The following is a 109,676-nucleotide window of genomic DNA, read 5'->3' on the forward strand; positions in this document are numbered from 1 at the left end:
GATACAGATAGAAAGATAAAGATAAAAAACGCATCTGATCGGCTGTGCATCAGCAGCATATGGCTTTGTTTTTTTATCACACAGAAACGTGGGCTTTACATAGGTTGCGGGGCAAATGCGACGCAGCGAATGAGCTGATGTAAATGAAGGTAAGTGACAGTGATGGCAAAGTAATTGGCCACAAGATGTGGGGGGGGGGGGGGGGGGGGGACCACTCAAACAATAACTTCCACACACCCACGGGTGAGCGGAGAGTTGATGGAACATTTAGTGATTTGATATAAACCAGTGACACGTTCCTGCAGCTTCCCACACTCTAAAACATGTGGAGAGATGCAGCTCCAGATGGCCGAAAGTCTGCATTTTTAGAGATCCACCACCTAATGACTATCGCTCCCCAAATTGTTATCTGAGCGACTTGAGAAGCCCGGGATGATCCAGAATGTGCTGTTTTGTTCTGTGAAGTCTGAATTAATGGCGTTTAAAAGCGGCTGCAAGGGGCAAATGTGACAGCGATGAGATGGAACTGACATCGCGATACCGAACTTGCCGTGTAGACCAGGAGTCTTCAACGGTTTTCAGGCCAAGGGCCCCCAAACTGGTGGAGAGACTAAGTAGGGACTCCCGTATGGGGGGGGAGGAGTTAGGACAATTCCCAAAAGATAAAAAAAGAGAAAATTATTAGATAATCATCATAAAAAATATAATTTTGTAATATAATAATAAAATGTGTTTGTTTTCACTTGATTTGGGCAGGAAAGGTTAATATCCATTAATTATAAGGTAAGTAATATTAACCAACCTCCCCTGTGATTCTGCATGAAATGGTTTGTTCCTGCCTTAACGCATCGGTTGCACATGCAACAGTCCGTAGTTGCTGGATGATATCCATAGACATTATAAATTGTTACTGGCTACATTAGTCATAGATTAGTACGATGTTACTTTCACTCTCTATGTGTTTTTTTTGTATTTCTCATGTCTTGGACTTAAACACATAAGGGCAACGATGTGACCCTGATTTTCAACATGAAACTGTTTCACAGCAGTAAAAAAAAGTCTTGATTTTATTGATATTGATATTGATATTGATTTATTATCTTGAAAAAAGTCAATTTTATTGATTTCCCCGTCTGAACTGAAAATCAGATGAAACAATGGTACACGGACAACGAGGGGGGTGGAGCCCAATCTGATTTTTTTTTTTCATGGGCCCCAAAATTCCTAGCGGCGCCCCTGCTCCCTACCTACCTACCTACTATATGTGTTTTATATTAAACCCAGCCTAGTGCTATTTATGAATGTACGTTATTATCATCATTTTGCATTCAATATTAAGCTATCCCTTATCCCTTTACTAAAATTCATGTTAATGTGGGTTTAGAGAAATTGTAAAATATATATATATATAAATAAAACAGGCCAAAAGTTTGGAAGCAACTTTAAGTTTCTGTTCACATTGCTTTTCTTAAAAACCAGCATGAGTCACATGTATAGTTGGATGTGTTTAGTGCGTGATCATACTTTGCTTTTAACGATACGTACCATTTGCCTTTCGGTGTACATTCATGTTATCAGACCATTGCTGAATAAATGTCAGCAGAAGAAAAGAAGGGCTTAGTTTCAGGGTTGAGAAGATTTGCAAGTGTCACAACTTCAGTGCAAAAGTAAAAAAAAAAACTAATCACAGTTTTTATCATTCACTTTAACTCTTTGGCCTGAGAGTTTGCATACAATGCCTCGTATATGCCATGCTGTTGTTAAGTTACTTAACATAATAATCATGTTCATTTTAATGCAAATTATACCAATGAAACTATGATCTTTTATGTACAAATTTGATGTTGCTTCCAAACTTTGTTTCCTGTAGTGTGTGTGTATATATATATATATATATATATATATATATAGACCTATGGTGTAGACAAAGCTATAGCTATGTGGAAGACGGTGGCAAAAGGGACGGTTCTGGTAACATATATTTCTGAGAGGCGGGAGGCAAAAAAGAAAATACGCTCTGCTGTCAAAAGGCAAAAGACAGAAAAAATAAGGCAGCACAGCGGCGCGAATATGGTTCGCGAGCCCGAACATGAAAGAAGAAATATCAATAGATGTGGATGTTTCTGGCGAAACGTTGATGGAAGCTGGCGGTTTTTGCTGGAAGAAAAGCTTGTGGGACTCTAAAGTGACAGGGACGTCTGCAAGTATCCCAAGGCAGGAATACTAAGTGTTCGGGACAGTGGGCTCTTTCAGCGTACAGGCCTGCTTATGAAATGGCATTCAAGCATTTTCAGGGAGGGACAGATCAACTTATTATCAGTGGGGCTGAATTATTACACACACTAAAGGGGGGTCGGGTGGGCACTCCAAGGTGCGGGGAGTGGTGGGGGGGGGGCTTTGTGCGTCAGAACCCTCATTAGGAATACAGAGAGACTTGAGCGCTGTTGGAGAAACATATTTTATAAAGCTGAAGGGCCAACTCCTTCACATCCAATTAGCGTAGGCTTTTTATGATTATCAAAAAGGTTGCTTATGGAAACTGGCGGCCGAGAGGACACGCATGCTAAGCGAACACAAAAATTCATCTGTAATCCGGTTTGAGCCTCACGGAGAAAACGCTCATGTGGGAAAAAGAAGACGACGAAAAAAGCAGCTAGCGTATGGAGCTGATTAAGTGCGGAGATGGGGCTGATAAGGCGACATTGAAGTTCACCGATATAGCTCTTTTTTTTTCACAGTTTCGCAGTGCGTTAAAAACATTTTAATCCGAGAGCAAAGTCGGATCCGCGCGTCTCCCCGGCCCTGCGTCGCGTCCCCCCGGCGGAGAGGATGGTGGCGACACCTGATCGGCCCCAACAAAAGCGAGAACTCTAGCCCGCGCCACTTCCTCCCTTTCCTTTCATTGCTTTCCTCTCTCCATCTCCTACCACCTCTTTTTGAGCCGCACAAAGCCGGATGAGGGTCATCTTACCAATGTCCCCTTTGTGATGCAGAAATCCAACATTTTGGCAGCGTCCTGACCTGTTAACATCTTAACCTCGCAAAGCCGACAGGATCTTCCTCTGCCTTCTGCAGCACTTGGGCAGCCGTTGCCGCTGTCAGCGACATTATAAAATAAGCCAAAAGCCGCTATTAGCTTAAGGCCTCGGTAGGTTTGTGCGTTAGAATAAATGGTGCAGTTTCTGCCAATAGTCTCCCACTGTATGAATGATTCTTCTTGTACACACTTGCTTGAGTGGGCAGTATTTCCAGTGAGGCCGTCCTTTGACATGTGCATGTTTCCGTATTGCAGATTTGTGGGTGTTACTCTGTTTGTGTTTTGTCATGGTATAATGTTTGTGCGTGTGCTGCATTGGGGAAAGGGTGCACTGAGGATGTGTGTGTGTGTGTGTTGTGTGTGTGTCTGTGTGGGGGAGGGAAGGCACAGGCTCTGCAGCCTGATATTCTGGGAACAGCAGGGTGGCGTTGTTGACCCACCTGCTCCCTTCTCTCTTCAGCTGGATCTAGTCGGATTTCAGCAGCTGCATCCCCTCACAAAGCACCTCTTTGTAATCTTCCCAAGGCGCACAAATACAACTGCAACCAGGAGAGGAGAGAGGAAGGAGGAGGGAAGATGGACAGTGGAGACAGAGAGAGGAAAAGGGCGGTAACTGTTCTGTTCGGTGTGTACCAGTGTCACCGACACATCATCCCGTATCTTTAGGTGAAGGTACTTACAGGAACAGGCGTCACGCTTTGCCAACAACTGCACAAACAACAACAACAACGGGAAAAAAAATGGCACACCTGTACACAAGAACCTATGCAAAAGCAGACTCCACGGCAAGTGAAATTACCTATTTGACAAGGTGTATGCAAAGCATGTTTGCAAATGAATTGACGGGAAAAAAAAAAAAAAAAAAAAAAAAAGAGAAAGCAACAAACTGCCTCGCAAATATGAAGTTAGAAAGCTGAGAAGTGCGGCCCATTTGTATCCCATTAGCAAAATTTCCCCCTGGCACACTCGCTCATAATGGAGCTCACGCCTCTGGAATATGCTGTGTCACATGCATGTCATTCTGCACCTCACACTACGCAGAAAGAAAAAAAAAAAAAAAAAAAAAAAAGCAAAGCTACGTCTCTTTCCACCTTCTTAACCACAAAGCCGACATCCATATCCCCCTAGAATGTGCAACCAAACCAAAAACAAGACTCTGCCCCCCTCCCCTCCCCATCCTGTCTCGGGCGATTGGTCCCTATAGCCCAAACCCAGACTCACTGGTGGCGGTGGAATGGAGACGTTATTAGGAGATTAACTACAGCAGCCCACTTTACTGCCATCATAAATATATGTACCTGAGTTTGAGGCTATAAAGGCACCAATGGAGCGAGAATTGGGCTGTCGGGTAGGGGGTAAGGTCATTGGTTCTGATTAAATTTGGTACCAATTTAACCAATGGACAACTCATGGGCTACAACAAAAAGGAGTCTGGGCTGCATAAGCACCAATACCAGTGTGCATATGCACATGTTTCCAAGAACGAGGACTCAGCTGTTTCAGTCATTGTCAAATTATCATAAATTCCAATGAACAAATAAAAAAATGCAAAAATCAATCATGTTCGTCAAGAATGATGTATTTTCATATAATCCACAGGATGAAGTTTTTTTTAAACAGCATTTTGTTAAGTGAGGAACCCTATAGCTAAAACCGGTTTATATTCTGTATAAAACATAGCCAAAGCTGCCCCAGGGGTGGCAATTAGATGTAGGGGAGAGGTGGGCACATGTAGTAGCTCCTTCTTTTTGCATAAATACGTTGGCGGAACTGAAAATGTTTGGCAAAAGTTTAAAAAAAGAAAATGGTGTCCTTTGTAATTAATAAACAAACACAAACCAAATAATGATCTTTAACCGCGGACGTGACGGAGCATGAAAGAAGAAAACAGCAGAGAGAACAGAGATACGCCAACACAGAAAGCTAAGCCAAGGTGAGTGTGTTGAGGGGAATCAAATGTTGGTGATTTGACCATCTTCGGCTGATATGTAATTTCATCTACACACTGATAGCCCTCGAAGCTGGAACAGAGTCACCAGTGAATAGAGGTTGAACAGCGAACTTCGCCAAAGGCGATATAGTGATTAGCGATCTGCGTTGGCTATTGAGTGGATGAAATGACTTATCAAAAGCAAAAAGCAGCTACTTGGATAGGTTGGTGTTAATACACAGCAGGAAGTGTAATAGAGTGCTATGGATCCAAAGCAAACAACTTCCAGCGAAAGCTAAATTCCTCTGTGAACGAGGGGGTCAGAATTTGCGGTCGGCCCGAAAAGACTATGTCCTTTCTGCTCCACAAATAGGCTACAGTGCTTCAGTGTACTCTTTTGTCCCCGGTTGGAAGTCTGCACCTCTTCAAAGTGAACAGGAAGTGACCTTGGTGACCTTGAACTCCTACTCCATGTGATCTGAATCTGTACACCACCATGCAGCCAGGGGCGCACCGTCACCGCAAGGCAAGCGATGCAGTTGTTTTGGGGGGAGACCCTTTTGCATTTTTTTTTTTTTTTTTGCAATGACTACCCTTAAAACTAGTGCATCCACAACAATCCATAAGCTCACCTAGGAGCCACAGTCTATCTACCGCATGACCAGCTAGGACTGCCTATGTTGAGTTTGGTTTGATTTGGTTTTAAAGGACCTAGTGTGTACACGTTGCAATTGTTTGGGGGGACATTTTAGCATTTTTTTTGTAATGACTACCATAAACTCCCTTTAAAACTAGTGCATCCACAACAATCCATAACCTCTCTTAGGAGCCAATCTCTATCTACCACATGACCAGTTCGGCCTTAGGGTTAAGATTAGGGTTAGGGTTAGGGTTAGGGTTAGGGCCTTGGTTCAGTTTAGTTTGGGCTTAAAGGAACTAGTATGTACGCCTTTGACCCCAGAACATTGAACCACCGTTGCATCCAACCATGGCCCGCACCAACCAAATGAACTCAAACATCAGCTTTGAATGTCTAGTGAAGGCGGCGCCTTTGTGTAAAATGAACACTAACCATCTGAGATGCTTTTCTCGCTTTATTGCTTTGCATGTTTGTAACAGTCAGGTAAACAGTTGCAAATGCCGAAGTGTCTGGTAACCAGGAAATACCCCGTGTACCTACAACCACTGGAAACGGTTTGCAACTGCTTCCTTCTTTTCCCTGCCTAAGGCAAGCGATGTCTATGCAATAGTCGGTAGGCAAGCTGCACAGCGTGACACGTATCAAGACTGTCAGCCCAAATTAGAAGGCAAAATGTCACAATAAATACAGAAACAATACAGAAAAAAGCCCCTCCACAAATTAGAAACGTAGGCCTTGAAAGTTCATCCTCTCGTGCGTTTAGTCATCTCAGTGAATCATCTCCATTGCTTGGGCTCTACAACACCAGATAGCAGGAGATCGAGTTGCATTGTCCTGGAAGATGAGCAAGTTTCATACATGGAGTATATACCATAGGACAAAATGGTGGTGCCCTGAGCTGCAGTGACAGCAGTGCTCAGCTGCATACCCCGACTCAGGCATCATGATTCAATTTGAGCATTTTTGACAACAGATCTGAGGCTCTGTAGTCGAGTCTGTACGCATGGTGTTAATTTACATAATGTACATAATGTTGCAAGGCCGTTTTCAGTCGTTAACGCAGCTCTGCATGGGCGTTTATACGAGCTCGGTCAGGAAGAGCTTGTGTGCAAAGTTACTTCTAGCGTTTTCCTACTCCCATAACATTAATCGATAACAGGGAAATTTGCATATGCGGGACTACGTACCCATCAAACACAAACCAGTTTTGAAATGTGCAGCAAATTAACCCCTACCCTCCCTCCCCTATCAACCCGTCAGAATGACTCCAGGCCCATCTCATCATATATCATGCGTAAAATAAAAAACTCATCGTCGTGACCGCGACACACTCGCTCTTTTCATGCGGTTAGCAGCAGGTGTGCCGACGTGTTGCTCACTGTAGCGACTCTATTAAAGGTTACAGACAGGCTGGAGACAGACAGGCTAAGAGACAGACAGGCTAACGGCTGCTCATAAACATTGAAAGTCTTGGCTGGGACACTAAAAGCCTAATTGGAGAATTTGATCCACTTCACCAATAATCATTTTAATAGCTTATAAATTTTCCTGTTACATATGAATTGTACACAAGAGGTTTAGGTTCTGAGCCGTGCCAGTCCGCTGCGCGCACTGTGTAAACACATGTTTGCGCACGCAGATTCGGGCTCATAAAAAGGGGGCATAAAAATGAACGGTGCAAAAAAATGTTTTTTTTATTCTTGTTTTGATTATCTGTACATAAAAAAAAAAACAATGCGCCGCAGTTATCTTAGCACTGCGAGGCAAAGTCGCCACAGCCAGACGAGTCCTCTAAATAGTCCTGGTATTGTGGAGCAGCCTCCCATTTCCCGTAAAGTCAAGGGGTGGGCTGTCTGTTCTCTCGCCGCCCCTGAGCCTTGTCCTAAATGTCTACATGTCCCGCACCATCTAATTCACGCGCAAATTAGGGAGATGATTTATGAGAATCAAGGATCAAAAAAAAAGTAGACAATGTGGAAAACTGAGCACACCGCAAGCTTTATTCGGAACATCTGTTGTGAAGATGACAGGGAAGAAAGAAAGAAACAAGGGGGTGCAGATCAGAAAGTGTAAAAAAAAAAAACAAAGCAGAGCCCGCATACACTCCTCTTGGCACAACGCTGGGACAAGATAAACCATGGGAAGTGTCATCCTTTGTGAACATCTTAGCATTTAAGCTGTCATGTCAGAGGAAAATAACTCGGAGTGGACGTTTCCACTGTGCGTGGAGGTTTTGCTGATCCGTCCTCTGCTAATCGACCCTGAGCTTCACTTCTGGGCAATTTCCAAACAGGAACTGTTGTCGACAGCTACAACCATTATGTACTTCACAAATGTACACACGGAGTGACTAGCCTGTGTGAAACACTACACGACCAATATACCTACTGACAGTTTCCAGATCAAAGATTTCCAGAGAGGCCTGCGGCAAGCGAGAGAATGAGGAACTGACTTAACGTAACCACCCCCACCCAACCTCCCCCCACCCCCCCAGCAACCTGCTACTACAACAGCTTCCAAAACCTCCCTGCGCATAATCTCTAACTCATATGAACATACAGAGCTATCGCGAGCAAAACCGCTGCCTTGCAAAATAGTTATGTGTCAGGGAGAAAACACAGCAAATAATCTGGAAACACTTGAGCCTTTTTTATGCTCCTGACATTAAAAACTGAATGTGGCCGAGGGCCAAACACACCCAGAGACGTTTTGGACTAATTGTTTCCTTCAGTCTCAAACACTCCCCTCTCAATCTCTTCAGAACTCCCTTCCGTGCAACCCCTACCCCTCCACCTCTCTTCGTCTGCTAATAGGTTTAAATAAAACCTGCAATTGGTCCAGTAAACCCCTCATTATGGTGTTTTAATAGAATGAATTTGGGATAGTGTGAGGTCAGGGGTCAATGGGAGGTCCTAACACACAGCAGCTGTCATGGGGGTTGGACCGTGATTAGAACCAGTGGAGTCAAACATCCCCAGGTCCTCGACCTCGCTAAGTAGACAACCTGGAAAATACATTTGGCTGCGGACCAAAATGGAAAACATCCACTATCCGAGTTCCAGAGGGGCTGGGATGAGTAGGAGCAGAAAAGTTGAGCGCGTACATCTATCACTGGGAGTTTGCTTTAATGTGTGAGTGAACCTGACTGGAAAATTCTCTGAATCTTAGGATGCCATGTCCTATATCTTCCCCAGGGCTGTAAAAAAAAAACCCCAAAAACAACAGGATTTTCTAGTTGGACATATCCTGCCTGAGCCTTTATCTTCGCCTTCCACTTGCATTTTACTGCAACAGTAAATTTTGCACTAATTACCTTCTTTCTGTGCGCGTGAAACCAAGGATAGAAGTGGTCTGGTTGATGTGGCGCAGGGGTGAAATATGGTTTGTTAGCAACCCGGGAGCTTGTTCCACATGTGGTTATACAGTGGTCGGGACCGTCTGGGTGAGAAGGAGGGCATGCCAGTCTCCGCAGTTCACCAAGTTTACACTGACTCAGTGTGCAATCAGCGGGATTATTTAACAAAATGAAGGCCTGCTGTTTGGGTTTGGGTTAGGGTTAGGGAGCTGCGGTGGCTGCAGAGACAGCTGTGCCTCATGTGGGGAAACAGTATAGAAATCCTATCAGGATTTTTGTGGTGCAAAATTTATACGTCGCGCACAAAAACGTGGCAAAGGTTGGCATGCGACGCTTTTTTTTTTTTTCGCCGGCTGCAGAGCAGACGTTTTGCAAGAAACTCAACTGCGACACGTCTTAAAGTCTTTTCTGTAAGGTACAGCGCTGCGGCAATTTATGCCAATTTAAGTGTTCGACATACTCTGCCCAATAACTTGGCTTGAGTGAAGAAATATGCCTAACTGTATTAAAACACAGAAGCAGAGACCAAAGGGGGCAAAGCATTCCTGTGGGTGACTGTGTAATTTAATTTCGCATGAACATTAGAAGCCAGAGAGTATAATTTACATGTGGGGTAGAAGTGACTAATGCCCAGGAGAAATGTTCTGCTCTGCAAAAGGCCTTCCCAAAAAAAATATGAAAATCTTTACCTCTGTCTTTCTTTTGAGATGCAGCTCGCAAAAAAAGAAAAAAAGAAAAAAAAGAAAAGGAAAATTAAAACCTTCCTTCATTCTCTGGGACACTTAAGGTTCATGTGCGGTTGCCTCTCCTCTGTTGCTCCTTCCTTTTCTAATCATGAGCCCAGAGCCCACAAGCTCTGGCCAGAGTTTCTCCCCACAATACAGGGAGGCATGAAGAGGGAAAGGCTGGAGTCTTTTTGAGCCTGTCTCCTCGTTTCCGTCTCTTCCTGTCAGCCCGGGAAACCGAGGCAGCCCCACACAGCTTAGCGGGACGCGACGGCAGCTGTCACTCACGCCGGCCTGATTTGTCTTCATTGTTAAACACTTGGGGGAGACGTAACCGAGCGAGCTGCAGGGAGGGAGTGGGGGGCGGGGGGTTATTTCCCCGTTCCTGCATCAAAAGTGTCTCGCATATAAGCAACTACTGTGCGTTTGCTCATTGTTTTGCAATATCTTAAAACCGGATAAAGTGCATCATTCAGATTAATATCAATTTTTTCTCTCTATATCTGCAGGCTGCCTCCACCCGAATGAAAGAATTTCCATGAAATTTGATGTGAAGACAGAACCGATGCCAAGAACAGTTGATTCGGTTTTAAAGGTGACTGAGAGCAGGGATTTCCAGAAATTACATGTGACACAAATAAAGATTTGATTGCGAGTACGGAGGGCGACGTTTGAAGGTACAGAAAATTGAGAGAATCGAGTCTCGGGAGATGAAAGTCGAAATTTAACAAACTGCGCAGATGTGCAAGTGTTAAAGTGCTTCAGCAGCACAGCTTTAAAAAAAAAAAAAAAAAAAAAAACAGATTTGCAGATTTACATCAGAGGGTCTTAAGTCACATGAATGCATGCATACATACATGTGCACGCTCCGTTAATGCTTTTCCATGTGCCTGTGTGGTGCAGAGCGGGAACGAGCCGAGACTCGCTCCCGTCGCTGCCGCACACACACACACACACACGAACACACCCACGCGCACACACACGCGCACGCTGAACTTGACCCTGTCAGTTTCTAGCAGCTGCTAGAAAGGAAGACGGGCGCACCAAACGAGCAGTTTACCATTCGCGACTAAAATTTTAGCATTAAAGCGGCTCCTTTTTATGGCATCTTACTTTTTTTAAAAGCCATCAGAGATGACGGGATTTCATCACAAGTCACCGGCTATGACCCGTTTTCCTCTTAGCGCTGTTAATAAAACAACAAACTGTGAAAACTTCTTACCTCGCTGCACAGGCGGCCACCTTCCTCGCAGTGAACTCTGTGTGCGCAGGCCACGGTTTCGGCTATTTCCACTTCTCTGTTCAGCCACCTGTAGTGTGCAAAGCAAACTGCCGTCCAGCACAAACATACCCTGTCTTTTCAGGGAAGGCCCGTGATAAAAATCATCCCACAATACGCGAACAAAGCCACCTTTAACAAAGGCCGTGATTCAATCTTATCTCCCATGCCCGCTGTATCTTCAGTGTCATAAAAACTGAAGGCATGCTTCACACGAGGAGGGGGTGAGGAGTGACCTATGGATGGCGGCGAGAACAAATTAACTCCCCTGTCTGGAGCTGGAAACATTTATTAATCCTGTAACTGGGCTCGCGCGGGCCTTTGAAGTGCGTTTGTTAACTTTCGGTAACTTATCAACCATTAGCCAGGAGTTGGTTGTGCGGCGGTGGGGGCACCGGCCATTTTGGCAGCCGTGCACATTTGTTTAGATTCAAATTCTGTTCCTCACCTGAGTTCACACGCAGGCGACGGATTCAAATTAAAGGCAGACATGAGGAGTTAGGACACCGTTGCGTGAGGAAAGGAAGGAACTCCGGCTCTAGTTTATGGTGGGGAGTATCTTTCTCCGTCTGTGTCATACATCAAGCCGAATGTGAATTATATAGCGGCTGTTATTTACAAATCTGCCTCAAATTCTATCATTCTTGTATCCCTCTTAATGTAAATACTCACTTTACTCCATGCACACCACGCCTTTTACAGATCAGTTCTCGTTCCCTTGGACTCCCAGATCTTTGACAGAAATATATTTTCTGCCAACCTCATTGTTGTTTTGTTTACCTCTGTGTTAAATAAAAGCCTGTATCCAGAGGAAAGAGTATAAACACCAACGGTCATATTCCAACGTGTCAGTTTTAAATGCAGACAGTGACTTTTTTTTTTCTTACTTCAGAAGAGACTGAAGAAACTCGGGATTCACTACATTTTCTGACAGCATTATAAAATTGTCACACAGAACCCATGGAAAAAAAAATCATTATCATAATGAAAGCCACATTAAAAAAAATGAACCAATGAGGAGAAAGTGGAGATTTGTTGCAGCCAATCGCAGGCGGAAGGTGGAGTGACGTTTTTAAAACACCAACTCAAGTTGCTGCAACATGCAGCTCCTCAGTTCACATTGTGCAGCACAACTTTCACGACCGCACCCCCACCTCTCCACCCTCCTCATGACAGCCTAGGAGAACGAGAAAACAAACAGGAAAGCTGAAGGGGAAAAACAACGGACTCGCGCTGACTGAAACTGTTTAAAGGAATTTACTGCGGCGCGTCGTGCGTAAAAAGGCGCACCGGCCGCTTCGTTGAGCGCTCGAACTCGGTGGCAACGTTTTGAGGGTTTTCTCTTTTTTTTCCCCAACAAGTTTTGGATTTTCGTCTCCGAAGGACTGAATAAATAATGTTAAAAATGACAGAGGAGCATGACAAGTGTGTCAGCGACCAGCCGTGCAGTCCGTCGGGCTCTAACAGCTCCATGTCCCAGGACGAATCTGACTCCGACGCACCGTCCTCGCCGACGGGCTCCGACGGTCACGGGTCCCTGCTCGCAGGTTTGGGCAAGAAACTGGACTGTGAGGATGACGACCGGTTCCCAGCCTGCATACGGGACGCGGTCTCTCAGGTGCTCAAGGGATACGACTGGTCCTTGGTGCCCATGCCCGTGAGAGGGAACGGGTCCCTGAAGAGCAAACCTCACGTTAAGAGACCCATGAATGCGTTCATGGTCTGGGCGCAAGCGGCCCGCAGAAAGCTGGCGGATCAGTATCCACACCTGCACAACGCCGAGCTGAGCAAGACACTGGGGAAACTTTGGCGGTAAGGAAATGTTTTATTTGCAATCCTGAAGAAATGCATCAACAATGCAGATCAGTGTCGAAATGTTTTTTTAAAAAAAAGATTAGAAGAAATAACACACACTAAGTGGTGGCTGCAAACTTGAAAACTGCATCAACCATTATTTCATAAATGTACAGTTATAGCAACACACATACAAATGTGCCTTTGAATTCAAATTATTTTCAGAAAAAAAATGTAAAATACATTTTATTTGCATTTTGTACATGTCCACTTGACCTTATATAAAGGTTCTAAAGTAGCTTCAGATTTAACAGTTGCATTTTTGTGTAAATATTTGTTTACTTTGACGTAATTTCACTCATTTCCTTCTCTTTTTTGTCACCGTAGCTTGCTCTCAGAGAGTGAAAAGAGGCCATTTGTAGATGAAGCAGAAAGACTCCGGGTTCAGCACAAGAAGGATCACCCAGACTACAAGTACCAACCGCGGCGGAGGAAGAATATGAAACCGGGACAGAGCGACTCGGACTCAGGAGCAGAACTGGCACATCATCACATGTATAAAGCTGAACCAGGGATGGGAGGACTGGCGGGGATGACTGACGGACACCACCACCCTGAACACGCAGGTATGTTGTCAGGTTTAACAGACAGTTCTTGTATTTGTTATCCAGCTCGATCTTCGCTCTCTTCACATTTCTGACGTTGTTTCATTTTTATTTTTTCCAGGGCAGCCCCACGGTCCACCCACACCCCCCACCACTCCCAAAACAGACCTGCACCACGGGATGAAGCAGGACCTGAAGCACGAAGGCCGCCGCCTCGTCGACAGCAGCAGGCAGAACATCGACTTCAGCAACGTGGACATCTCCGAGCTCAGCACTGATGTCATCAGCAACATGGAGACCTTCGACGTGCACGAGTTCGACCAGTACCTCCCGCTCAACGGCCACGCCTCGGGCTCCTCCGCCCTGCCCTCCGACCACGGCCATGGGCAGGGTCCGGTCCCCGGGAGCTCTTACGGTTCCTCGTACAGCCACGCGGGCGGCACCGGGCCAACATGGAGCCGGAAGGGCGCCATGTCGTCCTCCTCCCCCTCGGCCGGCGAGGTGGGCCAGCATCGTCTCCACATCAAGACGGAGCAGCTGAGCCCCAGCCACTACAGCGAGCACTCCCACGGGTCGCCCTCGCACTCCGACTACGGCTCCTACAGCAGCCAGGCCTGCGTCACCTCGGCCGCTTCGGCCGCCTCGGCTGCGCCCTCGTTCTCCAGCTCCCAGTGTGACTATACTGACCTCCAGAGCTCCAACTATTACAACCCTTACTCCGGCTACCCCTCAAGCCTCTACCAGTACCCCTACTTCCACTCATCCAGGCGGCCCTACGGAAGCCCGATCCTCAACAGCCTGTCCATGGCGCCAGCTCACAGCCCCACCGCCTCCAGCTGGGACCAGCCCGTCTACACCACACTGTCTCGACCTTAAGGGGACCAGAAAACCGTTCGTCTGCGCCAGAGACTCTAGATTCCGATTGATGCACTACTAATGAAGGAAGTAAGGGGCAGGTGGAGAAGTGCGTAGGTGCTCGTAGGCTGCCTGTGACCATTTGAACACGAAACAAACACAAGAAAAAGTGCCTGCTGATTTTATACAAAGCTATATTGTTGCGATGAAAACACACTTGTACAGACTTTCTACAGAGAAAATCGTGTTGTCGGTGAGCCAGACTCCTCCATGAGGACATAATCGCCTACGCCTACATCCTGTGCATCTCCCTTCTTTCCAGTTAAAGACTGCACGTGCGTGCACACTCGAGGTAAAGCGAGGGGGGGTGGGGCGGGGGGGCCCGCCACTGAATTGCGCAGGCTCAAACCGGTTTGGCCCAACTCTGTTTCGAAGACGATACATTGAAGAATGTAACGGGGGACCAATTATGTGAATTTGCGGATGAAATTTACATCAGTGGCCGGGGCCATATGGCGGCACGCTACGTGCATCGGCGGATCAGTCTTATATAAGTGGCTCCTATGAATTTAGTGTCATTTTGGCATAAAAAAGTCTTATATGTATTTATGTTTATGCATATTGTTTTTTTTTTTTTGTTGTTGTTGTTGTTCTTAAGTAGATGAACACATGTAATGTGGGTTTGGTTGTTTAGAGTACTGTTTGGCTTTTAATGAAAATAAGATAAATTAAGTAAAGGACAGTAGTAGAGTGCATTTGGTATTATTCCGTTGACGACCAATATCCAGAAACATCTCCATTCCAAGTTACAAGCGAAACAGACAGGACCAACAGACTCGCACAGGACAGAACAGGTGTCTGAAATCTATGCTTGGCAAATTGCGATTAGTCATGATCTAGGGTTAAAGGAAATGGGGTAAAATAACACCACACACTCTGAGTGACATGTCAGCTGGACCTCCTGTATATGTCGACGGACGACACAAGAATATGTTTATGTACATGTGTGTGTGTGTGTGTGTGTGTGTATCGGGGAGATAACGCGGCGCACAGATGCATGTGTGAGCCACTTCCTTGGGAAAGAGATACATCTCCCATGACACAGCACGCACCAGATGAGACATAAAACCACTTTTTTTACTGAAAAATGATCTCGGGACTTACTCAATAAAGAGGATTTAGGGTTTTAAAAAAGTGAAACAGAGTGCGCGTTTGCCCACATTTGTATCATCAGCCATCAAGTGCCAATTCACTGCTGCAGTCTTGCATAAAACGTTTTTTCGTGCCTTCTAATGCTTATTGTCAGTATTTCGATATGAAATGGAATTATTAACAAACTTCAGGAAGCACAGCAATCGGGTAATCCGCTCCAGAGACTCCGACAGTTAACTTTTCGCTCCTGATTATGTCCTTAATTTGATATCATTCCTTCCAGCCTTGACTTGTAATGTTCTGTGACATGCAGTTTGAGAAACGTACAGAGCGAGAGTACGCGCTCACGAGTTTTTATTTTATTTTTTTCCTTTTCTTTTTTTTTTTCGTCCACAGAACCGTGTTTTGTATATCATTATGGTGTATCATTTTGGGAAAGGCTGTGAAAATGATTGTTGTTCTATTAACTAGAGTTTCACACATGCACAGCTAACTCATTCGCTGGCCATTTTTAAAAAAAAAAAAAACAAATAAATAAAATAAAAGATACTTTTTTTCTCCATACTTGTATTTTGTCATTCTTAATCGGTCCGTTTCGCTTTTGTTCTCGATCATATCTGGGAACGATTTGTGAGAGAAATTTAATAAATAGAATTAATGAATCCAAGTGAGCGGCGTTGTTGGGTTTGCCTTTGTATAGGCTGGATACCAGCTGTTCATATTAGCCTCCTTGTCTAACATCTGCACCATAAGGAGAAGGATAATTATATAACTAATAACTATTTATGTGAGTAATTAGAAAATTTAATTGGCGGTCGTGCGATTGTAGAAGTTCATCTGCATCTTTGAGTATTGTTTAACTTTTTAGATTCTATGAAACACTGCACCGTACGTCAAAATCTAACTTTTTCTTTTTTTAACCTTCAGGCCTTACAGGGTCTTAAGTTGACATTTCATTTGTGCTTGTCTCTATCGAAATAGTCCAGTTTCAATTTTTTTTTTCCTCCACCAAACCACCAACGAGAAAGGAATGAGGAGAGATCCTATCTCCTCTGGTCCAGTGGGTAGAATGCTCAAGTTGTCCCTGGCATGCATGCCAAGCAGCCGTCCCTAACCAGCCCAGGGAGAAGCCAAGTGCCAGGGCCGCGCTGCTGAATTTTAATGATTCATTATGCTGTGGAGGGGCCCCATTGTGTCCCTTTATCCGGAGAGCTAGAAAGGAATTAATTGGACAGAAAATGGAAGGGCAAGGGGAACTGACAAGCCATTAAGAGGGTCCTGAATGGATGATTAGATGCACACGGGGGAGGATTTCCCCCCCTCGCTGTCTCATATCACAGCGCTCCGCAAACAAAAAACAACAAGAACAACAACCACAATGACCACCAGACCAAACTGCAGAAATAATATCAGTGCACATAATCTGTAGATAATAAAAGAAGATAATACCACAGCAGATGGGGCGTGGGTGGCTAAAGAACGACTTGTTGTTTTTCTTCCCTCAAACTCTCTTTTTTTCTCTTTTTTTTTCACAAGTGTTTGCCAAATACTTTCAGGAGGAACTCTTGAGAAAGAACAGGAGTGAATAAAAGTGAAGCAAAAAGGCTCTTCAGGGTGCTTGGGTCCTGTTTCCCTGGAACTTGTCCACAGTTTCTGATTGAGCCTCTTGAAAGCCCTACTGTAAATAGCTTAAAAAATGGACTGCGATGGGGGGGCTTTACTGTGAGTTATTAGCTCTGAATGAATGAATGAATGAATGAATGAATGATCATTTTTACACTGCAGTCGCAGCTCCGCGCGAGCTAAAAACGCGGTTCAGATGCCCCCCAGAAAAACCAGCCGCCGCGCCGCGTACGCGACTCCGCGCTCGAATGAAAATAAAAATGTAACGCACATTTATTTTGTCGTGTTGAGACTGCGCCACATTCCAGCTGTCAGATTTATTGTTGATGGAGGGAAGGGCGTTACTGGCCAAAGTGGGAGTCGTGGTCTTGGGCCCAGAGGACATGAGGGGAAAGCGAGATGAACCCAGGAAAAACTGGTGCTTCTACCACCTGACCACATCCCATTGTTAGGAGCACGATAACTCGCCTGGTAATAGTCTCATCCTGCCTAATGAGCCTGGCTGACTCGGGCCATGTTTCGGGGGGAAAAAGAGGGAGCTGGGAACTGTGAAAACCCTAAGAATGCGAGGCTGATTTGCAAGGGAAATGAAGTGGACATAAAGCATGGTTATTGCCTGCTGCTGAATCTGCCCATCCTCATTCCACTTGATGAACTGACTTTCTTTCAAGTTTACTGAATCCTCATCCCGTATTGAGCTAATGTCACGTCATTGTCTGCGTTTTATTCTGCCTCCAAAAAAAAAAAGAAAGAAGGAAATACATACCCTTCACCAAATAATAAAAATTGAACCGAGACGCAAAGCAGACGAAGCCGTATCCTCCTAAACCTTTTTTTTTTCGCCATAAAATTGAATAACACCGTTAACATTTGAAGTGTAATTTGCAACAGTTGAGTACTTGCATCTGTTTAGATCAAAGTCAAAATGGCTTTCAGCAGTTTCTTAAACAAAAACTGTTCCTCTGTTACCAAAGCAAACACATTAAGCGAAATTTTAGCTGCTCGGCCCAAGTAAATAACTTCCTGAGGCTTATTTTGTCTTGTATCCCTCTTCTCCTCACTAAATAAAGGAGTCTATTTTATTACTGGTGTGTCCTGTGTCTGTTAGGCCAAGGAAAACAGGGTGGCAGACAGAACCAACACTGACCTGCCCAATTTTAAAATGCCACTAAATAGAGGCAGGCTCCGCTAAGGTCATCTACGACTGGAGAGAAGCACATGCGTCCACCAGCTCCTGTGAATTTAACCAAAAGAAAGAAGTTTGAGATGGAAAAAAGAACTTGTCTGCAAAGATTGTTTGCACTTAAAAAGAGGAAATATTTCTTTTTCAAGTTTGAAAGAATCAGTAAACTAATCTCTCGGAAAATAAAAAAAAAAATTAAAATCTTGTGTTTCCATCAGGCATAAAATAATCTACTGGGAAGTAAAATATGTCCCAGCGGAGTGTCTGATTATGGTTGTTTACTGAAAAGATAATCAGACCTAGGTCTAAAAGTATTTGCAAATAATTCTCTATGTCTGTTTCAACTTGCTCGGAGTGCCAGATGGGAGGGATTACTGCGCCAGGGAAAGTCAGACAGTGTCAGGTTACTTTTACTACTTCTAATGAATTAAAGTTTCTGCTATTGTGAAAAGCGCATTTGGCGAAACAAACAAATAAATAAGTAAATAAATACACCGTCTTGTTAAAGTATACCAAAGGTTAGATATGACGAAAATCAACAATAAATACAGTGATAAAATTGTAATTTGTGTAACTGTGAGATTTGGAAAGAAAGAAAGAAAGAAAGAAAGAAAGAAAGAAAGAAAGAAAGAAAGAAAGAAAATACAGCAACAATTTGACATCTGGTCATGTTCTGTTCCCTGAACAGTTGTCCACAGTCTTTCACTTTCTTTTTTCATTTGTTCTCTCCTTTTCACTTTTCTTGGCACATCTCAATTGTGAATGGGGTGGCAGCATAGCTGCTCATCTTATTTCCACAGCTTTAAGACTTGTTGATTAGTAACTGAGGCTGTGTTTTCATTGTCGCAGCTTTCTGCTTTTGTTGAACCGTGGCGCCGTTCCATTATCATGTTCTCTCCCTCTCCATCCTTACTCTAAGTCATCCCATCCCAAACCTTTTCCCTTCACACCTCCTGCCTCCTTTCTCATGAGAGTTTTCCATCTCCTGTTGAGACCTCTGTTGATTGACAGTGCAAGTACTTAGATATATACATATGTTTTACACATACACACACACACACACACACACACACACATACACACACACATATAACACGTTTTTTGCTGCCTTTGAAATGTAAAACGTGAGGGAGAGAATATTTTTAAAGTCAGATTATCCACGTATGTATATTGTAGTTTGATAGTCACAGCATAAATAACCCCGTGAATAATTAACCTCCTGAGACCCTGTGTCCTCATATGAGGACATTAAGTTTTAGGTTTTATTGCAGCTTATTCTGCTTCATTTAAACCTTCAACGTTTTTCAGACCAAGGACCCCCAAACTGGTGAGAGATTAAGTACGGACCCACTACCTGCGATATTGGTTTTGTATTAAACTTGGCCTGGTGCTATTTAAAAAATACGTATCATTATTATAATTTTGCATTCAATATTAAGCTATTCAAATAATACACAGATTCAAATATAAAGAAATTTTAATTTAAAAAAAAAATATATATATATACAAAAAATATCCAATCAACCAAAGACTTTGCGACCATCCTGCAGTACCTCCGCGGACCTCCTAGGGGTTGCAGAGCTCCTGTTGAAGACCCATAATTTAAACCCATTGTTCTCGTTAGTGGACACTTTAGTTTGCCATATAGTGGTAGCAGCGGGTCAACACACTAGTCGGTAACAGCGGGCATTTCATTGGATTCATTCTACAGACAATCACAGGACAAAAGCGGACGAGGAACAAAACCCCATAAAATTCTACGGTTAAAAACGTATTTATTTACGCTTACAAATATTTCTAGTTTGATACGACGTGCAAATTTAACAAATTTTATCAAAAGCAACGAGCTACAACGTCGCTAATTAGCAAGTACTCGTTTGAGGACGTTGGACGTTCACTGTTTATAATTCTGGTTTGCTCAGCCATGTACAGGTATTAAAATAAACAGTTTTATATACTGTGACACACTTTACTATAATATAAATATGACATAATCCCATTGTCCACATATGAGGACACTTATTTTTTCATAAAGTACAACTTCCTGTTTAAAAGATGATCCCTAGTTTTTATAGTTCTCAGGTTCTACTGATCCCAAATACCTTGGACAAATTAAAAATGTGGACCAAACTAAAGCCCTAAACTAAAGGAGGTTAATAAAGCCATTATTTACTCTACATATTCACATAATTTAAAGTGACACAAGTAGGGACTTGACGGTTACTGAGACCCGCAATAATTAATTCAAAATTGTTATGTGAGTGAAGGAATCTCTGTTCAGTCTGATGTAATTAGGGATGATGAATTAGCATATTATTGCCCCCCTACACACACATTGTTACCCCGTCCCACAGCCCCCAACACCCACACAAGCACACACAAGTTGCACTCTTCTGTTACCATTGAGACGGGGTGGGAGGGGGGCGGGGGGGAGACAGAGAGAGGCTGAGGCACCAGCATGTAGAATCCTGTAAGACCCTGGAATGTCGAGTGTGGGAGGAACATTTGCCACAAAATTTTCATGCTAGTGATGCACAGAGGTAGCGAGACAGCAAGGGAGAGAAAGAGCGGGGGGGTGGGAGGGGGGGTGAGCAGAGAAAGAAATTAAAGGATTAGGAGGAAGCAAACAGAAGGCTGGAAAGTCTCAGGTAGAATGAAAAGAGGAAGAAAAAATATACAGATATTTCTTTTGTTGTTTGCAGAGCCGCTTGGCAGAGTGTGCAGCAGGGACAGCAGGACCAGAGTTTTAAATGTTGCTCGGTGTTGGCAGAGCCTGTGTGAGTGCACTCTGTGGGAGCACCAAATCTTGTTGCCCAGCACAACATGGCGACTCAAACACAACAGCAGAGCCCGTCACAAATTTTTATTCTTCCTGCAAGTGCATATATCTATAAAATATATACATATTAGCATCCAGTTCTCACAAGGTTACATACTGCAGTGCCATGAGGAATGCATTTTTTTTAACCGTGTCTGGGATGCCACACTTTTTCTGGTTTTCGGGGCCACACTAAAACGGAAAGTACACCGCAACATATTAGGTGACCGATGCAATATTTGTTTAATACGCATATGATCAGCAACACATGTCCATCCGCTCACACTTGATAGCGTTTGCGGTATGACAAAGAGCAGGGTAAAGAGGGAGATGGGAAAAAAAAAAAAAGAGGGAATAGTTTGTTCCCCCATGTGGTTTTGGCCCGTTCTCAGGGGCCTGGAGCCGTGCCAGCCTATCCTTGGTGCAGCCTTTGATATGGATGGGATTCATTATGTAACTGAATCTATTGTCAAAGAATAAAACAATATGGGGCCAGAAGGAGTGGTGTGTAGTGTGAGGACCTTAAAAAAACAAAACAAAAAAAAAAAAAAAACAAGTGACTGAAAGGGCATTTACGCTGCCCTCTCCCACCTTATCCTCTGCGGTCCTCGTTGTGTGAACAGAGCTCCCTGCCTCGGGTTAGACGCAGAAGTTACAGACATAACAGGGTTGATCGAGCAAGGCTCTCACTTTGCAGATATGGCGAAATAAATCTTTCCAGGATTCATTCAGTCGTTTTTTGTTTTTTTTTTTCCCTTTCCATTTTGTTTTTGCATACACATGCCTGCAAAGAATGAAACTGCAAAGCCTGATCTGAATTATGGTGATCACTATCGACTCTGAAGAACTAAAAAAAAAATGGGTTGCATCGAACATATTCTCTCTAGTGTACATGAACCTACTTACCTCCTCTTACGCTACACAAACTATCAATGCATCAGGCTAAAATAAAAGGTTCCCTTTAGCTTGGAAGGCGGGACTGAGTACGGATAGTGAGAAAAAGCCGTAGCTTTTTAGTGGTCAGCCGAGTTCATTACGGATGAGTTATGGTGAGAGCAACAAACCCCAGAATGGTTGCAGAGGTCACCCACTGCACAATGCTCTGGCGCCTCCAACCCAACATTGGGTCCCTGACCGTCGCTTGCTTTTTCTCTCTCTCTCTTTCTCACGCACACACACACACACACACAAGGAGACATGAAGTTACAGAGAGGCCCCCGAACTGTGGCTTTAACTGTGGCTTCGGCAGCGTCTGATAATGTCGTCTCCGAGTGATTTGACTGCAGCAGCTAAAACGCTGCTCGATGCAAAATGGGGCGCAGCGAGTTATATTTGGAACGGGCAGAGGCTGGTGATCATTTGAATGAATGGAAATGAGATCGCCGTGTTTGGTGTTTGAGGTTAAGATATCACGGGAGGGGGAGAAAAGATAACGCCCGAGCACGCTTTACGTCATGCTAGCTCGTAACACTCCTAACTTGGAGCTTTGTGATGTGAAAGGGTGAATTTTTAGTCTGAGGAGGCCAACCTTGACCACAAACAGACAGTAATACAAGACAGGGGTTACACGACTACTGTCTGCACCTTTCTCTACTCCAGTAGAAGCCCCCAGGCAAAAACATACTGTAACGTGTGCGATCCATCCAGTACAAACTAGTCACATCTGTCATTGTGTAGATGGAAGGGGCCCCTGAGGTGGGAGGTTGTGAAGCATTGCCGAAGCCTCCAGTTCCTAGGTGCCATGACCTAGCCCACAAGAGAATGACCAATTTGGTTAAGTTTAAAGGGGTTTGTGGTTGTCATTGCAAAACATACCAAAAAGTAGCCATCTGGGGACCATCTTTTCTTTCTTTGTCTTGTTTTTTGGTTTGACGGCCCAGAACAATCGCTTGGTTTGCCTATCTGGGAAATGCACGCCGCAATCTTAGGACCACCTTCCTAATGTTGTGTACGGTATCCCCCGTGCCTCCAAAACAGTTGTGACTCATAAGAGAGAACGGACATGGGTCTTCTGAGGGTGTACGGTGGTGTCCAGCAACAATTATCAAGGAGTGTCATTGCTATAGGGTAGGGGTACCTGGTCTGGAAGTTTCTCAGCAGAACATTGTATTGTCACAAGATGGTCAGTGTTATTCACTTCTCCTGTCAGTGGTTTTAATGTTGCGGCTGATCAGCTTATATGCACGACAGGTATGGTTTCAATCTCACTTCTGATGCATTATGCTGTCGTCTCTCATGACCACACATGTTTCCCTCAGAAGCGTCTCCTCAGTTCTTCAGCCAGGAGTCAAAAGACGTTTTTTTTCTCTATAACATTCCATTGTCATCTTACACTTTAAGTCGCCGCTCAGCAAGACACATGACTCTTCACGAAGAAAAATTAAACCAGCAATTTGCGTCAGTGACAGAGCCATGGTGTCAAGCTATGAAGTAATGACTGTGTCGCATTTTAAAAGGCCTGTCACGAAATATATGAGAGAAAGGATGACGTGGTGAAATCCTGCTTTTGCCCATAAGACTATTAACTGTGGCAGCTAATAAGCTTGAACTCTGACCCCTTACAGGCAAAGGCCGGGTGTATGACTGCGCCTGGTGCTGTCTAACTGGTTTTACGGTTTTTAATGTAGGAGGGGTGATTTAAATGGGGAATATGCAAAGTTTCCCAATGACAGGAAAGGATGGTGTAGGTTGCTAACGTAACAGAGTCACACTCTTATTTAAGACATGCAGCCTGAAATTATGGGACAACAGGACTCCAGTTACATCTGCACAAAGCTCCATTTATCTCACCAGATAGAAACTCTCCTTTAAGTTTGTTCTTTTGGCAACTACTGTTTACATTTCTGCTAATTTGATTCGGATCTCTTTTTGTTGAGTTAGAAACGTATCCCCCGTCTTCTGTGACAAATCGTGGATGCCGAACGGTTTCGGAGGCTGCAAAGGAAACACACACGCACAGCCAGGTAGCTTGCGTTTCACTATCTGGCAATGCTGAAGTGGGGTAGGACGGCGCGCTGGGATTATATGATCGAATGTGAAAAGCGATCCGTAGTTTGGGAGGATGACTTTTTTAATAAAACAGACCTTTCACTGGTTTGCGCTGTGATATCCCTGAGAAATGGTGCTCCCATTGCTGCAGGGGAGGTTACTGGAGGTTAAAAATCCACACACTAATGGATGAAACCTCTGGAACAGGCAGAAGAAAAATAAAACCGAATTCTAAAATATACTGGCGTTCGTATTATCTGAATTGTTTGGTAAGCAAAAGAAATAAGACTGGTTACAAGGTCTTTTTAGCGTTATATAATGTTATTAATTGTGCTTTTTTTTGTGTGATGGTAAGACAGATGTCTATACTGAGAAATCTAATAGGGAGAGGTTAATAGGCTAGGCTGCTTTATGACTACAGCCCACTGTGAATCATGGCTGGTGCGCTTTTAAAACCCTTGAATGACTGCATCTGCTGACCTCAAACTCTCTGACTACACTGCCCACATGCAGTTTTTTAGTCATTGTTTTCCTTTCTTTTTTTCCCGTTTTTTTGGTAAAATTCCTCCACATCTATGAGATTTCAATCCTTTTGTAATCAGTCAAACAAATAGTGCTTTATTGTTTTGTTCAACTTCCAACCATGGATTTGTTCTTAGGTCTGCATCGGTGATTCTTCAATAAACTACTACAAGTGGCTAACTCGCTTTATTTATACTGATATTTGTGGTCACTAGTGAGTCTGTAGTTCTTTAATTTTCCTGACAGCTCTCTTTTCCTTAGCTTTTCTTCCCTTCTTTTCCAATAATATAGTGAACATGCATTAAACTACTCTGTATTTTTATTTTTTTCATGAGTGTGTGTCTGTGTGTGTGTGTATTCACGCACATGTAAACGTAGCTGCTCTCCCAGGATGGGATTAATCCCAGGGTGGCAGGAGAGGAGGGAGAGCCAGCACATGTGCAAATCTTTCAACTGCGGTTTGCGATGTTTAGACTCGCTTCGTCAGCACTTCTTGAACCCAGTCCAGAAAAGCTTTCACTCGTCCACAGCTCTAGAGCTCCTCTGCACCCTGAAGCCAATCCCTCTGCCCCAGAGGAACTGCCCCATACAAAAAAAAAACAAAACAACAAAATTAATTCATGATCATGTAGAGTCCCTTCAATGTAAAAGATAATTGCCTTTGGTGATTTTGTGGGCATTCTTGTTTTGCCCTGCAGGGACTTTCCAAATATCACTCATGACCTTTCATCACAAGGCACAGTTGCGGGACCATGACTAAGGTATCACTTGCTTTTCATCCCAACTCCTTCTGCTGCCTGGCCGCCCCACCTCCCTTCTCTCCCATGTGCCCTGTTCTTTTCCGAAAGTTCTCCGGGGCACCTGATTTGGCTGACAAAACAACATGCATCCTGCCAGAAAAGCTGAGGGGATTTCCCCTTAAATTGCGGGCTATAGTCCACCTCTGTCAAAATACGAGCCGCAGTTATAATATCATAAAATTGCACCTGAAAGGATTGGAAGGTGCTTGCGCGTCACATGCTTGTTTAAAGCAAAGTTATTACTTCTAGCTTAGCATAACAAAGCAGCGCTAGGTTTTTGACACTCCATAAACTATGTGATCTCTAGGAGAAATGTTTTCGTATCATCTAAGACAGTAATTTTCTGTATTGTTTGGGTAAGTTGATACTGTATATAAAAGGGATCAAAAGTTCTCCGCTCACTTTCCTTGTGTGTTTCCCTGCACCTTTGCACCTTCAGCTAATAACACCAGTGGCCAAACACAGGACAACTGCTCAGCGCAGTAATAACTTTTGCTTTCTTGGCCCTTGCAGCTGTCCAGTCACCCAGGTCTTTAGTTCATAACAACAGCTGAGGCTCAAGCTCTTTACTTGCTGCAACCTCCATGTCACGAGTGCAAACCTCAAGTGTAATCCCCACATAGCTGCCTTCCTTTGACTGCCCTTCCACCTAAAGCAATCTAAAATCTGGAAAGTCTTTTTTTAAATTCCAATTTTTAAAGTCTACAGCGATCTAAAACATACTAAAATTGGACGGCCTCTGGATCCATTATGCAAGAACCAGAACCACTTGTTACAGCTAAACGGCCATTGTATTGACCGACTTCAAACACGCTTTATCTAGAATCAAACCAAAGAAATTATCAATAAGCAGCTCAGTGCAGTTAAATCAGTGTGTCATCTTCACTTTCTTCTGGAAAATAAAGAAACCAACAGGTGGTTGGAGCGCTAGTTTCCACCTGTTCTCCTGGTTACTGTAGGAACCTGTCAGAGCTGAGTGATAGCTGAGCTGAGTGCCCTTTAAACAAATCAAGCAAAATCGTAAATAATTTTTTGATTTAAGCACATTTCAAAATGATAAAGGAAAAAAATACAAGGTAGTAATTTCTGGATAAGTCATTCAGCCACGTTGGCGATGTAGTCAGTGGATTGGTAAATCCAGGTTCACATGTAACTATAATGAAACACTTATCGGCAAGCTTTTTCCCTGAGTGCAGTCTGGGCATGGCCACTGACATGGGGGAGATTATGACCAGTTAGGATGTTTTCTTTTCACGTTGGAGAGAAAGGTCCCAGGAGGTACGAAGGGAAGCCTTGGCTCTGCACCACAGGACACCCATCACCACAGAGGATGCATTCTAAGGATATACTGGACAATCAAGATGGCATACAGTCACAGTGTGTGGACAGTCTTGGTCTGGCACAAAAGGAAAAGACTACTCAGCTTGGTCGAAGTCCTTAAACAGCTTAATTCTGTCGCTTTGCTCAGGGCCCTGGCTGTAGGCAAAGACAGAAGGGAACCAGTTTATATATTCAATTTGAATTAACTGAATGATGACACAGATCTCCAGGGTGCTTGTGGTGCTGGTGGTCAGGGTGGAGATGAGGCTGGTATGGGTCAGAGGAGAACCCAGATCCAAAGGCTAGCAGCCTGACCTGATCTCAGAGAGGAACAACAGGGTAAGCTGGTTGCTCTGGAACAATATCAGGGTCAAGAATGAAGAGGGCAGGTAGGTAGGAGAAGCTGTGAACTCAACATTCCTATAAATGAAACTTGCACCATGAAGCATACAGTCGTTACTAGGGATGTAGCTACACGGGAGCAGAGAGAAAATTGGGAAGCCTTCCAGGTAGGTGACCCAGATATCCACAATGGAAGACAGCATGTGGGCAAGAGCAGGAAGGCCCAAGTGGATTAGATAGGAGAACCCTTTCCTCTACTTCAAAACAGTTGTTAGAGAACCTCTGGCTTTCTCTGTAGGAAAGTGACTGGCCTCAACACATGTGTGTAGGTACGGTGTCCAGTTCCTATGTGCTATGATCTGATCCACAAGAGAATGGCAGATGTAGCTAGAAGCAACGCTATGACATAAACAGGCAAAGACAGGGACTAATGCGTTGTTTGTGGGACCCAGATCGTCAGATGATAGGTGGACTGGTTACAGGTTTAAGCCAGAAAAACTGGAGAGACTGAACCCTACTCTCAAGCGTTGTATTGTTCAACCTAATAAGTCTCCAGGAGCGATCCCCCGGCTTAACTATGATTCATTCATAGAGATGACTTTAACTTGGCAGTCCAAGAGACCAAGGAATTGGGCCCGGAGAGAGCGGCTTGTCAACACAGTGCAGGACAAAAGAGTACACTATGAGGACATTATTACTTCTTTTTTACCTTCTACAAGGTCTTCTCGGTTACTAGTTTGGTACCCTCGGACTACGCATCATAGTATGTTTTAATCTAGATTGTTAAGACCTCAAGTCTGCCTTCTCCATTGCTCTGGTTCACTCTGAATGAATCTAAGTGCATCATTGTAAGTTAAGAACATGTGTGTGCACTTTATAGAGGCTGATTTACAAGTAGTGACACTACTGTACTTTTACAGTCAATCCCTTAGCGACTAGATTTCTCAGCAGACTTAGTTTCTTAGTAACCACTTTCCACATCACCAAGATCTTAAACCACTGAACTTTTCCTTTAGCCCTATAGCAACTATCTGTGCATGATATGGTGACGCCATGACATTTGAATTAGCTCAGAAAGTCCTTGTTCACCTCAATTGAACACCAATTCTGTTTGGTTTAATAAACATTCTTCAAATAAGTAATGTTCATCTTAAGTCAGCACATGCAGTAAGCTAATTAACGCACTTTCTCAACAAACTGCAGATTATCAGGTAACATTAGCCTGTAATCTTTTAATAACTTAGTGGTAACTCAGGAGGCTCACTTAAAAGCCTCTATGACGTCCGCTAACCGTTGCAGAGCCTTCCGCAGCAAGTTAGTTAGACGGTCTGACCTTAGCCCTGGCAAGCCCCTTCTCTGCAAACATTGCAAAACAGATATATTGAACATTGCAAGAAGTGAAAGCTAATTGCGTTATGCAATTGCAACAGCTCAGCACAGTAGTGGAGCCACGTCCAATTTGGATGGTAGGTGACTATCAGATCTATCACATGAAAGTGATATATAATAGTGATAGTAAAACATACCCAACATGTGTTTAATGCCCCCACAGTAGTGTTCTGCCTTGAACATAAATTGACTATTTAATCCTCTGTTAGACACTTGCTGGTGTTCACATCCAAATAGAATTTGTGTGAATTTGTTTCTTAGCTCCTTTTTGACCTCTTTTGACATCTTCTTTGGGCATATTTCTGGAAAGCGTGAGTGCAACATTTTCAGCGGCCGTCTCTGCGAGGAGACAGACTCCATTCATTTGCTGGTATGAGCTCAAATTTTGAGCATTGTATTTGACCGGTTCTCTTGCTTGACTTTGAATTGTCTCTGCCAATTAATTCTTCCCCCCATTGCTCTTAGCAGCATGAGCCTGCCATGCCTGCGACCAACCGACCACACCAAGGGCAACAATATTTTCCTCCTGAAATAAAGAAAATGTAGCCAACATTGCTGTACAGTTAAGCTTATTTAGCAGAGTTGAAAATGTCACAATCGTAACGTCCAACATAAAATCGGGGGAATCACAATCTGGCATTAATGAAACCTCAGTGAATCACATAAAACAAAAAAGCACCATGCACTTCACGTCCGTGGCTAACAAGGAACTTTTCTAAAATTCGGCTCCAGAAGGCTACAAATGTATGTTTAATCTCCTTTCAGGCTTAATTGTTGGATCTAAATCTAATCTTAATTCATGTTAAAATAAGGAACATTTGATAAAATTTGACAGTAGGCAGTGTAGTGTACCAGTGTGAGATTTAAGTATCTAGTTTAAATGTATTACATGGTTTTATTTTTCACTTTATTGTGCAGTTTAAAACATTTCTTATGAAGGAATCGCATTTGTGAAACAATTGCTCAGAATTAGTTGGTCACGGAAAACAGAAATGTAAGAGATAACTTCTGCCTTATGAGAGAAATATTATTTCTTACAGCCGCAAAGAGGAAATTATTTGTCCTGCACTTAGCATACGCTCCTGGTTGTCACTGCACAATTGATACAGTGCTCAGCGGAGAATCAGCAAACTCTTTTTTAATTTATTGTCAAATTGCACATGAAATGTAGCATTCATTTATTTAGCAGAATAAGGCTGAGCTTTTGGGTAACATTATAGTTTTTTTTAAAATATAATTACCATTAGTAGCACTTACGGTTTTTAATTCATATTGCTTATTGGGCCTAAAATCTTCATATTAGATTAGGTCCCAAAAGATGAATAGTTTCTACCTTTTTATTTACCTGTTTTGAATGATGTAGGTCTGTGTCGCTCTCGTTGGTTCGTCCAGTCCAAATTGGCGCCACCACGGCGCCATCTAGTGGCGCTTGTTGAAAATGTCTTGACCGGAACTTCCGATTAATAGCGGAAGTAGAGGGAAGCTAGTTTCTCCCATTGGCTAACCGATAGTAGCGGTACTTTCGAAAGTTATTTATTGCTTTGTTTTATAAACAGATAGTTAAAATCCCAACAACACCAACAATGTCTGATGTGTCCTCGCGGAGTCCTGGTACATGTTGCGCTTTTATGGCTCCAACTACAGAGTGTTGAATATGAGCCCACTATGAAAAGACGAGAAAGTGCAAAAATACGTGGATGTCGTAGGTGTGCGCATTTGTTATGTTGATCACCGGAGGAGAATATAATATATATAGCATATAATATATATAGTCTAACAATTTCTAGTCTGTGAACATCGCGCCTTTTCCGCATTTAAGCACAAATTGCGATAACAGAAATGCTTAAATGGCCGGAGGCGCACACACAGATCGGTCTGTAACAGGTTATAATAATGTTTCAGGAGACTCACCGATGCGGTCCGGGTCTTGACAGAACGTTAACCGGATCCGGAGTTGAGTTTTTTTTCCGTTTTTCAAGACATTATACCTTAGAGTCCGTTAACGAGGTGCAACGGGATCCAGCGTCCCCCTAAGGAGAGAAAGCTGCGCGTATTTACGCATTTGGCAAGGGTGGGCAGGTGAATCACATCATCTGTTTTTTTTCGTCACCACACAAATGAGCTGGCACACAAACGGTACATCAGTTCGCTCCTTTCATCAGTTGTACAACAACTGTACTTTGCCCTCTTGAAGTGAGCTAACTCGGATGAATGACACATCTGCCGGCTGCTAAAACAAATGCAGATGAGCCTGGATAAATGCAGCCTACTTTAAGGCATTTACATTTTATGTGCCTTCTCCATGAGCCTTAAATTTAGGCTCTACATTGTTGGTGTGTCTGCATTCCACGTCTCCACTTTTTATTTCCCTGTCTGACTGCAACTCGGGATACTCAGAAAATCACCTTTTATATGGTTGAAAAGGATTCTTATGCAACATAGGCATTAAAAAATGGATGCTAATAGTTTAATAATCGGAATATATCATTAGGATTTTGCTGATAAGAACAGTGCATTGATTTATTTCATGCTGTTTTATAATATTTTGAATAAAAATTAAAATGTGGGATTATAGAGAAATGCAAAAGTGTTTTATTGCTTTACCCGTTCATGTGAAAAATAAAATAATTAGGTAAATTTTCCTCAGGATATCAAGGGCTGTTCTCAATAACAATTAGAAAGATCAGTGGAAGATAACCAACAGCAAGAACTCCAACTGTAGTTACTAAACATGGCCAGCAGGTGTCGCAACGTGTTAACCGCAAACATTGTACTGAGTCAGAAGTTTAATGTGGAAGTGTTGACGGCTGTACAAAAGAGATAGGCAGGTGTTTGTGCAGTAAATAGTCTACAGAGACAGAGAGCGTCATGCGAAGCATCAATTACTGTGCAGTAAATCTGTCTGGGTATCTTTCATCCAAGCTGATGTGATCTAGCTTCCACCTGGTCTCAGGCAGACTGACTAATGTCTGAAATCATTATAGACATCATGGAAAAAATAGTGTGGTTGAATTGAAAAGCTTCTGTTATTGCCTAAAAACAAAAGTCTGCTTTAATAATAAGTCAGACTGACATAACGTCCATATAGGGATTGTACTGTGGATTACCCAATCTACCACCTAAGTCAAAGCAAATAAATTATTTCTAAATATATAGCAAATAAAATGCTCTATATTAGCCCTGAATTATAGTTTTTCTGAGTTTTTCCCATCTTGCTTTGACAATGTGTGTATTTGTTTTAAAGTTTGAGCAATGACAATGAACAATTTGGTGAGAGCAGTTTGTTGCACAGAACAAACTTGGAATCGACTGGAATGAAGGTTTACGGTTGTTATTGCAAAATATGCCAAAACGAAGCCATCTGGGCCTGCAAATGATTGCTTGGTTTGGCATGTCCGGATGATATATCCCTGTAAAGTAAATGACTGAAATGAAGGAAGTAAATGAAAAATGAAGGAACACCCATGTGGCAAAACCTACAATCTCTCAAATGTCTGCTTGAAGCTTGCTCCAAAAACAGTGAAGAAAGTCAAACCCCATAGACCCCCATATTAAAGTAGCCTATTTCCCCATTCGCAACATAAGCGTGTGACGTGGCCGCCTCATCCCCATTCACATTCCACCTCCTTTACCATTTTTGAATCTGGTGAAGTCGTGGCAAACCAGGTCTTCGGGAAACCTGTGGGTGACATCGCTGGGAGGGAGGGGTTCTCCATCTTTATATACAGTCCGTGCGATTTTCCTGTATTGTCCAGGATTTAAGCGTTTAATGTAAATGAACATTTTGAGAAGCGGTGCGGCTCAGATTTAAATAAAACAAAGTTAAACTCTAAATCTCCGTAGAGTGAAAGGTTGGTCCTGATCGTTGCATATCGTGAGTCATTGACGTTCTATTTAGATGCTCCCGTAACTTAGTAATGCATGATTTAATCTGACATCCTGTTAACTCGGGACATTCCTTCAGAAACATACACTAACAATTTACAGCTGTCTTTATAACTTTGTTTTTGTGTTTTTAAGTTTGTGTGTTTTTAAGCGGGAAACCAACTGCGAGACTAATCAGAGGCCTCCCTACCACAAAGCTGGCAAACTGGGAGACGGTTCAATCCCAGTTTTACATCTGCCAGAATTAAATAAGTTACAAATTTAAACTGTTGTTACTTCTTCTCATTATATTCTACTCTACAATTATTTGGTCGGATGCTCTGTTTATCCGATTCGGGGGACCGTATATCCCCAACATCTCGCTCAAGCCTTTTGGAGATGTTTCACCTCGCGATGCGGCCTTGAATCCGTCCTCAGGCGGCTCAACGCCCGTTCGCGCCCCAGGTCACGTGACCCTAACGACTCATATGACGGTCAGATGGGTCAACAACTCACATGTGACCTCAATGACTCTTAACAGCCCCGACGACAGGGTCAAATGCCTGCGACTCCCGACGACAATTAGAAGTCGAGATGCTTTTTGAATGAAGAGTTTTGTTTTGAGAAACCCAAGAAAGTCCAGTTGCCTTGGTTTCGGCGCTTTGATATATTTGTTTGGTCAGCCCAAGGCCATGTCAGAAATCAGATTTCAAGGGTCATTACCGAGGGAGATGAAACCGAGCTTCAATCCTTCGTTGTTCTCGTGTTTACTCTGCAATGCAGCTGGTGGGTGAAATGTTATCATAGTCAATGCACATACTGCAGGGACTGTACTCTGTAAATAATACCCAGCTGTGAATAAATAAGTATGAAAAAAAAGTCTTATTTTTGTGGTTAATGATTATCATATTCCACCGCGTCTACGTCTTCATATCCAACTTACTCTGTTGCCTGAATTCTTTGGTGTTCCCCACAGACATTGAGTCCTGCGCGAGAAGATTCCTCCAGGCGAGTCAGAGCACGAGCAAACAAATGCACCGTCTGGAACTATCGTGCGTATCGCAGACGACGATTAATTAAGCGTTTTCGAGCCCATGTGACTGAGTTCCCACACAGCTTTTTTAAATCGTGCCGGTATACCACGCAATTCACCAAATTTCCCTCAAGAAGTTTATATAATTCTTTCTATTTCACATACTTCCCTATTAGGAGCAAGTCTCATTAGCCCTGTGGCTCTGCACCAAGGGAGGGATTAATGTCACAACGGCTTTACATGATATGCACGGACGCAGGAATGCGTGTGTCTGTGATGGAAAGCTGCTTGGATAAAGTAACAACTTTAATGTGGATAAAGTGAATAAGGGAAACATTACAAAGAGAAAGGATGCAGCAAAATGAATGAGTTCGTAAGAGGGCTCAAGAGATGCAGACTCTAAAGTTATTATTGCAGAGGATAGAAAAAATGTTCTGGTCGTCTGTACTGATTTTTTAAATAAAATCATACAAGAAAGCTACACCAATCAGCCACAACATTAAGACCACTGAAGTAAATAGCTCTGACCGTCTTGTGACAATTAAATGTTCTGCTGAAATTTTTTCTGGACCTGACACTCATGTGGACATTACTTAGACATGTATCACACACCTAGCCCAGATCAGGAAACCCCACCACAGACGCACACACACACTAATGGTTTAGGAACAACTCAAAAACCATAAAACCACACACGGTGTTGACCTGGCCTCCAAATCCCTAGGTCCCAAACTGATCAAGTACCTCCACTCAACCCACAGCACCCAAAGGCCCCCACAAAATGATTTATTTCAAACACAAAACCATTAACTTCAAGAGAACGGCCATACCTGCATACCTTTCCTGACATGACTTTTATCTACACCTTCACTGTTGCGGCTCATCAGGGTTTTTAAGTCCATACACGCCTCCCCTCCTGCAAGGACAGCGGGGGTGCAGAGGGGCGTAACAAGTTCAAAACCAAATTCTCCAGTTGCCCATCTCCAAGTAAGCGGGTCAAGGTTATCAAGGTCAATCTGAGTGGAATTCAAGGGATTATCTTAAAATTGTGACAGGTACACATTAATGAGGGCGTTTCCTCCGGCATGTCGGAGTCGGTTTGTTCATGTCGGACCATTTTCCAGAGATCTGACTGCTCCGTTTTCACACAGGCTAAACCCTCTAAGAGCTGACACGACTGGGTTTTTCCCTTCTCAAATGTGCAATTGTGAAGATTTTCTTGCGTGCGCCGTGCCCAGAACATTATTAGGTTAATATGTGAGTAAACACTTACTCGATTCAGTTCATATGTCACACTAGGGGAACAGTCTGGCTCTGAATCTTAGCTCCATGAACGTAACGGTATCTGGAATCAAGTTAGAGAGCTGCTGATTCAACCCCATTTTCACTTTGTCAATAATCCTGTGGGGGGATTAAATAGAGTACATTGTGTTTTGTCAAGTGAGAGTATAGCATTACCTATCCAGTTTACAGCAATCAGGCCATCAACATCTGAGGACCCTATGAACCCATTCACGCTAGTTACCTGGGAGGCTACAGAGGAGCAATAAGAACGTTGATACCCTCATACTTCTCATAGAGGGTTGACGTGGAGATGAGTCTCCTGAACTATACACTCACTTGCGCTTTATTAGGTACACCTGTTCAACTGCTTGTTAGCTCAGCTAGTTAATCAGCTAATCACATAGCTGCAGTTCAACGCATTTAGGCATGTAGAGGAGCTGAAGTTCAAACTGAGCATCAGAATGGGGGATCTACTGGGATTTTCACGCACAACCACCAAACATTTCTGTACCAGTCCAACTTTAATTCTTTTCTGCTTCCATGTGTTCTTCTCCAGGCGTTTGGAAAAAGTGTTAGAACTACCACACAGAAAAGCGTAGCTCGGCCTCTTCCTGTTAGAGACCTGCTCTCCAAACACAAACATTGGCACTCGCGCAACACCTGTCAGCACCGGCTTTCTCCATAACTTGGCACAAGATCTCTCTTTTTTTTCCCACCCAGTTCATAATTCACCTGGGTGGGCACACGAATTTCACCTCGGTCAGAGCAAAGCTGACTTATCTGGCACTAAAATCTATCCGCTTCCTCAGCATTTAACCCATCCAACCCATACCCCGTACACTTACTGTATACAGCTACGTTCTGCACCTGGGCAGCAATTTGAGGGGGGATTAGGTGTCTTGCTCCGGGGCACTTCGGCCCTAGATGTTGACAGGGGGGCTGCTGATTCACAACCCCGCCCACACATTTCTGCCTGTCAGTCAAGCACCTCGTTCAAGTCGACAGTCACAACCCCTCCTAAAAGATGATGCATTTGAAACCATTGCTCCAGTTCTGCTAAGAGTGTAAGTGACTTATATGCTTTACCAGTTTCACCATCTGCTCAGGGGAAAGTGGAAGCAGCATAAGCTGACGGCCCCACTGGCTCCAGTTCCCGTGACGACGTACTTCTTAATACTCAGGCATTTTCCAGAGATCCTACTTCCAGGTTGGTTCCGTGTCGTAGATGTAGCTACAAAAATGATCTGGGTGAAGACATTTTTTAGGGTATATGAAAGGTATGCACTGTATGTTGCAAAGAACTACACCGATCAGCCATAACACTGACATGCGAAGTAAAGAACATGGATCATCTTGTGACAATACAATGTTCTGCATTTGTGTGGATGTTACTCAGACATGTACCACTCACAGAGACCGGACCGGCCACCACAGCAGCATGAAGCCTGACAGAGGCATTCACACAAACGGTTTAGGGAACGACTGACCTTATCTCCAAATTCACTAGATCCCAAACTGATCAAGTGTCTGTGGGATGCACTGGAACAATCCTGATCCACAGAGGCCCCTCCCCCTCAACCCACTGGAGCCAAGGGACCCCACTAAACTGTTGCCAGACACTGCAGGACACCCTCAGGAGGAGTGTTAAGGCATTTCATTCTGACTCAAACTTCCGAAGCAGCACACCGTGACAGGACTTAAAGTGTGTACCAAACTGACAGAACGATAATAATGATATTTGTATTCACAAATAAAGCCTCAGGTTTCAATACAACACATCCCAAAGCTGCAGATTTAGACAACAAAGAATTATTTGTCAGTGTGCAAACTTCAGTTTGTGATAATTCAGAAAAGGTAGGTGGGTGAGGGGGGACATTTGATTGAAGACTTTTTTTTTCCAGGTGTTGCATAAGGCTCCGCCCATCAGCTGCCCGCCCAATGTCCTCGCCCCCTTCGTCTCCCCCCCCACCCCTCCCCGGCTGCAGGGGCTTAGCAGGGGGGATGGGCCACCGACACGCTGAGGCACCGATGGTCTTGGAGCTCGACAGAACGGACAGTGAGGTTACGCACAGAACTTGAGCGCGCAGCCCTCATCGATCCGGACTAGTTTAGCTGGAAAAAAAGAAACAAAAGTTTGAATCATAGTTAATATTTTTTTTTCTTCTTCTCATCTGATCCTGAGCGGCATCTGCGAGAATCTGCACACAAGACAGGATGTCGGATCTTCCCGTGAATGACCACCTAGAAGGGATTTTATCAGATTTTGAAGGTATGCGGGCTGTAATATTGAATTACTTAAGGCTGTTTGGTTGGCACGTAAAAGACAAATGCGAGCTGCAGCTGCAGGCTGTTTTTATTCTTCACTTAAAAGGGGAAAAGTGCACCAAGAGTGGAATATTAATGGTAGCAGAAGTGGATTTAATGTTGTGCAGCAAAACTTTTCATCAGATGTTATAGTGCGTAAAATCACACTGTTGTACTGTTTGTGGTCATTAGGAAAAAAGCCAAATCAGGACTGAGGATTAGCAGTAACTTTTTTATCATTATGATTATTAATATTATTATTATTGTAGCAGATCCAATGAGTAAATTTGCTATTTGTTTAACAATACGTTAACCATTTCTTCTTCTTTTTTTTTGGGTGGTTTGGTGTTTTACAGACTTTTATTTGAGGCTAAAAACTAATCAATCAATTGATGGACAGAATAGATTTTCTTCACCATAGTTCAATCATTAGTTTGTGACTTCTAGTCTGCAAAACTTTTATAGATCGCATTACCATCACTCATGCAGCCCTTCATCAAAAAATGTGGCGCTCCTTGATGAACTGCTTGTTTTTGTTTTGCCATTAGGATAATTACCAGAGCCCGATTTAAAAGAGCATGGGCAGGTCAGAGAGTACACTAATGACACAGTGTAAGCCGTGGAGAGCATGCCCCAAGTGTGCGTGTGTTTGCATGAGGTGTGGTGGTGCTGGTGGAAGTGGTGAGTGGGGCCGTTTAAAGCGTCTCTCATAAGCAGTAAATCGTGCTCGTGAATGAGCTGGCTTCATTTCAAAGACTGATACTGTCTGTAGCCTCCTGGCTGTGATTTTATCATTTCCTTCTTAAGTAAACAAAGGGGCATAAAAAAAAAAAAAAAAAAGGGACAAGTCCAAAACACTTCGCTCGGGCATGTTTATTTGGTTTCAGTTAAAGGAACATAAAAAGTGAAGCAACGACAACATTAAAGAAGAATAAAGGCAGCATTTTACAGCACAAGTCGGCTTTTCATTGGCCAGACTGTGTGAGAGGCTTTTTATGAACAGTTGTTGCTTCAGGGTTTTTTGTGTGTGTGCAACCAAAGGCTCATTTTTACCTTAGATTCCCTGGAGAAGAACCACAGTTTAGAGAGATTAAGACATAAAGTAAATAAGCTACAACTAACAGGATCTTTATTTTTATTAAATTCATTCATAGCTGGGCTAATATACTGTATACGTATGATGAAACAACACCTGATTGACCATAAGTTAAATGTGCATTGTCACGACTGCTTTGAGGCATCTTTCATTAGGTTATCTGCGGCATCAGTATAAACTAACGTAGGGCGACGGTGAAGTGCTGTCGGTTTTCATTTTAGCCCCATGAATAGAAGGGTTGTCTGAAAACCAGCGCATTGCTGCTGTCATATGTTCAGCCAAGTTCAAACCGCATGGAATTAGAAGCTTACAGTCCCTCTCTGTCAGATGTGGAGTACAGTAAATTAAATGTACGAATTCTCCCATTTCAAATTAAGGTGGTGGTTATTTTTTTTGTTCTTGCCTTTGTGTAGATAGGGTGGCAGAAGAACCTCCCGATCACCAACGAAGAGATCTTGACAGTTAAGGGGGTTATTATTTCATAGGTTCTTTACTGAAATCAGATTGTTACGTTCAAAACAAATCAGCGTTCACTCACTGTTGAAAAGAAATGCATTCAAATAAAGAATCCTCCACTAAATCTTTGATCCAGTAGAGACCAAAATGTTTCTGTGATTGTGGCAACTCTATTTTAGTCAATGGGTTAAGTTACAAGAGGGATTAAGTGCAGAATGAGTTAGGTCTCGGTAGTGTACCTAATAAATTGGCAAGTAAAATCAACTGAGCTAATGGCCTAATGAAAACATTAAACAATAAGATTGTCTGATAAGGGCAGGACTGTTTAAAAATCTCTGAAACTATAATATTGGTGTTAACTCGGTCTTATTGTTAATACTTCAGCTAATCAGTATGTGCAAGTGGGATAGGTCAGAATGATTCACATCTACTGACCTTTTTTCTTTCTAAATAACTGTAATGTGAGTCTTGGGAAGTGATAGCGCTAAAGCCGTTTGCCTCCAAAAGCTTCTTAGTCCACTTTCAGAAATGGTGGTAGCAATCTATCTCTGAACGTTTCATAGAGCTCGACTCGCAGCCTGTCCGGGCCTGCCACGTTCCTTGCTTTCAAACAGCACAGACACTCGTATAACTTAGTTATGTGAGCTGGTCAATGCGTTACTCCATCAACATGACTTGAGAATGAAAATGCGAAAAGTTTGTTTGTTAAAGGACATATCTGATGTAGAGATTTACATTTTCCTTCTATGTAGTGTTAATTTACCTAATATTTCCTCATTAGCTTTGCAGTGGGCCGAGGGACAGCAAAAAGCAGAAGAACACGTTGGATTTAAATTGCCACAAAAGCAGTCTTGGTGACTTACTAGGAAAGGAGCTTGTGTTTATGTAGCTTTTCTTATAATAACATCACAGTCTTTTCTTATCACGCACCATTATCTAAACAACTTAACACAGCAAGGAGTGTTCTATCTACGTTGCGGTTGAAAACCAAGTGGTTACCGAGATGTTATCCTTAATTTGATGGAGGAAATGCCTTCTGTATGATTGAGGGCAAATATTACAACAAAGATAATAGAAAATATTGGATTTGAAAAATGCGCATGGGTCAGAGAAAAGCCCCGAGCCAAGTTTGAACCCAGAGCGTTCTGTTAAAAATACATGTTTTAATATAGAGATTGAAAAATTATGACCATGCATAATTCATTGTCAGTGTGTAAACTATGGTGAGGTGAGGTTGCTGGAGATGTTGAACTTAAACACCTTGTATCACATTTTGATCATCATTATAATTCCTAAATAAAGGGTTAGGGTTTATCATTGCAGGCATCAGTCCTCCACGCTATTCTAACCCTAACCCTAACCCTAACCCTGCCATCATCTTTTGAATTTTCAGTGTAATGAATCAAAGGTTGCAGCTGCTCTCAGTTTTAGCCTCTTTGTCACAGAGTTTCTTGGATAAATATGAAAAACCCATAAAAAAGGAACCAAAAATGAAGAAAGCCATTAATTGCTGTAAGTATATCCAGTGAGTCAAAGAGTGAGGGAATGTTAGAATGAACAGATTGTTGTTCCTCAGGGCGATCAGGCATGTCTTCGCAACCTGCAGGGAGAGAACAACAAAAGCTGGCCTTCAGTCATTCTAATGCTTTTTCCACATTCTTCTATTTAGACAGGTGTTGTTCCGTGCCTTTAAACAAATTAGTGTAGCCTTTGGCCACAGACCGCCTATGTAGCAGCTCTTGCTGTTTTGGTCTATATGTCACTTCAAACCAAAGTGTGTCCGCGCCTTCAATCTTGCCAAATAAGTGAAATAAAAGTAAGGATTTGCACACAGATTAATCATGTAAATAATGTCAGGATTATTTTTCAAAGTTACCCATGTGGCGTCCATACAATGTCTGTGTTTGGCCAAAATGTAATGAATCCTGTCGCTGCATTTCAGAAAGTGCAGCAGTTTGTCAGGTTTTTCTGATCAACGCTGAAAAGTGGTGTTAATAATATTCTGCCATGCATGTATGGAAGGACAATAGTCAGGAACGCCTATCAATAACATGTAGTCATGTAAAAATACCTTTAATAATAAACATCTGATCAGGTGTGAGTGAGTGTGCATGAGGTGAATTACAAGCTAACTTACTGTAGATTACCCTTAATTCTGAGAGTATCAATCCGTTTATTGTGTCGTCCTCTGAATGTTCCTGCATCATCCTCTCCTTTATCATCCTTCTTCCCGATTTTTTCCCTTTTCTTATGTGCCCTGATACAGTCCCACACCCATTTCTCTCCCCTTGCTGATAGGTATATCCTGAGAACTGATGCGTTGCTACCAAATCAATGCCAAAATTCTGAAAACATAATAGCATGGAGACAAGTGAAGGTATCACTCGTTCTTTAGGGGCTAATGGTCAAAAAACATGTTGAGTAACTCGGCTTGTAAATGCGTCATCTCAGAAACAACTTGACGAAGTGTTTGCTACAAGGATCAACTAATTATATTTTGGCGGTCAAACCAATGGGAATGCAGCATTTCTGAAAGGCCTTGACGGAATTTCTTCAAATTTTGCCCCTAACCTCCACTTGAACCTGAGGATGAAGCGATTAGATTGTGGGGGGGTCAATGGTATAGGTCAAGTCGCTTTGACCTCATGTCCATCCTGTCCACGTGAAAGTGATATTCCAGGAATGTGGTGACGGAATTACTCCAAATTTGGCTCAATCATCCACTTTGACTCAAGGGCGAAGTCACAAATCGGGCAGTTTGAAAGGTCAAAAGTCGAGACCACTGCTACTTAAAAAAACACCTTTTTTGACCATAAATCATTTGATATCTTAGAAGTGGTTTGATAGTGTTCCATCAGATTTTTCACAAATATTCACTTCACTCGTGGATGGAATGATTAGACATTGGTGGCCAAAGGTCAGTAAGATCTTCTAGTTCTGCCCATTGTTCCCTATCAAGAATTGGGGATTTATTGGTACCAACTTTTTGATATTGAGGTATCTCTAATTATTGGTCTTTATCTTTCTTTTATTTCCTCCCTTCTCCTCCTCCAATCTACCTTTCTTCCTACTTTTAGAATACAGAGTCACTTTCTCTCCAACTCATCTGACAATTTAATCTGATTGAAATAAGTGTGCAGCACAAGTTCACACCTGTCAGGCCTAAGTCTTTAGAGTTGGCACCCTATGAATTGTGTGAACTGATGTGTGTACCTCAGCACCAGAATAATGTGTACCAGTAATGCATTTTGGGACGTGGGAGATTAGAGGAGATCATGGAGGGCCAGGAGCTGCCCTTCTCTGCTCTGTCACCTACTGGTACTGCACTCCAGCAGGTCATGAACCAAGCAAAGATTAGAGAGGGTCCCATGACTTACTGACCCAGTGATCCCCTCCCTTATTTCCCCATACCAGAGACAAACTTATGTTGTAGAGACAAACCAAACCACATTGTCCTGAATAGAAATCTATGGGAAAATTCCTTTACGCCAAAGAAGATGGTTGTATGACACATGGTCCCTCCCCCTAAAGTGTGTACTTTGTACCAGCCAAGCTGTGAAACATGAAGACAATTGTGTTGCTGCTCGGATGGAAGTGCATGGGTGACTTTCACAACAGTGAGATGCAACTACGTTTCTATCTTTTCTTGGCTTACTCTGTCCATAATGTCATTTAGGACGGTGCTGATCATGTAGCATAAATAAAGGTGGTGTTTTTTTAACTGTGCACGTTCCAAGTAGATTTGACTGGTGATTCTCCATATGTAGTTTATAAATCCATCCCCTCACCATTCATTCAGACAGGGGGCTTGGTCTTGTTAGCCTGAACTCACTGCCCAGAGTCTTTACCAAGATGGCTACAGAGACTTGCCTGTAAGGACTTTGCCCCCCACCTCACAAAACACACACACCCACTGAATTCTTGTTGTTTTTTCTCATGACAAATGGTACTCTATGAAAAACACACTTCTGCTTCCCTCTGACATTCCAGCCTGCATTAAAGCAGTGGAGCACAGCAGCCTAAGGACACACCAGTCGGTCTACGTTTTCTGTTCAGTAGCGCAAACAGAAGTTCCATTTTCAGTGAAGAGTAACAGAGAACCGTGCACGTTGTAATGCGCGTTAAGGCAGGTGCCATAGCATGTTGCACGCACGCTGACCCACAAACCAGCGTGAGCCCATTATGCAGCAAAGTACACAAACACTGCTTAATGCGTCTTTGCCGTCAAACCATTCTTCCACAATGGCTAAGAATTTGGCAGAACATCAGTGCTATCTGCCTACCATTCAGACATGTCTGGAGTTGTTGGGCTCTTAGACACATATTTTTAATCAACCGGTGAAAATGGAAATAAAACCATTAACAGGGGGAATATAAAAAAATACAATTTGAGAATTATAGTTTTGTATGACCAATGGTCCCAGATGTGTTCAGTTATAAATAAACTGCAACCACTTTTTTTTTTTTTTTTTGTCTAGGTGTCCCTCAAGCAATTGTAAGTTATCTGACATTTTGCACGTGTCTCAAGCTGAACCCAAAATAGAATATTTTTGTGAATGGGTCAATGAATCCTGTGTCATATGTCTATATGTAATCGCCTTGGTGATGATAGTGTGGATATCAGAAGAGCTCATGATAAAAATTTAAAGGTTCATTCAAAATCCTGGTGCAAAACCTATAGTCAAAATACTGACATACCATAACTACCCATAGTGATCATAACGTATTAGACTCCCCAACACTTACTCACACCAAAAATGACAAGAGGTCACAATCGTATGACCAGCTTGCAGGTTAAGATAAGATAACATAATCCTTTAATTGGGGTTAGGGTTAGGGTTACCATTGCAGCATTAGGTGTTTGGAAGGTGGCTTTTTTTAACACCGACATAAAAAATAATAAATTCTGCTGCTCTATTTTGAAAATCACGAGAATGGCATACGCCAACAATAGCACAGTTTTTTTGCCATAGAAATGCGGCCAACAAAATGACTTTGAGCTTTTCAGCTACTGGGAGAGTTTTAAGGGGTTAAGATGTTAGTTCCGTCCATCAGAGGGAACAGCTGGGATTATCTTTACAATGAAAACTGTCTGTATTGAGGTGTGCGGAGTTTGTGAGGATCATTCAGGACCTGTTTCTTCAGGAGGTCAGGTTTCCATTGAGTTTTCCCAAATGCTTTTGTCTTGTACAAAGCAAAGTTAATTCATTATTGCCTGTGTGTCAGTGGGGGTTTCATAATTGAAACTGATGGGATCTGCTGGGGGTAACTGGTAACATTTAGACATGTCTGTACTCTGTTCTCACATCCTCTGAGGAATCGTGACATGCTCACAGTTAAACTTTGGACACACTGTGTCTTTAATTGACTCCAGCTTCTGTCTAATAGTTTTTCAGGCAACAGGTGCTTATGAGGCAAATAGTAGCCAGACATCTGAAATGCCGTGATGTAAGAGCTCTCTTTTTCTTCTGCGTGTGTGTTTGCATGGTTATGAGGCCTGGCACTGTGTTATTTTCGGCATTACAACATTGCAAACGGCTGTTAGGAATGTGTCTTCCAGATGTGCTTTTTAGTAAGTGGAAGTTGTTTTAATGTGTTTGTGTGTGAATGTATATGCGCAGCGTGCTTGTGTTGCTGTGACATAAACACAGTTTACACAGTCACTGTATCCCTGTAAAGCGAAATCACTAGAGTTTAAGTTGAAGGCATAGTTTAAGGTTAGGATAGGGTTAGTATTATGTTAAGGCTATCTCAGGTTGTTGAGTTTTGGGGTATGTCTCCATGAGAATTCAAAGTAATTTTCTTTGAAGTGAAACTCACACTGTGCATGTGTAAATGCAGTATTGTATCAGTCTTTCTGCAAATTACCTAGCCCCCAAAATTGCAAGGAATGTGGTGGTGGTGGTGTGTGTGGGTCGGTGGGGGTGGGTCTGACAAGCCCAGACTCAGCATCCCCTCGTTGTGTGTCCACAGGGCAGGCTGGGCCTCCCATCCTCCCAATGTTTCCTGGTTCACTGGTCACTAATGCCAAAGGATAATTAATTGATTGGTGGAAAACATGAACGCGGTGTCTTCAACTCCTGCTTGTTTTGCTGCTGGAACAGCTTCCTGCTTAGCAGATACATTGCGTCAGACATCGCTGCAACGGCTAACAAGAACAACATGTGGGAATTTGACAGCAGAGATATAGCTAAAAAGTCAGAGAAATGACAAAAGAGGAATAATGGTTCTGAAAACAACTTCTGGCTGGTAAAGTACCGGCAAACCCCAGTGGGGTGTATAATATTTGCACAATAACAACTTCATTTAATGTGGCTTGTCCCTGTAATCACTTATTTCTGATATTCCATGTTGTCCAGGACAGAGGTCACACAAACACACTCGCAGTGTCAGTTTCCCCTTTCCCTTTTACAGGAATGTGATCTTGACCAGCTGAGTTGGTGGCCAGTTGTTCCATGTTTTCTTTTTTTTGACATCCTGGAATGTTTTGCAACAGCGTCACTACTCAATAAGCTGTACCAGAGAAGAGCTCATGAATGTCAGGACTACAACCTTTGAAAGTTTATTACCAACTTTAGTTGTCACCTCTGCAAAAGTATTGGACGTTCTGGTCAAAGGTGCCCCTGTCTCTGAACAAACAGCGAAACAGCAGGAGAGACGGGAACTCGCCAGTGTGCTTGTGTGTCTCTGTTGATGTGGGTCTTGCACGTCATCACGGAGAATATTTCTCTCTAATGTGCATCCACTGATCAGAACACTAGATGAACTTGGGCAGGTAGAGGGAAGAGCAGAGACTTTCCTTTATCTCCTGTTTTGTGTGGGCTATGCACTGAAACCAGACTCTGCTCTGCGGCTGGCAGGTGTCCAACTTGTCGAGGTTGGTTGCCACACAGAACTTTGGGGCAACACAAAAGGTGGAAGAATCTGTTTTTGCATCAACAGAGGCTGCAGGTTCAGCAGCACAGTCGTCCTCTGCTGCACTCTGTCTGTGTCTCTTACGCTGGTCAGTTTTTATGGGCACTCGTGACTTTGTAGTAGTCGTAGCCTTTGGCCGTGCTGCACGGCCGGACTCCTCAGCAATGCTGAAGAAAGCGTGCTGGAAAAGTTGTCATATTTCCATCACTTTCAGTCTGAGCTGGAGCCAACAAATGTCTGCGATCACTGCAGAGTGATTTGACTCATGAATAAATGCCAGTTGGACCCTTTCCGGCTGAGGACAAAAACCAGATGTCCAATGTGCAAGCTGCTCAAGGGACAGAACCCCGGAAAGCATGGAGGCAGTGTGGAACCTCTTTGGCTAGTAACCATTTCCATGTCTTCTGGGCTTGTCCAAAAATCCAGCCATACTGGAGAGCGGTGGCACCTGAGATTAACAAAATAATGGGGGTGAAGCTGGATTTCTCTTTTGTTACTTTACATCTTGGTAAAATATCTGAAACAGTCAAAGATAAATACTTACTGAGGGTACTTTAGGCAAGCAGTAGAACCCACAAAAGGTTGCAAATCGACCCCCCAAAACTGGATCAGTGGCGTGGGATTGTAAAAGAAATCTATAGTATGGAGAAACTTACCTTTGTTTTAAGACTTGAATTGGAGAAACGTACTGAACTCTGGGAAAAATGGATCCTATATGCATGCTGTACTGAAAAGTATGACGCAATACCATGATGCACGTGTAAAACGCACTGCACAAAGGCCGTGCTCTCCATTTTTGAAGCACTGTGCTAATCATCTGTATTGACAAATACACCCTTCACTGGCTACATGCTATGTGCCAAACCACTTCAAGACCTCCACGGTCATCCCTGAGCCAGCCAGTGCCATAGGCCATATTGACTATAGACGCATCACCGTGACCCTCATGGTTATTAAGTCATTACAGCCCTTTGTGTGGTTCCACCTCAGCGCCATCACAGACACTCTTCTCGATCCTCCACAGTTTGCGTACAGAGCAAACAGGTTTGTGGATAATTGTCGTCTTCTACTTCATCGTCCAACATTGGTCTATGTGCATGATACCTATAATAGATAATAAACAGATAGCAAGGAAGGTACCTGCATATCCATCTTTAGGGGTAAATATACTGTATTAACCATACCTGTCTGCTTTAGGACTTTCAGACTAATCCGATTAATAACACCACTTCTAACCTTGCAACTGTGCATGGGACATTTGGCTCTGGACAAGAAGAAATAGCATTATGACTTACACAGAAGTGCAATGCACACTTTTAGAGGAAAATGCAGCATTAAAGAGGAAGTACAAAGCAGGGCAGTGCAAACATGAAATATGGCAGGGTATCAACACCTACACTGACACAAACACGACCTTTCCCTGCGACATGACCTAGAGCGGCCATAAAGATGCATCAGACGCGAGCGCCCGCGCACCCTTTCCCAGAGTGAGTTCCGCGCGCTCCGACGTGCGCTTGCGCGTGCACGAGGGAGACACGGAGAGTTCAGGCATCTCGCTTTATCAGATGACACATTGTGTAATAAAAGAGGAATTAGGGTCCACGCAAATGTGGGAACAGAAGGAGTGGAGTCAATGTACACAATTGGCGCACACACACACAGGTAGACCAGAGCAGATCGCAGTGATTATTTTTCCAGCGTTTGACAGGGTGCCAGCAATTACCTGATACCAGGACTCCTTATCTTTTTTTATGAAGGGCAGGTTCATACTTGTAACCTCAGTGAACCTCGCCATGTCCTAACATGCACAGACACACACGCCCCTCCCCAGCCTGCCTGGAGCCTACAGAGGCTTTTGAGCCATTAGCTGCTCAGTTAGGAACTATGCTGGTGTGTGATTTAAGGCTGGGCTGCCACTAATGAGTATTTTGATCATATTTTTCTAAACTGTATACTCCTTGCCTTAAGGGACAGACAGTAACCACTCAGACAAAATTCACTGAAAATGTGCTTGGCTGCATGGAAAATGGGCCCATTTAACTTTCACAGACAGGATGTGGATGCGTCCCTTTAAACAAAGACGGCGCAGACGCAATATAAGACCCACTAAACACACAGCGAGCTCTATGGATGTGGGTATGTTTGCGAGTGTGCCACTGGATGAATCGGAGAGTGAACATCTAAATCATATCAGGAGTCTTGTAATTGTAATATGGTTATATGGTTAGGGAGCATTTTTGCAGGCTTGATATGTGCATTTCTTGGCCAGTCTCACCCCAGAAAAGACATAAAATGGTGCAAAAAGGAATACGACCTAGAGAATACATGCAATGCCAAGTAGGAGAAGGGGAGATTAGACTAGAAATGTACGAATGATTAATTGTGCACCAGAAGTGACAGAGAAAACTGGCAGGGGTAACACAAAGGTGTGAAATAAAACAAGCTGCAACACACGAAGAAACTCATCTTTCATAGTAAAATGAGAAATAATTACTACAGTCCGTCAAAACCGTGACACCTTTTTGCTTTGAGCATGCACTCGAGCTGTCACGGCCTCGTCAAGGTGTGTGAAGCCTGATGGGATGTTATCCCAGGATAATTTGACAGTGTTCCAAGTCATCTGATGGATTTTGACATGGCGCTGTCTGCATGTGAATGTGGCAAATCTGTAGGTGTGGGTCAAGGTCTTGGTAGCGCGCTAATCTGTTGCTTCGAAGCTGTTGTAGTGGTTTTTAAATAAATTGTCCAATCGTTACCGTCATCTCTTGACTTCAGCTGCATTTCTAATTTGCTGCTTGGGCTGTAAACAGCGAATGGTGCGTGGAATGTTGCCGTCTTGGCCTGGATATCTGTTATCTGCTGTCTGTTATCCTGATATCTGCAGGCCTCACCGGAAGCCTCAAAACACTGGCCATTGACCCTAGAGGCTTAGTCATCAGATGTTGGCTAATCGGTTCCCAGATTAGGGAATGCTTGGCTTTCTCAGACTTTTAGTGTTCCATGAATATTCAGTGGGGTTGAGGTCAAATGACTGTGGTCTAAAGCCTCCTACACTTGTTTTTGCTAAAGAACACTCCTTGTTCATAAAGCTGTTCTTGCAAATCTCATGGGCTCACTATCCTTAGCATGCCTCTGAAGAGTCAGGATTTAGTAGATTCAAATTACTTTTTTAATTCTCGGTAACCAAATCTCGGTTCAGTAATTTTCTGCGGTCGCTTTTTGAGTGACTTGATCGTCCTCTGGAAGCAAGTGATTGGGTTCGCACGAAACATTTTAGAATGCTATGCGCTGCTCTTAGTCAGCTTACACAGGATTTGAAGCTAAGAAAGACACTCTTTGCTTAGAATAACAAGTGGACTTCTGACATTTTCTGCAGACATGTGACAAGACAGCGCATACAAGAATGGCTGCAAGTTGATTTCCTTCAATAAGCGACTGATGGTGATCAAATGCGTCCGAGCGTCATCTTAACATATGCTTCGCTCAAAGGAATATATAGAAAGGAACTTTACACAGTCAGGAAATAATGTCGATAGCAGCTGCAGATGACACGTGATAAGATACTAAGGGATAAGGATACTAATATAACTAATAGTTTCACTGTGGTACTAATTATATGCCCCTCCTCCTGCAACCCACCCACTCATTCTCATGGCGGGTCATATTGCAGTAGTTGTTTTTTTGTAACACTAAACCCCTCAGGATGCTCTGACTCCAGCACCGACCTCAATCCAGCTTTTGTGCTGACAGGACCAAGGTTGCATGTGTGAGTGTGTGTGTGTGCGCTCAACAGTGGAAGGGGACACTGTTCCCATACAAAGACAAGTGGATACGAACATCCAGAATAAGGAGCCGAAAAAGAGATCTTTACTATGAACTTCTGAGGAGAGCCACAGGCATATTCATGTACTGCAAAGCATGTAATCTGTGCACACATCAAGGAAACTGTCATCCAGGTTGTTGGTTTATCCTAGTGCGGCACCACCTTGTTCACACCACACATCCAATGTTATTGATATAACGGATACCACTTTTTTATATATATAAATGATGTTATCTAACCGATCTTGTACGATGTACCATATGTTGAATTTATTTTCTTTTGGACGTGACCTCTATTAGACTGGTGAGACGTTTTAATAATGGCTTGTATGCTGTGTGCTTGTTTCCCATCTGCAGCACTGAAGAGATCTTTCGACGCTGAAGATGTGGATGACATACCATCTTTCTCCCCTGCCTCCCCCGTCTCCACCCCCATATCCCCCTCTTCCTGCCATTACTTCCTCAACAAAGCTGGTGAGGAGCAGGGAGGGGGCAGCCAGTCTCCTACTTTTGCCTTCAATAACAACAACAACAGCCTGGGCTCTGCAGCCCACTCCCATAGCCGCCTGAGTTCCAATGTCCTCCCGGCGCTCAAGTCTCGTCCTGTACTCGGCAGCCTGTCTTTTAACCGAGGAAGCATTAACAAGCCAGTCATTCACAACAATGGCTCCTCAGTGACCAGAGCTGCTTCCTTTCAGAGTAGGCTAAATCCCAACAATTGCTCCGTGTTGTCTGGTCCAGGGAGTGACTACGACAGCCTTCACAGTTCCACATCCAGCTTGGAGTGCTCTGTCGGGGGGGTATATACCCTGCCTCTTGCCAAACCAAAGTCATATCACAGCCCTCAGCCTCAGGGGGAGTACCATGGAACCCAGCCCCAACTCCCACAACATAACCAAGAAGCAAAACTGAAGAAGTTCTCCTCCCATGGGAGTGTTTTCAACTCTGAGATTAACCAAAAGCAGGGGATGATGGGTGTCCGGGAGCCTCGTGGGGTGAACCATGGGTCCATGTCCATTCTCGACTTCCAAAGTCCTGATGAAAGAGTAGGAATATCGAGTATGCAAAGAGGTGGCAGTGAAGGCAGGATGGCTCCAGGTGTGAAGTATGTTGATGCTAACGCAAACTGGAATGGCCATCTTAATAATGCCAGTTCATTTGGGGAGGTGGGCTACAGCAAAACACATTGCCAAGAGCAAGGGCCAAGGATCCTCAAGTCTCCCCAGCCCCAGCCCAAGGCCAAAGAAACTCCACGTCTCAACAAGTTTCCCCTGGATCTAGACAACTTGGTAAGCAGCACCTCAACCACTTTCCCCACCGAGGCTAGAGGAGGATCCATGAAACCCACTCCCCCAAAGCCTCCTCCAAGAAGCTCAGGAAGCCTCCATCACCACATTGGCCCTCCATCCAGCGCAGCAAGCCCTTCAGCATCTCTCAGCAGCCTTGACAGTTCTTCCGACACACCCTCCCACCCCTACCCCCAATCCTTTGTACAGTACTCCCGATCTTCTCCAACTCACTCACAAGGCTCCATCTCCATCTCAGACATGCGTTGTTCCGTTGTACCCCTTTCTCCATCCCAGAACGTCCAGTTGGATATTCTGCCGGGGCCCCAAGTTGTCCAGGTGGGCCCCAGCCTGCCTAGCCCTTCGAGCTCTTCCAGCGCCTCCAGCCCGAGAGCTGTTGGATCTTTGGAAGAGGGCATAGGCGATGCCAGAGATAGCGTAAGCTTAATCTTACAGAGGATTGCCTCTTTCTCTTCACCCGGCGTCGCTGATAGCAACCCAGCAAGCGTTGCGCAATACCCCACCGTCCAGAGCAACGGTGGGTTGTCAGACCACGCCCAGACCACGCCCAGGCCTGCAAGGAGACAGGAGAAGAAGCAACAGGAGGGTAAGATAGTGTTTTAGCAATTTTCAGAAATGAATAACCCATATGATTTGATATACATTCATCTGTGGCTCATGAGACAATGTCAAAGGCAGGGAGAGATTTTGGATGGTGGGTGAATAAGTAACGTAAAAGTGAAGTGTAGTACTGCACTCTATCCAAAACTGAACAAAATCAAGGCAGAGATTACATTTAGCACATTAAAATAAACTAGAGGGAAATCTCGTTAATTATTTATCTGTGAGAAAGTAGGACGCATAAATAACGCTGATCATCGTTGGGATTCGCGATTCACATCATTTACCGCATGTGTGTGTGTATTTAACAAATGATGACAGGGGACTTCCTGCTTTTTCCATTGTTTTCATGCAAATGCAAAAAAGTCAAGGTTAGCAGAGAAGTTTACCAGTAATAGTTTCCACATGCTAATCAAACACATATCCCTTCAGTGGCCTCAGCAGCAGCTGGTCTCATTTCTTAGAATTTATTAGACAGTTCCAATACAGAACAAACATTTATTCTAGCATATGCATGCACATGTTGTATGTCTTTAAAAGAGGCTTTAAAGCTGCTCCTGTCCACCTCCTGTCAGCTGGACTTTTGGTCACATTTGCTAATGTTTAATGTTTTATTGTGTACTTGGAAATGGTATCATACATCTGGTAGCTAGTCAACTGTGTGTTCATTTTACTTCCCAAGCCAGTGCTCTTTGGTGTTTGCGCATGAAAAGATGAATAAGAGATATATTTTAAAGGGCTATGTGAATGTGGCCATGCAGAAATGTGTAGTATTCCATCCGTGAACCTACAAAATCTCAGCCTGATGGGCTGCATGGTCTGAGGTCTCACTTAAATCTGAGCCGAAGAGACGCCAGGATGTTTACGGAAGAATCTTGTCAAGTGAAGATTCAAAACACGTGTTTGAGTGTTTTTACAAACAGGCGCATCTGTTTGAAGACACCTGTGGGGATTTTCCTCTCGTCTCCTCCATTCCCTCCATCATGGAATTAGTCCAATTCCTTTGAGATGAAAAATATCCAGCTATCAGATCCGGAGAACTTTAATTAATCCCCACGGGAAGAGATTCTTTGAAACAGTTGTTCAAGAGCATGGAAGCTGTAAACTTTTCAGTGAACTCCAAATTATACCTTGCGGGGGGGGGGTTGGGGTTGGAGGGGTGGTGGGGGGGTTGTCCAGTATCTCACAGTCACAGATTGTATTACATCACATGTGGTTGCCGGTTTAGCCGAGTAGGAAATGTAAACAGCATCCAAAATTGCTTGAGAAAACCTCCTGGGCATGTAATGGGGATCTAGCCCCACAACTAAGAGTTCATGTCTGGGCTGGAGATGCCTTCCTTCACAGTTATGTGACCAAAGGGAAGTCATTTGTTAGTATGCCACTCCCAGATTTATGTCTGTCCGTCTACACCAGCCATCACAGGTAATGATGGGATTTGCAGGAGTTTTCTTGTAGCCATGTCTCAGGGGATAAACAAAACACTACAGTCACAGACGTCCCCTTAATTCCTCATGAGGATTGTTATCTCTTCTGAATCTCTGTCCAGCACATCTCACATTCCTCATTGTGGTGTGCGGATACAGGTTTTACTTGGAAGGGATACGTGGATTGAGACGTCTCGGTTTGATTTAGGTTTAAAGAAGGCATGCACACTATCAAAGGTGTAGTAGCAGCCATAATTGGCATTGCTTCATTTGTACTGCAGGGATCAGTCGACTAATGTTAAAATGAATACATCCACACACGTACTCTGGACATTGGACTCTCTTCTGTGTTCCAAATAACTCCTCTTCAGAGTGTAGCTTTAATCAGAGCTTTGGCCCCAGGTTTCCTCAGAACACACAACATGTTGTAAATTGCAGGTTGATGTGCAGTAATGGGTGTTTACAGTAAAAATTATTGTCCCGCTCTATCCTGTGCTTTGCTCGGATGGTTTGTTTCCCATAAAAAGCATCAAAACAGAAGAGTCGCCGTGGAGCCTATTATCCTATTCTCTTCCTGTGGTCTTAGGATATAGTCAGTCAATAGAGGAAGCTGTAGAAGTAGCTTCTCGAGTTCTGCTGTACTATCCTGCAACCAAACTGTAGGAATCGAACCCATGACGCAGTGAGGAATTTATGCATAACAACCACAAACAGCTAAGACTGGACCGTTGCACGTGTGCACGTCAGGACACGCCTCAGCTATTGAGGGGTTTTATTGTGGGAATGTCCAACAATAGATGTCTTCAGGCCTGGATTCTTATCAGATGTTGCTCAAATGAGTTCTGCACAGCCTACGCGATCCTGTCCAAGGGTCCTGACCTAGCTTTAGTCGGCCACAATGGACGGTCTTGTTGTGCGTCGTCCGATTTTTCAGCTGTCTTTGGGTCCAGCCCAGGTCCCTTTTACCCTAGTTAAGGTACAAGGTTCTGTATATTGACACAGTGAGCGGTTGGTCAGTCCGGTGCCTCCTTGGCTTTGATTATTATTTCTGCTTGTTTCGTCTGAAACCATTTTTAGCTGAATTTTAAATACTCGAACCGGCAGCAGAATAAATGTCAACCGCTGAACTTTACTTTGGGACATGTAAAGATAGCATGTGAGTAGGCGAAGGGAGGAGGAGGAAATGTGGAGTGGTGATACGATTCCTGTTATTCTCGAAGGTCTGAACCCCAGACTCCCAGTATGAATAGGGTTTTCTTTTTACAGAGTTTCTCATGATCTGGTTTGTTTTTAAGTGGATTTAGGTTTACGTAATTAATGTTTTTGACATCTGACATCAATTTTTTATTCATTTTTTTGCCAAGTCTGGGATGTAAAGATCTCAGAAAGACACAGAGAAATTAGATTTTCATCGGATGCAAGGGAGAGACCCTCCAAAGAGGCAACAAAGGGGCAAGAATGGATGTGAAGGAGTTCTAGATGTTTTTCACAACAAGTGAAAGTCTCAATGTGCCAAAGCCAAATTGCTTCATGTTTCAGATTCTGCTCACATGATGAGGTTGTTGCATGCAAAGAAGCAGGTCCAGATAAGACTGAACACATCTTTCAAACTTAATTAGCATTAGAAACCGTACCACTTACTGTCAGGTTTATAATTTAATGCGGCCCACATGTGCAAGTGCCGTAGTCAATATTGTTGACTTGGCGTAGCCTGAGATGGCCAGCGAGGATAAAACGACAGCAGCTTGCTTTTCTAGGAGCAACACAAGTTAGGAGCAAGTGACACAATCGGCAAAATGTAAATAATGGTTGGCGACAAAGTGTGGAACGCTGATTTACAGACAAAACTGCCCGAAAGGAAATGGCAAAACTAAGTTTTGATGAGGGATCCCCCTTTTTGTGTCTCTGTTTCAGCCTCCTACTTTTTCCTTCCCATTTGCTCAGTTTAGAACCCTGTTTCCTGCCCAGTTGTTTGGTTCAAGGCCCTGAAATGTGTTTCCTGTACCAGATAAGATTAGCACACCCTGGATGTTTTTGACTCGTTATACGAACACCCAAAACACACACACACATGCATGCACATAGGATGAAATGGCGTCGAAGAAATGTTTGAACGTGAAAACATGACCCTTGCAGAAGCGAGGGTGGGTCAAAACGACCTCCCTCAGAAGGACACGCCGACGAAACAGAGTAATTATTTTTAGCTACGTTAACAGTAAATAGGCTTTAATGGTGGCTTAACTTTTTGAGGGCACGGACGAGCGCAAAGGAAAATGAAAAAGTCAGGAAGGATGACTGACTGGCCACGGCAGGTCAAAGGTGAGGTAGCGGGGGAAACGTGACATGAGAAGCAGGGAGAGTACAAAGCACCGTACATCAGCAGTTTGGATAAGAGGCTTTTAAAGGGCAGGACATCTTCAAAACACAGCTGTGGCCGTGAGTCATGCAGGTCGATGTGTGCACATGTGTCAGCGCGGAATAACAGCAGCTTTAGCCTCTCCGAGACTGAATATAAATCAAATAATTACGTGCGCACTGTCATTTTGACATCTCGTATAAATCGATGGAATAATACTGCGTGTATTCAGCCTGAGTCTAAACTGAGCCTGCGTGGAGGCTGCGAGGCGGTTAACCGAATGATCGAGCGGATTCGCGGACATCTGTTTTTGCTAGTTGCGCGGCAGGTGTGTGATGTCTGCGAGACGGCAGAGCGCCGTCTAGTTTGTCTATAATTAGCCGCCCTGCCATGCACACGAGGCAGATCGAGCCACATGCTAAAATCGTACCGCCTTTTAGGATGTGCTTTTTAACAGAAACAAACTCACATTTGCCCATTCAGTCAGGTCTCGTTGTGTACGCTGCGCACGGCCGAACAGATGTGGCATCTCCAGCGTTTTTGAGGGCGCTTCGTACCTAAAGCGCTTGTGTTTCGAAGCAAAAAGCAGCACTTAGAGGATCCGTCTGGTTTTAAAAGCGGTGGCGCCGCCGTGCCTTTTCTCCATCCATTTGGGTTGGTTTTTAAATGTAAATATTTGTAGGTTTTTCAGCTGAAATGTGTGTGCGAGCGTGTTAGGGTCTTTTTTTCTTATGTATTTATTTTTTTTCCTGCGGGCATGGGGCCACACACTACACCATTTAACTTCCCATCAACAGGAAGCGGTAATGCCTCGAGTGCCACTCCGAGCAAAGAATTAAAGCCTGACTCATCTTTAATAGGCCCCTCTGTCTCCAGTGTGTTTGCAGTCTTTAATAGATGCTGTGTGTGTGGTTATCAGGACGCCGATGCTCACAGTGAGAAGTGCGGGGATTGTGAACAGATAACTCATGATTTCATTAAAAAAACAAAACAAATTCCATGTAAAATGAAATCTGCAATAACGTGTGCAAAAAATTACACAATCCTAAGAGTTTGTGCAACTTTGCCCACAGTAAATTTGCACAAAAATGCTTCTTTGGATCCAGTTGCATGAAAATATTTAGTGTATTGCATGAATTATTGGTTGCATTTGTAGTTTTATATTTTATTTAATTCCTTTTTCTTCTTGAAACAACACTTTTATCCAAATGTCTGATGAAAAAAAGGATAGAAAACAAAATCCTGAGGACTTATTTAGTGTAAAGATGCAAAATTCCAAACTAATAATGAGCCTTTCAATGCACTGACTTCTCTGCTCTGGCCCAGTACCAGAATATTCTGTGGGAAAAAGACAAAGGAGGAACTTTACACTGAAAAATGTTACCTTTGGAAAATGCTCCTTTTGATATTCGATACGTACAGATCCTCTCCAGCATCATCAGTTGATCCCGAGGGCCATCCTCTCCACGTCGCAGGCGGCCTGATAAACAGCCACAGTTTATCAGACTTCAAACAGCTCCCTCTGGAGCCACAAAAGGCTTCATACAACTCAACTTTTTTTTTCTTTCTTCTAAACAGGGAGTTGTGTAAACACGTGTGAACAGACTGTGCGGTTCAAAAGGCAGCGCTTGGGCGCATCTTGTCCTAATCACAGAGTAGGAATAAAAAGATGTCTGTGTTTTATTCAGAAATAAGAAAGGAAAAAGGAAAAGAAGAGAAAAGGAAGTGGTGTGGCCTATAGGAGGAGATGCCACTGAACACAAGGACAGAAAACCAGGTTTCTGAATGTACTATGAATGGCTAGTAAGTTATTCATCGGATCACTTGAACAGTGTTTACTCACCTCTAAGTCATTGTCTCGGTCTGACATCGACCCGGGGCCTGTTACATAAAGCTCGCAAAGAAAAAGGAAGTCCAACACTTGACTTGAATGAACCTGGCACATCAGTCAGGGGCGAAGTGTCTCCGTGCAAGGTCAATTGGAGTTCAGGCAATCGGAGTAATCCGACACAGGTTCAAGTAGTTAAGGCAACTGTGTGTGCGCAAGCTATTTTGAAGAGGCCGATGGAATCCGGTGAGGAAAGAGCAGAGAGAGATGTTCATAGCTGCAAAAATATTATTAAAAATCCATAAAGTATTACATTATGTACAGACAAATTAAATCTTAGACACAATGCGTTCAGAGGGTCAAGAAGAAGTGTCGAACTGCAGCTGCGTGAACCTCCTCGTAGGCAGACGGCCAGTGACATGTGATGGCACCCACCTGTCTCTCGAGATTTAAATGAATGAATTCTATAAATATTAGTAAATTAGCTCCAGAGACTAAAACCACTGATGGTACCAAGCTGTAAATGTTTATTTCTGCTGTAAAGTTGAGCGTTTCAGCTCCAGTTCTTATGGGGACTGACTCTGTTTTGGATCCACCCTCTAGTGGCCATTCTGGGAACTGTTTGCAGTTGTTGTTTTTTTTTATGACCTATAAGGTGAAGCACAAAAACATTTAATGTGAAACATTTCAGCCATGTTTTTTAATTTCGCATCCAGATATGTATATATGAACCGATCAAGCATAACATTATGACCGCAGGAGACAGGAGAAATAAATAAAATTAACCTTTATCTCGTAATAATTCAGTGTTCTGAAGGGAAACGTGCGGACCTGGCATACGTGCGGACATGTACCGCCCACCCAGACTAGACCCCCCACCCCATAGGCTGACATAGATACACACTCAAAAACAGTTTAAAAGAAAAAAAAAAACAACGTGAAAACATATCACAAGGTGTTGACCTGTCTATCTGTGGGATGATCCACAGAGGCCCTTCCAATCAATACATAGGACCCAAAGGCCCCTCCCACTAATAATATTATGTTTCCAGACACAACAGCAGACGGCCCATGTTCATTCCCTGATGAATCACAACTGTTTTGGAGGCACAAGGGATATTAAGAAGAGCATTAGGAAGTTGGTCATAATGTTATGCCTGATCGATGTAGACTAAATTGACACGTCACTTGAACTAGATTATATAAATCATTTATTTTAAGTATTTATTTACACTAATTATATGTCTGATATTGGCTAGTATTATTATTATTATTGCTGGAGATAAGAAAGTCAAATACTGTGGTAGATCATCAGAGAGGGAGTGGCAGCGTCGTCGCTTTCCTGTAAAGTCAGTGTCACAGGAACTGACTCCTTACACAACAGATCACAGTCAGTCTCATTAGTTTCAAGCAGTAGGAAAAAAAAAAAAAAGTTTTGAGCAAATAAGCACTATCAAAACCCTCAACCAGCTCAGCAACCGACAGCCGGAAAACAAACCTTAATATAGATGGATAGATGACTTTATTTCAGTGATTTACCAAAACGGAGCGGATTATTAAGTGACACACGTGACAAATTAACACTAATAATGGTGTGTGGGTAAATAGGTCGGCGACGGGTTGTGGACGATAAATTCTTGAGCTGGTGATTTCAGCTGATTTAAGCGTAGAATAAAACCCCATAGAAGTATTATAATCACCATCTATCTTACAGTGTGTTTTTTGACACAGTTATCCAGGCAGCAGAGGATTTAACCAGGAAACCATTTCCTCCACGCACTCACACACACACACACACCAGGAAATGCATCATCTTCTGACACATGCTCTTACACACAACGCCACACCCCTCCACACTCTGGCAGCAATGCTACATCCTGCCCAGTTGCATGTGTGTCAGCGCAGACGGCTGTGCCTCAACGCCAGGTAAAGAACGTCTCCCTCTCTCCCTCTCTCCCTCTCTCTCTCCGTCTGTCTGTCTGTCTCGGTCCTTCCTGCATTCCGCCCCCTTTTTTTTAAAGAGCTTTTAATTAGCCTCGCGTTACGGGGCCTGCGTTTTTCTTTCACATGTGCTGCTCCGGCTGCTTCTTTACGCTGTTACCGTGAAGCGCGTCTGAAGGTTGGCACTCCAGGAGCTGGACATGTACAAACTGGTCTGCAGGCTTGTTAACTGCGACTGTGTTGTTTTTTTTGTTTTGTTTTTTCTTTTTCCTTTAGAGCAGGAAACATAATTATAATCACAAGTGATAGACAGGAGCGGCGAAGGAGAGTATGTGTGGGACGGAAGAGATTTTCCCTAACTTTTTGTTATGATGGGGATTGCTGTTTTTATGGTGTTTATGATTGAATGTCAGTTAATTATTAACGCAGATAAGCTGTTATTTGCTTTTGAGGGCGCAACACTTTCATGCCTGATATTGAACGTGCGGTTGTCTATTGTCACCATAATAACATGTAACTGCATGCAGGGTTTCTGACATCATAACTGCTTGGGAAGCTGATCCCAGTCTGAACGAGGCTGCACGTCGGGGCGATTTGGGTTTCACAAACGGCGACAAGACAAACACCTATTTGACGGTTTAAAAAAAAACATTTGCATAGCCTAGATTTTTTTTTTCCCACTACGGGCCGATATGTAAATTTGAGTTTTAGTTTCAGTTCAGTCTCCTTTTCGAGCAGTCGGTTGATTTTTATCATAGCTACTGACAGATGGCAATTTGGCACGTCGTTCATTCATTCACAGCCCGAGCTAGTTTTATCACAGCCATCATGATATACTTATTTATTTACTTCATTATCCACATGCTCTTTTTGCTGTATGACCTAGGCCAAGGACTCAAATCAAAGCAGTAGATCGTAGGTTATTAATATTAGTAGTAGTGGTAGTAATGCTATCATAAATTAATGATGTTTCCCCAGCTGCTGTTGCCGTGGCGACGAACCTTCAGTCTATACTATGCCTGTACACGTGTGCAGCGCTTTTACAAAAGTCTTAACAGGTTAACCAGATCTACCTCAAATTTAATCATGAAATGCTTTGTTCGACACCTTGACGAAGCCTCATTGTGAATCTCGTGACTTTTTATGGGACATTGTTGACGTGACGGCGCGGCAAATTTAGATGCACTGCTGTAAAATGCTAAAAAAAAATATCTTGACACAGCGACATCTAGTGGCAGGAAAGTTAGGCTTTTGTTCCCAGCGTCGGCTTATATCCAACATTGTGTTGTACGCGCCACGTGCCGCGCATAATATGCAGCAACATGATATAAATCACTGGGTGTTCTCTAATAAATAAAAAAAATAAACCTCAAACAAAGACACGCCGTCGTCGCTGCTTGCAGCTTTAACTATAATTGCTCCTGATCTACTTACAAGAGTGCGTCACTACGTGCATTGTTAACAACAAAATGATGCTCAGAGCGGACTACAGCCCACTTTATTTCATCACGGCAGCTGTGAATCATAGATGCACATCACAGCCAAGTTACTCACGTCCCAGGTCACAGGCCGCAACAGCGTCGTCGGACTCACTCAGTGGGGTGGTGCATTTCGTCTCTGAGTAAACAGACGTGTGGAATCACGTAGGGAAAATTATGAAATAGTCAAAACTGGTTAACGGGGGATTATTATCAGGAATGAATGATGAATTGGTCGGCGTGGTTACTTCAACATATTTAATGACATTGGTTATTGTACTTGTTCGTCCTCCTTGCTACTGCATATGGAATTGATGGTGAGAGCTTTGGGTCTGTGAGGCTACTGTGTTGTATATATTCAAAGTCTGGTGGGTCCTTGAGCAAAGCCTCTAACCTCTGAAACCGCTCTATGGGGCCTTTTATGGCTCAACACGAATGCATGAGTGTGGGTGTGCAGTATATCCTGTGAAGCTGTTTTTCATTTGTACAGTTGTTTGTGTGTGGTTGTCCTAGGTTCCTTGGCTCTTCTCTTGTCCGGGTCACCATTGGAAAAAGAGAAATTTTAATGATAATGAGATTTTACTTGGCTAAATAAAGATAACAATAACAACAAATGCACCTAGACATGACCTCAACTGCAGCCATATAGATGGCGACTCTGTACATACCAAGGGCCTGCTTAAAGATTTAGACTTAGACTTGGACTAAGATAAACTTTATTGATCCACAACAGACATTGCTTAGCTACAGTCGCTCAGCCGCACATAAAAAGCACTCGTGAAAAGCGCCAGTAAAAAGAAATATAGCCGTAAGATGGTATTTGCAGAACTTAAGTCATAGCATTCCCAAGAGGATTTACACTTGTGTACGTTGGTGTGTCAGCTTTTATTTTCCTGAGAGCACGTCACTGTAGCGGTAGTAGCCGCTGGGATTTGATTGCAACTGTGAATTTCTTTGCATGCTAGTAAATACTGAACATCTGTGGAGTACGGTAGTTGTTGTTGCGGTCTCTGACGCTACAATCCGTAGTTAACTTTACATCAGAGGTTTTTCAGGCCAAGGACCCCTGAACTGATGAGAGGTTAAGTAGGGACCCCCTACCTACTATATGCATATTTCAAACAGTAGGCTCGCCGTGCAACATACCTGAGTGGTGTACATATAAATAATTGACAGTTAAAGAAAATAATTGACAGATTCAAGTTTGAACTTTAGCTAAATGTAGCAGGGTCAGTGAATCACCAGCCTGTCTGGCCTCAGTAGTTGGCGCCTGGGATTTCATCTGGGGACTGAGCAGGTTCTCGGCCAATTTTGCAGGAAACCTGGCGGAGTTGGCGTGTGACATGCGGCCTCGTGATTGGCTCAGCAGCGACAGGGGGCGTACTGTGTACGGGAGGCTTAGATTGACAGGTCTTGCGTGGTGCTCTGCGTGAAACTGCTGTTTGGGGAGCTGTTGAGACAGCTCCCCATGGTCACTGACTGAAAGATGACTTCTTCTGCCTCCATTTATCCCTTTACTGAAATATGTTGGATTCATGTTAACGTGTATTAAGAGATATTTAAATTTGTGGGGGAAAATTTAAAAAAAATATATGAAAAATGTCCAATCAACCAAAGATCTTATGACCTTCTTGCAGTACCTGTGCGGACCCCCTAGGGGTTGCGAACCCCCTGTTGAAGACCTGTGCTTTATAGAGAAAAATGCGGATCAAGGTGATGAAGTCATACAGGTTCAAGTGTAGCCCACATACATGACACAAACATGTTTACATGAGAAACAAGAGAACCCTCTACCTTTGTAGACATGAAGATCTTAATTATAAGCTAACATTTACATGTGATTGCACAGAGTTAATTAAATAACGCTGATCGCTACTGAATAAAATGATCTGTTCTGTTGAGAACATTTGAGTACAATACTATCAAGGTTGGTATGGCTTTGTAAATTTAGTGCTCAGTGATCTATATATGACCATATGACCACAACACGAAGACAATGTCTAGACAGATTCTGGTGGTGTAGCCGCCTAATGTTGTCTCTTTAAGGAGTCACATTTGACTAATTGCTTTTGTTGGCAAGTTACGGGGCCAATTGGAACTCTAGCTAACCATTTAGCGTGGTGACTGCTGCCTCCCTGCGCCTCCATCCCACACCGGCTGACAGCGCCGGGTAAATGATCCTGACGGGTGAGGAGGGCGTAGTCCTTCTCCTCACAGGGATTAGTGGAAGCTCCTTGGCCCATTTGCATGTGAATGGATCCCGGAGCTGCAAGCAAGCAAGCAAGCAGCCACCCCCCTCCCCACCACCACCACCACCATCACCTCCCACCCCCTCCCCTTTCTGTCTCTCAACTTTTCTGCACTCACGCTGCTCCTGACATTAGGGGAGAACTAAAGAGAGGGAAGGCAGCAAAGAGAGGGAAAAGGAGGGCATCATTTCTAAAAGGGACAGACTTTTGCCGCAAGGAGTTTAGCGGCGGTTTCCGAGGCCTTCGCTGACAAACAGGGACATAAACAAGTGGTTTGTGTGAATGAGAGAAGGTAGGAATTTGTCTTTTGTTTTGTTTTGTTCTTTTTCCCTTTGACTGAGCATGGACGTCGGTGGTCACCCCACCGACGTCCATGCTCAGTGTTCTGGGCTAACAATGAAGGCTGCTAGGACTGGACCATTTTGTCACTCAGAATGGGGTGAGGGTTTTTTTTCTTATTTGCTAGGCCTTGGCTGTTTTCTTGCAAATAGTTGAATCAAACAGACCCAACTAAGAAGTCGACGGACGAGCACTTTAGCTGGCAAGGCTCGGTTTGATCTAACATTGATCTTTTGCATTTATAGTACCTCTCACATGTGATTGCTGATTCTTTCGGACCCCTAGAAAAACTTTGTATCCAGGTATTTTATATGCAAACAGTCCTCATGTTATTGACTTTAACTAATATTTATAATATATTGTTGTGTGAAAAATGTGAGAAATGACATTTCAAAACTCATTCAGGTTACTGTCATGCAAAATAACACACAAATCATCAACTATTAAACGTTTAAACGGCTTAATAATAGACTTAATAAATTGGTTACTGGATATTGTTAAAGATGAATTTATGATAATATACGACGTGATGTAACCTCTTTAACTCTAGCTCTCGTTCCTCTAATCGTCCTAATTTGAATTTTTGGGAGACTCATTGATCTTCATCCGCCTTTTACCTGTGCACGAGCGAACATCAGCAACATTTTAGTGAGGGCGACTTTCGTTTGTGACGACAGTTTTGTGTAGGTAGTGGCCCAGCTGTTGGTTTGTGTCCAACCTGCCTGATCGTCGGCCTGACTGGCTTAGTCAGACTTTAGTCAGGGCTTAGCCTCGCCAAGGCTAAGCCCTGACGACGTATACTTCCGCTGCAGCCGCACGGCCAAGTGCAGACACACTTAGTAGGCTGATGCGGTTCTGCTTGGTAGCGGTCCCACAATGGTTTCCTCCTCTTGGCTCCGTCTTCGGCGGTGTGAGGTCAACCTGTGCGTCTGCAGGTGTCTTTTGGAGGTTTTAGAGGTCGACAGCGCCGTGCAGCTCTGAATGCAGTGCATCTGTCGCGCGGTGTGGAGTTTGTTTCACAAGCGTTCGCGTTCTACACAATCAAACATTAAAAGTTATTGTGGGATCTTTTTCAGCTACTGTATATTGGAGCTTGGTTGTGTTGCTCCTGCTTCTGTTTTCTGCTTCACATTAAAAGCTTCCATTTAAATAGTTCAGCTTCTGCCTCTTTTCAGCCGATTAGACCAGAGGTCGCCAGTGTTTTTCAGGCCAAGGACCCCCACTCTGATGGAGAGATTAGGTAGGGACCCCCTACCTACTATATTAAACTCAGCCTAGTGCATTTTGCATTCAGTATTAAGGTATTCAGATAACACACAGGTGCAACTGCCGTATACGTACCATGCACTGTTAGCTTCTCTTCTGCTAATATTGTAGCGTGCTTCTGGGATTTCACCTGGAGACTGAATATACTCTCGTCCAATTGCGGGGAACCTGGCAGAGTCATCGTCTAATATGCGGCCTCGTGATTGGCTCACCAATGATGGGGGCGGGGTTTACGGTGTATGTGTACAGGAAGCTCGGATTGACAGGCTAGTGCGGTGCAACAGCTGCCGAGTGAAGTGGTGACTGAAAGATGACATATTCTGCCTCCATTTATCCCTTTACTAAGTTATGTTGGATTCATAGTAATGTGTAGTTAAGGAAATGTAACTTTATTGGGGAAATTAAAAAAATACACACACACACACATATATACACAATAAAATGTATAATCAACCAAAGGTTTTGCAACCCCCCCTGCTGTACCTCCACGGCCCCCCCTTGGGGTGACGGACCCCCTGTTGAAGACCTACAGATTAGAAGATTTGTTGGTTTGGATGTCATTTGGCAATATCATCATGAATGTATGTAAATGAGGAAAAACTGTATAAATGTTTAAAAACGCACGGCAACAGAAATCTCTCTTCTTGACCGTTAGCACCTTTTCTCATAAGAAGTGAGTCTGAGCCTGTTCCAGGCTAATGTGACAACACTTCCCACCAACTGCAGGACAACCATCATCCACGAAGTTGGAATACACAATCTTCGACCTATTCTTGTGAAATGACCGTGACAGCGTGATTTATACTTGATAAAGTTTATATCCTCTCGCAACTTTATTGAGCAATATCTTACAAACATACAACTGATGTGTGTAAATGGGAATTAAAAAGTGGAATGTGCCTGAAAACGAAGTTACACACTTGTTTTTTGTGAAATCAAATTGGAGTTTCTGTACCATCAGTGTTATTTATCCGTTAAGATAATCAGATTTGCTCGAGCAGACGGAGCTGCAGAAGCCTTCAGTAGGTAAAAAGTCGTCCCACATGAGGAAGAAGAAGAGAGCGGTTTCTCTATTACACTGTCTTGGCTTTAATTTTTATTTGTAGCTTCTGGCATTAACACTTTTCTGCTTGTGGTTAAAATCAGTTAGGGGTTTGCCACTGGTTTAATTTCCTCTGTATTTTACTGCAATGCCACGTATCAGTGGGTTCATATGGAAATATAAACCCAGGATGGTGAAAACCTATTTGTCAGAGGCTAAAATATAGATCAAGCAAACATTCCCCTTGATGCATGATTGGACCTTTTTGTCCGTCCCTCTCTGATTCATATGCCGTAGCATGCCACGCTACTTTCATGGGCTGAAATAAAAGATGTATTAGCAGAGTTCTCCTTTAAAAAGGTGCGTTCTGTGCAGCTCTTGGGTGCAGTGTCATTTAAAAATCCTCTTCATGGGAACATGGGTCTCTAGCCTCTAACGTAAAAGACATTCCCAAATCCTTAAGTCATTGTTTGCATTGCACAAATAGCCCATGATGCAGCTTAGCATTTGACAAAAGCTTGTTTTTTTAAAAAAAAAATTGGGCTGGACACCATAAATTTCCATTCATTCTTTATTCATATTGGAAAGTAAAACACCTGCTTCTTCAGAAGAGTTTTACATAAAGTGTAAAATTTAATGATGCTGAAAACTCCCGGTCTTGTCTGTGCCGCCCACACCCTCCTCTGTCCTGACTCATGGGGATTAGTTCTACTCTAATGGTTGTACGGTTGGATATTTATAGCTGATTAAATTAAGTGGACTAATGCGAATCAACGGCCTTTATGTGTGAGCACCGCTTGTGCGTTACGCCGAGGACATAGAGGGGCCGGTTGTCAAAGGTTGATGAGCAAGTACAGAAAACACACAGATGTGTCAGTCATGCTGGGCGACCGCGTCATGATTATATTTACGGCTGCGAGTGCATGCGGACACCAAACACAGAGTCATGGGGATTGTCGGTGCCGTCCAATCCTCTTACAGCACAGAGCAGCCTGCACGCATGTGCTAACACACGGGCTCCAGTGAGCTAAGTCCTGGGAAGGGAGTGTGTTGAGTGTGTAAACATGGTTTTAGCCTTGAGGAACCATATTTAGGTCCTTGTCACCTGTGGGGTAAGTGTGCGTTTATGATTGTTTCATCCTGTGCAAATATGATTAAATTTGAGTCTGGTAGCACGGCATTAGCCAACGCCGCACGCAGATGGATGGACCTGCAACCAAATCGGAGCATTGCACCAAAAGGTTCAAGAGTAAATCCTCCATTAAAGTCAATACATCGATCAGACATAACGTTATGACAACCTTCCTAATATTGTGTAGGTCTCCCTTGCTGATGCAAAACCGTTCTGACTTGTCAGAAAATGGACATGGACCTTCTGAGGGTGTCCTGTGGTGTCTGGCAACATGGTGTTGTTATTGTTTGGGTCCTAAGGGTTGAAGGGAAGGGCCTTTGTGGCTCATAACACAGATACTTGGTAAGTTTGGGATTTGGAAGCCAAGTCAACGTGTGCTGTTTTTTTTTTTTAATGTTTTTTGAGTTGTTTCTAAACCGTTTGTGTCAAGCTGCATCCTGCTGGGGATGGCTACTGCCATAGAGGAATGCCTTTGCTATGGGGTGGGGGTGTCTGGTCTGGTCTAGGTGGGTGCTACATGTCTAAGTAACATCCACATGAATGAATGCCAGGTCCAAACATCTCCCAGAAGAACATTGACTTATCACAAGATGAGGAATGTTATTAACTTCTCCTGGCAGTGGTCATAATGTTATGCCTGATTGGTGTACAATGCCACATCGAAAAAGTAAGAAACAACCACCATATGTTCAAATGTGGTATGGTAAACCACTGAGGTGTATGCAGGATATTGCTAGCATACCATAAAGATGCAAAGCGGGGGAAGTGCGTGGCCTTCCTGTTTCCAAAAAACACACCCGCCTTTAAAGCTCTCTGATTACCATGTTCCATCTTGTTTCATTCACCTGTACAGAAATAGATTAAATGGCAAGTTTATTTTATGGAGGGGGGGTGTTCGGGACTGCAAGTATTTCAGGTTTATCTGTCCTAAGCAAATTATCAAATCCAAATGTCTGATCTGTGAACGCCACATCAGTAAATTGACTGATCAGTCAGTCTAGTTGTATCCTCGTAACCATGTACCTCAGGTTTCCTCAAGGTTTGAGCAGAAAAACAAACGATTCAAAACCATTTCCTTTACAGAAACTGCTAGAGAGTTGGAGACTGACCTTTTCACCCCAATGGAGGAGAGAGGGGAGAAGGAGGGAGGTGTCATCAGGCAAGAGAAAGAGGATGATGGCAAGAGCGACGGACAGCGAAGCGCCCAGACTCCCGTGGCAGAGAAGGAGGGGGACAGTGTGGAGATTTACAAAGAGCTGGGGGAGAACGAAAAGGGAATGGAGACGGAGGAGATGAAGAAGGAGATGGAGCTGGAGGCCGAGGTTAAGATGGAGCTTTGCCCGCCTGTGCCGGGCACGCAGATGAGCTACATCCGGGGCACGGACCTGCTGGGGTACGTGGGCATCGAGGCGGTGCTGGACCAGATGAGGCGCAAGACCATGAAGGCTGGGTTTGAGTTTAACATCATGGTGGTTGGTGAGTCACAGTCGCACACAATTAACACCTCCGTGTGAATATGGGGTTAAGGTCAGACTGCACAGAGAGGGTGGCCTCTTCTGAGCCGTTTGGTAAAGCTCTTTCTGATCTCCGTGTATGTATCTCTTAAAAGATCCAAGATGTTCGGTTCTTCAAATCCATGTGACAATTTGAAAATAGCAAGATCAAGCGAAGAGAGGGGGCGCCCACTTTCACACTAGTGGGCCGAGGGCTTCGGTTAGAGGAGCGTGACGAATTTAGCAACATGATACATGTTGGCAATGATGGTCACACAAAACAGAGCAACAAGAAGTGGGCAAAAGTAGTAATCCTCCTGGTAGTGTATGGAAGTCTGCCAGAGAAATCAACAAATGTAAAAACTGAATAAGACACTTCACATAGTAAAACATTCAAAGAGAATGGGACAAAACAAAAAAAATTCAAGACTTTTTTATTGTGTTAGTGACTTTTTTTCTTAACATTCACAGCAAGAGTAAATAGCTTGGTGTTAATGTGCTTTCAAAAACATGCTGACCAACTTCTGCAAAATACCTGCAATCGCATAAATACCCAGGAGAGGCTAAAGCATGCATTTTTCTTTCCCCCAGTGCAAATAGCCCAGTCTACAAAAATATGCCGTAACATCTCAGAACATCTTTTAAGTGGTCTGCACCAAGATCCCATAGAAACATTCATTTTACCTAACTACTACCTCTTTAGGATCTTTTAATTATCTACGTACTTAGCCCTTTTTAGCACTTTTTGCAAGGATGTAAGATGTTCCCTCTCGACTGTGCTTTGCAAGTTATTTAATCTGCTGTTGGATGTGTTTGTGTGTACGGTATATTGTGTTTTAGTGTCGCTGGGCATGTTAATTATATGTACAGTGTACGCACAGACGCTCTAGCACAAATCAAGTTCCTGGCAGAATTTTGCAGTGCACAGAGAGTTATATTAGATTGACCATTTGAGTAGTCCTCAAAAATGAAGCAACAGCCTTGTCAAAGTTGAGAGTCAGGGAAATCTAAAGCATGATTGCGCAATCTGCTGTTCCTCTTAGCGATGCATAGATTTCAGCTAGTTCTGCTAGAGAGAGTGGTGCAAACGAGGTTGGGTAAATTTCCTGAAACAGGACAACTGAACGCCATCATCGTGTCTTGTCGGATTAATGGAAGGTTTGATGGACATGGGGCACAAGTAACTGAAAGAGCCGAGAAAGCAAGGATCCACCAAATCAATACGTTAAATTTTAATTCAACTGCGAATAGCAGTCACTTAGAAGAGTGGAAATGTCTTGTTTAAAACTTGTTCCACTTGTTTCTACCACTTTCCGCCTGTCTCTTGTATCTGTGCTTGTTTGTGATTTAATAGAGTTAAGAGGTCTCTTCCTCATCAGATACTGTGCTTTGCTCTTCATTTTGGTAGAGGAAGTACGATTCTTCAAGGAGGAAGTGGTTCGGAGTGGTTTCCCCTCTGTGTTGAACTGAAAACAGGAAGCGTGCTCATAGCTTTTTTATGTTAAAAGATTTTTTTATCTTTAAAGTCTACCGATTATTTACTTATGTTCAACAATTTTGCACTTGTGTGCATATACACACACTCTTAACTACCTACTGACTTTCATATTCAGTCAGACATCCTGTGACATGCCTGAAGAGGACATTATCATCAAGTCTGTGGGGGCAGTGAACTGTGATACAGTAACTTGTTGCTTGATATTTTACAAACGAGGGGGTTTTGATGGAGTTGTCTCTCAGCTTCTAATCCAAAATGTAAACAGTTCTCTGATGGACCAGGTGATATGAAAAGGCCTTTAATAGCCTCCTTTAGAAGTGGACACATGACAGAAATGACTGTTTTAGTGGCATAGATTCAAAAACCTATGTGCACGCATTTGGTGAACGGTATGAAACTTTGGTTTCACATGTCTGCAGGTCAAAGTGGTTTGGGGAAGTCCACGCTGGTCAACACTCTTTTCAAGTCCAAGATAAGCCCGAAGTCCTGCACGCCCAACTATGAAGAGAAGATCTCCAAAACAGTCAAATTGCATTCAGTCAGCCATGGTGAGTCCCCCAGCCACCCACGCCACAACCATGTATGTATATATGTACACATTTGGGCAGGGTCTTAGGATTACTCGGGCTCAGCAAGGCCCCTATACTTACTGTACGCTCCTTTATCTCTTAATAGAAGGCAGTGTTTGTGTGATTTTACCTCTGCTTTGAATATTACACAATAGCATTCACATGAGCTAGCAAAGACACATCACGTATTGTCATTTGGTTTCCAATCAGTGTGTTTCTGTTCTGCCTCTTTGGTCTCCTGCAACTGCATTTATTTGTTGTGAAGAGACTACAAGCGTCGACCTTTTGAGGGAACGCTCTCACATCCTAGTATCATATCGCTTTTCCTTTCACTGCTTGTGTCATGAACAGGAATCCCAGAATATGATATGACTACTTCTGTAAAAGCAGTTTTGGGACAAGATAATTATGAGACACATTGACCACCCTGTTAAACTGACTAGAGATCGATCGACATTTTCGATCGATCGATTTTTAGGGTCGATACTGATTCTGAGCAGATATTTGGAGCCGATACTGCTTTTTCTCCTTCCATTTACATGGTAAAAATGACACAACGATAACAGATGTTATAAGTCTCAGTTTAACCAAAACCATAAACATTTATTGAACTCAAATAATATTTAACGCTCGTATGCATACCAAATAAAAAGGTAAAAGGTAAAAGGTACATTTTCCAATGTATGGGCTGCACGGGTCCTCAACGCCTCCAGGGCTGCCTGTGGATGTGTCTGTCTGTAAATCTGCATCTGTACTGAAATGTGTCACTGATGGGGTACAATGGCAACAAAATCTGTGAATTGTAAAAAAGTTATGCAATGTGTATAGCATTTGCTATACAAGAGGGATGTCCTTCCATGAACCTTTTTTTCTGACACACTCACCGTCGGTTGCAGTGGATTCGCTGTATCTTTTTTTTACTGTGGAGCGGCATTGTGCAGATCACTTATGTGATATTAAATCTTGCAAAAGCCACAAGCCATTTGTGGTTTTAAATAAGCCTAGGGAACTCCTCCAAAGCTAAAGTATAGGCAGACTTCCCCTTCAGGGCACCAAACATCAAGTTATGTCTTTGATGTCAGGAAAAGTAGCTTCACACAGTCAATGTTGTTAGATAGTTGCTGTTTTGTGAGGAATTTCAAACCATTTCACATATACAGGGCCAGTGTTTTGCCAGTTCTTTAAGAGATTTAACCAGAGTGACGTTAAATTGGCCTGGTTTAATCTAACTACATGTATGATGGTAAAAGATTTAAAAGTGTAGTGTAATAATTTGCATTGTGCTAAATAAGTCTCAGTTACGAATTTAAGCTTTAATCGAAGTACATCTCCAACAAGTTTTAAGTTCTATCTCAGAATCAATTGTTTCCAGGAAAGTTTAGATAATGTCTGCAGGACAGACAAGTCTGATTCAGATAAACCACGTGTACATGTTTAAACCACAGCTTCTGGAGCCACGACAATGATGCTTCACTGAATTTGGCCTAGGTTGCACGTGTTTAAACATGCCCTGAACCTTCAGCTGAAACCAAGCTAATAACAGAACAACAGCACCATTAGAGCAATAAAACAAAACATTATCCAGATCGCTCTGGCATGCAGAATTACATAAACAGGAAGTGTCTTTCTAGTTAGGTGCTATCTCTCACTTAATACGTTGGAGCCAGTGAAACTGTACGGTGTGCGGCTCTAATTGATTGAGTCTAGGCAACAACGAGGAGGTACCTTATTACAGGTTAGTGAAGATCTTAATCATCAGGTTCCAGATGTTTGCTGTCATGCTTCCGATCAGAGGAGATTCCTGTCTGCTTACTCAACAATGGCTACAGACTCAAATGATAGTCTTTACTGCTCGTCTTTCCTCAAACGCTGAAAAGTGCACTCCTTGCACTGACTCAGTGAAGGTAAAACCACGATTTCATCATCACACAAAAATCTGTAGTACAGTCCTCGTCTAACAATGAACCAGTCATAAACTCAAAGTAAACGCTTGTGCTAAACTTGAATCATTAATCAAACACACACACATAGACACACGCAGGAATCTTGGATGAATGAACTGGCAGAACGTGATATGTTTTTCCACTGTGTGCGCCAGGCCGAGCCTTCAGGATAATGCGTGTATTAAAGATGTCGCCTTGTGCCGCTCAGAAATGTTAGGTGATTGCAGAACATGGTCTAACTTGTACGGTCTTGACTATGTCAGTGACCTGAGATGACACATGTTATGATTTGGTGCTATGTACTGATCAGGCATAACATTATGACCACTGACAGGAAAAGCATTCATGTGGATATTACTTAGACATGTATCACCCACCTAGACCAGACCAGACACCCCCCAACCCATAGCAATGACACTTCTGGATCCATCCCCGGCCGGATGCAGACACACACTCAAAAAGCAGTTTAAGAACAGCTCAAACTTCACAAGGTGTTGACTGGGCCTCCAAATTCACTAGATCCCAAACTGATTAAGTGTCTGTGTGATGCACTGGAACAAGGATGATCCACACAGGATCCACAGAGAATGGAAATAGAGGCATCCATGTGAAGGATTTTCATTTTCCACCATGCTTTCACATTAGCTGCAGATCTGCAACATCAGCACGAGGATTTCTGGGGTCATCCGGTAATCGTTAACTACTCAGCCGTGCACACACATGTAAAACGCTCTCCATGTGCTCTTCTCTGTCTAGTGATTGAAGAAAAGGGGGTGAAGATGAAGCTGACGGTGACTGACACTCCGGGATTCGGAGACCAGATCAACAATGAGAACTGGTGAGTGTCAGGAGCTTTAGGTTCAGATGCCGACTTGGTGTAGTTCCCACCTTTTCACTTGATTTATTCAAGTGAAAAAATCCGAAAAAAGCTGCACGTTCACGTCAACATTCCAGCGTCAGTGGATCATGTTGTTACTCTAAACTTGGAAACAGCTGCGAGCCCATGCACCAGTTGGTTCAGTGATCTGAGCTTTTATCTTTCCCTTTTTTCTTCCAGTTTATCTTCATCATCTTCTGATCGTTGTCGCTGTACGGCGTATTGAGAAATCCAAAACTGAGGAGTTAGCGTTGTGGGGTTAGGGCACGGGTCTTCAACGTTTTTCAGGCCAAGGACCCCATGCACTGTTAGCTTCTCTTCTGCTAATATTGCAGCGTTCTTCTGGGTTTTCACCTGGCGACTGAATAGGCTCTCAGCCAATTGCAAGGAATCTGACAGAGTCGGTGTGTAATATTTGGCCTTGGGATTGGTTCAGCAGCGATAGGGGCGGGGCCTATTGTGTGCAGGAGGTTAAATTGACAGGTCTCGTATAGTGCGGCGCTCTCTGTGAAACAGTGCGTTGTTGAGACAGCTCCTGTATCACTGACTGAATGATGATGTCTTCTGCCTCTATTCATACTTTTACTAAAATAGGATTCATAATTGATGTTTATTTATAAAATATTTAAGTTTGTGGGGGAAAACTTTTTAAAAGAAATGTTGAAGACCTATGGGTTAGGGTAAGGGTTAGATTTAAGAGTGGGTTTTAATATGTTTTTGCTCTTCCTTTACTTTCTCATATGTTTCAGGTCGTGTAGACAGTTGAGATGTAAAGTATTTAGATTAAAGTTCATCCACCGTCTCATTACTGTCTTTCGCAAATTTTCACACACCCAATGTGTTGCCTTCCTCTGTGCTGAAACCCAACTCAAAGTGCTGAAGTAAAGGAAGTCAGCGTTGCTCACAAGGAACTTTGTGTGAAGCAAGATCAAATTGCTAAAATAACACCTCCCGTGCACGTTCATCAAGCGTGCATGTTGCTATCATATTACTTTACAACATGTGACACTGCTATAGACCGGTCAAGCTTGTTGAGGTTTATCTCTTCATCCTGCTGGGTGGTGATTGGCTCAGTGACTTCATTAAGCCCAGCACATTTCCGCTGTTGAATGTGCAGAAAAATGTCGAACATCCCATGCATGATCTTAGGAAATTCCTCTCGTCTTGTTTTTGTTTTCTCTGACTTGTTGCTCAGAGTAATACCACAACATCATCTTTATGTTGCAGCATTCTTCAGGTAATTTTTTTGCCAATTTCTAGTCATAGGTTGTCCTTCTCATAACTGTCTGCGAGATGGAAAGGGTATTTCAGTCACAAACCGTGCAAAGGACAAGGAGTTCTTGTCTGGCTGATTTATAACATCTCTTGGCAGGACATATCAAACATTAAAACTAATTCTAAAATGCCTTGATACTTGCTGGGACCCTGGCCAGGATTGAGTTGCACTCATACTGGGTGTTGTCTCCCCCTGATTTAGAAAGGTATGGCTCCTTCCTTCAGGGGGACTCAAAAGAAGATAACAACCAGTGACTCAGCATATGATTAGATGTTTACACCGCTTCTCTCTGTCATCATGTCTGACCCATAGAGACATTTGAAATACCTGCCTTCTGGAAATAGTATTGGTCTGGTGAGACACTACTCACTCATGTTACTCAGAGAACCGGGGGTTACGCAAGTAACCTAAAGTTAAATGCATCTTTACCTCTATGCATTCCCATAACTTGTAAATTCTCTGCTTCCCCTTGCTGCAGTTGGGAGCCCATAGTGAAATACGTCAACGAGCAGTATGAGAAATACCTGAGAGAAGAGCTGCATGTCAACCGCAAGAGGAGAATACCTGACAGCAGGGTCCACTGCTGCATCTACTTCCTCCCTGCTACTGGACACAGGTCAGTACTCAATCAGTGGCTCAAACACAGTTCAACATGCAACCAGTAAATTTGCATCACACGGTGACGCAAACATGCTCAACAAAGGGAATTCCCTTTAATTAGCAAAAACTTGCGACAGCTTTGAAAGAGCCCAGCCTCTCCTGTAACTAGGCCTGAGTCAATGCAGGAGCTTCAGAACGTTAAAACAGGTCTTATGTGTGTTTGTCAACCTTTAACAAGTTCCCTTTTCTGCAGACTCTCATTGTACAGAATGATGTAATGTGTTTCCAGGTTACGTCCCATCGACGTCGAGTTCATGAAAAGGTTGGGGAAGATCGTGAGCATTGTGCCCGTCATCGCCAAAGCGGACACACTCACCATCGAGGAAAGACAGGAGTTCAAAGAGAGGGTGAGAGGCAACATGTATACACATTTCATCTGCGTTGTTATTTCTATTTCCCTGTTTTATGTTACTCCTTTTGTGTTATTGAAAGGTGTTAGATAAACCAGACTCACCTTATTAGGGTAACAAGCAGAATTTAGGGAACTGACTCAGATGCTTGGTAGAAATCCAGGTTTCCCTGCAACTGTTGGATCAGACAGACAGGGGTAGGGGGAAAAAAAACTTTCTGATGGTCAGGTGGTCATTTACCGGACTGGATTTACCAGAACGATGCCTTTATCTGTTATTCTCATTCTCAGGGTTAGCCTTACTTCTTGCATCTAACTTGAGCAGCTCATCTTTTCCTCTTGTGGGCGTCTGGACATCCTTTGTACTTGTGTTCATATGCAACCTCCAGGGTACATGTAAACCAGTTAAACTGAGCTGTGTTTTTAACTTTGTGCAGATAAGGCAAGACTTGGCGGCCAACGGGATTCGTGTCTACCCCCAGAAAGAGTACGACGAGGATCCGGAAGAACGCATCCTCAATGACAGGATCCGGGTAAGATCTTCACTCCTACAGTTTAGTCAGACCAATAATTAATTTTGTCTTCCTTTACTTGTCATAGATTCATTGAGAAATAATAACATACACATACATTATACAGTGTGTGGTGAGGTACAGTTAGTGGGTGTAATACTTGGGGTATGATGGGATCTTGGAGTCACTATTAGATGTGATAGAGGATAAAAAATTATTCTAATGACCATTTATTGTATTTAAACATAAAGTGTAGAATCCAGGGAATCCAGTGAGGTCTGTTCTCATTCTGAGCTAGAAGTATGTTTCAGTTTTCATAAAATGACTGTGGAAATGGCCAGGGCTAAGCAGAAAGACGACCTGACGTCTTCTAAACCATGCATACAGATTCAGAAAACTCACATTTTTTGCAGTGTGTAACTATTATATTAATAGCACATTTGAGTTCCTGTATCACATATCAAAGAAATAGTAATAGACCACCACAAAATGCCTATTGGATCCAGTGTTTATGCACAGTGGACTTGAATTGTCGCATGTTATAATAAATTAGCGATGGTTTAATTGTGTGTTCCCAGGAGAGCATTCCCTTCGCTGTGGTGGGAACTGACAAGGAGCACCAGGTGAATGGAAACAAGGTGCTCGGACGCAAAACAAAGTGGGGAATTATTGAAGGTAAGTCACGAGTGTCACACTTGGTTTTTCAGGTTCAGTTCTTGGAGCTGCCAAGGAATGCAACTTGGCATAGCAGAGGTTTACACACAAATCTGGAAGTAGAAACATGTCTCTTTAGTATAAAAGGACGACTAACTGAGAGTTAAGAATTAATAAACGTATCCTGATTGTTAATTTGATTGGGTGGTAATCTGTTTATTAGCAGATGATATTATGTGAAAGTTGAGCATCTGCATTACTGCATGAATGATTTCAGTTAGACAGTTCACGCCTGAGCATTGACAGAATCCAAGTTGGTCATTCTGCTTAAAGGCTAATTTCAAATTATTGCTTGAATAATGAATTATTATGCAAATCAGCTTTGTGTTTCGGTGATCTCTTACATAACTCTTAAACAGACGTCTGATGCTTAATTCGGGTTAGGTTAAAAGGAACAGGTCCAGCACATAAATGTATAAGTTTCATGCATTCAGATGTCTTATGTGTTATTTGTTCATTTATAGTAATACATAATGTTTGTAAAGGGAGTGGCATGGTGTTATTTTACACCCCTACTTTAGTGTCATTGAGAGGTTTTTAGGATCTTAATGATTTTTTTTCTCTCTTTACACAGTTGAAAATGTGGCACACTGTGAGTTTGCACACCTGAGAGATCTACTCATCAGGTGAGTTTGGCTGTGGTGCTTGGGACTGTTGTGGAGGCCTATACAAAAACTAACTACATTTTTAGAATCAGACATTATAAAATTAATGTATAACATATTGTTGTTCCTGTGAAGGAATACAGAATCACCAGATTAATCCTGGAGTCACAAGTTTAAGTTTAAACAAACATGGCAAATTGACGGAAGATTCAGACTGTCAAAATGATCAATCAGTGCTACATTAATTAATTTTAATACAAAATTGTTGTAGTTGTCATGAACAATTGTACCCTGCAGAGGGCAGTGATATTGCAAAACTGGCATAAATCCCTAAAGATGAAGAAATAACAATAACAACAAAGGCAAAGGTAGCATTAGACAGATGCTTCTTTCAACAGAACCAGCATTATCTGCACGTACTGTTGATATTGACTTTCATTAATCTTGCATTACTATGGAAATCATGCGATTAATCGCGATTCGATATTTTAATCTAGTGACGTTATTGTGTGAAAAAATACTCACAGTAAAAAGTTTTCACTGTGAGATCCTCTTAGTAAATGGAGGAATCCAGCCTCACAGAACACATTAAACAGACCGTGTTAATATTGTGTGTTAAATATTAAAACCCCTCTTTAACATGTCCAGATGAATCGTGTTGAATTCTCCAAGATAAAGGAAGATGAACTCATCATAACGTACACATATTAAAATTTACAATTAACAATTTAAAATTTTATGTGTTTCTTGCTTAATTTATTTCATGTAATAGACATAATTAATGTCATAATTATATCATCTGTCTAGGAAATTTTCCACTGTATAGCCCACCTCTACATCAGTGTTTTTGACTTTTGGGAATTGCTTGAACATCTGAGACACATCAAAATAGAGCACAGCGAATTAAATTAAATTAAATTAAAAATGTGACTAAAACTCAGGACACAGGTGGTGGATAGAAAGTCTTTACATACAAAATTAGGCAAAAGACAGGATCCAAAAAAATCACAAGGACCAGAAAAGCAGACTAGGAAAAAAACAAGTGTTTCCGAAGTGAAATAGAAAGATGAAGCATCCACACGCGGCAGGAAGTGAAGACATCTGAAATGACAGTTTGGAGTTAGTTACTTACAGAATAAAAGAGGAAATGCCAAAAAAACATGGGGATACGGTTAATCGTGACCAGGTTCTGCAGAGCCGGGCGTGACATTTTTTTTTTCTGTCTGTTCTCTTCACAAAGGTCTCACCTTCAGGACCTAAAGGACGTGACACACAACATCCACTATGAGACCTACCGCGTGCGACGACTCAACGAGAGCAACATAAACTTCAGCGAGCTGGGGCCGTCCACCTGGCCGCTGGAGAACGGAACTGACAAATGCGATTCAGAGAGCCAACTTTAAGCTCTCTCGTCGCGTTAAGACGGGAGGAGTGCTTGATGTTCAGAACGAACGGGGAGGGGTGGGACAGGAGGGGAGGTGGGGTGGGGTGGGGGGGTTACTTTTCCCACTTAAAACAAGATGGAGAAATTGTATTTTTCTTGTTTTTTCTTCTTCTTTTTTTTTAATTATGGGACCAAGTAGTGAATTGTTTATCAGTGAAATTCTATCTGTTTTACATAAGACATATGAAATGCATAAAAAGAAAAAAATAATAATAATAAAATGTGTGTGTTTTTGAATGTGAGGTCACATTCTGGAAGGATGGCGGCGTGCAGAGAGCCAGGGGGTCGGGGGTCGGGGGGTCGGGGGGTCGGGGGGTCAGGGGGCGAGAGCAGGACAGTACGATGTGGCGCAGCGAGAGAGGAAGCGTGAGCATAGCTCTCGAAAATGTGTATATAGTCAGCCCACGCCTTAACATTCACGATCAGTGTTGGATCACGTTCAACCTCTTGTGGCTCAGTGGGAGGAAATCCCTGCAGCCGCGACACAAAAATCTGGCGGACAGACTCAAACCAGAGGATGTAGACCGATGTCCAAGTTTGTCGTGACCAGATTCTTTTTACCAGCGTCCACAGACGAGTCGATATAGCAACGGATGTTTTTGTTGCTCAGGTCAAATGTGTTTAAATGTCATTCTAATAATAACAATAGTAATAATAATAATAAAAAAAAACATAATGATGTTGTTTGATTTGATGATTTGATGTGAAAACAAGTTGCAGCACCTAAATGCTGCCGTGCCAAGTGCTTGCCTGTTCATTCTGACCGTCTGTTATCTGAAAAGTTCTGATTCGGATGGAAGTACGCAAATCTTGGAAAAGTTTTGTCGTCCAGCCTGCTTTGGTTTTGTCGTGGATTGGGCAATTTTTTTTTTATTTTTTATTTTTTTAAAGAGACCGCTGCCCTTATTTTCACAAATGTGATCTAAGTTAATGATAGATTTGACTGACCGTAGGGAATATAAACTAAAAGAATAAACCATAGGAGCTCGGAGGGCATGTGTATCGACTGTTTTCGTCGTGCTGACTTTCAGCATTTACTAACCACTTTTTTTCTATTTTTTTTTTTTCATGTCCACACTGGATAGAACTGATGCTGTTGATGTGTTGAATGTGCTTAGCCTGCGATCAATGTTTGAGATACTCTTTAAAACGCTTGCAGTCCACATTAAAGTGCCAAAACAACAGGACAACGTGGAAATTCCTCATTCTTTTTCCTCCTCGAAAGCCTAAAGATACCCTCACCTAAGTATGGCTCAGTGCTCCCACGCACAAATGTATACAAACCCCAATTAAACAAGGATTTGTACATTTCTTTTTCAATCTATATTCAATTACATACACTACAAAGTCAAGATATTTAATGTTTAAACTGATAAATGTGTGATAAAAGTACTTGCACATTTTGAATTTGATGCCTGCGACACGTCCGAAGAAGCTGGGAATTGGCGTGAAATGCTCAGTTGTTCGGGAGCAAGGATGGGGAAAAGGTCACCAGTGTGTGAGCATATAATGTTTCTGAGTGTGCAGTTGCAAGGGGTTCATCATGTGTACTCCATGATATCCTCAAAAGATTCAGAAAATGTGAAGAAAACTCAACATCTAAGCGGTCACACTGAATGCTGGTGACCTTTGATCCCTTATTGCATTAAAAACATTGCGTTCTGTGACGCTTTTACGCAGCCTTGTATCCTATACATCTAATAGGATGTATAAGATAGAGTAGAGTGCGCATCTAAGGGAGAGGAAAACATTGTGTGAAAGGTAAACTGTTCATCAAACCTCCTTAATTTCATCGTCTTCGTAATTTCCTCTTCTTCTTTTTCATCTTCTAGCTTCTGTTCACAATGCAGCTTTGAGTTTGGGGTTGTGCTACATAGGTTTCTCCAGCAGGTTGTGCCCTTGAGTAAGTCCAGTAAAATTTAAAGCAGAACAGTTCTCACCATTAGGGCACTGGGCTAAAATCTCTACTGTCCAATCCAGTTTTCTTTTTTCCAAGTGTAGAAGCAGAGCTTGTCCGGCCACTAATGTTTTTGTGTGCGGTCAACTCAGAATCTAATAGATCTTCTTGGTAAATCATTTATATATGCACTGTGATAAAAACTCTACTACTGTGATAAAAACACTACTTTTTTGGACGAACACCAGCAGAGAGAGACTGCAGCAATTGTTCCTGATTTGCAACGCATCAACTAACAGACACGTACTCCAGAGATCCTCTCATAGTCGGGCCGCCTGCCAAGCTACAGCATAATGGCTCAGGCGTCATTATGTGACTGTCATTACACCTTCTATGGTCATGAGGCCGAACCTGCTACAATCGCTGATCATGCGGGAAAGAGGCTCGTGGTGGTCACTGTTTGATCCAGGCATTAACACTGTGACCACATTCCTAATACTGTGTAGGTCTTAACAGTTGTGACTTATCAGAGAGTGGAGCCTTTGGGTCCTATATGTTGAGGTGGAAGGGCCTCTATAGTGGATCATCCCACAGATACTTGATCAGTTTGGGATTTAGTGGATTTGGAGGCTGTTTTTCATGTTTTTTTTTTTTTTTTTTAGTTGTTCCTAAACTGTTTTTGTGTGTGTCTGTGTGTGTCTGTGTCTGGTTGCGTCCCGGCTGGGGACGACTGCTGCCAAATCAAATCAAAGAGCGTCTGGTCTGGTCTTGGCGGGTGGTGCATGTCTAAGTAACATCAACATGAATGCCAGGTCCAAAAGTTTCCCAGCAGAACACTGAGTTGTCACAAATGTTATTAATTTTTCCTGTCAGTGGTTTTAATGTTGCGGTTGATCAGTGTATATTACAAACTTGCCTCCTTACAAAACACCCTCTATACTAAAATTAGAAAAAAAAAAAATAAAAAATGGAAATACTCAAGGATAAGGTTCAGGTTTTGCACCAACAAAGGTGCTGCAGGTGTCATGCCGCTTACCATCAATACCATTTAATACCGAGGTCATGTGATGACACATGAGCCTTTCAAGAAAACCTTGTAAGAAAGTAAACCCTTAGGACTTATGAATATGTCGTAAAATTACACACCAACCCCTTGGTCGACCCCTTAATGACAACATTACATTTTATTTGCTTAAGAGCTGCAGGAAAACTAGTCATACAAAACCGAGTGCATCCATCCTTCTTTGCAACATTTCACATTGCTACTGAAAATACTGAAAAAACATGTTCCAAACCCGCTTGCTGACTGAATTAGATTCTGCCTGACACGTTGGTGTGGTGATGATGTGAGTCAAAGGTTTTAGCTTAATTTCTTTTTTCTTTTTTTTAAAATGGACTATAGAAGCCATCAGTGCAAGGACGGCCTTCCGATAACATCAGTTCGGGCATGAGACGGCGAAACACAAACTGAAAGAGCAAACGACTTCTTGTCAGTTACCACATGATCACATGAGCTGTGGCAAAATGGTGACAACGTATCTAGAACACTTAAAAAACAATTTATCTAAGGAAGTCGCTCCAGACGGCGCTCCTTAGGAAGTTTAGTTGTTAGTTCTTTAGCATCTAATGAGTTAGAGTTCACGACACACATGTGAATCCTTTGGAAGCTCATCAATAGCAAAACTACTGAAAGAGCACATTTGTGTTGGTCAGTAATTGAAGTCAGAGCGTAGGAACTGGGATCAGGTCAGTACAATCGATAATACTTAGATTTTTGCACGTGGGAATCATTTTTTGCATCACAGTCTGACGTTATACTGATCAGGCATAACATTACGACCACCTTCCTAATATTGTGTAGGTCTCATTGTGTGGACTCATCAGAGAATGGACATGGTCCTTCTGAGGGTGTCCTGTGGTGTTGTTAGTGGGGGGTCTTTGGGTCCTATGGGTTGAAGAAAGGGGCCTGTATAGTGGATCATCCCAGTCAGGTCAACACCTTGTGCTATAGGGTGGGGGTACCTGATCTAAGTTTCTCAGCAGAACGTTGACACAAGATGTTATTCACATCTCCTGTCGGTGATCATAATGTTACGCTGGATCAATGTAAAACGCACAATGATCTAAAGCAGCTGTCCACTTTGCTGAATGAAAACCTCATTTAATTCAGTTATTGAAAACAACATAAACAATCGTAAATAAATGGTGATTTTATTTTTTTATTTTTATTTTTTTTCAGTAATTTTTTTTTTTATTATTATTATCTTCTCCCAAATCAAAACTTGAATACAATTTTATTATCAGCCACTATCGATTACTTCCACAAGCTGGACACAAGCTAAAAAAAAAAAGAAGAAAGAAAGAAAGAAAAAAAAGAAAGAATGAAAGGAACTCTTGGCAATAGGTATGGCACAATAGTGAACACCCACCGGGCTGCTTCCAGGTTTTTATGGCCTTCCTCAACTGATAATTCCACTTAAGTAGAAAGATTAATAATAAACCCAGCACTGTTGTCTTGCATGTAACACGTCACCACAATGTTCAGTAAAGTCTTGACCTCAGAGTTAGTGCCAAAGCCAGTTTTCTTTCTTGGTCATGCTTAAGTCGTAATTAAATAAGCTTTAGATTCAATAGTTTTGTCAGTAATAAGCTTCCATAGAATCCTCAAGAGATTTAGCCCGCTTTGATACTATTATACAGTGTAAACATATCTTAGCCGTGACAGAAGTGGATCTCAGACTTGCCTTTATGTATATCATACTCTGTATTTCGCTGCCACATTCAGGACAATGACAGTAAATATAACATCACCGCCGCCCGGCCCCCCCCCGGTATTCTTACAGAAGGGCCCGAGCTGCAATACAAAGTTGACACAGAATTGCACAGAGGAAAATATACTTTCGTGTATTATGAAGATTTAAAAAGTCACCGTTAATGATGTTAACTGTCACTCGTGTGACTTAACACAAGAGCGCGTGTTAAATGTGTACATTATTTCACTTGGTGGGGAAGGAAAGGGGCTGAAATGTCACAACATAATGATAATAATTAAAAAACAAACAAAAAAAAAAACACCAATTAATGAATAAGTCCCAATTTCGAGCAAGTTCCAAAAAAAAAAGATCTTCAATAAATAAATAAATTCCTTAAATAAGACACAAATTAATTTAATTAAATAAATAAATACATGAATAAATAGATATAGTTATGTACACTGAAGGGGTGCCTTTTTTTTTTTTTGAAAATGAGCCGCCTGAAAATAACAACAAAAAAATAATTAAAAAAAGAAAGAAAACACATGCATGGTGTGCCCGGTCCATCCATACAGTCCGTTTCATTGTAGTCAGCGACCCACTAGTGGCGATCGGCCCGTTTCCTGCGCTGCTGCGGATGCATTTGGCACAACCCCTAATACTGGCTGACACTGATCCAGTCCCTTTTCAGTTGGCAGTCAGCACATCTGAGGACACGCAAGGCAAATTAAAAAAAAAAAAAGCAGGACGGCGGCTCACCGGTGGGCTCATCCGTTGTCTTTTAACGTCACCTCGAGAGAAGCAGTGGGGGAGGGCAGAAACTACAACTGACTTGAGAATTCTTTGGTTTATGTGAAACTTTACCATTTTTTTCCCTCCTTAACTGGAGTCAGACACTCTTTTAGTATCAGTTTAGCAACACAAAGCCATGTTGAATGGTTAGCTTAGCCTAGCTTAACTACACATAAGAATCCAAGGTCTAATTTATTTGTTTTTATATGGGTTTCGTTAATTATTGTGACGCATTCAACACCTCCCCAGCCAGCTGATAATGCCTGTCCGATCTTGTCTGCTGTTGCTCATGCTTTGTCGTACACGGTTAGAGTGTTAGTAGCACTCGTGGGAACAATGGCGGCCTTGTGCGTCGAGTGTCAAATCAGTTTGCTGTGATATGAGGGAAATGACGCCGCGAACAACAGCTATAATACACGACTGAAGCAAATGAACGTAGCTATAATAGAGTAAATTAAGCTTTTCCAACGTGATTTGAAAACAAGAGCATTCATGAGTTTCTCTGACTTGTGGGCTAGCAGGAAAATGTGTAAAATTCACACAAACTACCATTGTCTTTGTCACCTGCAGTTGTTGATTAAATACTGAAACCTTTGACCTGGTTTTAAAACGCTCGCAGCCCCAGATCCCAGCAAGCTTGAATCCGATCACAAGTTGCCATGGAAAGAAATTAAAAATTGCCCTCAAACTTGGACAAAACTTCCTTGCGCAACGTAGCGATCGCTTGCACAAAAGTCCTCTCTTGCTAACGGGAGTCTATCCTCGGCACTGAACCCAAACGCTGCTCTTCCGATTTCCTCAACCGCTTGGTCGCGTTGCACCGTTTCAACAAAAAAAAAAAAAACCCACACCATTTACAACAGTTCTCCCTTAGCACATCTGTAAATGAAATATGCATACGAAAACTGAAGAGTAGACCACAACAAAAGGAAGCCAATCAAGTCAATCAAGCGTGCAACTCCCGACAAAAGCCAATGTAAACGGTCGCGTTTTTGTTCTGTTTTTTTCTGTTTTACACTTTCTTCTTTGTCCTTTTTTTTCCAATGGTGGAGGCAGAAAAGATGGCGGTATCCCAAAAAAGATGACGATGAGCCGTGAGTCCATGACACTTCACACACACGCACACTGAAGGAGGGAGAAAAAATGCTCCGTCGCTGTAATTCACTTCCTGAAGTTTACCTTTGTAGTTCTGTCTGATCCCCGTCTCCCCCGGCTGGCATTGTGGTGTCTCTCTCAGATCAAGAAAAAACAAAAAACAACAGCAAAAAAAACAAAAAAAAAAACAACAGAAACTTTGATACCTTCCAAGAAAAACGATGAAACAGCGGATATATTACACGGTGTGATGGAAGTCGATCAGAAATGTCAGTAATCATGGTCTTGAGGACTTAGATTTACTTCATTTACGATATACAGTATGTTGGTGAGTGTGTTTGCGGTGTATGAGCGCGTTTTTTTTTATATAAGTTCCAACGGCTATAACACAAAAGTCTTTATTTCCCTTTTTATCTACTTTCCTCTTCGCTGCACGTCACTCCCTTCAGTATCCATTCAGTTTTAAAAAAAAATCTCCCAAGTCTTTAGAGAAGCTCTCCCCTGTAAGCAAAAAGCCTTTCGCTGATTGTGAAAAAGAAACTTGCTGTCTGACAAGACGTCACACCAAGCTCTTCACTTCTTCTCACAACGGAGCTAACAGACGCCGTCCCCGCATTCCCTCCTGGGTCTGACGCGTACCCATCATCTGTCTCCCTGCCTCTCTGTCCGCCTTTGTAGGTCAGTCTACTCAATGGGGTGTGGAGGAAGACGGGCGGGATGTGGGGTCAGGTGATGAGGAACGGTGGTGGTATAGCAGGAGCTGTTCGGTATCCTGGGGGTGGGGGGTGGGGTGGGGGTGGCATTTAGGAAAAGTGTGACGGAAAAAAAGGTAAAGGGGGAGAAAAGTTGAAGTGTGGTGCTCTGTAAGTCGCGGGCCAGCTCGGTGGTCCTATTCGATGACCATGCAGTGGGGTAGGTGCTGGGAGTAGTATTTGAAGAGCTCGGCCGTGGCTCCGGGGCAGTTGGTCAGCTCCAGCTCCTCCAGCTCGTGCAGCTGGATGAGGCCCGACAGGCCGGTGGTGGTCAGCAGCGGGCAGCCTGAGGGAACACAACAGGGGGACAGTACTCAGCTGTGGATAGTAGAAAGACAGTATAGATCCAACCAAGAGGCTACAGAGCATTACCTGTAGTGCACAATTTTACTTATTATCTACTATCCTAATTGTAAGACAAATAAAATAAGCAAATCCTTAGCTTGGGAATCCTTCCCAGACCCATAAAATCTGGATTCTCCCAGACGTACAGTCAGGACTGTACATCTGGACACATGCCATTTTGCTGCATGTGCATCTTATCGTCAAGAAAGTTGTGAGGTAGCAAGGAGACTGGCCTGGGCGAGAAAAACATTAGATTTGCTCTGAATGTTACTTGGATCATGATTCTGTTTATAAAAGCAACAAAATGGGAAAACATCCAGTAGATAGTTTCCAGTGGATAGTTCACATAATCCATTTTTAACATAATATACAGTGAATAAAAGTGACCATTAGAAAATGATACACATAACCATATATATATGTATATTGTCATTTCCTAATTTTATGTTAAAAATGGATTATGTGACCTATCTATTGGATGATTGCAAGTTATAGTAAGAGTCCAGATTCCCTTTACTCATTATGCATTTCCCAAGGTGTGATACATGCAAGGACAGTGAATAGTATTAAAAGTGGTAATAATAATAAAAAACGAGAAAAGACAGGAGGGAAAGAAATCATACCTGCAAGAGACAGTAGACGAAGACTTCTCATTCCAAACAAGTGTTGCAGACCAAAGTCTTGAACCTGCGATCACACAGAAACACAGAATCAGAAAACTTGATCATCTACTGTAGTTTGACATAAGTGGATCACTTAGACTTTCTTAATATTAGCAAATATTATAGTATTCAGCGTTGAATCTTGATATCATCAGCTTATTTCACATTTAATGAGAAAATCCAGTATGTGATATATTGCAAATTATATACGCTCTCATGCCATGTTATATGTTCGTGTTTTGTGTTACCTGACAGCACCAGCGCAGATAAAGGCTTCTTAATGATGACATTGTGGACAAGTAGCCCAAGCCGGTGTCTGTGATCCGCACACACCTAGAAGGGGGCACATTACACAATGTTACATTGAGCAAACTATGGCCTTAGGCTTATTTAGGGTACTGCGGGACAAAGATGCCGTAACCTACGCACGTAGCTTATGCTAGCAGTATGTTTATACTTGTGCGCTTGTATGCTTATTGCTCTTATTGATCAGTCGACAACATTTTAGCAGCTAAAATGGATAAAATCATTTGGTATTTGCTTAATCGTCCTATAGAGAAAAATTTCTGTCTTTTCTCGCGACCAAAACCCACCTGTCCAGCACCAGCTCTTCCAACTTGTGCAGGTCACAGGCGATGTACTCCAGGGCCATGTCAGTGATCCGAGGGCACCAGGATAAGTCCAGTCTGCGCAGCTTGCGCAGGTTCTCGGCCACCAGCTCCACGCCGTCGTCGGTGATCTTGGAGCAGCCGGAGAGGCTGAGGGCTGTCAGGTTGGGGAGGCTGTGCACCATGTTCACCACACCATGATTGGTGATCTCCCAGCAGGAGTGAAGCCGCAGAGTGTGGGTGGTGTAGCCCTGAGGACGGATTTTCAGTTATTTGGTAATACAAAATTTTTAATTAAACTGCTAGAGTCGAGAGTCTTTGAGCATTAACTAGTGAATATTGTGCATGCTATGTACAAGACTTGTTGGAAATACAGAATCTGGTAGTCTTCACCATGGGTGCTGATATAGATGTATAATTCTGGGGTATAGTCCAGAAAGTAGGTTTAGTGAATAGTCTTAGTTTATTTAAATGGATAGGCTAAATTGGCTTTACATACAAGTGCACATAAACCCTTACTCTACATATCTAGTGTGGTCACCCGCAGTTTCCCCTCTCCTAGTCCATTGGCCTCCCTGGTATTTTTTAACAATAACAGATTCACATGTATGAAAACACAAATATATTACAAGTCATTTGAAGACATAATATCGTGATCTGAATGAGGAAAATCAGAATGAATGTATGTGGCCCCTGGGATCCCTTGTCTTAACATCCTACCTGCTTGGCTGTAAAGTAGGCCATGGCGGTGTCAGTGACGTGGTAGGCCTGCAGGCTCAGCTCCGACAGGTTGGGCAGGAGCTGTGAGATAGCAGCAATTGCGTCGTCCGCCACGTTGATGCAGTCACTGACGCTGAGGGAGGTTAGCCGGGCATTGAGACTGGACCACAGGCCGGCCTCTGTGAAGTCGTTGCAGCCCGACAGCTCGAGGTGCATCAGACCCTGCATTTGCTCCAACATGACCTGCAACATAAAGGCCACTAATTAGACTTGCTTATGCAGCACATTCAATTAATTTAACGTACTTTAAGGACATCCAAGTCACAGAAACTATTAAATGTGAAATATGTGGTCCACAAAAAGTGTAAACATGTTATTTGTGTCCTGCTTCATCTACACATTCTGTCTCCACACTCTCAGAACCATCAATATCTTTCCCAGTGGAATTCTACTGGCGTACGGTGCAACGAAATGATCATGCACAAATCAGCGCCTCCAAACAGGAAAGCCCATATTTAGACCATGCTGCCAACAAATTTCAGCTTTCTCCATGGCAACCATGCACTCATCCCAGAATAGCAGCCTAGCCTAGCAGGTATGGAGAGCCGTGCATAAGGCGCCCTGTGAGCATCAAGCCGTTTTGCTCTCAGCAATACAATATGACAGCATAAAACCATGGATTTCTAAAGCACAAGTAAAGATAATAGATCTTAAAATGATTTGCAGGTGCTGTCTAAAACACGGTTGCCGTAATATAAACATGCCCTTATCCTCCTGATGTCCATATATATCCACTTATGTAAAGTCATATAGACAAAATAAATAAATAAATAAACACAGAAAATTGACTGTTTTCTTGATTTTGCCGGCGCTCACTGATCCTAACCCTACTAATGAGGGCACTAATGAGGAGCACTGTAAATTGCCTTATCAAAAGCTATAGACAGATAATGACAGGCTCAAATAATTGGCCAGTCGCTTTTGAAGCCTTTATCTGAAATGACCTGCACCTTTCTCACATTGCACATTTTGACATGTCTCCGTAGGGAAAGCAGGGGTATTAATGAGCTTCCCTTGCAATATGCTCGTACAACCCAAGGACAAAGCTAAGACAAAGTTAACCACAAGTCGCCGAATAAGCTACATGGACTACGTGGATGAGACATCCTAGAGAAACTCAACAAGTTGCCCTTGTTTTAGCTTGTCTTTGAAAGTTACATTAAGGAAGTGAGGTGATCAAAACACACAAGCAGTCATTTGTGCCAAATGTTCAAAAACCAGAAACTCCAAAAGCTCAGAATTCTGGTGGAAATGGCACAAAGAAAACAAAGTAAGCCTAGCAATTTGTATCTGGCTGATGGTGTATATATTACTAGAGTTAACAGGTGGGCTTATTGGGGACCTCGGAGAAGGTATAAAGTGGGTGGCGGACATGAGGCTGGGCATATAGAGAGCGGTATTTAATACCTCTGGGGAGTGAAACTGAGATATACAAAGAACAGGCTTATGACAAGAACAGCACTAATTCTACAGTGCTCACCATGCCGACGCTCTCGCAGCATTTCACTCTTGAATTATTTCCAATCCCCTCTCTACTTTGTATTAACGTTTAGATAGTGCTAATGAAACTCAACACCTCTTGTACACGTTTCCCATTACAAAGGTTACCAAGTATTTGGATGCTTTTGGCACCAGATTGCATTGGTGAATTCAACACCTCCCACCAGATGTTTCACACATCTGGTGGGAGGTGTTGAATTCTGGTGACAGCAGCTAAAACAAAAAGGTGGACTGGAAGCCAGCGGGAATAATGAATGAGCGGAAACAGTCTTTGTGTTAACAGGTGAAACTCAGAACAGTGAGGTGGGTGCGTACAGCCTGACAGCGCAGTGGAAACATTATACTACATTCATCAAAACAACGTTATTTTGTGGCTACAATGGCTGCTGAGGCTACTAGGGAGGATGGCTTTACTGTTGCGGGTTTAGCTTTGACGAAGAAGCCTGAAATACTTAAATCTACCAGAGACTATATCACAAACTTGACTTACCTCCAAACCAGCGTCTGTGATGGTGGATCTCTTGAGGCTGACCGAGCGGACACCCTTCTTGGAGAGCGGGTAGTTGTCAATGAACTCACAAATGTCGAGGTCCGACACACCCACTAAGCAGAATGACTGGAATCCACGCAGGGCAAAGGCCTGCAGGCTGACAAACTCCTTCTCTCCAGTGGGTAGTAGGGTATATAGCTCCTTGGCATGCAAGATGGGTGTCACGCCCTCCCAGAACTTGGGCTGGTACAGCACCTTGCGCCACGTCTTGCATACCTGTGCCAGGACGCATTTTTCAGCTGTGGTGAAGTACCAGAGCAGTCGGTTTAGCAGCTTCTCATCCAGGACAAGCTGACGCTCCAGCAGAATGGGTTTGGGTAAGGTGAGAGGGGGAAGCTGGCGGAGAGATGGCTTCAGGCCCACCAGAGGCTTTACGGGCTCCAGGTCGGAGGTCAAGAGTGGGGCCGCCGTGTGAGGCATTCCAGGGACATCCAGAGGGTGGTGGTGGTAGGGAAGGGAGGATGGCGGAGGAGGAAGGATGGAGGGTACGGAGGAGGACTGGCATAGGCGATTCTTGGCAGCAGGCGTCCCCTTGGTGATGCTCGCACTGCCCAGACCGTTGGGCTGGCTGGGGGGTAACTTTACCATGCCGTTGCGAGTCACGCAGGGAGACTTCAGCTCTCTCGGTGTGGACATGTTCAACATTGGGAACCTGGTGGACAAAAGCACATCCAAAGTGTCTGGTTAAACTCTGAACATCGTATGTAACCCTAACCTCAACCCTAAGGATAGGTTGTTGAGAACTTAGTTAAACTTCTAGGCACTCAATTTGAATGTATATATGCACATACAGATACTAGACAGAGTTTTAAGGAACATTTTTTACAAAAGAAGAAACTTGATATCATTTTAAAGTGATACTGTTTGGCGGACAGGGATCCCATTTCATCTGGGATAAAACACAGAAGTCCAGTAACATTGACCATCTTGTGACAATGCAACGTTCTGCTGGGAAACCTTTGGTCCTAGATATGTACCACCCACCTAGACTAGACCAGGCACCCCCACCCCATAGCAATAACACTCTTTGATGGTAGCAGACATCCCCAAGGCCGTCCACAGATACACACTGGCACGGACACGCACACAAAGTTTAGGAACAACTCCACAGGACACCCTCAGGAGGCCCTTGACCATTCTCTGATGAGTCACAATTGTTTTGGAAGAACAAGGGAAAAGGAAGGGGTACTGAAAAGGTGGTCATAATCTTATGCCTTATCTGTGTATACAGTAAGGCGATGTTTCCGTCACTGAGAGTCCAGATCTGAACTATATTAAGAAGCTGTGGTAGAATCTGTAAACATTCAGGCACAGAGACACTCCAAAGGAGATCTGCAAATTTCTAATATGGAATTTCTGATAAAATCCCAGAAGTATTCGGAGAAAGCAACCCTGCATACTTTTTACAGCACATTTGGTATTCTACTAAAAACCTACATGCGCTACAGAAGAGTCAAAGTGTTAACTATCATCCCCTTGCTGTCTGAATAAGCCGCCTCTCTTTTGTTATTTGCATTCAACAGGGCCGGACACAGAATCCAAGCGAAAAACACAACATAGCGTAAATGAATGGTGGCCTCATTTAGCCCGTTCTCTGTGACCTCACTGTATCAGTAGCAACAGGGCCGCGCACGGGCTCAAACCACTCAGTTATGTAACATGCTGACTATAGGGCTTCACACACACAACAGCATCTCCCTGCCCCGCTCCACTGACACAACCTGCTGCGCTATTAACTCCCATTCCACATGCATCCACTTGTTTGCGTGCAGTGATCACAAAGCATTTCTCAACGCGACCACATCTGGTGGCTTGTCACGTTTTTATCACTTTATAGTTTTTGTTGTTGTTTCCTTGGCTGATGAAGACGGGCCGTGCCTTCTGCTGTAGCACAAACGAGGTTCATCCATTACGTAACACAACAGTGTCGTCGGCAAGAGCGACCAAAGCAAGCGCCGTGGAATGTTTCAAAAAGCGCATGTTTATCAAAGCAATGTCAGGGAAATACACAAAGAAAACACTGAGTCAGATGACACTGAATAAAACTGATGAATGTTCATCGTGAGGTAATAAATGCACGGCTACGGTAAAAGTTATATTTACCATTCCTCCATCTGTTATGGCACGAGGCAGCAGTGTTTCTGAAAGGCAGGAAGAATGCTGAAGCGTGTTCCACTTTAAAGGAAGAAGGCTTCAGAGAATAATGATATTTTTTTAAATAACTCATCATCATAGATGATGAGTTATCATATAATGACATCATATAATGACAAATAAACACCAAATCAACTTCGCCTATATCACATCGCTAAAATAAAACGTTATCTTTAACAAGATCTTCTCAATCTAGGTTTGTGACGTCAACAGGACCGTCTTTCTTTGTACGTCAGGCACATTTTGCGCTGAGCAATCATGAATAATAAACTGTAAATTGTTCTGATGCAATGATGCAAAATGAGGAATCTTCCAAAATAAAAGATGTATACTGTTTTCACTGTTGAGAGAAACTCTACTTCTTACACCTGATTGCTTTCTGAAATGTATTATTTATTTTGTACTGGTTCAGAATTAGCCTTTGATTCAAGCACTGTTAAGCCACTAATTTAACCATTTTCATGGATTTTTGTTACCAACCAATCAAGTTGTTGGCCTGACTCGGTTTTTATCACAATTTGGTAACATTTGGATTTCTGTGAGTGTGTTTCAAGTGATGCTGAGAAAACAAAAATGAGTGTCTATAGACTGTGGAATACCACCCACGCTGTTCCTTAGACAGTAGCCAGTTTGTTGTAAACAAAATCAGTTTAATGGTGCATTTAATGTACGGCGCCATCACTGTTACTCTTCAACTCATCACCAATTAAAGCCCAACCCAAACTATTTGATTGACCTGGCAGATCTCCACCAGGTAAAATGAATTCAGATCCGGCCAGAATCTTGTGGGCAGGGAAACTTGGGGGTACCTTCAAGGCTATGAAGGTGGTGATTGGTTGGTGACAACACATCTATTTGTTTTTACACCAGTTCTCTCATAAATCAGTCTTTCTAGCCATCCATCACACTTCTGACATAAGGATCACAGGTTTGCATCCCCCCACATCCATGGCTAAGGTGCCTTAAGCAAGCAGCTAACCTCAGATTGCTATACTGCCCAAGTGGCAGCCCACTGCTCTGAGGGTACAAATGCGTGATTGATCAATAAAGTAATAATTCTATTCTTCTATTCTATCCATTAGCAATGCACACTTTGTCCTCTACTAAAAAAAATCCCATACTAGCTGGCGTTGACCTACCTCAGACACGTCACCAGCCATTCACAGCCATTATTAAAACCAACTTTAATACAAAAGTCCTTGTGTCACACAACAACACATAAATAGATAGACCAATATAATTCCCAACAGCATTTCTACTTCTGTACTTATCTGGATTTGGTGACTCATGTTTGTTAGTCAGTACTGCTCCTGGAAAAAGGACCAATAATTGTCACAGGGTACGTTGCATGGATGACTGATATACAGTTCACACTGGCATTCTGCTACTTTGTTCATCTACCAACAACAAATTATTATTTTACTTGACTAAATTTTCTTCTTAAATTAATAAAATGTTTTGTATCTCATGCATAAAATCATTGCCAAATTTTAAACCAGGCACATTCACGCACATCCTACCGCACAATCGCTTATGGGGACACCCCTGTTAAAAAACCTTCAGTAATTACACTGAGTATATTTTAAGACCTGACAGCCCTGTTTCCCATTCTCCTGTGCTGAATCGCTCTCATGAGGCTGAATAAACTACAAGAGCGTCCTCACTTGTGTTTATCACACAGAGCCCAGGGTAAGAGATGACAACAACTCATTCCCTCTTACTACAGACAGTCAATGTGAGTAGCCCTCTGTTAGGAGGCAAATGCAGCGCATGTTGTGAAGCCAGATGGATAACTCTGCTTCTTTTTCTTTCAGGCCCACCTGAGCTCTTTGATTCATGCAACAGCTGGTTTGATTGGTGCAACAAACTCAATCGTCGTTACCCGAGTGGATCTGGACATTTAAGTTTTCAGCTTCTGTTCAATGAGATGTACATGCTGCATCTCCAGCTGGCATACTCCCAACTACGCTTCGGTTTAAAATAGCTTTTTTTTTCTCATACTGATCTTCTCCAAAACACTGCATTAATCTTAAAAGGCCAATTTGCTGTTTCAGTGTTCTGTATACAGGGTAATCAAAACTTTTTCAAAATGATGACTCAAGCTGCCCTGTGAGAGTCGCTGGCTGTGTGCCAGTAACATTAATGAAATGAGCGCTCCCCTCTGACTTTCTTTGTGATTATTAATTTCCAGTGCCGATATTACTGAGCAGTACCAATAAAAAAGCTAATTTGCTGTATTTTTTTACTGTGGTTTAGTTGGCAGACAGCTGGCAATACCCTGTAGCGTGCCTTGTTAAACCTGGAGCAGCAAAGCAGCCTGGATTCATGATGCTTCCGCCACCGTGCTTTTGGATGATGTTTTGATGTTTATTTCCATCACTGCAGAAAACCTTTTCTTTGTAGCATTACGCAGAGTTGGAAACACTTCAGATTTAGTGGCGTCAGCCTCTTTTAAAAAGAGTTTAAAGTTAAATTAACCATAACTATAACTAACTTAAATTTAGAGCGTGACTGCTACATTAGAATGCATTAGTTGGCTATAAAGCCACGCAGGTGCATGCTTGTTAAATATAAATGTGAGATGTGCAAAAAACAAAAAACAAAAAAAAACGTGGTTGTGTACTAATGAAAGGAGATGAATGAGCCAAACTGATGCACAAGGTCACTATGGCCACTCCCCCCCTCCCCTCCCCATTCCCCTCCCCAGTTAAACAATGATCAGTTGTCTTGTATTCATGTGGACCCAATCACCGATGTGCACGGGAATCAGGGAGCTCGATACAACTAGAGCAACGTATGAAAAGATCTCCGTCTGGGATTCCACAGTAAACAGCACATCTGACAAAAATAACAGATATTATGTGGGAAATAGTGTCTAAATGCAAAATGCCCACTGATCACAGCTATATTTCACTGTCCGATCACTTTGCTAAATGTAAATGTTCACCTGAATTAATAAAACTCAAAAACAAATACCCTTCCCTGACATAAAACCAATACAGACACTGCAAAACCGACAAGAACGTTGGAGCTTCGCTGAGGAACTCCCCTTAGAGCTGGATTATTGGAAAGCCAAACCAGACTCTTGAAGTGATAAGGACTCAGCACTTAAAAAGCAGCAGTCAGCAACTTAAGCTCTTTTCTCATACACCCTAAAGACAGCACCCATGTGAGAGGAGGGATGGTGCGCCGTATGACAGTATCAGTATCATGCCAGAGAAGCAATATGGATCTTTGCTGTTTATTCAGTGGAGCAGTGCTGCATTCTGAGATGTGGGGTGTTAACAGAAGAAGAAGAGGGACTTTGGTTATACAGCAAATTTAAGGTGCCCTTGATTCCCTTGATGTGTTCTGCTGGAAAACTTCAGTACAACAACAGTACAAGGCGTTGACCTGGCCTCCAAATTCACTAGATCCCAAATTGATTGAGTATCTGTGCGCTGGAACAAGCCTGATCCAAAGAGGCTCATCCCCTCGACCCACAGGACCCAAATACCCCCACTAACAACATTCCAGACACCACAGCATTTCCATTCTCTGATGAGTCACAAATATCTTGGAGGCACAAGGGAGGCTGATACAATATAAGTCATAATGTCACGCCTAATTGTTATAATCTAACTGTGCTGTTAGATATACTGATTGTAGCTCCAGTCTGTTTGTATACATGTATTAGTGCACATCTGAGTCCCAGAGGTAACCATCAAAAGCTTTTTACCTTGCACATTGCCCACGTGTGACATATCAACTGTTGGTCTCACTCTGAGGTGTGTAATTGGACTGTTTGCAGTCATTTCAAACACCTACTATTCACCCAAGGACACAGCCAGGGCTTTGCTGCCGGCAGCGTAGCCAGAGAAATCCAATAGAGCAGAGAATTCAAACTGCTGTTTGTACAATCACATATTTCCAGACCATTCAGCCATTGTGGATCTGATTTCCAGTTTTCTGAAAAGAAATCCAAGGACAGAGGCTTCAAAGAAGGAGGGCCTTCCCTCAAATTGTTGAGGCTTCCACTGCGATACCTCGCCATCTAATCTCTACCACAGTATTTGATCTTACTATCAAAAGTAGCTGTGTGTAACCCACTGAGAGACTCAACCAAATCTCCTTATGAGTGACTTTAAATATTAGGTGTTTTTAAAAAGCAACACATGCAGTGCTTGCTTTCTTTCTTTGGGTCATGGTCTGAACTTGTAGTGCCAGAGCAGAAATACCTTAATGTGCAATACCACTGATAGCCTCTAGGTGCTGGCATAAAAAATAAAAAAATAAAAAGAATGTATGTATGGATGTAACTGAAAAGTTGTTTGTATGCAGCAGACCAAGAGGGTCATCCACAGATGAACTCAGCTCAAGTTGTTTTAATTCCGTTGCTGTTATTTGCTGCTGGAGTAAACAGGAGTGATTTTTTTGTTTACTGTGCTTATGGCTTGGAAAATCAAGTTTCAGTATAAACCCTAAGCTTGAGCCGTTCTGATAATCAGCTTTGTGTTATTGTCTTAAAGGTTTCCAACTTGAATCCACTTTGTACGCAACTTAACTGCTATGTATAATGTGTATAATGCATACTGTGCACATTGCCCATGATATGATTTCATACCGGTAATTATGTGCACGTTATTTGATCTCTAAGCAGGTTTCCAATGTCATTTCACTCCTTCCAATTCTTGGAAGGTCATGGCTCCGACTGGAAATGACTGTATCGGCCATAAAGCCATTCTGTGATCTTTAATTCTGCTCCGATGCGAAGCAATTTATAGAAAGTGACATCATCGCCTGCTATGTCCAGTTTTACATACAGTCTACATAGCATGCCCACATTTAGCCTCAATAGTCTAACTGACAACCATTGTGGGTGAATATTCTCAGATTTGACTACGTATGGGGAATGAAAAGGGTCAAAGAGAGTGAAATGCATGTGTGAGCCCTCGTATAATAAACCTCAGCCATGCTGACGGACACGTGATGCCTCTTTCGCGCATGCATATACATATATATACCTCTTGTGTGTGCATCCCGCGACTGCACTTGCACAGACACGTGCATGCACATGAGTGGTTCTTAACAATCAGCTGAATTTAAACTCTGCAAAAGGAAGAACCAAGGAAACCAGCTGTTTATCTGTGGCCTTGTATGAAAATGTATTCTAAGTTTTATGTAGCGGAAGCACACCGCAATGTATACACTGCTGTCTAAGATTAATTACAAAACTATGAGACCATGCATGAGGTTAGCTCTATTGTTAGGGCTGCAGTGATGGATCGACGAAATCAGATCAGTTTTCATGAATAAGTTCATCTGCCTTGTAAAAATCAAACGTCCAACAGCAGCATCTCAACGGAGGTCTGCTGTCTTATGTGTTTAAGGCGTGACTTCCACAAGCAGATGTTAATAAAGGGTATGGCAACATTTGCAAGGTCTGAAGCAGTTTGTTTAAGCAGGTAAAGACATATAAAACTGAATTACATAGAACTGAATTAACGTTCCACTCTAAGTTGATGTGACATAAACAATACAGGTTTCCAGTTACAATCAGCGCGATCCCCTGAAGTGGAGTCATATTCAACATTAGCTTTGTTAATTAATGACAGGATGCGTGAAACAACACCTCTCCCAATCACTCCTGCACTGCATAAATCTTAACTGTGTTTGATGAACAGTATGTGGCCCTTGTCCACATATAATGGAGAAAATTGAATAACTGACGGGAACATGTCCTCCTCCTCCACACTAGGTGGCGATATGTGTCTTGTCAGTGGGGTATTACGGCCCCCATTTCCAGTGGACCTCTTACATCATATAATAAACAAGAGTCGTTCATGCAGCGTTTCAAACAACAACCAGATGGATAATAGTTCAGCTTTTTTAATCTCGTACGTGATGTGTGCACTACTTATGGTGCAGGTAAGATGGCGCTGTCCCTCAGGTGGTTCTTCTACCAGTTCTGTTTACGTTCTTCTTCTGCAACTGGCTTTCTTGGATGTTTTTGTTACGGGGTCATACGCCAGTGCAGCGTTTGTGGTGCATGCGTGTTGTCCAGTTAAAGTCCAATTAAGGCGTATACATGCCGGAGAAAATCAATTAACTAATCACATTATCTGGGTGTCTTAATCAGATAAGGAGAATTATGACTTTAGGAGGAACATATTTACATACTCTTAAGTCATCCAGTTAAAGTTGGATTAAGGCAAATCATTCTAGAGACGTAACTAGAGAAAAACTAAGAATGGATTTGAGAGATTAATCGATTGAAATAATAATAGTTCATTTCATTAACTCCTACGCATTATTACTGCTAAAAAGGTGTTGTCCAGCATAGTCACCAGATGAAAGGTAACACATGAGCAAGCACATGTGAGGTTGGAGCAGCCGAAGGATGTGAGATGATTACAGACTACATACAGTAATGATGTAGCAGACTGCATCAGAGTACCATTCTCTCACCCCCCTTTCCCGGCGGGTGGAAGAACTTCTGATGCCATAGTATAAAAACTGAAGCTGCCACTTCAACGTAAAAATGGCCTCTCTAGACCCAGTGTTTGTTTGCCCATTCTGTGCGTCTGTAGAAACCTGTAGCAGGAATATACCATGTGTTGAAACGTGTTGATTTTGCAGATTTAAAAAATGAACTACAAGCGTTTCCTGTCAATATGCAACACAATTTCCTTCTTTTTGTTTCCTTTCGGCTGCTTCCACCTCTAGACAGAATGTGTACATTCAGTAGATTATGTACATTCAGGGTGTGATTAATTGGACTCCATGCTTTCTTCAACTTCTACCACTTCTAAGTCTTCACACACCACCATGATGGCGTCCATGCTTTTGTCTTTTGTGGCATTTGCAGTGGACTTTGTTTTGTTTTTTGCGCAAAATCAATGTGTTGTGCACTGCGAATGTTGCTAATGTTTCGCACATTAGCAATGTGGTATATTACAAGGAGCCCTTTGGCTTTCTCATTCTCATCTAAGGTCACTCCAAAGATGAACACTGCAGTATAAGCTAACATTTTTAGATAGTCGTGATAAAGCTTGGTCGTACTCGTTGACTTCAGGCTGCCTATCAGCTTTAGCATGCCCATCTTAAATCAGTTCCCTTTCTGGTGGATCTTTGTCTCAGGCCTTAGATTTCTTAGATACATGGGAACTCGTATTCTATTAGTAACTGGATTAATAACTGATTCACGTTCAACTGGATTGTGCATGGTTGTGTAACCCTGTTGTTAATCAGTTAAATAGTAAAATATTAGCGCCTAAGGAAGATTTAATGCTAGAGGCTAAAAAGACTGTGCTGACAAATTGACCAGAGTGAAACAGTTTAGGCACTGCAGTAGATACCACCCCAGGACTAAAAAGAAATGGGTGGTTAAACTGACCCTTTGCTGACCTTCTGATTGGTCTGCTCAGGGTCCTTAGCCATCTTCCCGTGTTACTATTGCTAGGTTATACATGTAGTATGTGTGGGTCCATTCCACAGCATTGGAAACCTGTGGAGTAAGGATATTTTTGGCTGTACAGCACCTAAGGAATGCAAGGTTTTGTATCTAGTATAAAGACATGATTATTTTATTGATAAAGACAGACGTTTAAATAAGATAATACTGACGGCAAGTAAAAGGGCAGTAACAAGAAAATGGTAATCTCTGCTCTACTTTAGAGCAGAGATTTGTAATATGGAGAAAATAATTCATCAACTGAGACCAAAAGGGAATGTTTTTGTTAAAAAATGGAAGAAAGGGTTGATTCACCCAGTTGACTGGAGGATGTTTAATTGATCTAGGATCTCCAAGATACCAGATATGTATACACCCTTCTACTACAATGGACTCCAAACCACAGCTGTTTACTTTCGTGCCTTTTTAATTACATAACAGTAAAAAGCTTTGGATTTGTACTTAAGGAACTCTAAGGAGGAAAACCCAATAAAGTATATATATATATATAAAGAGAAAACCTGTAGACTTAGCGCTGAATTGTCGTTCTCCAAACAAATGTGGATGCAGCGGAGGAAATAACCATACTTTCAAACAGAAAACTGCCAATGTCAGCAGGGTTGTTAACTCTGGCAAACATTGGAAAATTGCCTCGCCTCTGTGCTTCCTCTTATATTACAGTTTTCCAGCATTTTTCTATGGGATTGGAGCCTGCCATTGCTATTGTTTGTAGCAACTTGGAAAAGAAAATATAGGAAGTCGGGCCAAAAAGTAGAAACCCACTGTTTGGAGGTCAGCAGACCAATCAGAAGGCCAGCAAGGGGTCAACTGGATTAGGGTTTACCTTTAAAATGTTTTCCGACTACCAGTTGGGGCTGAGGTGTAGGTATTTTTGTTGTGATGGAGGCATCAGAGAAGGGTTTTAAATGTGTGGGAAATGAGCTGCACCATTAGAAGTGGATCCTCCATACTCCCATCACAAACTCCAGAGATTTTTTTAGTGTTTTTTAGTTACCATTTTAACCATAACTAACTGAAGATTTTACATTAGGTGAAGAAACACGTCATTGGTCAAGAAAGAGAAAAACAAAAAATGTTCTGGTAAAGCACCCAGGCCAACACACACACACAAATACTGAAAACACCCAATTAAACCTGAAAAGAGAGGAAATGACATTACCGAACAAATGAGAGAGCGAGAGAGGTTGCGTCACTGACAGACGCTGACGTCATTGTGTTTGTTAATAATACGCAGCTCGATGCGGCTGATCAGCTCCGTCTCCCAAAGGCCCCACCGAGCACACAAAGAGCCCGGAACACCCAGAGCCATTCACCCACACAGTCACCATCTTCACCCTCCTCAGCTTTTTTGTTTTTTTTTATTTATTTATTTTTTCCTCTGCAGTCTCCTCCACCTCGTACGCCTCGGCCACTGAGGCGAGGGGGAGCTGCAGTGTGGATGATGCTGCTGCTGCTGCTGCTGCTGCCATGAAACAGCACCATCCATCACAAGCACAGACTCACACTCTGCACCCATGGGCACATCCCCCTTATCCGGCCTTCTTTAAAAAAAAAAAAATAATAATAAAAAAAATCGGAGCATCCTCTGAGCTTACCTTTAAGATGAAAAATCACTCCTCGGCTATTAATCCATGATCAGCACCAATTTGATCTGCCGCTGCCTCTCGGATCACGTTTCTCCCAACGTTGCGGCGCAGAATGGGCGAAATAAATAATTATCGCGAGGCAGCCCGTGCGTCCTATCGGTAAGCGAGAGATGCGCCTGCCGAGCCCATATAGACGCAAGATGAATGCCCCGGTTCCAAAAATCAGAATCGGTCCAACGTAGCGAAGGAGGCAGAGAACCGATGCAGGGACCGCCTCTGCAAGCCCCTCAAAAACTAGAGCAAAAAAAAAAAAAAAAAAATTTCGAGGTACTCTGTTGTGTTTTCCGCCGCCTAGTCCTCCATAACAGAGTGGCCCTCTCTTTCTCGCTGTTTCTCCTACACACACACACACGCACACGCGTGCACACACGCAAAGCTCGGTCTCATTTAAAGAGATAGGCTAGGGCAGCTGCAGCGCTGTGCACAGAGCCACCGTGTCTGCCTCTTATGTAACCCGAGCGGCAGCTTCTGCTTGTTTCTACAGTCCAGAAACGCTCAAACGGAAAACGAGCCCCCGGGTTCACCTGGATGCGTTTGCGCGTGTGTCTTATCTGTGCAGCTGGAAGATTGCAGGGAGACAGTTGTCTTTAAGAGGGATGTGCAAAAGGGCCCCTCTCCTGGGGAACTGGGTTACAGTTTGATTTGGTGGCATCTACAGTATGTGTAACACAAACACTCAATGGAATAGAGGAGAATTGAGAAGCAATCTGGTTTCTCCTAATGATGATTTTTTTTAATGATGATATATGGGTTCACTGCATTACCATAGATGCCACACCAGGGCTCCCACACAGAAACGGGTGGTAAAACTAACCCTTTTGTCTTACCACTGTCATATTTACATTTGTATTCATATTTATATTACATTCCATTCAGTTCTGTTTAATTTCGACTTAGAGTTAGATTATATATTTTCTTTTTTTAATAGTGTTTTCAGTCTTTATAAGGTCCAAGGTCTATTCTGTTTTATTCTTTTCTATGTCACAGTTACTACTTTAGACAAACAGCAGCGTCTTGATCTATTCCCTGAAAAAAAAAACACAATTTAAAGCAAGAGTAATAGAAAATAACTGACAAGCCATCGTGTCCCACCCAAACACTTACAGAAAGGTCAAGTTAATCTTTGAACACATCACTGGAGAATGTTAATAGACAAAGTCCGAATGAGTCGCTGGTACGCACACTGACAAACATGAAGCAAAACGTACATCTGTCCAGAAAGATGAATCAGAATGGTTCCCGCTGCCGCCCTATCCGCCTACTTGTTGACTGTAAGATGCTTTGTTATTGCAGTCTTATCGAACCTGACATTGATTCACCTGGAGGGAGACGACAAACGCGATGTAACTTTAGAGATGGACCACACAGGGACACGGCCTCCTCTGTGCTTTTTCTGTGCAATTGTTGCATTGCACTTTACACCATTACCTGTGACCTTTTACTATTTTAAAGCTTGCATTACTATTTGTACCTATCTATAAACAACTAATAGACAACATCTTATGGAGGAATGGATTACGGATGTTTATTTGGTCACATGATCATGAAGTTCAGAAGTGACAACACAACAGGTATGACATTTAACTCTTCGATATTTGGCCAGTATAAAGTGTGTGTTTGCAGGTTACCCTGTAACGGTGTGTAACCTGCCTGGAGCCTGGAAGGTGTGGAAGGTGCACTGCAACAGGATGTCTTTGGCAGGCTTCTTCCGAATGATATGTAACGTGGGACGAATAAGGGAGGGAGGAAGAAGCGTACATCTGTAGGTGGACTACTCTGGATGTGGGAAGCAGTCCAACAGACTTTGCACAAAGTGGTAGCTCTCTGTTGGACAGCCACACGCATTGACGTGGGGTGTAGAACAGAGCAAGGCGATCACCCGCTAGAAATGCGCAAAAACTGCTAATGGAAATGCCTACATTTTGAAAAACCTCTCAAATATCACTAAAAAACATTTATGCTCTTGTGAGGTGGTTTTTCCAGACGTATCTCAAAAGAGCAAGGGATACACTTTTTCACTTGTCCCTGGCATCACTGGAGATGACGAAGTCCATCTTATTCAAAAGGAAATCGGACTTAAGAGATTTAAGAGAGTTACAGCTCATTCGCAAAACACCTTTCAGTGGAAACACGTACAAAGCGCAGTTGCACTTTATCGACATTTTATTTGGCAAAAACTGTAAGGGAAAGGCATCTAAATGATGACTGCTTCACCTTACCTTAAACCTTAGCCCTCCAAAGCCGCAGGTGGGGGCCAGAATCCCTACATAGAGAGTATGAGTAACCGTTAAAGAACAGATGCTTGGAATCTAAATTGGTAGGAACTTATTCACATGGCATCTTGTGCATTCTTTATTCTTTATTAGCTGGCACAAAGGTGGCAGCTACTCTTCCTGGGGTCCGCATATTAGCAAGACATATTACGTAGACATCTGAACCAAGAAGTCAAACATTTTCAGGGAAAAACAAAACATATCACATAGATGCCAATTCACTGATCCAGTCAAATTACAAACATTTCCATGAAAACGTCCAAGAAACCATTCATTAGTGTCTCATAGTTGGTGTAGGTGTGGGTGCTTTGTTGTTACTGTAATAGCCTGTCATAACTTTCTTAAAACTCGCCTTACGGGGTAAATTGGTGATTGTACCAGGTAACGTATTCCACATTGTGATGGCCCAGATCTACATAGAGTGTCTGTCCTAGGTTTTTGTTTAGCAGTATAACCTCTGGCGGCCTGCCTTGTGGTGCGACTATGTGGATCTTTCACAGTTAGATTGTACTTGGCCATTCACCCATACACCAGTGCAGTGCTAGTCTAGCAGCTTTATTCTGAGCTTCATGAAGCTTGGACAGATGTTTTTTTTTTGGCTGCACCCAACCAGACGGCGGAGCAGTAATCAAGGTGCGATAAAACCAATGCCTGTGTCACTAATACTCTTGAGGCTGAGGGAGAGAAATGAGGAACATCTCAAAGAGATTGCGGTTGGTTCTCGATGCCCAGCAACTCAAACGCCACCGTTTCCTCAGCAGAAGGCAACTTTCAAGAGACAGGCTGTGGATTTACAACTTCTTCTGTCTAGACTTCTGGGAGAGGATGGCCCTAGAGGACGGCCCTAAATCTTGAGGGGCCCTATAGAGGAAGGATGGAAGCACCAGCATCACATGAGACCCCTTAAGATATCTAATTTGTTCAGCATGTCTTTGAGGACATCATTGACCATAGTCTGAGACGCACATAGATCTTATGTTTGACCAAACTGTCTAACATGGTACATCTTTGATTGCTGAGGTAAAATCATTGTCCGACATTAAAGGCTTTATTTACACATTAGTGTTTATCTAGTTTTGCTTCACCCCCTAAAACAAAAGGTCCGTATTTCCAATGCAGTTATCTGGAAGGAAAACGTCAGAGGTGCATGTCGCCTTATTCTGAGAGATCACTGGCCAATTAATTCATGAATAAGTGCCGTGGACTTCCTCCCGGGAGTGTGTCTTGTTATGGGCACCACCTCGATAAGGAAGTGACGCCACGGCCCACCGCCTCTCCTCCTCTGTTTGCTCTGTAGCTTCCAGGCACGGCCGCTCTCTCCGTTCCTTTCTATGTCGCTCTCCCGGTCCAGAGAGGCAGGGAGCTTGGAGAGCGTGCTATTTTTAGCACAAAGAGATACACCCACATAGACGCGCACAAAGCATCCGTAGACGGCACGCATTCAAGCACAACACACAGGGCGTTGTGCGTTGATGTGCAAGGCATGCACCATGCACACACACACACACACACATGCATACATGCTGAAAGTGAATTCAGTGGTTTGCATTTAAAACACTGGGACGGGGTAGGCACACACGAGCAAATGCAGAATTGAAGAAGTTGAGTGCAAAGCAATGCCCCCCTTAAAATAATTTTTAAAAAAGCACACAAAAACAACACACACACATCATAGTGCACATACTATAGCATTAATAATGCAGGAAGTGGGGGAAAGAGAAACACTCCCTGTTATGGATAGAGGGGGAGGGGCTTCCACTCCTTTGCAGCTTCTCCAATGTAATCATCCATCTGTGTGTGTGTGTAACACAGCTTCTCACACATAAACACTGCCACCGCTAAAACAATTAAAAGCAGCATTTGCAAATCTTACAGATCTCCTGATCTTGTCTCCTCTCCCAGGTCGGTTTGAGTTAAAGAATTGAAATGCAGAGGAATGTGTGGTGGTTTATTCTAAAATATCCACATATGTAACCACTTCTGAACAGGACCGACCCTTCAGAGGTGGAGGAGTTGTGCGATGTGACAAAAAGGGCAAGATACAGTAAAAGGCTGTGGATGTGGGGGGCGGAGGGCTACAGCTTATGCCATAGGAAGGAAAAAAGCATCATTTATCAGTCTCATTCACTCAAAGGTGAGGCGGTGACACGGAGATGCGTCTGTCGTTTTTTATGTTTTGTTTTGTTTTGTCGTCATTTGGGAGTTTTAAGAAGTGTAGTGGTGATGATATTCAAAAGCCCGTATGAATGTGAATGAATTTCCATTTATACACAAACACATGTGAGCCCTCGCACAAGAGCATGCACTGCAGTGACGATGACTCAGCCACTAGCGTTGCCATGGAAACACTGCCTCTTTGCAATCAGTCTCTTAGTAACTGTGTGGTTGCCGAGGAACAAACCAGTGTGTGCATGGGCGTGTGTGTGTGTGTGTGTGTGTGTGTGTGTGTGTGTGTGTGTGTGTGTGTGTGTGTGTATTATAGCTCTTGCAGGGTTCATTGAGTGGATGCTAAAATTAGAGCAATCACAAAAAAAAAATAAAAATACAAAAAAAATATATATATTAGAAAAACACTTCCTGTGATTCATGCGATGTGGAATTTAAATGCACTGTGGAGATGATTTTATCAGACGTCTGTGTGTTTATTGTTATTGCCGCGGGAGATAAGAACACGTTAAACCTGCCCCTGCTACTTTTTTCTGGTTCACCATGGTCTTGTGGCAGATTCCCTCTCATCCAAAACAAACTCGGTGCCAAAGCCTGACTTAGTGCAGTGACAGCATCCTCCTTGTTGCCATGGCTCCTCCCTGTGCAGATTAAGTGGCCCGTTGCAGATCAAATATTTTCTGTGTCTTTTGTTTTTCTGTCTCGTGTGTCTTCTCCACGATCTCTGGTGTCTTTATGTTGTGACTGGTGGCGTCCCGCTCACTTTGCAGGCTTCTGATAACGCGGCTCAGCCTGCGGCGCCGATGCGGAGGGTGAAACCGAGCCCTGCTCGTCCTCAGCGCCTCCCCGTGCAACTGGAAACGAGACTTCCTCTCTGGTGGCACTTCACCTCTGGTCTTGTGGACTTCATTAGAATTATTTTGTCATGACTCTTTTAGGTTTATACAACTGTGGTACTGTCCTAATTCCCTAATAGCACAATATCATAAGGAACAGACTGCAACAACTGAGAATTTGTTGACCATTTATGGCAGAAAATAACCTCTAGTTACTTTGTTTTGCAAACCTTTTCAGGTTTCAGGTTGTTAGCTGCATGCCGATGACGATCCTGGAACCTGTAAACCCTGGTGTGAATCGTTTTTATAGATCTAATAAGATGATTGACTGGCTATCTGAAGCACATCTGACTTTTTTGGGGTCAGGTTAAGATATTACCTGAGCCACCAAACCCCGGATAAGCCTCCACATCTCATCCTCACCCTCGCTTCCACCATCCATCCCCGTCATCCGCTACTTTCATCCCTCAATAAATCCACAAGCTCACATTGTCGTGGCATGATCTGTGCTAAAGGAACTGAGGTTAAGGAGCAGAGCTGTGTCTTTACCACCCGTCCATCCACCTGGTCTAAGTCTCATACCCGCCTTAACTCTCCTGCTCCATCCCTCTTCCCTTCTCGTCTTCACTCCTCCTTTCAGGCGCCGTCTCCGGTACTTTCCAGATCAGCGTCATCAGCCTGATTAAATCTCTAACTCACATTGTTGTGTCATGGTCCTCGCTAGTGAAGCTAAATTTAACACAGGACCAGGCACAGGAGACACGTTTCTATTTCAAGTTGCTGTTGACGTTTCGATTCACGCACTTCGTTATAATTAGCAGCAAAACAACACCTACTACGAGGTTTTTTTTTTTTGGTTTTTTTTTTTTTTTAGATTTTTGGCTTTGTTTAGAGGAAAATTGGAGTCTAAACCTGTCATTGTGCGACAATCCCACATCCTGACCTTCAGAGAGTTTAGCAGTGGGACGCAACTTGCGCACATTAATCGCACTGTCTCTGCCACTTTTTAATTTCCTGAGTTTTTTTTGCATCACACGTGCAATTGCATCTGCATGACTAAGTGGTACTAGCACACACAGTGCTAATGTGCGTACGCACACACTGAGGAGAACTAACACGGGATAGGTGTTCTAGCTACTTTTGACTTGGGAGAGTCTGGGGTTTCAAGAAAAGCGCTGAATAATGCTTCCTCACACTGGAAGGATGAGAAAAATATATCACTCCCTCCCCCCTCCTTACAGATGCATTTTGTGCTTAGTAATGCAGCCCGGAGTGGACACACAATCCCACAACAACGCAGGGAATTTTGCCTTTACTGCTTATCTGACTTGTTTTCCGTGTTGTTGAAATAAAGTGTAACATCATCAGATTACTTGGGAAGTGAGGGGGATGTGAGCGGACAGCTGTGTACACCACAGAAGGATCATTGTTCCCATTATATCAGTGTTATGGGCCAATGATGATTCCAGTTCGCTGCTAAAGGCCAAGTGCAAATTTACAGCTGGAGTGCATATCACAGGGAGCATATCACTGTTAAATATGTGCTTGTTCTAACTATAACAGCCTGTTTCCAGCTTTGTGACAACGCACTTTCCAATCTGAGAGGGTTATGTAACAGTTCATTTAGCATTTCAAGGAGGACAGGGTTTTTTTTTTTTAAATAAAAAAAAACAAAAGGGAACAATTAGTAGTTCCCTTTACTAAATATTAGCCGCTTTTGAAGTTTTTACTGAAAAGAGATATTCTACTAAGTGACCAGTAAAGAAATGTTGTTGATTAAAAAGCACAGTATTTGCTTTTGTCATACAGTGAAATGGAGGTAATTAATTGAAAAAGTTCAAGTTGAGTGCAAGTATGTAAAATAAGTACATTATTACAGTAGCTGAATAAATTCATACTATTTATAATCTTCAGAATTCCCATTTGGAGCAACTGTCATTTTGTCAGACTATTCCCCCTGCTGGCGAAACTTAGAAATGGCACAATTCGTTTTCCTATAAACTATTGAGAGTAACATACTGTTTGCATGCATGAACATCTATAACTAGCAATGTGCACTGAACTAAGCCTTAATCTTATTTATACTTTGATTTCCAACCTCTCCAGATCCACAGCAGCCCATCACAATCACATTCTCTACTCTCCATTAGACCATAGACGTTGGCTGTCAAGTGTAATGTATCACCATGGTTTCAGGTTTAAAAACAATCTACATTAAATGTTGAGGTTAAAAGTCAAAAAGTTCTTTTATTACTATTATTGATATTTCAACAATATGTTGCAGATGCAGCAAATGGTGAGATGATAGGACCGTGGAGTCACATGAAGACACAGGACTAAGTGCAATACAAGGGCCTGAGCATGAAGTGTGCAAGCTTATGCAGACCATACAAAAGAGTGCAAACAGTGGAGACAGTGTAAAGACGAACAATACAGTATAGACATTATAAAACACCTGGGAGACAGTGCACTCATAAAAACACATTAAACAAAAGCAGAGAGTGGCTCCAACTAATAAGTAAACGTGAGTTAGGATGAGTTAGGCTTTTGCTGGATCTGTAGCGTTTGACACTGCGGCTGCCGTATAATCAACTCCCCAGGTGCAGAAGCTTAGAGCTACTTCCACATTGAACTGTTTTGTTCTGTGACTACCGGTGTAATTTTCTCAACATGATAGCTATTTATTCTTTAAAAATGTCTTGATTGATGACTGGTCTATGTTTTTATTGGTTTGAAGCCCTTTGTGTTGCATGTAAAGTGCTATACAAATAAAGTTTGACTGGTTGGTTGAGTTTACAAGGAGCTGGTGAGAAGTGTATTTGCAGCAAAGTTTCATTTTGTGCAACTTTTACCTCAGATATGGAAACACGCCTTAGTCTGTGGAAGAGGCAGCGGGGGCCAGATGACAGAGGTGGTCGTCTCCCGCCAGACTTGCAGCATGTGAAGAGCTGAACATCTGTGTGAGTGCATCCAAAGAACACCCCGGCTCTTCATGGCCATTCCTGCTATTAAAGAGACACCGTACAGTCAAAACTCATGCACACGAGAATCTTTGTTGTCATTATGAGAACATGAAGAAGTTTTGCAGAGACTCCCGGCTTAAAAGGTACACAGACAAATAAATAAAACACCCTTAGAAAAAAAAATATGCACAGAGAAAATATAAATAATGTGATAATGTGCATAAAGCACAGCTTAAAGTGCAAGTTTCTTGGTTCGAGTTTCATCATTGGTAGTTATTAGTAATATAGCCTATGAGATTTAACTTGACATTGTTAAAACTCTTTGGAAATAACTGAAAAATATGAACACCGTTAAAAAAAATATGTACAGAGGAAATCTAAATAATGTATTGATGTACGTAAAGTGAAACTATGA

At 42.8% G+C, this 109,676-nt stretch overlaps 3 protein-coding genes across 3 annotated transcripts; 2 read left to right on the forward strand and 1 right to left on the reverse strand.

The window, feature by feature from the left end:
- The first annotated feature begins 12,086 nt into the window (after positions 1–12,086).
- LOC124997930 (transcription factor Sox-8) lies at positions 12,087–15,936 on the forward strand. The gene is made up of 3 exons (XM_047571984.1): positions 12,087–12,778; positions 13,148–13,386; positions 13,487–15,936. Exons 1-3 carry the CDS (start codon positions 12,363–12,365, stop codon positions 14,239–14,241), a joined length of 1,410 nt encoding a protein of 469 aa, XP_047427940.1. The 5' UTR covers positions 12,087–12,362; the 3' UTR covers positions 14,242–15,936.
- A 20,622-nt stretch (positions 15,937–36,558) lies between these two features.
- Positions 36,559–79,223, forward strand: LOC124997940. The gene is made up of 11 exons (XM_047571997.1): positions 36,559–36,807; positions 49,489–51,024; positions 67,180–67,572; positions 69,507–69,635; positions 72,356–72,437; positions 74,231–74,368; positions 74,642–74,759; positions 75,199–75,294; positions 75,852–75,948; positions 76,562–76,613; positions 77,833–79,223. Exons 1-11 carry the CDS (start codon positions 36,753–36,755, stop codon positions 77,993–77,995), a joined length of 2,859 nt encoding a protein of 952 aa, XP_047427953.1. The 5' UTR covers positions 36,559–36,752; the 3' UTR covers positions 77,996–79,223.
- Positions 79,224–80,562: 1,339 nt separating this feature from the next.
- fbxl16 (F-box and leucine-rich repeat protein 16) lies at positions 80,563–101,454 on the reverse strand. Its single transcript, XM_047572725.1, has 7 exons — positions 100,973–101,454; positions 89,711–90,422; positions 87,661–87,903; positions 86,926–87,191; positions 86,581–86,665; positions 86,294–86,357; positions 80,563–85,611 (listed from the first exon to the last, which is right to left on the reverse strand). Exons 2-7 carry the CDS (start codon positions 90,413–90,415, stop codon positions 85,463–85,465), a joined length of 1,512 nt encoding a protein of 503 aa, XP_047428681.1. The 5' UTR covers positions 90,416–90,422; positions 100,973–101,454; the 3' UTR covers positions 80,563–85,462.
- Between the last annotated feature and the right edge of the window lie 8,222 nt (positions 101,455–109,676).

The sequence above is a fragment of the Mugil cephalus genome, chromosome 20 (assembly GCF_022458985.1).
Source record: "Mugil cephalus isolate CIBA_MC_2020 chromosome 20, CIBA_Mcephalus_1.1, whole genome shotgun sequence".
NCBI lineage: Eukaryota > Metazoa > Chordata > Actinopteri > Mugiliformes > Mugilidae > Mugil > Mugil cephalus.

Bases quoted from the DNA above. Each gene is read 5' to 3' on its own strand.
- LOC124997930 (XM_047571984.1), top strand. From the start codon at position 12,363: ATGTTAAAAATGACAGAGGAGCATGACAAGTGTGTCAGCGACCAGCCG. The intron at 12,779-13,147 runs GTAAGGAAATGT...TTGTCACCGTAG, and splicing joins ACACTGGGGAAACTTTGGCG to CTTGCTCTCAGAGAGTGAAA. The intron at 13,387-13,486 runs GTATGTTGTCAG...TATTTTTTCCAG, and splicing joins CCACCACCCTGAACACGCAG to GGCAGCCCCACGGTCCACCC.
- LOC124997940 (XM_047571997.1), top strand. From the start codon at position 36,753: ATGTCGGATCTTCCCGTGAATGACCACCTAGAAGGGATTTTATCAGAT. The intron at 72,438-74,230 runs GTGAGTGTCAGG...CCCTTGCTGCAG, and splicing joins CAGATCAACAATGAGAACTG to TTGGGAGCCCATAGTGAAAT. The intron at 75,295-75,851 runs GTAAGATCTTCA...GTGTGTTCCCAG, and splicing joins TCCTCAATGACAGGATCCGG to GAGAGCATTCCCTTCGCTGT.
- fbxl16 (XM_047572725.1), bottom strand. From the start codon at position 90,415: ATGTTGAACATGTCCACACCGAGAGAGCTGAAGTCTCCCTGCGTGACT. The intron at 87,904-89,710 runs GTAAGTCAAGTT...TTTATGTTGCAG, and splicing joins TCACAGACGCTGGTTTGGAG to GTCATGTTGGAGCAAATGCA. The intron at 86,666-86,925 runs GTGGGTTTTGGT...GCCCCCTTCTAG, and splicing joins GAAGAGCTGGTGCTGGACAG to GTGTGTGCGGATCACAGACA.